The sequence below is a fragment of the Podarcis liolepis genome (assembly GCF_965112155.1).
Source record: "Podarcis liolepis genome assembly, chromosome: 11".
NCBI classification, from domain to species: Eukaryota; Metazoa; Chordata; class Lepidosauria; order Squamata; family Lacertidae; genus Podarcis; species Podarcis liolepis.
In genome coordinates, this window is record NC_139565.1 from 37,115,481 (window position 1) to 37,259,659 (window position 144,179).

Below are 144,179 nucleotides of genomic sequence, written 5' to 3' on the forward strand. Positions count from 1 at the left end.
GGGTTGCTAAAGCTACATATATTAACACTGTTACCTTCCACCTGATGAAACCATCTCTGCAGTTCACACTTCACAAAATTTATCTGATCATTAAATAGAGATCCAGGACGGATTCTAACCACCCTCGAGGAATCTGAAAGCCTCATAAAGAATTGTAAAATTCAACATAACTACATCTGCCCTCCTTCACATTGTAAAATAGTAGTAGTAGTAGTAGTAGTAGTAGTAATCAGCAACTAGGGCAACTAATTCTTAATGGAACTAAACATGATTAGAAGATGCTCTAGCTCAGTGCTACAGCACTTGCTCTGTATTCATTAATATATTAGAGGTCAATCCCCAACATCTCCAGATACTGCTTTATAACGCATTGGACCATTGGTTTATGTAGCTCAGTACTCTCTAGCTTGGCTATAGACAGAAGTCTTCTACGGCACCAAGGTCTCAAGCAGGTAGCAGTGCTGGAGGAGACAGGCTAGATAGCATTGAACTTCATAGACCAAGAGAGGCGTGGGGTTTGGCAAAGGAGGTGGGAGGCTCTGGCAGCCCTTCCATCTCTTTCCCAAAGCTTGGAAAGCGTTAACTAGGCTTTGAGAAGGAGGTGGGAGGATTTGAAGACCCTGTCAGAGCCTCCTGTGTCCTTCTCCAAACCCAGTGCCTTGTTTACCGGGCTTTGAGAAGGCGCCCCCACTTGGCTCAGCACCTAGAGCAGGGGTAGGCAACCTAAGGCCAATGGGCCGAATGTGGCCCAATCGCCTTCTAAATCCAGCCGTCGGACGGTCTGGGAATCAGCGTGTTTTTACATGAGTAAAATACGTCCTTTTATTTAAAATGCATCTCTGAGTTATTTGTGGGGCCTGCCTGGTGTTTTTACATGAGTAGAATGTATGCTTTTATTTAAAATGCATCTCTGGGTTATTGGTGGGGCATAGGAATTCATTCATTTTCCCCTAAAAAAAATAGTCTGGCCCACCACATGGTCTGAGGGACGGTGGACCGGCCCACAACTGAAAAAGGTTGCTGACCCCTGACCTAGAGCATAGGCACTGCTCACACAGCCCTAAACGCACCCTTGCCTTCACAGCCACACAATACTTTGAAAGCATGTGGCATTCCCCCAAAGTATCCTGGGAACTGTACGTTGCACTTTACTGAGCTACTATTCCCAGCAATCTTAACCAACCACACGTCCCAGGATTCTTTGGCGGGGGAGTCATGTGATTTAAATGTAGGTTGAATGTCCTTTTATGTTTGGTATGCTGTGGGTGCTTCTTTTGTGCTGCTTCTGCCTCTCTGAAAAGACAGGTGCTCCCAGGTTGCAGGATACTTGCTGAGTCTAGGCAAGCAAGCACTTGTTTGTCTTTGTTTTGTTAAAAGAGAGAGAGAGAGATGTTTTTGTCTTTAGCAGCTAGCCGTGCCTACACAACATATCATTTGATTTCCAAAATACTTGCGGGGGGATAGGCCTCCACATCTGTGCATTCATCAATTTCCCCCTTTGTTCCCAGCCTCGCTCATCACATTTTCATTAGGGAACAGCTGTTAAATGCTCCCAGGGTTTTGTCTTGTTTCGCTTATAATTCTTGCACAAACACAGAATGGCTAATTTATAGCTGGAAAGAATGACAGTGTGAAGCTGTTTTTAATTTAGCTTGCTTCGGTTTTGATGCTAAACTGCAGCTATATAAAATTATTTCTTGGGTTTTTTTAATGGCCACCTTCTCTATAAGTCATCCTTAGGCTTATTTCTTTGCCTATATCACAAACGAGGAATATCAGGCTTGGTGGGCAAATGCAGTCCTCTGTATCAAATGGCGTGCAATGCACTCTGTGTTGCCATTAAAGTTGGCCTAGAAGCTACAGCACCAGAAGAATTGCCACAGCCCATTGATCAGACAACAATGGCCATATACTACCCAGACACAGAGGCAGCCAATGAATTGGCACTGGCTTGACAGGTAGCAGGGGAGCAGGTGTGGTGTCTTCCAGCTCCATGGTAAGAGCACATTCACATGTTGGAAAGGTGGGGGCTAACCACAAAAAAATATTGTGGCCACCACAAAAAAAATAATTGAGGGCAGCAGCGTAGCTAACCGCTTAGGTGCCTGGGGCTTTGTGTGTGCCGTGCACGGGGGGGGGGGGAGGTGCCCGTGAGATGGGACAGAGCAGGGTGCACCAGAACCCCAGTGCCCGAGCCCCGTTCCACTACGGCACCCTGCAGGACCACGTTGCTTTTTCAGGCAGCGCGGAGCCTGCAGGCACAGGAAAGATGTGTGGCTTGGGTGCGGTAAGTGCCGCTCCCTGCGGTGTGGTGCCCAGTGTCCCGCACCCCCCCAGCTACGCCTCTGTTTGAGGGTGCTGGGCCCCCACAAAGTTGATGGGCATTCCCATCACTGCGTCATGTGATTGTTTATGTGTGGCGGGGCTTACCTGGGCCTCCGCAATATTTTATTCAAGATGGCACCTCTGCCTCCTAGCCTGCAAGGAGAGGGTGTGGGAACAATCCTGTTCTTTGGGAGACTGACCTGTTAGATTCAAGGGAAGATATATACAGTGGTACCTCTGGTTACGTACTTAATTCATTCCAGAGGTCCATTCTTAACCTGAAACTGTTCTTAACCTGAAGCACCACTTTAGCTAATGGGGCCTCCTGCTGCTGCGGTGCCGCCAGAGCACGATTTCTGTTCTCATCCTGAAGCAAAGTTCTTAACCCGAGGTATTATTTCTGGGTTAGCGGAGTCTGTAACCTGAAGCGTATGTAACCTGAGGTACCACTGTAGAGTGTGGGAGTCATATAGCCACGGTAAAGGCTTGTAATATTGCAGGGTGCCCCCTGACCTCGGCTGACCAGCACTCTGAGCTTTACAATGCATTGGAATGTATTGACCTAAACGGAGTTGTATTTCCTCTGGGCAGTGTAACCCTATATGGTTTGTGGGTGGGTTAAAGCCAGGACCGGATGTAGGTAACGTGAGACACTGGCAAACGGCCATGCTGGAGGAGAGAACAAAGGATATAATAAAAAGTGACCGGAGAGGAGAGAAGTCTGGAATGAGCTGCCCTCCGTCCATAGAAATATTGCTGGCTCTCTGTGTCTTTATTTTATGCTAAACTGCGCCATTTGTAACGGCTGGCTCCGACAGTAGAGCAATAGCCAGCAGGTAGGGCACACAGGCCCTAAACCTGGATGCTCAGCAGGTGTTTGTGAGGGAGTGCCACATACCACAGACTTCTCCTTTATGGGGGAGGAAGAGGCTAGAGAGAGTCTGCATGGTCCTTGCATCTTTGGGGTTTCAGTTTAACTCTGTGTATGTGGTGACAGCTTGTTCTGCACCAGAGGTGAGGGCCACATTCCCTTCTAGGGAACTTTCCAGGCACCACATGCCAGGGGCAAAAATGGAGAGAGCAATGAATGTGAATGTCGCCTTCGCACAGTAGGCAAGTGTCTGCACACCTCACATACCCCTTTTGTTTTTGAAGTGCCTTTCCTCCCTGTTTCCCAGTTGCCAACATTTCCCCTTATGCGCAGAAGAGATACAGCCCTGTGCCATGCCCTGCCATCTGAACTGTGGTCTACATATGTGGGCTTTATGTCCCGGTGATAGTGGTGTGCTGAGTTACACCGTATCCCATGCTCTGTCAGGATAATGTGGGTGCGAAGGTCATTAACAGAATGACCAGTCCTAATTCCTTCCCTCCCACTGAAGTTAATGGGGAGAAAATTTCTCCTGCCATGGCTTGGCTACAAATTCAGTACTGAAAACTGAATGCTTATTTGCAAAAACAACCTAAGGGCACTGGCATAGAACTATGCCCTTATTTAAAGTCTGATATCTCACCACTTTTTTCTCTCTTGCTTCCTCGCCCCAAGGAAGCATGCAACGTAGCCGGCATTGTGAATATTGACTGGTCCTCATAAAAGTACTGTGACTTTTGTTACATTCAGCTGACAAACTCTCTGGAGCAATACTGTGGTGTGGATGAGTTCATTGATGCATCTTCCCACTAGAGGGTGCCTGGACTGCAATGTTAGCAGAATCACATTAAGCAAGGACCAGTATATATATTGTTGAACGCCACCCCAATCTCTGAGTGGTGCAAGATTCCAGGGGTTCTGGGTATCTACCCAGGGTTTGTGTTTCCTTTTGGAATGAAGCACAACAGAGACTAGTGTCTTTGTGATATATGGTTTACAGTATTTAACACATACAGTGGTACCTCAGGTTACCTACGCTTAAGGTTACAGGCGCTTCAGGTTACAGACTCCACTAACCCAGAAATAGTACCTCGGGTTAAGAACTTTGCTTCAGGATGAGAACAGAAATTGTGAGGTGGTGGCAGCAGGAGGCCCCGTTAGCTAAAGTGGTACCTCAGGTTAGAACAGTTTCAGGTTAAGAACGGACCTCCAGAATGAATTAAGTTCTTAACCCGAGGTACCACTGTATATACAACCTGAGCCTACGATGGAGGCGTTCACAGCATTCACGCCTCAAAAGGGCCTTGTTTCTCCCATAGTTGCAGGCTTGGATTCAAGCAGAATCTGGCATGGCTCTCTCTCTCTCTCTGCTTGCTACTTTGCTTCTAGGTCACATCACTGCCCCCTCTCCAACTCCCAACTTTAAACTCTGGCTTTATTTGTTGAGGGAGAGGCTCCCACCCATTTGCCACCTTGCACTGAGCCCCTTAATCCCTCTTAATGGCTCATCACCATCACCTTAATGGTTATCACCTCACCAGGAGGCTGGCCTGGCTATTCAAAGAATTAGGAGCTTTGATCAAATTCTAACACTTGTTGGATCCAGGGGTTAGAGGAGCCTGGCACACAGTTAAACACCCCAAGCTCACAGCCCTATGCTCCTTAGGAGTCTGTCCTCATTCACTAGGTAACCTGTGCTCCTAAATTTCTCTCTCTTCTTTTTGGTCCCTCTGCTGCTTTGCGCACCTGCCATTCTGCTGCCAGATCCACAGCTTGGTAATGCATATGCCCTGTTTGATGGAACCTGATTGTCACAATGCCTCTAAGTAATACCTTCACACCTTCCCTCTCTTGCAGATCTCAAGTGATCTCTAAAGAACATGAACAACAATAGCAAAAGCTGCTGTAACAATGTTGTTGTTGCTGTTTAGTCATTTAGTCGTGTCCGACTCTTCGTGACCCCATGGACCAGAGCACGCCAGGCACTCCTGTCTTCCTTTTTTTAAAAAAAAAATTTAAATCTTTATTTATACAACAACAAAAACACACACAAAGAAACACAAATACAAAATTACACACAAATTACAAAAATAACCATAGACACATAATTTTCTTGGCAAACAATAAAACATCTATTGGTCTTAACACTAAAGACCCAACTTCCCGTCTATTCCATATTTCAAATTCATATTACTTATTGCCAATACACATTTTCATAATTAAACTTATTCTCAATAAATCTAATTTCTTCTATCTACCTAGCAACTATTACTGAAGTTCCTCGAATGCTGCAACAGAATTTAAACTACTATATTTATTTTTCAGATATTCTTTAAAAACCTCCCATTTAGAAACAAATTCCTGTTTTGATTTATTCTTTATCTTTTCTGATAAACCATCTAATTCGGCATATTTTGTCAGCTTTTGGATCCAATCTTGTATAGAGGGGATTTCATTACTCTTCCATTTTGCTGCGATCAAAACTCTTGCTGCCGCCGTCGCATATAAAAAGATACCCTTCCTCTTTTGTGGAATATCCAAATCTGTTATTCCCAGGAGGTAGGCCTCTGGTTTTTTATTGAAAGAGATCTTTAGCATTTTTTGCAGTTCTACATGGATACTCTCCCAGAATACCTGTATTTCCCTACATATCCACCACATATGGTAGAATGTTCCTGAGTCTCCACATCTCCAACAATTACTTGACACATTTTTATACATTTTTGAAAGTTTCCATGGTGTTAGATACCATCGATGTTGGATTTTTTGAAAGTTCTCTCTAATCGTGTAACAGTTTGTGAATTTCCAATTGATCTTCCATAAATTTTCCCATTGGGCCATGGTTATTGAATGGCCAAAATCCTGGGACCACCTCACCATTGCCACTGTTACCTCCTCCTCCTTGACTGTCCAGTCAAGGAGGAGGAGGTAAGTTTTGGAAAGAGTTTTTCTTTTAGAATTTACAAGATCAGATTCGAATCGAGAAATTTCTACTGAGAACCCCTTTTGTTTGTCAGATTTAAATTTTTCAAATAACTGATGTGTTCTCTTATTTCCTCAAATTTTTTAAATTTTATTTGGTTATCTTCATTTTTTAGAAGTATTTTATATGTTGGCCAGCTTTCCTGAGTATTTTTCCGTTTTACTGCTATGGCTTCTACTGGAGAAGTCCACCACGGGACTTTAGGCTCCATCGGGTCTTTATATTTTTCCCATACAGCAAAGAGTGACTTTCGTATTATATGGTTGGTAATTTTTTTATGAATTTTCGCTTTTCCATATATTAGGTAGGCGTGCCAACCCCAACGGTTGTCGAAACCTTCCAGGTCCAGGAGGTCCGGATCCTGCAACGTGCACCAATCTTTTAGCCAGGTGAAACAGGCTGCCTCGTAGTAAAGTTTTAGGTTGGGTAGGGAAAAGCCTCCTCTCTCTTTTATGTCTATTAAGATCAGGTGATTAATCCTAGGTTTCTTCTCTTCCCACAGGAATTTGGAAATTTCTCTTTGCCATATCTTGAGACAACCTGCTTCACCCAGTATCGGAATCATTTGAAATAAAAAGATTAATTTTGGAAGCACGTTCATCTTTATAATGGAAATCCTACCCAGAAATGTTAATTTTAGTTTACTCCAGGTTACCAAGTTTTTTCTAATCTCTAACCAAGTTTTGGTGTAATTATCCTGAAATAAGTTTATGTTCTTAGGGGTGATCCAAATACCCAAGTATTTCGCTTTTGAAGAGATTTTCAGGCCCAATATTTTTTCTAAGTCATCCTTTTCTTCTGTAGTTACATTTTTAACAAGCATTTTTGTTTTTGTTATATTCAGCTTAAAGCCTGCCACTTCTCCAAATTCTTTAATCAGTTCCAGCACTCTTTTCAGACTTTCTTTAGGGTTTTCAGTCATAACAAGTAAATCGTCCACGAAAGCTTTAATTTTATATGTTTTGTTTCCCAGAGTGATGCCTTTAACAAGCTGATCCCTTCTTATCTGATTGTTCAAGGCTTCCATCACCAAGAATAAATATCAGTGGAGACAGTGGGCAGCCCTGTCTGGTTCCCTTGTTTATTTTGCACTCCTCAGTAATTCTTCCGTTGATTATCAATTTTGCATATTGTTCCGAATAGATGGCATTTATTCTTTTACAAATATTTTCTCCCAGTCCGATTTCTTCCATTAATTTTTTCATAAACTTTGAGGACACGTTATCAAAAGCTTTTTCAGCGTCCACCAACATAATAGCTGCTGGTTTATCAATTTTAAGATCCAAATATTCCAATACATTAATCACACATCTAATATTGGATTGCATAAATCGTCCGGGAAGAAATCCGGTTTGATCTTTATGAATTATCTCTTTCAGCACCATTTTTAATCGATTTGCAAGAATGTCTGCGACCAGAGCACGCCAGGCACTCCTGTCTTCCACTGCCTCCCACAGTTTGGTCAAACTCATGCTGGTAGCCATCTCGTTCTCTGTCGTCCCCTTCTCCTTGTGCCCTCCATCTTTCCCAACATCAGGGTCTTTTCCAGGGAGTCTTCTCTTCTCATGAGGTGGCCAAAGTATTGGAGCCTCAGCTTCACGATCTGTCCTTCCAGTGAGCACTCAGGGCTGATTTCCTTCAAAATGGATAGGTTTGATCTTCTTGCAGTCCATGGGACTCTCAAGTCTCCTCCAGCACCATAATTCAAAAGCATCAATTCTTCGGCGATCAGCCTTCTTTATGGTCCAGCTCTCACTTCCATACATCACTACTGGGAAAACCATAGCTATACGGACCTTTGTTGGGAAGGACCTTTGTATTGCTGTAACAATACAGAGGGTTTAATTCCAGACAACTGAAGTCACCTGAGAAAATATGAAGATGAAGTAAATAGGCTGATTTGTACTGGCACGTACCCAATTGCTTTGCTTTTAATTAGGGAGCAGACTTCCATGCCACATCAAAAACTCCATTTGAGAATCTCCTCAGTTTCCAAAGCCATCTGTGATGTTAAAAAGGGGCTTGCTGCTATTTGTGAACTACAACCCCCACCCTCCACCCCAGGCACCCGGAAATAATCACCCTTTGTTTGTAACCAGACTTTGATTTTTACTAGAGGCGCCCATGGTTGTTGCTTGTTGACATTTACATCTGGAGGCAGTTAGACCCTTTTGTCACCAACTGGCACTTCTCAAATGACCTCATCTTTGTTTCAGAGCACAATGACTAACTACTTGCATTGCTTCATAGCCAAGTACGGTATTGTCTCTTACCAGCTTCCACTTGTTTTTCTGGCCTCTGAAGTCTTGTTTGCCTCATCTCTCACTCATCTCTCTTTTAAGAGCATTAAAGGTGATTGGATACAGGGCCACCTCCAGCAACATTTATTTTGGGTATGGGTATTGGTATGTTCAGTGCCATAGTTGGTAGTGAGAGATTCCCCCCCCCCCCTCAAGGTTAGATTGGCTGGTGACTTTGGGAGTAAGGCTGGTTGCCTTTCCATGTAATATGTGGCTTAGCTTGCTTGCTTGAGTCATGTTTGCCAACAAATAAGGGCAAATGGAGAAGAATGATTTCCACAACACCAGTATCTGTTTTGGAATGGGATGCTGGACAATCCCACCATTGGAAGCTGGGGAGCATATTAGCTGTTAGAAAGCCCAGTTCTGTCCTCCTTATTTGGGCTAGGTTGAATAACTCCTTTAATTTTTGTGGGTTTTGTGCTTTTTATTTTTTATTGTTGTAAGCCGCTTTGATATATTTTTCATGACATCACCATACAATTTTTTAAATAAAAATAAATGTTCTGCCACCGAGCTGCTTCCCTTCCTGTTACTTTACTGCAACAGTAGGTAATATGCATTCTACAGTGGTACCTCGGGTTACAGATGCTTCAGGTTACAGACTCCGCTAACCCAGAAATAGTACCTTGGATTAAGAACTTTGCTTCAGGATGAGGACAGAAATCGCTCGGCAGAGGGAGGCTCCATTAGCTAAAGTGGTACCTCAGGTTAAGAACAGTTTCAGGTTAAGAACGGACCTCCAGAACAAATTAAGTTCTTAACCCAAGGTACCACTATAGAATAGAATCATAGAATCATAGAGTTGGAATAGACCACAAGGGCCATCGAGTCCAACCCCCTGCCAAGCAGGAAACACCATCAGAGCACTCCTGACATATGGCTGTCAAGCCTCTGCTTAAAGACCTCCAAAGTAGGAGACTCCACCACACTCCTTGGCAGCAAATTCCACTGTCAAACAGCTCTTACTGTCAGGAAGTTCTTCCTAATGTTTAGGTGGAATCTTCTTTCTTGTAGTTTGGATCTATTGCTCTGTGTCCGCTTCTCTGGAGCAGCAGAAAACAACCTTTCTCCCTCCTCTATGTGACATCCTTTTATATATTTGAACATGGCTATCATATCACCCCTTAACCTCCTCTTCTCCAGGCTAAACATGCCCAGCTCCCTTAGCCGTTCCTCATAAGGCATCGTTTCCAGACCTTTGACCATTTTGGTTGCCCTCCTCTGGACACGTTCCAGTTTGTCAGTGTCCTTCTTGAACTGTGGTGCCCAGAACTGGACACAGTACTCCAGGTGAGGTCTGACCAGAGCAGAATACAGTGGCACTATTACTTCCCTTGATCTAGATGCTATACTCCTATTGATGCAGGAGCCCTATATTTTAAAGGGCTGCCTTTCTGTTGCTTCCTGTTTGTTTACATCCTCCGTACTAGTGGGTACGTCTCTCTTGGGACTCAGCTATTCAGCTGCAAATAAAATGTTTTAAGTGTAAAGTTCATTATACAAATGTGACACTAGATGGCAATGGTGAGCTTTGGCAAATTCAATATTTTTTTTCCAAAACTTTTTTTAAAAAGCATTTTCGTTTTTTTAATATGTGTCTAGATTCCACCTTGGATCTCCGTTGCACAAGCACCAAGAAGGTGTGTCCTGGATTGTGGGGCTTGTTCTGCAAAGGGGGCTGCTCTGTGGGTGTTCCTGCAACTTTGCACACTTCACTTGATTTGATGGACTTTTGCAAAACTCTTCCCAAACCACACACACACACACACACACACACACACACACACACGTGGAGATTTGTTTTGGTCTGTCAGCATTACAGGAATGGTCAGATTTTTAAAACGCCACCAATGAATGCAAACAACTTTGATTTATTGACTTTTCCAACATACAGAATTTCAGTTGCAGGTTTTGTGAACAACAATCCCTGGCAGTTGTGTTGTGCTCTCCCCACACTTCCGTGATCTCTGAGTTTTATTATTATTAATGACTTATTACACATACCGTTTCTATTGATTGCTCTGTGTTGACCCAGGTACATTTTTTTTTCATGCATGGTTACAGAATCAGGATACAAATGCTATTGTTTAACAAAAGCAGATTAATAGGTTACGCATGGCCTCCCATAGAAACTTTTTGCATGCCCACACGTAAGTACTACTTTGGGCACTGGGCAAGTTGGAAACTTAAGTTAAAAACAGAGAAAAACAACAACCCTAAGTCAGTTCCAAATGTGAAAAGCAAACCTCCCAAACGTTTGTATTGGAAAAGATCTCAAGTAGGTAAACAAAATCCATTACCTGAAACAACTGCTATAGGAATAACCCTGTTAGTCTGTTGCAGCAGACAGTCTCATAGTGGCGCCTTAGAAGGGGTTGCTGTCTGAGTGGATTAGGTTGCATTCTGCTTGAAGGATCAGGGAGTGTTCTTCACCCCAGGCTTGTTCCTGGAGGCCTTTGTGGTGGCTAAGAGTGCCTTTGTTCACTTTTGGTTTCTGTGTGCCTCTAAGCTAGTCTGCTGCCTGTACATGTGATGGAGGATGATGTCTCATCACCTATGTTGAAGTACAAGTCAGTCCAGTCAGCATGGAATGGGAGGGTAGGGGAACACAACCTTATTCTTCATCTCAAGCAGCAAAATTGTTTGGCACAGCCCTGCCAGATGCTGGGGATGAACTTCCCAGGAGCATCTGGCAAAATGGTGTGTGAATCAGGATTCTGGACTAGAAGGATGCTTGTCCTGCTGCAAAAGGACTCCTACGATGTTAATGCTGCAGTCAGTTGGACATAACTAACTTCATTATGCATCTGAAACAGACTCAGTAAAAACCAAGTCATCTTAACACTTGCAGCAGGCAGAATAAATCCTTTATTTTGCAGGAGCGTAAAGTTTTAATATATGTAATGTGGTGTTGTTTTTGGCCTTACACATATAGGTTGTGCTCAGATGTTATGCTAAACCATTTTTAGTGTGATGACAATGAACTGCACCCCAGCAGGGCACCAAGGAGGAGTTTGGAAGCATTCAATTTCAATTTCCATTAACCAAAGTTTAGCATGTTGTCCCAACCCTAAACTGTGATTAATGTTAGCTATCATTTGTTTAAGCATGCCAGCTCCATAACCCACGTCTGAAGCTGACTTGTTTCAAACAAATCATATTTGACCCACAGGTTGTTGAGTTTGGACAGCACAAGAAGCTATGGTTAATCTAACCCAGGAGTAAGAGTTTCCATACTTCTCATAGCTGAGAGAGACAGAGAGAAGAACATTCATGCCAGGGCCTTGTCCTGATCATGTTTAGCTGCATTACATCCAAAAGTGGGCAATAATTAACCACCAGGAGTTTGTGGATAAATCCTATGAAATCTGCTATTCCTATGTGGTATTGCTATTTCATGTTATCAGAACAACGTAGGATGCAGTTGTGGAAAAGCAGCCACCATGCCATAGTTGGAGCACCCTCAATCACAACACGTATTCTCACAAACTCCTTATATGGGGATCTTTGTGAAGCATGACCCAGAATGGACTGTTTTTCCTGCTGGGTTTTAAATTCATGAAGATAGTAATCTGGAACTGGCCTGTACTATTGTTGGATAAAATGTTGCTGTGTGCCGTTGTATCTCTAGGAAACAGTGACCATGTGAAAGGGCACTGGTTCCTCTTACTATAGCTCAAGCATAAATGGGAGATGCTTTGAGAACCGGTCATTCCATTGGAGGGGAGGACTGTTAGGGAGGGTGGAAGTAGGAGGGGCAGAGATAACTGACCATGACCGGAAGCATATAATATAAAGTTATCTTCAGTCACCTGAGATGAAAAGCTGTTACATCGGGTTGCTCAAGCCAACTCTAAATTAAATAGGCATTGAAAGAAAAGCTAGTGCCAAACCATTTCCATCAGTCTTCTGATTTTTCTTGGAGTGCTACATTGCCATAGGAATCCCTTCTAATATGAATGGAAGTAGACACCAGGAGACAGACTTGCCTCAGAGGAAGGTAACGAGAAAATGGCACAGAGCTGCTAGAGATTTGCTTAGGAGCAAGGAAAACTAAAGTGACAGACGATTGGGAATGTTGGCAAAGAGATCTAACATAGAACACCTTTAAATCCAGAGTTCTAATGGTAAATATATTAATACTAATGCTTTTTTTCTAAATAGCTGAGCAGAAGAGACAAATGAATAGTGTTATCAATGGCCTGCAGGTGCTGTATTCAGGGTTTGTTTTATCTATTGCTCAAATATAAGTTGGCATTATGTGTTTTACATACTTTGAAAGCTAACATGGGTAGCTATTATCCGCCTCCTTGGGCTATTAAAATCTGACAGTTGTCAACAAGAATATGCCTAGCAATAACATTGCCCAAGTGTTGGTGGATTTCCCCACCTCTCAATAAATGGCATTAAGTGTTGCATGTGAATCTGATATATTTATGTTACTTGTTATGATTGTGACATAGATTATGGTTCCTTTGTGCTCTATCCACGCCCTTCAAAAGCTGCTCCTGTGGCTTGGGGGACCCTGTGGGACAGTAGGGGACATGGCCTAGAAGACTGCCATAGATAGGGTAAATTGGATCCCCTATGTTGTATAAGTGAATTCACTTTTCTGCTAGCGCAAATCCACTATGGCATATAACCCATTGTTGTCCTTCTAATTATTATTTTGCTGCTGCCATTTAATCTATTGTGTGTGGTGCACTTACAGCTTCTGGCTGCAAAACTAACGTTCAACATAACCTCTTAAAAACAACAAAGACACTGTTTTAAAGCTTCTCTTGCTGAGAGCTTTGTTTACTGCACAGTATTGGGATTTTGCCCATGCAGACCCTTTAACTGATTGCTGTCTTTCTGTTTCTGTACAGACATGCTTTTAATCTCACCATTGTAAGGGAAATCCTCCCAGAAACTATTGTTAAATGCTTCTCACTCCCCCGAGTGATGGGAAAATCCAGGGGCAGTATTACCAGATTTTGTTTCCTAGGGAGCAAGAGAGCAAGGAAACTTATAGCATCTTAGCAAGATATGCTTTGTTGACAAATGGGCAAGCACAGCGTAAGTGGATGCATACAGACTCTCCCTAGAAGGTAGCAGATCTACTATTCTGCATCAGATCCCCAGATAGGGACCCCCTGCAGTCCTAGGTGCTTTGCCTTCAGCCCAATCACAGCAGTCTCAACTCGCATTTTGGGTAACTTAAACAGCAGGCAGCCATTGCGGACAGGAGCCATATAGACTCATAGACTCACAGAGCTGGAAAGGACCCTGAGGATCATCTAGTCCAACCCCCTGCAATGCAGAAATATGCAGCTGTCCCTTATGAGGATCAAACCTGCAACCTTGGCATTGTCAGCACCACACACTAACCAACTGAGCTATCCTGCATGTATGCCTGACCTGGCTGATGTTGGGGCCATGCCTGTTTTCTTTGAACTCTCTGTTGATAGTGTAGACAATTGCTCCCATCTTTTAAATATCTGAATCCATCCACAAATCTCACTTGTTCTTTCGCTATTCCACACCTTGAAATTTTTTTCAATACTTTCTCATAAATTATACATTCTATCTGCATTAGTATCTCAGTAGCTTCCTTCTGCATTAGTTCCATCTTGTCAATATACATCCTAAACAGATCACAAAACTCCAGTTGTGGTATAGCAGTGCTCTGCTATCGTCTTCCAAGTCTTGGGGAATAACTGTAGCAATCTTATGAACACAGACTAAGATGACACAACTCCATCTCCCATCTTAGTCTGTGTTCATAAGATTGCTACAGTTATTTCCCAAGACTTGGAAGACGATAGCAGAGCACTGCTATACCACAACAGGAGTTTTGAGACATTTCACTTTGTTTGTTTATTCAGTTTATATTCCCCTCTTCTTCTCAAAGGAATACAGCATGGCAAACACATCAACAATAAAAAAGCATTTTAAATACAGTTATAAAAACATCATGTCAGCCAGTGATTCTGGGTGTCACAAACAGTATATTTTAGCCATCAAACGCCTGGGTAAACAGAAACATTTTAAAAATTGTCCTGAAAGTTAGCAATATTGGAGACAGACACACCTCACCAGGGACAGCATTCCACAAATAGAGAACCACCACCGAAAAGACCCTGTCATCAGGCAGCCCCCAGCAGTAGCACTACTGACAAGGTCTCCCCTGCCAATCATAGGGTGTAATATGGTTGATACTTGTTTGTGTCATCTTCAATTTGTTACCCAATATAGCGCATTCAACATAAATTCTTGTGGCACCTGAAAGCCTAACACAGCATAAGCTTTTGTGGCTCGTGGTCTTCATCAGATGCATAAAACATAATCCTGAATTAGCAAGCATACAGACACAATTCAAGATTCCAGTTTATACATCTGATGAAGTGGACTGTGGTCTATGAAAACTTATACCTTGGCTTTTAAGCTTCTACAAGGTTCTTTGTTGCTTCTGCTACAACAGCCGAATATGACTACTTTTCTGGAAATTATGACACCTACCCCTTTCTCGGAATAGCTGTTGACATACCATCATTATTAGATTTGTATTGTATGTCTGGAATCGTCTTAAATCATTTTATTAGGAACACAATGTACTTTTGTAGCACTTTTATCTAAGTGCTTTTAAAATGTGTGTAAAAGTAAGAACTAAGATGTGCCTCTTATGCAGAGCTAAGTGAAAGGAACCATGAAAAAGGGCACCAGAAAGTGTTGTTGCCAGATTTGCATCCTTTTATGCCATCGCACTCACAAGAACCACTGGGTGTGCATGCACGCAGATGAACATCACACCCACTATGTGGTCTCCTGTAGATTATTTGTCCCAGCATTGCCTCTCTACATTGTGGTATGGAGCAAATACAGCACATTTGTTTACCTGAGATCTCGAATCCTGCTATGTAGAAGGATCAACTTTTCTTTCTACTGACCCAAACATGGATAGCTATGCAAAAGGTGGGGATGAGGCAGCTTTTCCCCACCCCACCATCAGCCTTCTTCAGATAGGCATTCCATCAGGAGGAATAATAATAATAATTTATTTAATTTGTATACTGCCCTATACCCGTAGACCTTAATTCCGGAATTAAGATTGCCGGAAGAAATATCAACAACCTCAGATATGCAGATGACACAACCTTGATGGCAGAAAGTGAGGAGGAATTAAAGAACCTTTTAATGAGGGTGAAAGAGGAGAGTGCAAAATATGGTCTGAAGCTCAACATCAAAAAAAACGAAGATCATGGTCACTGGTCCCATCATCTCCTGGCAAATAGAAGGGGAAGAAATGGAGGCAGTGAGAGATTTTACTTTCTTGGGCTCCATGATCACTGCAGATGGTGACAGCAGCCACGAAATTAAAAGACGCCTGCTTCTTGGGTGAAAAGCAATGACAAACCTAGACAGCATCTTAAAAAGCAGAGACATCACCTTGCCAACAAAGGTCCATGTAGTTAAAGCTATGGTTTTCCCAGTAGTGATGTATGAAAGTGAGAGCTGGACCATAAAGAAGGCTGATCGCCGAAGAATTGATGCTTTTGAATTATGGTGCTGGAGGAGACTCTTGAGAGTCCCGTGGACTGCAAGAAGATCAAACCTCTGCATTCTTAAGGAAATCAGCCCTGAGTGCTCACTGGAAGGACAGATCATGAAGCTGAGGCTCCAATACTTTGGCCACCTCATGAGAAGAGAAGACTCCCTGGAAAAGACCCTGATGTTGGGAAAGATGGAGGGCACAAGGAGAAGGGGACGACAGAGGACAAGATGGTTGGACAGTGTTCTTGAAGCTACTAACATGAGTCTGACCAAACTGTGGGAGGCAGTGGAAGACAGGAGTGCCTGGTGTCCATGGGGTCACGAAGAGTCGGACACAACTAAACGACTAAACAACAACAACAACACCCATAGATCAGAAGAACTATGCTCAGTCACTGTGTTCATGATCATTACTGTGTTCATGATTCACTGTCTTCATGATCAGGAACCCTGCACAGAGAGAGCCTCCCCTTTGCATGTACAGCTATAGGTGTGGGGGCACTCTTCGCATTATAATACTGTAAATGCACCCTGCCCAGACAGAACCACTATGCCACTCTACCCCATGGGCATTCATATTACCTACATGAATGTCTGCAGTGTTCCCCAACCTTGGGCCTCCAGCTGTTTTTGGACTACAACTCCCATCATGCCTCACTAGCAAGGCCAGTGGTCAAGGATGATGGGAATTGTAGTCCAAAAACAGCTGGAGGCCCAAGGTTGGGGAACACTGGTCTAAGGGGTCAATAGTATCCAGAGAAATTCCATTCCCTGGATTGCACCTTAGTGTTTTCGCCTACCATAAGGAAATGGTTCCCATTCATTCCTATGGAGAAAGTGAAGCAGCAGCGCTCCTCACACAGCCTTGTTTACCAGCTCGTCATTTCCTTTTGCCGACCCATTGCGCTGGGGCAAATTGTGGCCCTCCGGATGAAGATGGGACTCCAATTCCCATCAGCCCCAGCCAGCACGGCCAATGGTCAGGGATGATGGGAGCTGGAGTCCAAAGAACAACAACAGGTTGCCAGAGCCAAACAGCCCGGCGCTCTGCCTGTGGCCAGACTTCAGACGTAGGCGCGCAGGGCTGCGTGCGGGTACAGAGAGAGAGGGAGAGAGAGATGAGGGCGAGGAGAGATGAGGCTGCCACTAGAGACCGGAGCAGCCGGGATTGCGGCAGCCGCGAAAGGTGAGCGAGGCGGCAGCGACGGCGCAGCTGTAGGCAGGCTCTGCTCCGGGCAGCAGCGCGCAAAGTTCCCCCAGGAGGGCAGCCTTCCGGATTCCTCTCCCGCCTCCCGGAGCGGGGTATGAAAGGATGCCCTGATGGAGCGCAGCGGCGGGCTCCAGCTGCCCCTCTGCGGCCGGCGACTCCCGCCTCGCCAAGCAGGCAGCAGCGTCGCGGGGAGCCGATGGGGCGCCGTAGAGAGACCGCGAAGCAAACACCGCTTGGCGCCCTGAGGCGGGCGGCGCGCGCCGCTTGCGCCGAGTGAGAGGCGAGGCGATGTTCAGCAGCACCAGGCCGGCGGCGGCGGCGGCTCCCTAGGCTGGGCTGAGCAGCGCTGGGAGCTCTGAGGGGGCCTCTTTCGACAGCTCCTCCCGGGGAGCTTCGCGGGCCCCGCCGGCTTGCTTGGCGCCAGGGGCGGCGAGGCGGCAGCGGAGGGATGGGCTGCGCTCCCAGCATCCACGTCTCGCAGAGCGGCGTGATTTACTGCCGGGACTCGGACGAGTCCAACTCCCCGCACCAGACCACCACCATCTCGCAGGGCACCGCCGCCACCTTGCACGGCCTCTTCGTTAAGACCGACGCGGCCGACTCCATCCCGTCGGTCCTCGCCTACCAGAGCCGGCAACCACCGCCGCCGCCGCCGCCAAACTGCCCGGCCCACAGGCGCAGGAAGCCCGCCGGCCGAGAAGGCAGGAGCGGGGTGCACCACTGCTGTAGCGTCGAGGCGGAGACTCAGACCAGCCAGACCGACGTCAAGGTAAAGGAGGCGAGGGGCGGGTTGGTGCCAGCACCGCGCAGGACAGCCTTGGGGGGCGAGAAGGTGGGAGACTCAGCGGGGGGGGGGGCATAAGGTGAGGAAAAGGGTGTGTGTGTGTCCCGTTGCCTCACCAGGTGTCAAGGCGACCGCTTGAAGGAACTACCCTAAGCAGGTTTGGACGAATATAGTCATATTTAAAATCCACCCCAGTGGGGCCTATGCACTGGAAGGCAGAAACTTTTGACTGGCAAATCTTTCCCCCGTGGGACACCCTCAGTGGCTATTAATTTGAGGTGGCCACCCAAGGAGGGCCTTGGGCTATGGGAGGTGTCCCACTGGGGTGTGAGTGTGTGCTTTTGAAACTTTAGCCTGTGCCAAGTTTACCACCTTACTCCCTTTCTGACCGACTTCCTGACTCCTAAAGGGCAACTTGGGGTGGGTGACTGCCCCCCCAAAAGGGACTTTTAGATGGGTGTCTCTTTACTGGTTTCCCAGGAGATGAGCAGCAAGAGCCACAAAGAGAGGAGGGGTAAGGAAATGGCAGCAGCAAGTGCGCTCTATGTTTTTGTCTCCTACATGGTGCTGTTTTCACTGGCAGTGGCAAAAAGCCTCTCCTGCTCTGAAGGGAAGAGAAGGGAGCATGGTGCTGAAAAGCTGCAGCTTGTGCTGGGCAGAGATGTTGCTGCGGATGCACATGGGATGCAGCTGAAAGGAGCTGTTGCCATGGCAGCCCAGTGACTCACTCCTGCTACAGGTCCCTCCCATTCTGGCCAAGTTCTGGTACATGCACATAGGTGACCACACTCACGTACAGTATTGGCAAGCAGCTACAATGCTGAAGCTCAGGGTCAAAGTTACAGCACATCCCTAAGGCTTCTGTGCATTTAGCTTTTGTCAGGCCATTTGCCTTACTCATGAAAAGTGTGCCTGCATTTATTCAAATACAGTGGTGCCTCGCAAGACGAAAATAATTCGTTCCGCGAGTCTTTTTGCCTTGCGATGTTTTTCGTCTTGCGAAGCACGGTCCGTCGCAACTGCGCCTCTTCAAGCGGCTTTTAAAAAAAAGTGCAAGACGTTTTCGTCTTGCGAAGCAAGCCCATAGGGAAATTCGTCTAGCGAAGCAACGCAAAACCGAAAAACCCTTTCGTCTAGCGAGTTTTTCGTTTTGCGAGGCATTCGTCTTGCGGGGCACCACTGTATAGTATTCTAAGATGTGGCAGCAGAAAGATGGGTTAATGCAAAGATGTATCCCAAAAGGACAAAAAGCACGAATTAATTTAAATGTGACAGTTTCCAGAATGGTAGCCATGTTAATTTGTCTGATGCAGTAAAAACAAGCCGTGGGACCTTAAATGATCAACATATTTATTATGCCATATTCATGAACTACAACTGATGGAGTGGACTATAGGTTATAAATGCTTATGCCGTAATAAATGTTAGCCTTTAGGGTAAGATGCTGCAAGACTTTGTAATAGGAGTGGGAGATGAAGGGTGGGGGATACTGTGTGTCTATCTACCCCACCCCACAGCTTTTTAATATTCTGGATAAACAATATCTAAAACTTAGACTGTTTCTGGGAACCTGACTGATTTTTGTTTACAGTAATGGGCGACTAGGCTGTTAGCAGCCAGAAGTATTCTGAGTTCCTGGGACTGGGAGCCCATAGAATTTAGCAAGATCAAACATATACACAGCCAGGGTGGTGTAATGATTGGGACATTCAACTTATAAAAGGGAGACCAGAGTCATATCCGTGTTTGCAGTGAAGTCCAGTAGGCAAACTTGGAGCTAGTTATCATCTTTCACCCCAATGTACTACATAGAATTCTGCAGATAAAATGGGATAAATGCATGTTACCCTGAACTCTTTGCAGGAAAGATGGGATACAATGGTGAGGAATAAATAAGGCAGGAACCAGTCACAATGGGTAAGGGATATTGAGTTTCTAGCTACAGTATCTCAGATTCATGAAATCAAGGCTAACATCAACATTTAAAAACAGATGTCAGAATTAGAAGAGAAAAAAAAGGATAGGAAAGAGGTAGAGACTAATGGCCAAAATGAAAGATCAGCACCAACTAGACAGTGTCCTGGTTCACATGCAATGCTACATTAAACCATGAATATGCATGAGTGAGCAAACATGGGTTCCTGGACAAAAGATCATAGCTGCAGTCAAAACCTGGGGCTTAGTCAAACATAATACTAAGCCAAATCATGGCTTAGCTTTCAATAGGGCAGCAGCAGCAGCACGACCAGAGGAGGTGTGCAGTCTCCAGGCACCTGCATGTTTGGTCATCCACGCTAAGGGCACAAACTGGGCCAGTGTGTAGAAGATAGTACTGAGGTCTGGAGGAAGGACTAGAGAAACAGAATGAGGAAAGGACCAAGAACAGGGTTGTAGGATAGATAAAGCTACAGTCATTAGCTTAGGGTGGGGAATTACATACTGTTCAAACAGTGACGCTGTTCAGCTTTCTCAGTGGAACCACAATATAGTCTGAAATACCATTCTTGGTACCTGTGAATTAAGACCTCAGAATTAACAGCAGTATAACAGATGGTAAACCTATTGCACTGCAGGTGTTCCCATCACTCTGGACCATTTCCAATGCTGGCTGGAAGACCATTGCCAATAACATCTGGAAGACCACGGGTCCCCACCCTGGCTGCATACAGTCAGTGTAAGATTATGCTTGGCAAAGAGCGAGTTAAAGATCTGGCTATGACAGCTAGAAAAGGGATGGGGACTTCTACTAGCCCAGATGTTACTGGACTCCAGCTCACATCAGCCCCAGCAAGCATGGCCAATAGTCAGGGATGATGGTATATTCCAACAACATCTTGAAGTGCAGCATATTCCCCAACCCTGTTCTGGACTCATGAAAATAACACATTCAGAATGCCTTCAGATTAAATGGGAATATTCTGTTATCTGATATTGTGTCCTAACATACACACTTGGGTCTCTATATGTATTTGGAGACATGGCGTTTCCCCTACTGTGTAGGTAAATGAGTGCAAAGGGCTGTCCAGTACTCCGGTCGCACAGAGCATGCTGGCAGGAAACCTTTGTAGTTGGGGATGCAACTGGCCAGTGACTTAATCTGGATCACATTTTGTAAATATGAAAACAGATAGATATAAACATAAACACATGAAAAACTCATGCTGTCAACTTGCAACCAGTTTGGCCTTGGCTGGACATTGTAATCTGCATTTGTTGCTACCACTTTCTGCAAACTATTGAGGGAAGGAGTTTGTAAATTGCTTAAAGGTAAAGGGACCCCTGACAATTAAGTCCAGTCGCGAATGACTCTGGGGTTGCGGCGCTCATCTCGCTTTAAAGGCCGAAGGAGCCGACGTTTGTCCACAATTTTTCCGGGTCATGTGGCCAGCATGACTAAGCCGCTTCTGGCAAAACCAGAGCAGTGCATGGAAATGCCGTTTACCTTCCCGCCAGAGCGGTACCTGTTTATCTACTTGCACTTTGATGTGCTTTTGAACTGCTAGGTTGGCAGGAGCTGGGACCGAACAACGGGAGCTCACCCTGTCACGGGAATTTGAACCGGCGACCTTTCGATTGGCAAGCCAAAGCGGCACAGTGGTTTAACCCACAGCACCACCCTTGTCTTAGCACCACATTTAAAAGGAATGGTAAAGAACAGGAAGAGTCTTCAGTGACACCATTCTCCTCTTACCTCCAATTCATGTACAGAGAAAATGTGCCACTCTGCCAGGAATTTCACTGGGTGGTTTATCCTTCGGTGGGATAGGCAGGCTTACAGCTGCAATGCCATCTGGCTCTCATGCTGCAAGTAAATCATAACTACCTGGACAAATAGTCCCATTCGGGTACAATCTTATAAATCACAGTGGTGTGTCAGCAACCTTAGCAGCATATATACATTATGGTGATTTGTTTTTCCTGTTCAGCTAAAGTTTAATTACAGCCCCATCTTTTATAGTCAGGGCAGATTAAAGCAGGTATGTTGAATGGGTTTTGAACTCAGAAGTGAAAGTAAGTTCTTAATTATGCCAATTTGCTTTGCAGATAGCTTAGAAGGCTTTGTGTAGGATTTCTATAAATAGGGGTGCTAGTTAAATGATGAGGTGCTGGCAGCAGTTATCATCATTATGAACCAGTTATATAACTCTGTTATAACTTTTTTTAGTATTCTTGAGAAGTAGAAAGATGTGTTCACCTCTCTCTTCTTTTATAATAATGTCTGAAAATTCACCGTGCAGTATTATAACATAGGAAGAGCTAGAAGGAATCAATAACAACACCTATTTGCCATGCTGTGCTACAACAGGGGCAGCACAGAACTCAGAGATTTCTGAATTAAGAAGGCTACCTTAAATGCTTCATAATGCTGGTTTATATTCCAGATTTTGGAAATCTAAAAATATATCAAGTCTAGCTTTTCTTAATGATGATGAGGACCAGAAACCTATTTTCAAGAGACAGCTGAAAATAATTAATAAATTCTTTAACAACTTGAAGCTGTTGGCTCAGTACACTGCAGAATGCAAGGTCATGTAGTGTGTAAGGCAACATTTTAGGGCACAGAAACCCAGTGCAAGGGTGAGTGTTGAAAAATGTGAAGTTTGGTACATTATTAACAGGTTGTACTTCAAATAGTTATTTTAGTTCTGAGCATTGTTTAGCTAATGAGTGCATTTGTACTGCAGAAATAGTTATCAATATCTCATTCCTTAAATATCAGTCCATTTTGTAGTTTCCTGACACAATGCATACAATACAAAAAAAAATTATAGGAAATAGTAGCATATATAAATACTACCAGTTACTGCATCAGTCCAATGAAAGTACTACTGTATAGGATTTCCATATGCATGAAAACAAATTGCGTTGTAAGGGCACAAACTAGCCAATAAGCACTATGAAAGTTTTATTATTATTATTAGGAAATATTTCTTGGCTTCCTGAAAACTGGCTCTGTGTGGCACATCCAATTATAAAAGGTCTTTAAAAACAAATAGCACATGGTCTGTGCTGCAGTGAGCTTTGATAAAGCAATTAAAAATTAACAGGAATAGAAAAGACAAATATTCTTTCAGTAGGAATTCTACCCAGGCGGCTTTCTGCTTGACCCGCGCTTTCTAGGCATGGGTCCGAGTGGTTTTGCCTTTGCCCCAACACTTTCCTGCAGAAAACCCCTCTAGTGCCAAGTCGGAACAAATGTCAATCTGTGGGAAAGCTGATTGCCATTTGTTCTGATCCAGCACTAAAGACTGGGCTTCCCCGGGAGAAAGTAGCGGGGCAAATGGAGGTGTGGATAATCCCTAAGATTAATGTGTGACTTTTGTTAAATTAACCATATAAAATAGTATCTATAGGCTGATGGCTTTAGAAAGATACACTGATAATGCAAATTGATCAGGTGAACTTGGGCCAACTGTACTCTCTTAGTCTCATCTATTTTCAGAGTAGTTGTAAATTTAAAGTAAAGCAACCCACAGTGTGGCTAGGGTGTTGGACTTTGACTTGAGAAATCACAGATCAATTTCCAATTCAACTATGAAGCCTACTGGAAAACATTGGAGGCTGTCATGGACTCCTAACCTGTGTCACCCTACCAGCTCAGAGAGTTATTATGAAGATAAAGATGTATAATTTGCCCTATAATATAAACTGGTAGATGATACCATATGCCTTGGGGTTTGATTGATTTTTTAAAAAATACAAATATAGCTCAAAGCAATTATTGGAAAGAATGCAATGCAAAAAGAAAAAGGAACTTATGAACACATTTGGTGGGGTTGTTCCTAAATTAAATTTTAAGATTAAGATGATGAGCATGATAAGGACAAATGTGAAATTTGCTTTTTTTGTTTCCCCCCTTCATTTTATTTAGATTCATTCTCAGTTATGGACAGTGATCAGATTTGGGCTCTTATGCATTTAGATTTGATGAGTAATTATTAATGGATTAAATCTCTCTCTGTGGAGAAAGTAGTTTTTAAAAATATATATAATGGCCTCTTGTTTCAGCCAAGGTAGTAGTCAGATTCTGTCCAGAATTTTTGCCCGTTCCTAAGCTAGAAAAATAAATCTCAGTCACATGAGCACTTTTTCACTGTGAGATGTCGAGACACTATTATGATAATGCACTTCTAGTAAGTTTTACCTCCTGTTTAATAATTAGCCCTTAATGCAAGGCTCTGTGCTCTTTCTTCTGTCATTTCATGCCAGATGTAGAAAAGGAGCACATCAATTCCATTAAAGCTGTCTTACAGATATTAGCTTGCTATTTTAGGGTTTTGCCTTAAATTGCTAGCAATTTAGTGTCAATGTTCCTTGCCTGCTCTAAATTCCTTTTCATTTTAGACAGGGTTTTAAAATGTGGGTGGGTGGGTTGATGCATCCTTGAGCAGAGGGGAGGATGAGCACACCATGGAATAAAAAGAAAGAAAAATTGGAGAATAAAATATTCATAAAATAGTGGGGGATAGGTACAGGGGCTTGCTTCTCTCTTGCACTTTTTAAAGAAGCAGAACTGGCTTAGTAAAATCTCCACGGCCTGGTTTGATGTTAGTTATGTGTAGTAGCTTATTTTATTTCACAAAATTTATGTTCTACTTGATTGTAATAAAACCTATAAGTTGTTGGCATCTGTCTGTCTCATGACACAATGAAGGAGTGTGTCTTTGGGGAGAGTTACAGTTGCAGAGTTACAGTGCCTGCTGTGTCTGTAGAGATGGATACAGGAGAGACATGTTTTGTTGCAGCTGGGGCAGATGAGGGCGTCCGGTTGTGCTGCTGCAGATGCACCATTTATTTTCTCTGTGCTCCTCCCCTTGGTCATTCCTCCTCTGGTCACTGATGTGGATACATGATCTGGCTGTTTGTCTCCAGGCACTGAGGTCGTCTGCAGGGGGTCCCCAGATGGTGGGGTTGATGTTTCCAGCCTTCGTGTCTTGTCATATCTTTGTAATGTTGAGTTGGTCTGCCATTGGCCTGGTGCCTGAAGGCAGTTCCCCCTACAGCACATCCTTGGGGATCCTGCCATTCCTCCATTTTGTGGACATGACGAAGCCAGCACAGACATCCCTGAGACAGGGAGCGCAAACATGCTGGGAATGTGGGATTGGGAAAACACATCTTTGTTTGAGACTCCATCCTGCCATGTGATGCAAACCTCTAAATGTTTTACCAAAACAACAACAACAACCCACCATTACATTTATTAAGAAAAGGCAGCTGAAACAGGTATTTAAAAACATTCAAAAGATAATTGAAAGCAGCACTAAGCTAAAGAGTGATTAAAACATGTATATGGTATCTGAAGAAGTGTGCATGCACACAAAAGCTCATACCAATAATAAACTTAGTTGGTCTCTAAGGTGCTACTGGAAGGAATTTTTCTATTTTGTTTCGACTACGGCAGACCAACACGGCTACCTACCTACCTACCTACCTGTAACTAGAACATGTATAACGTTCTACATATCTGGATAGGCTTGCCTAAACAAAAGTGCCAAAAAGAGTACAGCAAAGGTGCCTGCCTGATGTCTATAGGCAAGGAGTTCCAAAGTGTGGATACTGCCGCACGAAAATATCAATTTCTTACAGGTGCAGTGAATATCATGTGGTACCTGTAACAGTGCCAGTTCTGCAGTTCAAAGTGGTTCACTGGGGACATATGAGGTCAGGCAATACTGCAAATAACAATTTGTCCATGTAGGCTAGTATTTCCTACTCTGACTGGCAGTGACTGTCAAGACTCTTGGTCATTTTAAGTGGAGATAAGGATTAGATTAGAAGTTGCCCTAATCATTTTGTTGCTTCCCACGCCAGTGTGAGCTGCCAGGCGGTAAGAGGTAACAGAGTCATCTGAGCCTCCTTCACACATTGCTGAAGCAACATGGGAGCCAGTCCATTGAGCTGTCCTGGGACTTGCCACACAGCTGTGGCTACAAATGAAATAGAGATGAGTCACAGCAAAAGGTGGTGTGGAGCATAAGGAACTGAAAGGTGCAGAGGAACGTCTGAAGGCTAGTGCCAGAAGGAAAGCCCGTTCCAGGCACACATAGACTGGGCTCTTCCAGCCAGTAAGTCAGCAGGGATGGTGCTCCACCACTGATTAGAGCTCATCTGGACATTTAAGTGCTGCCGAAGAAGAAGAAGAAGAGGAGGAGGAGGAGGAGGAGTTTGGATTTGATATCCTGCTTTATCACTACCCGAAGGAGTCTCAAAGCTGCAAATATTCTCCTTTCCCTTCCTCCCCCACAACAAACACCCAATGAGGTGAGTAGGGCTGAGAGACTTCAAAGAAGTGTGACTAGCCCAAGGTCTCCCAGCAGCTGCATGTGGAGGAGCGGAGACGTGAACCCGGTTCACCAGATTACGAGTCTATCGCTCTTAACCACTACACCACACTGGCTCTCAGAGGAAGGAACACTAATGCAAAGGGAAATGACATCAGATGGGGAAATGTAGGGAACCCAGCCCCTCCACTCCACAGAGCAAAACACTCTTAACCACACAGCCACAAGAGCAGGCAGCAGGAAGGCCCCTGGTGTAATCTTCCAGGGCCAAACCCAGATACGGCCTCCTTCCTTCCTCTTGCCCTATGCATAGGCAGATTCCCAGCCATATATTATGATGGAACTGTGTGTGTGATCACAGCAAGCCAAAGGCTTTAAGTGCTCAAACCACGTCTACAGATTTCAAAGAGAAAAGACTGGGAAGAACCAAACAGAGAAGTAAGGGAAGCTTTCAGAATGGGCAACACAATGACTGTAACTCAGTGATAGAGCACATACCGTACTTTGCATGTAAAAAGTCCCAGGCTGAACCTTTGACACCTCCAACTAGTGCTGGGGGAGACCCCTGATGAGCTGCTGCCAGTTAGTGTAGGCATTTCTGAGTTAGAAGGACCATTCATTTGACTTTGCATGAGGCAGCTTTCTGTGTTCCACTCAGGAAGCAGCAGGTAAGTAAAGTCTGCCATTGTGAGAAAAGCTTGGTGCAGTTTATCTCACAGTAATATTAATTTAAAAGGCTGGGCAAAAGTCAACAGAAATTTCGCAGTGTGATAATTTTGTATTATTGCTGTGTGTCGTACAGCCACAGCCCTTTGAAGTACTGTTCGAGAAAACTGTAGTGATTGTAAATACTTTGCTGGGTACTGTGGACCGTATCAGTGAAGTCCACCTAATTCCCATGTATTTTTATGAGTTTGGGGTGGTAAACTGGGTGCCAGAACTCCTCTAATCCCTGGATCCAGCAAGTGTTAGAATGTAATCAAGTCTTATAATTCTCAGAAAAGCCAGGCTAGCCTCCTGGTGAGGTGATAGCTTGGGTGATGAGCCATTAAAGGGGATTAAGGTGCTGGATGCAAGGCAGCACATGGGCAGGCCCCTCTCCCTCAGGAGATAAAGCCAGAGTTTGGAGCAGAGGTAGCAGTGATGGGACCTAGGAAGGAAAGCAGCAAGCTGGAGAAAGAGAGGGAGAGCAATGTTTGGTTTTTGTTCGATCCAAGGCTGTGGCTATGGGAGAAGCAAGGCCCTTTGGGGTGTTAATGCTGTGAACCCCTTCATAGTAGGTTCAGGTTGTGTAAATGAACCATATTTCATAAAGACACCACAGTCTCCACTGTGCCTCTTTCCCAAAAGGAAACACGAACCCTGGGTAATCGCCTGGAATCTCACAGCGCTCCATGACTGGGGTGGGGTGCAACAGTATTGTGGTTTTTCTGTAACTCACTTTGAGTTGAGCTAATTAAGGAGGGTATCGTTAATATTAGAACAAATAAAGAATGTAACTTGCATCTGGATTCCACTCAGAGAGCAGAGCTAAAGGCAGATTAGGGGTCAGATTATGAGTCAAATATTGAGTATTCATACTAGATTTGCTTGAGAGCTGTTACGGGAAGGATATATTATGCTAGGACTATGAAGCACTTTACTTCCCCCTTTGGAAACTGAAGTAGTGGGCATCTCTGACTCTGAGCAAAAGCTGGAGAAGATTGACTCTCACAGATACCCACATTCGTAACTTTCACAAAATTTTTAAATATTACCTTCCATTCACTGAAGGTGAATGTAACCATCATTTTCACAACCATCGTTCACTACGTAGGCCATCCTGAACCACATTGCAGTAGTGGCTCAGGTATGCATACTAAAAATAATAAACTACTGGTATATAGACACAGGTGCAGTCCACCGAAAGCTACAAGATTAAATTCATTTTTCAAGGGAGATCCTATGAAGGTAAGAAATTGCTGTTTGCTTATTTGCCCTATGTCCAGAGCAGAAATCAAAACAGAGAATACAATCAGTATTTGCTGCTGCTGTTTTCAGCCTACCAATGATATGTTGTTGATTACTTTCCCCCCTATTTGTATTGTGTTTTCTTTGCACTGAAATGAATTATCTTTGCATTGAAATGAATAGTGTGGATAATGTACTTAATTACATAATTACATAAAATTCCACCACAGTGGACAGTGAGAGAAATAGTGTGGTTTTTATTGGACACCAACCTGCATCAGAAGAGAAACAGTGGTGTATGGGAAGAACATGGGTTGGAACAGAAATACATCCCAGCTTGGAATTAATATACATTATACACAACTCAATCTTATGCATTTTTCTTTTCTTTTTTATAATAATTTTTATTACGTTTTTTTCCCAAATTACAGATAAAACATAAAAAAGAAAGAACATAGACAGTAGAAAGAAAGAAAAAAAAAAACAGAAAATCTCAGCCATTTCAACAACTTATTTCAAATTTCTATCGGACTTCCCCACATCTCCCACATAATGCATTCTTAACAATAAAGTTATCAGCAAATTATAACCTTGTTTCATGTGTTTCTTTTTACTTTCAATTGCAGTTTAAGTTTAAATCTCTTGTTTTCCATTTACTCTTAAAATATAACATATTGTCATTTTTACCCATTTAAACCTTGATTCTTTCATAAAAATTATCCAATTTCTTATATAATCCACTTTTGTTGCTGGGGCTAACATTCCAAGTCATACGGCATCTTAAGATTCACATAACGACTTATGCATTTTTCTTAGGAAATAAGTCTCACTGATGTCAATTGGACTTACTCCTTACGTACAAGACAATGCTAGTACAAGACAATTAATATTTAAATATTAATTCATTCTAAAAGGCATTTAGGGTCATAATGAAACTACTGTAGATTGGAAATTTAGGCTTTTCAAGAAGACACAGCTTGCTAGGGCATTAAAAGTTAGTCATTTGTTGGGATCTTATGCCTTTGTAGCCTTGTTCAGACTGACATTGGGGACTGGTTTACAGTCCTTTGCTGTGAACTTTGAGCTTGAATTCCTGCTCCACCACTGTAATAAGTATTGGTGTCTGCACATGGATGCTGTGGGATAAATGTGCAGAATCCCAAGGGTCATTCTGTTACCCTGCCACATACATAACCAGGCTATGTGTGAACTAAGCCCTTGTGTAAAACTTGTCAAGTTAATGTTTGTTTTGTATCAATTATATTCACTTTTTATTTTTGTGTAATATGTTCAGATAAATGCTGTTAACATGGTCTGACACAGGGGCAGAAATCTTAAACACTGTTTTCATTTAGCAGGCTTCAGCAACCGAGACAGAAATTGGGCCCATGAGGCTGACACAAGATCCTATTCAGGTAGGACATTTTTTCATTTTAGTAATAACTATTAAGTTCAGTATTAAGGTTCAACTAACTGCTACAATCCTTCAGCTCAGGAAAATACACAGGTTAAACCATACATTTTCTGTATATGTAAAAAAAGACCTTTTTAAACTTTATTCTTAGGATGACTGCGGAGCTAATAGATCATTTGAAACCAGTTACAAAGATTCAGTAAGTTGTGTGATATTCAAATTCTGAACCAGCTTGCCTTACTTGAGAATTATAAATAAAAAAGTAATATCTGATGGTATCATTTTCTGGGAATATTGAGTGGTATCCAATGAGGTTCTGCTGGTGCAATGATGCCTCTATGCCCTCTCCAAATCTGTTCTGCATGAATTGGATATTATCCCCAGAACAGACTTATGGAGCACGCAAGGAGAGGAGAAGGGAGTTCTGTGGCTCAGATTTTGTGGAACTACTTTAGTGGATACCACCTCCAGCATTAGCATTAAAACAACTGCAAATTTGTACTTTCCATCTTCAGTTCTTAGTCTCCAGCATCATCCCAGAGTCAGGCGCTCTCTGAAAATGTGGAAGTTGTACTTCTGGCTGTCAGGACAAGTAGCCAAAGACTGACCTATCCAGCATCTTTTTCATTATAGGCCATAATATTCTGCAGCAACAAATTTCACTGGGTAATTGCCTGTGGTATAGAAAAGTACTTAAAACCTCTGGCTTTCAATTTTAATGTTGAGTGCTGAAGTTTTGTATTCTGAGAGAAGGAGTTAATGTTTTTACTTGCTTGCCATCTCTCAAGCAGAGCTGCCAGATTTCTGTTTTAATTAATCTTCCTGAGAGCCAATCCACATAGTCAGGGCACGGAATGGGAGAGTCTGTCTGGGACAATTTAGTTTCAGAATGCAGGTGGCAAGTGGCATGTTTGGATATCTCCCTGACCGCTCATTCCCTGTGAGAAGGTAGCATGGAAGGGGTGGGGGATAAGAAGGCTAGAGCAGGTTTTGGCCCTGAAGCCTGAGCATTTGCTACCAAGACATTGAATCGCACATGGTTCTAATGCTTTCTAGAGGAATTCCTTCGTTCCAAAGATGCAAGAGCTATTTACTAGGTGTGACTGGTCTGTACAGAAAGAACCAGTTATAGCAAAGTTTTTAAAAGATAGAACTTTTCTGCCTACTTAAGTTTCACGTGCCATACTGGCTTGTCTTAGAACTTTTTGAAGTACATTAATAGTCTACAGCCACAAGCACTCAGCTTTCTTAACAGATTAGTCATACACTGACGTTTGTGGTGGTGCAACAGTCGTATTAATCATCATCTCACTTATTGTTAGGAAGTCAGCACTTCAGATAGCTTTAGATAACACAAAATCAAGGTCACCTTGCCAACCTGCAGATTAAATGCATTGACTTTCATATGGTGACGCCATGGCAAAGCACAGTCGTCAGAAACCAGCTAAAGAGAACAAAACTTTCTTTCCTTAACCTATACACAGGATGTCCCAAGGATACTAACAGGACAATCTATTCATATGAAATAAACTGAACTTTGAAACTCTGTACATTTTATGCTAAAAGAGTTCTAGATGGGTACTTTGAACAGTTCTTGTCAATATTTTTATAAACAATGAATCTTTTCTTTCTTGTATTATATTTATTCTAAAGCAAACATGCTGCATGACCCACTAGATCTGCCACTGTTGGAGCATCAGTGCCAGCATTGGCACTGGTTTCAGGCACAGATCTTGTGCCTGAAAGATCAAGTGAGATCTTAGGCAATTTTGGTGAGATGTTGTCTAAAATTAGTGCCAATGGTGGAGGGGGGTAGCCGCAGGAACACCACTACCTCCCACTACCTGAACTGACGGTCTAACCCCACCTAATGGCTGTCCTGGCCCTGGCGATTGCTGTGATTTAATAATTTGTGTATATTTCAAAACAGAGCAGTTCAATTTCCTATGTTTCAGGCTATATAAATTTGAAAACGACTAGTAAATGTCACAAAGATGACAACATATTTCCTTCTTAAAGCGCTCTCGTGAAAAATCATGAATTATTTACAGTGTTGCTTTCTCACTCAGCACATCAGAAAGCAGTTCTCATCTTGTCACTGCCTTGGGATTGGCAGATCTACCACAGAGACGCTACAGAAATGTACAGACATTTGAGCGCACATAATTCTTTAAAGATGCATGAGTGACAACCCTTGGAAGCAGAAAATCCACAAAAGTATCTATAATATGGCCATTTGGGCACTGTATGTACAGTTCTGAATGGGAGATGTGGTGACATGATATGGAGTATTACCTCCTAGAATGATGAGGACATTATTAAAAGTAGAATGGGAGAGGTTAGGGTGAAGCCCAGGTCTTCCCCGCCATAAACTTTATTAGCCCCTGACTCATTCCCTTTGTCTCTTGAGTAGTGTTTGTCAATTCTGAATTGAATGAAACTGTAGCTACCATGGATGAATATATTGCCCAACCAATTTCTGAGTTGAACATTGAAGGTGTTAAATACTTCTAGCAAAGAAAGCCATTCCATATGATCAAAGGCCTTGGCTGCATTCCAGAATAGTAACTCTGTGGGAAACTTCAAAATGTTTGCATGGTCTCTATAAGATGAGCAGCAGTCTTAGCATCACTAACCATGCTTCTCAGTTTGCTTAAAAATTATTTCCCCATTATATTAAGGCTTTTTGCTAATATTGAAGGCAGGATTTTATAATCAGAGTTCAGTATTAATACAAGACAACATGATATGTTTCCATACCTAGTTTTGAATTACTTAGACTTTCTTGCACTTTCATTACTAATAGACCAGTTGGTCAGGTATGTGAGTCTCTTTCCAAATTTAGGAAATAGCGCTTCTGATTTCAGTTACTATTCTCATCATTTAAGCGTGTTTTACATTGGCTTTTATGGCAAGCACATCCATAAATTTCATCATTCAAAAGTGTGTTTTTAAATGCTGCCAACTTTTGGAAAGTGAGCGGGAGCAGTGTTGCAGTAATTTTAAAAACAAATAGTGTAATTTTAACCGCAAACATTATTAGGTTTAAATCCACAGTATAGGAAGGTGTTTCAAGTGTGACGACAGTAGCTTGCCTTCTATATTTTATAGGTGTTGCTGATCTTTGCGAAAGAAGACAAACAGAGTGATGGATTTTGGTGGGCTTGTGACAGAGCTGGATATAGATGTAACATAGCTCGAACGCCCGAGTCAGCGCTTGAATGCTTTCTTGATAAACACCATGAAATAATTGTCATAGATCATAGAAACTCCAGATACTTTGACGCAGAAGCCATCTGTAGGTAATTAATTGCCCTTTTTTCATATGAAACTTGGAGTGTGAGTTAACTGTTCCACAATAGTACTATGGTCACTTTATTTAGTGTTGCCGTACATGCAGAATTTCCTGGACATAGCCGGGATTTGGCCGTCAGAAACAGTGTCCAGGTGGAAATCTCTGAAGTGTCAGCAAAAATCCAGATGTATGGCAAACCCATGTTGGCAGTGTCGTTTTTTGTGATTTTCCTTAAAAATAGTTTTTTGAGATTTTGCACACACACAAAAAAGCTCAAACTTTGGGCAATACTGAAAGAAACGCTCAACAACTTTTTTGTCTGGATTTTCACCTTTTGAAATATAGGAACTCTACTTTATTTCTAAGGCAAATCAGTGCCTAGACCGTGCCACTTCAGACTGCATAGTAGGAGAGATCACAGAGCATGGTTAAAACTATTTGCTACCACAAGATGTGGTGATAGCCACCAATTTGGACTGTTTCTGGAGGAGAAGACTGCCAATGGTTAGCTGAGACAGCAATGTGTTTCCTCCGGAATCAAAGGCAATATGTGTCTGAATAGCAGTTACTGAAGATCACACGTGTGCTATGGAGGACTTAGCCAGATTTTGGGCTTATATAAGGATTTGGTTAGACACGCGGGTGGCGCTGTGGGTTAAACCACAGAGCCTAGGACTTGCTGATCAGAAGGTTCAAATCCCCATGACGGGGTGAGCTCCCGTTGCTCGGTCCCTGCTCCTGCCAACCTAGCAGTTCAAAAGCACGTCAAAGTGCAAGTAGATAAATAGGTACTGCTCCAGTGGGAAGGTAAACGGCGTTTCCATGCGCTGCTCTGGTTCACCAGAAGTGGCTTAGTCGTGCTGGCCACATGACCCGGAAGCTGTACACCGGGTCTCTTGCCCAATAAAGCGAGATGAGTGCTGCAACCCCAGAGTCGGTCACGACTGGACCTAATGGTCAGGGGTCCCTTTACCTTTACCTAAGGATTTGGTTGACAACTATGCATGCCAGACTAGAAAGGCCTTGAAAATGCACTATAAAGGACTTGATAAGCACATATATGCTTTTGTTCTTATGATTATTCTATGATTCCATAGAAGAGCTGAACTCCTGCTTTATAGAAAGTTGAATATCAAAGAGAATAGGAACATAGGAAGCTGCCTTATATTGAACAGATTGTTGGTCCATCTAGCTCTGTGTTGTCTGCACTGACTGGCAGCATCTCACAAAGGTTTCAGTAGACAATATATACCATATATAGAGGATTTTTTTGTATGGAGGAGCATTCAGTTAGGTGAGCCCCTACCTGCAGTCTGATGTGACATACACTGAGGTTTACCACCTCAACATCAAACTAGACCCTCAACACCAGCAATAAAAGGCATAAATGTGAGGTTGAATACTGCAAGATAGTTCTCTGCAAATCAAGCCAAAAGTAGTATTTTGTTTTCACTTCTGAAAATAAAAAGGTTGTAGGCAACTAAACTCAGAGCTGACTTAGTAACCTTGTGCTTGAGCTAATTTAGGGTTGTGTGGGTGTTGCAGAGCCCTGGTTGCATGGTGGAACAATCAAATGACCTCCTCTAAAAGTCCATCAATAGAATCATAGAACTTTAGAGTTGGAAGAGACCCTGAGGATCATCTAGTCCAACCCCCTGCAATTCAGTAATATGTAGCTGTCCCATATGGGAATTGAACCTGCAACCTTGGTGTTAACGACACCATGCTCTAACCAACTAAGCTATTTTACCCAGGTCTGAGAAATATGTAAAGATCGGGTATGTGTTGAAAGATGAATGAAACTGATAGTTTCTTTCTTTATTTCAGCTTCTAAAAGTTGCAGATTACACACACACACACAAACCCGGAGAAACACACATGTAGCCACAGCTTTTTAAATTATTTCCTCTGAAGATGTTCTTGCTTATAAAATAGCTTATCTCTTCAGTAATATGAACTGCTTCAGAGGAAACTTTTTTGTGTGCAACTTGCCTGCATAAGTAAGAATCCATTCATAGGTTGAAATATGCTGTTTGGTATATTAATTTTTGTTGTTAAAGATGGTTTCAATGATTATGACATTGACTTTCCTAATTTCAGGTCAATCCGTGCTACAAAGCCCGCTGAACACACTGTAATATTAGCTGTTGTTCCACAAATGTAAGTATTTTTTGGCAAGAATGTTTTCCAAATGACACTCTTTTAATGGGTAAGGTTAACTAATGAACAAAATATCTTAGCAGTGGTTGGACTTCACATCCATAAATATGCTAGTGATAAGTGTTTTAATTGACTCTTTACTCAGAGAAGGATAATACAAGTCTCTCATTAAAATCTTAGATCAAACTATTTATTCAGACAAGAATGTCTATTCACTTCAGAATGTGGTTTGGCACATTATTGAAAATTCATACATTTCCCCAAACTCCTGCACTTAGGATATGGTGCTGTTGCCATTGAAAAAGGACTCCCCCCACTGCCACTGCCACCACAACCACCACCACAAAAATTATACACTGCTTGATTGTACAAAAACCTCAAAGGGGGTTACAAAAAAAATAATAAAATTATAAATAATACATACAGAAAGTCATCAGCTGCCTCCATGGGAATTCCTATCACAAATCTGCAAGAGCAGAATATGGTGTTTTGAGGTTCCTTCAGGATTTAATACTTGCAGGATTTTTGTTCTCAGGCCAAAATGCAATTAAAGCACAATGTGACCAATAGCACACCAAAGCTATTGTGGGGGTATGATGATGGGTTTAGCTACTTAGCCAACATACATTGTGCAGTCTAGATTTCTGACTCGTACCAAGCTCATGTTGGCATAACATAACAAATAAGGAAAGGCAATATCTGCAAAACTGATATTAAGAGGAAAACTGAATGTGCTAGAGTAAATATATATTTTGTGCTTTATGACTTCTATATGTATGAATAATATTATTGCACTAATTCCCAAAGGGGCAGCTATGGTAATCTGTGTTGCAGTAAAAACAACAGGCACTTTAAAGATTAACAAATTAATTGTGGCATGAGCTTACACATACATAAATACACATACTTGAGGGAATTATCAGAATTTTTCAGATCTCTTGGCTGACAACATTTTCTACAATTCTGTAGGTCTGGTAACCAAGAAGAAACGTCTGTCCTACCCCTTCTCCACGCAGGTTTTAACAGGGTATGTAGAAATTATTTTCACTTTCTTTAAGTGATAACTAATTTTTCAGTCTCCAGTTATTTTCTCTCAATGATTTGATGTCAGACACCTGTTCATCAGCCACCCTGAGTGATGGTGCATACGCATCAGAATGATGAGGTATAAATTCTCAAAAAAATTGAAAATACAGGGTCTCTAAGGGTTTCTTAGTAAGCACCTTAATAAGCCCCTGTAACTGCCTGGTCCTCTGTGGTCAGCCCTGAGCAGAAGAGGACTGGAAAGCTGGCTGCTGCTTTCTTTGCCTTTAAGATCCTTATGTAAACACAAAATGAGTCTGAGAGTAAGGTCAGACTCCACAAGCAACCACCTGAACTTCTTCCCAATAAAGACCTGGTTACACTGGAGAACTGCATTTTTAGATGGATTTATTTTTTTTAACAAAGAGGGACCAACTCTTTGGTGTGTGTTGTGTGTGTTTCTTTTTTTATCCCCCCCCCCTTTTCTTATTTATTTATTTATTTATTTATTTACATTACATATTCAAATTATATAGATAAGACACATAACTTTGAATATTCAAATACTGTAAATAAAACACATCATGTATTCTTTGCCTTTAACATTGCAGTTGTATATCCACATTTAATCAACTATTGTTACACCGTTCCCTTTCCCCATGTACCCTTGTGACTCTCCACCCCCACCCCTGGGCATGGCTTCTTTAATTCTATTTACTAATAGTACTGTTGTGTTTATACTTACTATCTAACTTATTCAAAATTCCATCTTCAACATCATAATTCTTGTCTTTGTGAGCGTAGTCGAAGCATAGAGTTGTGTGTGTTTCTTTGGTGCAGCCGCAACGAAAGATTGAAAAGTTCTACTTTTAAACTAATCAGACTTCTGTGTTATTTCTGAATTCAGGTTAGTTTAAGCTATTGTCATTTCAGAGAAGCCAGGATCAGAAATGACTTATGGTGCTGATTTGTTCAGAGCCAGCAGTGTGGGGGGCATCCCCTTTTCTGTCTGTTTGTTTGTTTGTTTGTTTGTTTGTTTGTTTGTTTGCCACCTCCTTTTTTCTTCCTCCCCAGTTTGACATCCACATGAAATTAAGCCCAAGGGTCACATAAAATTAGACTTGACTCCTGCTTTTAAGCTAACCAGGGTTATCCAAGTTCACACATAATGAGGACCCTGGTTAGTTTATTAAACAATAAACTGGTTAGTTTATTGAACTACAACTCCCATCATCCCTGACCACTGGTCATGCTGGTTAGGAATGATGGGAGTCGTAGTACAACAACATCTGGGGACCCAAGGTTGAGAAAGGCTGGTTAAAAGCAGATGTAGATACTTCCTATGTCCTCATGACCACGTCAAAGGAGGTGTGTGTGTGTGTGTGTGTGTGTGTGTGAAGACCTGAGTATGATGCAGGTTCTTGCACGTGATGCTAAACCCAAAGTTCAGCATTTGTTTCTGAATTATTTCAATGGATATGAGCTTAATGCTCTGATGATGCAATTTAGCACTGAGTCACAAAAATGGCATGCTCATTTGCAGGCTGACTTGATCTGCGTTATAGTTGGCCACCTCACGAATCTGGTGACATTAGCATGCATCCAGATGGGAAATGATCAGACATCACCAACCCACATTTGTAAGCTGTGTCATGGTGCTGTAAATGCAGCTTGGTTTTAAGCTGGGCTCATTCTGAACCCTCCACTGGTCCACCAGCTCCCTTATGGACAGATCAGTTTGGTCTTGTGAATCAGCACGAATGACCCAGTCTAATAATCTCTCGGTGCGAATTCTATTGTCTTTCTTATCTTTCTCTCTCTCTCATGTATTTGCTGCAATAATTACAACCAACTTGTTCAGACAGGATCCCATTGAATATCTCCATGCCATCTTTAGGTTGTGTATTATAGCTCATTCTGGTTGCCCTTGTTCTCAAGTGACAGAAAAAGGATTAACATATCAAAGATTAGGCTTTAAAATAATCCTGAGTGGGTGGACAGACACTTTCTATGCTTCACTGGTTGCCTTCTGGGCTGCCGTTTGTTCACAGGAAAAGCAGCCAGAGGCTGAGCCTCTGATTCAAAGCACGGTCACCTGGAAGCAACTTCATTAGTATTGATGAGGCCAAGGGAGCAATCCTAACTCCCAGTGGGGGAGCAGTGGGGTAGAAAGGAGCAGCAGAGCCACCACCACATCCAAAGCTACACAACTTACACCAGTGAACCATTTTTTGTTGAGCCAGCTTCAAGCTGGCACAGCAAAGAGGCCAGCTCTCCTCCCTCTCTGGCAGCTATAATGGTTTAGGATCCAGTAGATCCAGTTCCAGGCCTTACAGCAGGTACTACTAATGCAAACTTCACTGACAGTACCCTGTCCACAGTCCACACCAGGAGCAGTGAACTCTGCATCTTCACCAGCAGAGTTGGGTAGAAGGAAATCTTTGCTATATCCTAACTCCCTCCAGCAGCATGGATCAAGGGTTAGGATTGCTGTAGCCATTTCAGAGGTTTAGGGTTTGTGTGTACAATAATAATAAATGTATATTATTCATAGTAGCCTGCTTTTTTCATTAGGACTTCAAAGTAACTGGTCAAAGAATAAGGAAAATGTAATTAAACATTATAGGGAACTATAGCTGCCATTTGTTCTTCAAGTTCCCCCCTCCCATCTCTGCCATTCCTCATCTCAGTAGAAAACTGTTTGTCCGCATTATACTTTGGCTGCTCGTTGCATTTGCCAGACCTGCTTTTTCATATATGTAGCCTAAATTATGTGAGAGGGACTTACTCTATAACAGGAACAACCAATGTGAAGCCTTCCAGATATTCTGGGACTCCAGTTCCCATCAGCCCCAGCAGGGGCGGAGGAAGTGGGTACGGTGGGGCCAGCCGCCCCAGGTGTCAACACTGAGGGGAGTGACAAAATGCCGGGCGGCACTCACCGTGGGGCCTGTAGTGCACCTGAGCCACGCGTCTCCTGGGAGTGATGCAGTAGCTTGGGCGTCCGCAGGCTCTGCGCTGCCCCAAATGGTCTGCTCACCGGCTCCCCCTCAGCTGTAGGGCGGCTGAGTGGGAGGAAGCAGGCAGACTCCTTGGAGGCCCTGCGGAGCGTCCTGCCCGGGCTGACCCCACCCCGCAGCGACTGGCGCCACCCGAAGCGCCCAATCAGCTTGCTCCACCGCTGAGCCCCAGCCAACATCAACAATCATCAGGGATGGTGGAACTTGTAGTACAACATCTGGAAGGCAACACATTGACTGCCTCTGCTCTGTACCATTCTGTGCTATTAAAATGACATAATTTTTATCTGACAGCCAGCTTCTCAAAGGTCCATTTCTAGTCCTTCTACTCAGGGATTTACCTACCCTGCTGTACAGTGCAGTTGTAGTTGCAAAAGCCACATCCATTCTGTTCTCCTGTCTGTTGGTACCACTTTAATTTACAATCACATATGCATGACATTTTAGGGGTTCAGTATGCATAATATGTAGTGCTTGCAGTCTCTGCAGTTTGCAGAAGTTTTGCCCAGGCTGGTTCCCCCTCATCCACCAGCCCACATTGCTCACAAAAGCAAGATTAGGATTAAGGCAGGCTCTGCTTGCACAATTCATCCCCCCCCCTTTCTCCCCAAAAGCTCCCCCAAAGCATATGGGGCCACCTAAACAATGTGTCTGTCTTGTGGAGGCTATAGTAGGAGAGGGGAATTGCCCAAACTTGGTAAGTGGAACCCTGTTGGATTCAACCCAATAAAAACATAAATAAAATCTTAATTCAGAACATGAAAAACATTAAGATAAGCATCCAGAAGCAAAAACCAAACTGTTCTCTTACACACTGCAATTTACAATTTGCACAATTTGCAATGTACAAGGCACAAACCAATGCTCCCCTTCTTTTCCTTCCTAGGGAGAAAGTAAAAATCTAAACTACGGGCATTTGCACACATGAGACTTAAATTGCCTTTCAGAAATTATTTATGTTGACATCTGATTCATGTGAAAGAGAAGGCCAAAGAGATGCAATTGTAACATGGATCTTATTTGGCCAGGGCAGATTTTGTATTAATAAAAACAAACTGAAGCAAAGCCTGCTTTAAGACTCATTACTGAATCCCCTACTGGGCCAACACTTGCAATTCTAGAAAAGTGGGGACAGGATATTATGGGTCATGTTTTCCTTACGCAAGAAAATGTAGCATCACACCAATAACGAATACATTAAAATTTGTGAAAGTGATTTTGCGCCTACAATGGTGACGGTGACACTGCTACATTTTCAGTGGGGAGGGGAAGTGGAGACTTGTGTGGCATATTCTTACTGCTGTAATTCTTTCAGCAAGAGCCTTTGAAGTTTCTTCAAAGGTTTGTTTGCTGGCCATAGAAACGTTTGTTCATTTATAGGGCAAGTAACATCAGAAAGTACCATCTGCTGAGATAGCCATCAAAGTCTCCATGTCCTCTTAAAAAAGCCCCCGCCGATCTTCAGTTAACAACCAGTCTTCCCATGCAATACAGCTACCAGTTTCACTGGCAAAAATCTATAATCGTCAGTGGGAACAGAAATAAGACACCAAATATTGTGGCTCCTGTATGGCGCAAATTATTTTTCTCCTCCTGTTTTTACTCAGCATTGCTAGTGACCTTTCAAGCACCTTAACCTTGAGCAGTTGCTGTCACTCAATACCTGTGTTACTAGGGATAGGGTAAAATGTTAGAGCCTCCTCCACCTTTCCATCTTTTAAATCACACCTCTTATGACTTCATGATTCTTATGATTTCATGACTGAATGCTTCATCATGCTGAACAATTTTAGGGTGAATACACATTCTCTTTTGTGGGGTAGGATTCATGCTTTCAGCACTAAATGGCCATACCTCTTTTCTCTAGTTTTGTGATTGCCTCCTTCAGGCATGAAAAAAAATCCATTCTCCATATCACAATGCAATATGCTTGCAAAAAGCTCGTCGAAACTGTGTAAGGGGCTGGGAAAAGAGACTCACTGAGACATTATTTATGCCCACTGGTGTGGACAGAACATAGTAGGATGCAGACATTAAAAAGTGCAATACTACCAGTAAAAGAGAATAGCAATTTCACTTTTGGCTCATTCTGTATGGAACTGATGGGAGTCGCAGTTCAACAACACCTGGAAGGCACCATTTTGGGTACCCTGGAATAAACAATTAGCAGGCTAGATGGACCAGTGGGCTGACACCTTCATATGTTTTCTGTGTTGATATATGGTATCTTAATTGCATATAAGGCTTTTTTTTCTATCCCCTAGAGATTTTTGGAGAATAGTAGCATCACTGCTTGTTACAATGAACTGATTCAAATAGAACATAGCGAGGTGCGATCACAGTTCAAACTACGGTACGTAAAAATATGTGCAAAAACTGTTCATGGCCTTGACAGAAAGTGTTCCTCTCCAGTCTCATAATCCTGTTACGTGGTGGGATTATTGTGATGCTGAACATATGCTTTGATCTGTGGTAAGTGCATTGACTTTCAGGCCCAGTGCTTTTTTTCCTAAAAAATGTTTAGGAATACTCTCATTCCAACTGAGAATCAGGAAATGAGGCCACCATCAGGGGTAGCAACGGAACTGACGATTCACCGTGCTAGAGAAGAAACTAAATTTTTAAAACATTTTTAGTTTCTTCTCCCGTTAGATTCACAAAATGTTTAGGGTATGTGTACCCCTGCGTCCCGTCCCCCCCGACAAAGGCACTTTCAGGCCCACACACACACACAGTAGCTTTTCAGGTTCTCAAAGCTAGAACTGTAGAACTATCATTGTCCTCCCGCACATACTGTATTTTTCCATGTATAAGATGCCCCCATGTATAAGACTACCCTTATTTTTTTGAACCCAAAATTAGAAAACAAACCCCTAAAAGAGAAGTGAAAATCTGGATGATCTGCGGTGGCAAGTTTATCTTTTTTTGGGCAGTCGCCTTCAAAGTTTCCAGCATGAGGCACATGCATTGCAATGTGGTGCAGAAGCAAAGGCAGCAACTGGGGCACCATATGCTTCCCCTCGATGGCAGCTGTGGGGAAGCTGTGGGGAAGCGAGGGGAAGGAGGCTTCCAAGCAGGATACCAAGGAAGAGCCGCAGGAAGGCAGCGCCCACTCTGCACCGGGCTATGCCGTCAAGCAAACTGAGCTGAGGAAGGTAGTGAGCGGGCTGGTGGCAGGGTGGGAGTTTGAGGGGGGGAGAAGGAAAGAAGGGCAAGGAGAGGTAACGGTGGCAGCTGCTCTTGCTCCCGTGGTCGAGCCAGCGGGGGCTTCAGGTGGCGAGCCAGTTACCAGCATGCAGCCCGGAGGGGGAGAAGAAAGGGGCGGCAGCAGGAGGGACCGCCTCAGTCCGCCCAAGCCAAAATCCTGGACATATGCTTAAATATTTAAAAAATCCCCCGGATGCCCATGTTCCGTGTACAAGTCGACCCCCAATTTTTTACTTCTTCTTTTTTTAAGCAAATAACCTCATCTTATACACGAAAAAAATACAGTAGTTCCAGGATTTGGGAAGTGCAGACCAAATAATTAACCATTCATCAGGAGTAAGTGCTCTTTGGGGCTTGCACAGGGACTCAGCTTCTAGTCACTTGCCTCAATCAGACTCCTTATTTCTTAAATTCCAAGTATTCACCTTTCTTTCATTGGGCTTTAGTTTTTCCTAATCAGAATATGTTCACCTAAGTAGAGCATTTTGTATATAGTTGGTATCACTATAAGAAGCAAACATTTCTTTCATTTTTCTCCTTCCGGGTGTCCCCCCCCCCCACCTGCTGTTCTTCCACATGGCTTCAGGGAACTTATACCCACCCACTATCTGAGTTTAAGGTGTTGGCCAGATGGAACAATTCCCACTCTTCTCCCTCTTTATTCTGTCCTGGTGGAGTCTGCTGCTCCCCACCCCAGAGTCAATTCTGGAGGTGGGGCACACAGTGGGAAGAGAGGAGGAAAAATCCTGTTGCCTAAGCAGAAGAACTTGTGCAGGGCTTCCACTAACACGATTCATTATATCAATCCCACCCAAAGTGTATACAAATGTGTGCCCTCTTTTGCAAGTGGAGCTGAGGGTCCAATCTACATATAGGTAAAGGTAAAGGGACCCCTGACCATTAGGTCCAGTCGTGGCCGACTTTGGGGTTGCGGCGCTCATCTCGCTTTATTGGCCAAGGGAGCCGGCGTACAGCTTCCAGGTCACTTGGCCAGCATGACTAAGCCGCTTCTGGCGAACCAGAGCAGCGCACGGAAACGCCGTTTACCTTCCCGCTGGAGCGGTACCTATTTATCTACTTGCACATAGACGTGCTTTTGAACTGCTAGGTTGGCAGGAACAGGGACCAAGCAAGGGAGTTCACCCCGCCATGGGGATTCGAACTGCCAACCTTCTGATCAGCAAGTCCTAGGCTCTGTGGTTTAACCCACAGTGCCACCCGCATCCCCAATCTACATATAGGCAGTGACTATTTTAGGCACATCCAATATGTGTGTGATTGCATGTGCGCGTATTGTGCCGAACCTGGAAGTGACCCAAAAATGCCACAGAAACAGGCGGGCCGGAGTGTTTACTGGGTCCAGAAAATTCTGCTGGGCCCTCTGCCCCAAAATGTACCACCAGTATCTGCCATCCACAAGTCAAGGGCCTACTCAATAAATCAAAATAAATTTGACCCCCATGTGATACTAGACATTCTCTCAGCAAGAATACATTCCACATTGTAACAGGAATGAGGGAGTCATGGGGGTGACTTACAGAGGAGGATTGCTTATCCCCTCCTTCACTTGAAAATCTTCCCCTCTTCCCATTTGCCCTCACTTAAGCTTATTCACTGTTCTGGCTAAAGGGAGCATTTACAGAGAGAGAATAAAAGGCAGGAGAAATGCAGGCAACCAGTATTTTCTTTGCAACATCTACACTGTGAATACATTACATATTACCTAACAATCCTCTCCATAGATGTATTGTAGAAAAATACATTGAAAATCCTGGTAGAAATGTAAACATACAAATGCAATACATATTGCAATGTTTTTAAAATCATTTTTTGTGTTCAATTCATGCACTGATGTAATCCTGACCTGTTACATTTGCAGGTATTAATGGTGTATAATAACTTGTTAATTTCAGGGCTTGCAATTCAGTGTTCACAGCACTGGAACACTGTCATGAAGCCATAGAAATAACCAGTGAGGATCATGTAATTCAGGTATGGAAAAGGCACATTTTTCTTTCTCTTCAGAAACCTGTGTATCGATATATCAGTTGATTGAACACCATTGACTTCTGTGGTTGTATGTAGAAGTTTGTGCCATATCCCTCCTTTCCTTCTTAAATATCTGTTGGGGGAGGGGGGTTCTACAATGGAAATGTATCTAGCAGTATTCGTACTGGAGACTGAATATAGCATAGGCATGCTGAATGCATCTTTAAGCTCACACTTTCCTTGGTTGCTCTCATGGTTTCTTTGGTTTATAGTATGTCAATCCAGCCTTTGAACGGATGATGGGCTATCAAAAGGGAGAGCTAATAGGAAAGGAACTCACTGAGCTTCCAAAGAGTGACAAAAACCGTGTGGACCTACTGGACACGATCAACACTTGTATAAAAAAAGGAAAGGTAGGTGACTAGCTAAATTCTATCTCCTGCCTCCTTAAATCTCCCTAAACTGAAAAGACCTTCGAGATCATCTTCCTCTGGTAAATTACAGATCTAAGACACCTTAACTTTACTGGAGAACATGTGCAATTGGGTAACCCTGTAACAAAAATGTAAGAGGGAAATAACATTGTGTGCGCATGCATAAAATCTGCAGAGTTTATTGCCATGTGGAGATTCTGGGATGATGGATTCTCTGCTTGTAGCTTGCCGTCAGTGCATCTATGATTCTCTCACGTAAAAGGTGTCTGAGAGTGTGGTGTCACAAAATGCTACAGCTTAGAAATGTTCATTTTAAGAAAGGGGTTTGTGATCTGAGCTTCCTAGAATGTTGTTTTCACTCAACTTGTTTAGGAATGGCAAGGAGTTTATTATGCACGGAGGAAATCAGGAGACAGTATCCAACAGCATGTGAAGATAACGCCTGTAACTGGCCAAGGAGGGTAAGTTTATTAATTAAAAATGCACTCTGTTGTAATGGTTTTCTCTGTTATACATACGTATATAAATAGATGGAATCAGGTTTGGCTGTGAATATATACACCTATATGCATAATTATATTTCTATCAAATATAATAATTCCATATAATAGTGCCATGTTTCTTGGCACAGGTCTGGGCTTTAAAACTCTGTGTCTGAGTGTGTATTTCTTCTCTCTCAGTGCTTTCCCTAGGAAAACCCGCATTTTACCACCGAATCAGAGTAAATGGCAATTAGGTTTTCTGCAGATTGGACCCAGTTTTATGTGTTTGATTCCCCTGAATCTCTGTTCTATAAACTGGGTTTTCTGTTTGCTTGTTTTAGGATGTGTTTTTTAACAATATTAAAATAATAATAACTGTACACCACTTGTATAAATGCTTTAAGATAAAATAAATATTGTTCCTGTCTCCCTCCCACCAGCTGCTTATCCTCAACTGTACTTCACCTGTGACTCTCACCAAATGCTTGTGCATTTGTACAAGGCACAAGCCTTGTATTACCTGGATTACCTGAGAGTGATGTGGAAATTCCATGTGGATTACATGTGATGTGGAAATTCCACGACTGGAACACCCATCTTCTTTTTCTGTTACAAAAAGCAGCCTTGGGGTTAGGGGCAAATAGTTGAAATTCCCCCATGCATCTCTGATTCAAACTACTCTCCATACATTTTCATAGAAAAAGCTGTGAGGAGTTTCAGACTCCAGTCTTGTGCACCTTTACTAAAGAGTAAGTTCCCCTGAATTTAGGAGAGCTACTCACATAGGATTCCACTGCTAGACATGGAATTCCCATGTTGCACATAGTTAGACTCATAGTTGTCCTTAAATAAGGTCTCATCTCTCAGTCTCATTCTTTAAAATGTGAACATAATTGACCTATTCTGTAGGATGAGATGAATAAACAAGTGACAATAATAATTATAGGATTTTTTTAATTTGGAAAAAAATATTGAAAATGCAGTAATTTTATGCACTCTCTATAATTATAATAAGTCAACAGCATTGTATGACTGAATATTGTCCTGGTACTTATCATTCCAAAACATCACAGATAAAAAAAAATCACTCTAAAAAATGTTTCTGTTATTCATCATTTGCTCTTCTGCAGTATGTTAATTTAGACATTAGATTTTCTCAAACCTTTCTGACAGTGATGGAGTAGTTAATTAACAGGTTTCTTTTAATTAATCAGATCTGATTTTTTTATTTAAAGTAAATGGTAACAATTTAATCACCAGTTGTGCCAAAATTATTTTATTTAGTAACAGTGCTTTTGTTGTTTTTGTTAATATCGGTAGGAAAATCCGTCATTTTGTATCTATCAAGAAGCTAATTTAATCACCAGTTGTGCCAAAATTATTTTATTTAGTAACAGTGCTTTTGTTGTTTTTGTTAATATCGGTAGGAAAATCCGTCATTTTGTATCTATCAAGAAGTTATGTTGCACCAATGACAGCAACAAACAGGTACTGTGTTTTCTTTGTAGTATACAACCCCTTTGCTTGATATCATCCCATAGTAATAACTGTTTTTCTTCACACAGCCAGTATATTATGTAATATTTAAAATATGAGTGCCAAAACATACTATTTGGAAGACTTCACCAGGTAGCATGCAAGTTTATTTCACCAAGCAAAATGACTGGGCCAGATTTTGGGGAGAGAATTATGCAGTCTTTCAAGTTACACAGAATATATCATGTAACAGAATTTGGTCCTTGGGAAAGCTAAATTGTTTACAGGTGCAAATAGAGTTGTCAGAAGAAAAGGAAGCACACACCTGCATACCACAAGGTTGTCTGTGCAGCTAAGGTTTAGCTAAATCAGAAGTTTATGTGTCTATTTCCTTTTCTTTTTTTCACATGACACCAGACCTACAAGACCCATCGTGATGAAAAGTGTGCAGGAGACCAGTTTCAGTCAGGTTAGAGAATAATCTTTCTTCAAATAGCATTGTTTTATAACCATCTAAATTCTCTCAGCGGTGTATATGTATATATATTTAAGTACCATCAAGGATCTAGCAGAACTGGTACTTTTCCCCCTGAGGGCTTTCCTAGAATTATGCCTACAGATTATGCCTTCTGCCATGTTGGATGGTAGATGCAAAGAGATGCCTCTCTCTCAACAGATTTGCAGGTAGAGAATGTAATCCATTATGTATTGAAATGTGCTTTACATGATGGTTCAAGGGCAAAATTATTGAGAAACATTTTGGCTAGCTTGACAACCTGCTCTGATCAATAAAATATTTTTTCTTAAATATCTTTATCCAAAAATGAGAAATTAGTTAAAACAAATGTGTGTGTGAAAATAAATTCTGGCCACTTTTAAAATACCTTCCTGTAATATTTCTAGACTCTCACTCCTTCAGATGCAAGAACAGGAGAAAAGAATCTATTGATGTCAAATCAATAACTTCTCGAAGCAGCGATGGTAAGGACACCAATATGTGGAGAATATTTCTAGCAGTTCAGGATCCTGGATTAGATTGCTGCTGCTGCCACTGTTCATTTTTGAAGATTTGAGAGAGAGGCACTTGATATGTCTTTAAGGTTTTTGTTAAAAGCCCTATTGTCTGGGCTATTGAGCAACAATAATAGAAAGCAGTACAATTTAGAACAGTGGAAAATATTTGGGGGCAGAGGTGTCTCCATCTCTTACTGGCAAATAATTTATTACTCTCTAAGAACATATGATGGGGCCGTAGCTTCTTTATTTATTTAATTACATTTATATCCTGCCTTTCTTTCATCATGGAACTCAAGATAGACCCATACATCTAAAATAATGCAATGTATGAGGATGTAGATTTTTACTTTTGTTTGTTTTAAATGCCAAAATGTTTCTGTTTAATGGCAGCCCCAAGTTTACAGAATCGCCGGTATTCATCAATGGCAAGAATCCACTCCATGACGATAGAAGCCCCAATCACAAAGGTAAGAGTCAACAACTTTCTGATAAAATTTCACACACATCAATAATCGGGATGGATACAACAAGGCTTGTCAAGGCATTCAGATATCTTATGATGCGCTCAGCCAACACAGTACGTTTCACATCACCCCAATGACCTGGTTTGCATGTAACACTAAGCCAAACCATGGCTAAGTGTGAGCATGATAAATTATCATAGTACTTTCAAGATTCTCAAAAAGGCACCTATGTTGAATTTTTAGCAATACACAGCTGTACATTAATCTAAATGGTAAATTAATTAGTTAATCATTTAAATAAGATGATTAATCAACTGCTTTATTCATCTGATGTTCCTTTTACATACTAATTCCTTAATGGTTTCATGTAGACTAAAAATGAGCAATAGCTCTGTTATATGTTTTTCCTTTCTGTTTGTAACCCCATAGGTCATTAATATAATCAATTCCGCTCAAGAAAACAGCCCTGTAACTGTAGCAGAGGCCTTGGACCGGGTTTTGGAAATCTTACGGACAACAGAACTTTATTCTCCTCAGTTAGGTACCAAAGATGAGGATCCTCACACTAGTGATCTTGTTGGAGGTCTGATGACTGTGAGTAAGAAGACACATATCAAGCAACCAATTTCACTCACTGTTGTGGGGTGTTTCAGCTGAGCTGATGTTCTAAGTAAAATTCCTGTGGTTTCTCAATTGCCTCATTACATTGATAGTACTACAAACCATAACATTCTGTCAGCCTTCTGTTGCTGGTGCTTGTTGTGGGAAAAACTGTTAAGATTTATGTAAGCAGCGTATGGAACGCACAGTAGGAGGAATATATTGAACTTTGCCCTGGTTCACCAAAGCGGAGCTCTGTGGATACAGAAAATTGCCTCTGTAAACTGCTCCAGATAAGCAGCCATGAAGGAGGATAGCATGCAGCTTTAATGTCAGATTGAATTCTCAGCGGTGTTGCATGTTTTATAGTGTATTTATTTAAGCAAGCATTCACACACTCATTGTATGTGCTTTTCTAATTATTTTGAGCATAATTTATATTGCTTAGTGCATAAACTTAACGATACCCTAATCCTAATCTTCCCTAACCTTTTGCAGCTTGATCACAATGTCTTTTAAGAGTGCACCCTTCTCCTTTTATCCTTGGTGTGTGGAATCCAGCAGTGTGCAAATATTTTTTTTTTATTTCAGGATGGCTTGAGAAGGCTGTCAGGAAATGAGTATGTATTTTCCAAAAGTAAGTTCCCACGTCCAACTCTCTTTAATGCATGCCTGTTTTATTTGTTGCTATTGTTGCAAATAAATTAAGTCTTGCTGAAAATCACTGGTGCAGAGAAACCTTCAAACACACAATAAAAGGTCCAGGTCTTACACAGCAGTTACTTGATTCAGTCAGGAATATCTATGTATGGAAGATGTTGAGGCTTATCTTGGTGGGTATATCCAGCTGTGTCATATGTTCAACTTGACCCCGCTGAACTGGCTCATTGCATCTTCTTGATGGGCTTATACATCCCCTTTCAGGGTCACCATTGTTAAATGTAATTTGTTGCCTGCAACTAGAGGTGTATCAGGACCAGAGAAGACAGTGGTGGAAAAGACAATATGGACAACAGCAGTGTGTTTAAACACAAAATTGCCCCAGTCACATAGAAAGAGGGTGCCTGGGCACAAAAACTGCAGGGAGGTAAACTACACCCTAACCCTTACCACCATGCATGCCACCTTTGCATACGCACCTCCCCACTCCACATCAGAGCAGTTCCATTTACACACACACATGAGACTGTAGCCTCTGGATTGGATCCTGATATAGTTATGCTAAGATTAGATCCATTGAAATCAATGAATCACAACTAACAAGTCCCACTGATTTCAGTTACTAAGCCTGGATTCATCCCGTCGTGTCTACCTTGTCCAAATACTTAATTTCTACTAAGGATTCTTCAGTGTGGTGTAGTGGTTAGAGTGGTGGACTAGGACCTGGGTGACCAGGGTTCAAATCCTCACTTGGGCGTGAAACTCATTGGGTGGCCGTGGGCCAATCGCTGCCCCTCTGCCTAACTTATAGGGTTGTTATGTGGATTAACTGAGGAGGAATGTGCCCCACCTTGAGCTCCTTAGAGGAAAAGGGAGAATGTAATTGAAATAAATAAATAAATTTATCATTTGGACAGATACCACGAACCAGAGCCATGGTCACCTCTCTGTGCCAATTACTATCAATGACGTTCCACCCTGTATTGCACGCTTACTGGATAATGAAGAGAGCTGGGACTTCAACATTTTTGAACTGGAAGCTGTTACAAATAAAAGGCAAGCCTTCTTTCTGCATTGTGTTAGATAGAGGTATAGAAGTGGAAGGTGTTGCTGAACAAGCTGTGGCACAAATTAAGCTTGTGTCATCTATGACTTGCTGAGTTGTATCTGCCTGTCTCTGGCAGAGGCAGATGTTGATGCAGGAAGCCAGGAGTAACTTGCGCTTCCCCCTCCTGTGCTTCCTGGTGGATGTGTGGAGTGGGAATGATCCCCAAAGCTGCCAGAACAATACCCTTTTTATTTTATGTTACATTTGTTATGGTTAGTTTAGCAAGAGCAGGACAGATCTATATGCAGCTCCATCCTTTCTGTCTTGGGACTCCCTTCAAAAGCTCAGCTGCCCCTCAGCTGCCGTTTGGCACAGAAAAGAAACTGCCATTGACATCGATGACAGCTTCTCATCTGTGCCAAACGCAAGCTGAGAGAGGGAGCTCTTAATTAGAACTACAGCACTGGAAGATAGTGCTAACCCTTCATGCCTTTGCGCCATGGTCCTGATCCTAATTGCTGAGAGCCAGTGTGGTGTAGTGGTTAAGAGTGGTAGTCTCGTAATCTGGTAATCGCGTCTCCGCTCCTCCACATGCAGCTGCTGGGTGACCTTGGGCTAGTCACACGTCTTTGAAGTCTCTCAGCCCCACTCACCTCACAGAGTGTTTGTTGTGGGGGAGGAAGGGAAAGGAGAATGTTAGCCGCTTTGAGACTCCTTAAAGGGAGTGAAAGGCGGGATATCAAATCCAAACTCTTCTTTTGCCCCCATGTGGCTGCTGTTCTTAAAAAAGGACTGCACAATGCCAAGCTGTGCATTTCACATCACGTAATTTGGCTCTTCCTTCCTTTTATACAAGTCTCCCCACTGTCAAAATGCTGATTGTCAACTTCACATGGCAAGCAAGCACACACAGGGATAGTGGTGAAATGTATCCAGTAAATGGAAGCTGTTGCTAACCAAAGTCTGCAAGAGCAAGAAGGCTGATGAGTGCCTTTCCTGCCTTGTTTTACCATCTCCCTTTCCAATTATGTTCCAGGCCGCTGGTTTACCTGGGTCTGAAAACTTTTGCCCGCTTTGGTGTCTGCGAATTTTTAAACTGCCCCGAAGCCACACTGCGAGCCTGGTTCCAGGTGATTGAAGCCAACTACCACTCCTCCAATTCCTATCATAACTCCACTCATGCAGCTGATGTCTTGCATGCCACAGCTTTCTTTCTGGGGAAAGAAAGAGTTAAGGTACAATTTCTGCTGAGTTTTCCTCTTCTTATGTTCAACAAGTTATGACCGGGTGTTTCCATGGTATTTATTTGAAGTCCCTCACTGAGTTGCTTACTATCTGAGAGTAGAGTTATACAATCATTTTTATATGGAAAAATGTCACTATGTGGTGGCATCTCCCAATCATTTTTCTATGGTTATTAATATTTATAAATCAGCAGTGGGGAACCTCTGGCCATGAGTCTAACTAGACACACCGGGCTTCCACATTTTGGCCAAGCCATGCCCACATGCCCTACACTTGATGTCATATATGAGGTGTGGGGCATGTAATGAGGGGTCTGGAGCAAAAGGGAGTTTGCAGCTGATCATCAGGGAACTGTGCATGGGGCACACAAAGCACTGACAATCAACTAATGGTCAGTGCTTACATAGCTTTATACAAAAACAGATTACTTGACATTGTTGTGATGTCAGGTGATTTGACAGGTGGAAGGAATGAGGATCAGGTCTGCTGGCCAGATCCAAACCCCCAGCTCTGTTGTAAATGGATCTTCAGAACATGAAAATGAGCTGCATCTATGTAGCTATTAAAACTAATGCTGCATTCCCCATAGTTATGGGTAGATTACACTGGATGGGTAAATTTCCCATCGGGAAAATTACAAGAAACTCCTGCCTCTAGATTCTACAAACTCACCCAGATTTGCATATCAGTGACTCTACTGGTGATTACTGTTACATTTTTATTTTGATAAATACTGTATAGTTGAATGAGACTTAATTCTTTCTTGTAGGCAAGCCTTGATCATTTAGATGAAGTGGCTGCATTAATAGCTGCAACAGTTCATGATGTGGACCACCCAGGACGGACCAATTCTTTCCTGTGCAACGCAAGCAGTGAGCTCGCTGTACTCTACAATGACACGGCTGTGTTGGAAAGCCATCACACAGCTCTGGCGTTCCAGCTCACCGTAAAAGACAACAAGTGCAACATTTTCAAAAGTCTCAATAGGTTAGCTTCCTCACAGTTCTATTTGTTTTGAGTACATGAAGATACATTTTTTTGTGGTTGTGTGCGAGATCTGCCTCCCCCCCCCCAAAAAAAATTCTGTTTATAGATGGATGTCTGGAATTTTGTGTCAACAATCACATCAGTGCTCCAGAATGCAGAGGGTTGGCCTATATGAGATTGCTAGCATTCATCAGCATATGTCCAAAACTTGGGTTTTTCTTTTCTTTTTCACACATTAACATTTATCTGCTATGGTCAGCATTCTCATGGGAATGTTGCCTTTCTCCAAATTTTGGACACTTACTGTAACATACATATAGTTAAAAAAACACACACAACCCAAGCACCTCTATCCTCCATATCAGTGCAGTGTGTAGCAATTATATTCCAAGTTGAAGTGTTATGAAAATGTATTTCTTCTCCAGAAATATGGGGTATTTGCTATTTTTTAGGGGAAATAGTAGGGCCTGTACCTTGGGATTACATAGATGAATACTTACTCACTTTGTATGAATATGTGAAAGTGATTACAAGGGATGTATTCCTAATGTGATTCTTTGGCTGGAATGTTAAATGTGAATTTGGAGGCCTGATACCATACCTGGGAAAGAGTGAATGGCTGCAGATGGTGAGCCACACTGCTGCTTAGCCGAGATTCCTCTTTTTTAATAGTATTTGATAACTTTCTTTAGAGCAATTTCAGCCCACTCTTGCTCTGTCTCCTTTTATAATCCTTTCTCTTAAACCTTCCTGCTTCCCGTGGGGATCCAAATGTTCTGAGTTCTTAAACACTCCTCTTTTCCCAGAAATCATTACCGAACGCTTCGTCAGGCAATTATCGACATGGTTTTGGCAACAGAAATGACAAAGCATTTTGAGCATGTGAACAAGTTTGTGAACAGCATCACCAAGCCCATGTCCTCGGAAGAAGCACAGGTATTTTAAGTAGATGTATACTATGTGCATTTCTGTGGCACTTTCTTTTCATATTACCAGAATTCATACATCCACAACCAGGATCTGTGTTTTATGCTATTAGGTGCAAACAATGTCTAGGTGCTCAATCTCATAATAATATATTGGGCAATGTGCATTGTTTCTCTTCCGCTGATGGAAGGCATATATAGCAAAAAATACAGTAATTGGATTGCATGAACCAAATGTCACATAATGCATTGCATTGTCATACAATAAATCCACATCTGTACGATACAATAAAAGGGACATATAACACGGTAGGCTCTCTTGTACTGCTTCCTAAAACAACCTGGTTTGTGCAGGGTTGTTACTTATATTAAGGTGTAGTTTAAAAGTGTTAAGATCGTGTTTTCATAGCAGTTGTGAGCAGTTATGCTAACCCCCACATTTAACTATGTATCTGCATTTCAGAATGAGGGTAGTGACTGTGAATGTACAACCAATCTCAAGAACATTCCAGATAACCAGACGTTGATTAAGCGCATGATGATCAAATGTGCAGATGTTGCAAATCCATGTCGCCCTCTAGAACTGTGTATTGAATGGGCTGGGAGGATTTCAGAAGAATATTTTGCACAGGTAGGGCTTTATAATTTTTAAAACTGAATACTAACATAGCTTTTAGCATGAGAAAAATAATTTTACTTCTAAAATGCTCTTGTGCATTTAAGTATAATTGATCAAACAGTTTAAGCTAGCAGATGCTAAGCAAGTGCACACGCTCTTAAAAAATATACTGGAGTGATTCAGAAGCACTTTGAACATTGCAGCAAAAAACAACCAACCAACCTCAATTCGGCAAAGATTTGAAGAGTCTGCTGAAACTCAATCTTTGATTAGAATGTGTTATGTAACTGGAAAAAATGCATGAAAATAATGAAATCAGACTTGGATGATTGTGATGCAGTCAAAGAATCTCAAATTGTGAAATCTGTTATGTGAAGTGCTATTGGGGGGCGGGGTGGCCTGGGTAAATTATTTGAACAGCCAAGAAAGGCAATGCAGTGCACTGACAAGTAGAGAAAATAGAAGGAACCAATTTGTGAATTGACACTTTACTTATTTTTTATTGAAGGCATTTATAATCATTATCATTTCTAAGCAGTATACATGAGACTTTATAGCCTGGAGAAGGCTGCACTGATGCAATAGGATGGAATTATTTTTGAGTGAGAGTGAAGTTCTCCATGCCTCTACAACATCATAGCTGCTTCCTGGTGTACAGCTATTCCCTAGTCCAGTGGTTCAATCAGCCACCTTTGAAGCAAACCATTCTGGAACTGCATCTGCTCACCTTGCCCTGTCCAACTGGTTTTAGCATGAGGCTGAGTGTTCATTCTTTTCCTCTGGCTCCTATTCCTGTATGGGAACAGCAGCAGCAAAATCCTAAATTGGACTTAAGAGATATTATTATTTCAATTTGTACCCTCCTTTTCTACATACATGTGCGCATGATGTGCAAAATACCTGTTCATCTTCTGGGATAGTTTGAAGCAAAAACTAATCTTCAGGTCCCATCCCATGGATTTCTTTTCCTCTCATAAATTTGGGGATAGCAGCTCTTTGCTCCTGCTCCAGGTAGAATATTTTTAATTGCAACTGCAAGTAGGATTTGTTTTCTGAGCTATTGCTCTGTACTGTTAAGATCATATATAGTATACACACATACACCCCCCAAAAAATTGTGTAATCTTTGCTTTGGCTGCACAAGTTGACTACAGTTATTTTGTTTTCTACAGACGGATGAAGAAAAGAGACAGGGTCTGCCAGTTGTTATGCCAGTTTTCGATCGAAACACCTGTAGCATCCCCAAGTCTCAGATATCCTTCATTGATTACTTCATTATGGACATGTTTGATGCTTGGGATGGTGAGAAGTTGCATTTTCTTTTTTCTCTGTGGAAGAACAAATTTCTTACTGTTTCACCCCAAAGGTGGTAGGATATGAAAGTCTAAATCCATATGGCCAGGGACTGTGCATCACAGAATAAGCCCAAGTTCTCGGTTACCCAGCACCCGTGGGAAATCTGTGCTAGTTCAGATAGCACAAGCTCTCAGGCTGGGGTGCTTGGAAATTGCACACCGCTGGTGAATGTGTACTTTTAATGGTGAAAAAGAGCCTCCCCAAATGTACTGATTTTAGGGATTACTATGTTTTACGGCTGCTCAGTAAGGACTACAAAATTGCTTTGGATTATTTTTCAATAATTTTTAAATGGTTGCTGTTCTGAAATAAATAGAAACTATATTCTACAGCAACTGTTTGAGTGCAGAGCACAATTTTATTTTCCAGTTTCCTAACTAATGATCTAATTATGTAGCCAAAATGACACTGTCAACTCACAAGCCATCAGCAGGATTGGGAAAACAGCCCAATAAAAACTGAGCATGCTCAGCTGCTGCAGATGACAATGTAGGAATGGAAACTTGAGGGGGGGGGGTAATGCTGAGTAACCTGAAAAACAGCATGCCTGGTTGACTGGCACCCTGAACAGGAGCATATTCCATGCTGCAGCATTTTGTTGCAGGTCCCACTTGTGCTTTTGGAGAAAGTTAGCCACTAATAAAACTAGGTATAATTTTTTGTATATACTATTCTTTGTTTAGTACCAGCAGTTGACTAAATAATTCAGTACAAAGGCTGAAGACTATTCACTGTGAGAACACTTCCCTGAAGTTGACACTATGTTTTTTCAGTTGTTGGGCTTTGACAGTAAAGCATTTCTTTTCTCTTCCTCTCTCAGCATTTGCACATCTACCTGTTCTGATGCAACACTTGGCAAATAACTACAAACACTGGAAAACACTAGATGAGCTAAAGTGTAGGAGCCTCCGGCTTCCTTCCGAGAACAATAACGGAAGCTGAAGGGAGGATATGGAACATCATAGCCTACCACTCACACTGTGAACCACTTACTGGTATGACCCAAGAGGGGGCAATTTCCTTCACAATGAAGTAACCAACAGGGCAGCATGGAGAAGACTATTGTTTCTCAATTTTAAATTGTTCTAAATTCTACACAACTTTGGTTTTTTTATATAAAAATTATAATCGAGAAACCAATATATGCTTTATAAAGCTATTCTCTTTTTGTGGCACAATGGATCCTTTTAAATGTAATTTTATATAAAACAAATTGTTATAATTTGTCAAATTATATGATTGGTGTAAGCTGTTTGCAGGCCAGGATCAATTACACACATGAACTCCATGTAAGAGGACAGAATTCTACAAAAAGCTAGCTTCTGTGGAATAACTATCAATAACATTTGATAGACATAAGCATTTTGGGGAAGCCTTTATGTGAAACGTAACCCAAGAACTTTAAAACAAAAAGCAATTGGAGAAAGAAATTTGAGGGGGTAAACAGCAAATTCAACTGTCCTTTCTTAGAGAAAAATAATTATTTTAATAGCAAAGTTAGTTAATTAACTATCAACTTTGTTCTCTTTTGTATATGGTACAATTTCTGTGATCTAAACCTGTCTGTGCATACTGCTTCCCTCCTTAAGCTGGCTTTCCTGCAGACTTAAATGTTAGGAGGCCGTTTGCATGCACAATAGGAATGCAGCCACAGAAGTAGCTCCATTACTAAAGTTGCACAGTAATGTGGGGACTCGACACACTGTGGTTTCTAGATACACAAGGAGACCTGGGAGCTGCTTTACTTATTAAACCAATTTTGTATAAAATTTTAGTAGGCAGTAATGAAGCCCATAAATTTGAGCCAATCTGTTCTCTTCTCTGCCTTCTAAACAGGTGACAGTGAGCCATATTGTGAAAGTCCATACAAGCAACTAAAGTCAGGGACTGGCACTTGTTGCATCTGTTGCTTCAATAGCACAATCATGCTTTGTGATGTTGTACCGTTCCAGTTTTACATCTGCCTGCTAGAATGGGGAGCAGTGTGTAACAGATGCTTATTTACATGAGCCATAAGGAAAAGAAACCCTGCTTAGATAGATATGCACACCCTCAAGCCATATTCAAAAAGGTCTCCAGAATCTACACTTGTACAGAGGCACCCTATTATCTTTCTATGAGAAGGGAAATGGCTGCTCATACATTGTATTTCCCTCATAGAGGACAGGAAAGCCCCTGTGCCTTTATAGTGTCCTGGATTGCAGCCATAGTAATTACTCTTAAGACAGTGACCTTAATATCAAGGACCCAAGACAATGTATACGCTAAATATAGTCTATAACGTTAAGAACAGAACAAAAACACAAGGTTCAGGTTGTACTGCTATTTGATGCAAGCTGCTTCAAGAGCCCCAGTTAAGAACGATGTATTTTTTAAAAAATAAAAGGTAATATAGACCTAATAAGATTCATTTTTAAATTACGGATAGGGAGGTCCTCTTGGGCAAGCCCCATAAAAATGGATGGAAGTTGCATTCTTACCCACCTTCCATTCATTTCACTAGGGCTCCTGTAGGAGTGAATCCTAGTGTGTTGTGCTATTTTCCAGAGTACTATGGGAAATGATTTCAAGTTTCAGGATACCCCCCTGGTATGAATACTTTGAATAATTTTTAAATATACAATTGATAGACGGAGAATGGGAAACTCTTTTTATTTATTTCTCTTTATCATTTTCTCTCTTTTCATTTATTATTTTTATCTTTCTGTTACTTTTTATTTCCCTTTTCTGCTTTGCTCCTGCTTCTGGGTTTGTTTGTTTTTTATGTCCTCTAGTCTGGGTCAATGAGGGGATTATATGCAAATGAAGGTGGAGGATGGCAGGTGAAAGTCCCTATGTGCCAGGCAGGGAAGATCTCCCAGGGTGGGAGAAGATCAGGAAGCTTTCAGGTGAGAGCTGGGAGGAGCCACCTCTTTCTGTGTGAGACAAGGATTGAGATCTACCTTTGAGAGAGGAATTCACATTTCCCCTCCTCTTTTTCTGTTTTTGTACTGTAGTATGAAAAGCCTTAATAAAATCTTATCAAAAGAAAGAATATGATTTATAGTTTTTGACCAGTAGTCATGTACTGACTTAGAAAATAATCAAATTGGCTATCAGTGACACAAAGTCCTTCAAATTAGTAACTATTACTTAACGCTGCACATTACAAGGGACTCTTCTAATGCTGAAATGCATATGATCTGATATAAAGTATTACACTGCCCTCCCAAAAGGAAAAAAAAACTTTGGCCATCTCCATATTTTTGTGCTGAGTCCAAGGAGGAAAACCAGGTGAAGTAAACAATAGTGTTACTACTGATGAAAAATGATTGTAGCTTACATAATGTGCCAACATTTTTTCAATGTTTTGTATCAAGTTATGTAAAATACTGTAAAACATTCATATACTTTCCATGCAGAGAAATGTATAGAAGCTATATTTTTGTTAGAACTCTAACAGCACCTAACTTCCGTTGCTATGTATTATAATGCTACATTGTGTTGTTTAAAGAATGGTGTGTTCACTGCAGTATTCATAAGTTCCATTATGTACTAATAGCAAAGCCTATATCTGATTAAATTTTAATTCATTTTTATTCACATAGCCTTAGCTCCAGTTCTGTTACAGTTAAATGTGTGTGCCTTCTCTTCATGCTCTCATTCAATCCAATTTTTTCATCATCAACAGAATACACAGTAATTGAGACATATGCAACAAAAATCCTGGGGTTCAAGGTATATAACTTACAAATAGACAAAATGCACCTGTGTAAGACTACATTATCAAAGAAGCTCATCTCATTCAATGTCTTCCTCAGAGCAGTTTTAGTACCTTTTTGTTTGAGCATGCCCCTATTGATTGCATGTTTTCTGTTAATACATGAGTCAACTTACATTTGACAAACTATCCCAACTGTTCTAGACAACCCTTTCAGAATCCACTGGTAAGAGGGGCCTCTCCCAAAGTTATCAGTCCACTTTAGTTCAACCCTACAAGATGCTATGTAAGTTAGCTGTTGATATAAAGGAGTGGTTTCTATGAGGGTAAGGTAAGCTCTTTCTGCACCTCACAGTCCACCGTCTTTGGCAGTGTCATAGAGGAAAACTTGGCAGTCTTGTGGGTTAATAGTTCCTCAATGCTGATTAAAGTGTTTTTAAAAAAGGTTCCAGACAAAAAATACACAAAAGTTTTTTTAAAAAATACTTAAGACTTTAAATAGCTTATTTCTATTATTCATATTCCGTACCTTTATCCCATATATTTACGTCCTTTTAGATCCTAAGCTGCAAATCTTCACTTTGTTCTAACTTATGAAATAACAGTAAACTGCGCAATCTCGACTCTCGTTCTCCATCTTTCCACAAAATAACAAGGTGATCAGCAGAGCATGTTGCCAGGCCATGTTCACTGAAGTACAGGAACATCTGCAACAAAAACTGTATCATCAATACAATATACTCAACTATAAGACTTTTTTTATCAACATTCACAAAATAAAATCAATAAAGTAACACACTTGCCCAAAATGGTAACTCCTCAAGAACATAAAAGCAACCTGCTTAGGCTTACATTAAGTATCTGGGAGACATCAAAAGATATAATCATAAAATAAGCCAAACAGAACTGGAGCAGCAGGAAGTATGGAGCCAATTCTGTGCTTCTAAAACAAATTCAAGAAGTGAGAGTAAAAACCAGGACCCAACGAACTATTTTAGGAATGTTCAAGGGCACAGGCACACCTAGCATTTTTAAACTCTTTAAAAAACCAAAACAAAACAGAAGAACATTATGCCTGCTGCTGAAGGTTACCTCAATAAGAAACTGTTTTTATGAACAAGCCCAACTTTGGGGCATGTTGAGCAAGTTGCATGATCTATTTTACATGCCAAAATACTGGTGCAAACAGGACAAATACATGATTATAGTTGCAGTTCTATACACACTTACCTAGGGATAAATCTCATGGAATTTAGTGGGACCTACCTCTGGGTAAGAAGGTAGAGAATAGCACAGCAAGTATTTTCATATGTAGTAAGGACAATGTTGAACGAAGTAGTTTGCTATTTCTAGTTCCTCTAGTTTATTAGAACTGTAACTGACATACCACTCAAATGATGAGGCACCTGAGAGTCAAGGTAAGAGTTTTCTTCCCTGGTTTGTGTCATAATAGAACACAAAAAGAACACAATGAATGCCTTCTAGGCTGAGACTTCAATTTTCACAGACTACTGTACTTGCATGTCTCAAGATCCAATTAGGGAAGAAGCTCTGACTCCTTATACAGTCTCAAATAAATCTAGTCCCTATGTAGCTGTTTAAGAGAAATAACCCTTACAGGAACAATGGCAGCAATAATTCCAACAAACCTGAACAGCTAAAGAGTGCCCAATCAAATCCCCAATGAGATCCAAGGAGAAAACAGTGGTGCTCTCTGGTGGCTTTTTAGCTGTATGACTGGCTTGTTTACTTGTCCTTCCAAATCCCCACATACTGAAAAAACCTGGAAAATAGACAGTTGGTTGAAGTAAATGAGTTTCCTGCAGACTACATCAGGTTTCTACTTCTTCATTCGTTTGCTTCCTGCCAAAATCCAGGCATTCAAACCAAGCGGTCGACCAAACTCCATGAACTTATCAGAAGGGCCCTGGGATGTTTTGTTACCACAAGCTAGTGGCTGTCAAATGATGGCCCTTAAGCTAACCAAGGCATATAAAATGGGATGCTGTCTAACTAAATATATTTGGCAAACATAAATATACTTCTATCCAGCCAACTCAATGGTCATTATCTTACAAGCTTCTATATGAGAACAGCTGTGTAGAAATGGCTACATGTACATTCACATTAAAATGTCTCTCTTGCTTTCTGAGCAACTTTCACACAAACAAATTTAGCAGGGTGACTAAATAACATTTTAATTTTGTGCAGCCCTGGTCACTCTACTGGCATTCACCAGCATATTCCTTCTATCTCAGATACTGTGTAAACAATCCTCATTCTGGATACAGACCTGAAGGAACGGGTTCAGCTGTAAGCTGCTGTTTTTCTCGTAATTCCCATATGCGAACACTGCCATCTTCTGAACAGGAGATTATTTGCCTGTAAACCAAATGTGACTTACTTATTACTGGAGCGTCATGCAGAACCATCATATTACTGGAGCGTCATTAGCAGAATTTCAGAAAACAAAGACTCTAATTGTGACCTAATGTTTAGAATTAATGTTCCCAGTGGGCCTGCTTTCTGAAGGATACCTTGCTGAACATCAGCCCAGATTCAACTAACATTGACAACAGAGGTGATTCTGGCAGTCCCTGTCAAAGAAGTCAGGCAGGAGATATTGCCTGTCTTGAGTGTGGAGTAAATCCACTGCCACAAAGACCGCTCTTGTCCTGGTGCTATTTAATAACTACGTGCTGCTGCTGGGAGAGATCTTTGGTCAGTGGTGGAGTCTGGGCTCTCAAATCTCAGCAGTGCCCTGTGCAACCCTAAAATCCCTCCCACCTCTGCCTCCCGACCTCCATTCTACGGCATTGTTGTGGCACCGCCTGCAGCATGGCACCCAATGTTAGCAATAATGTGTTTAATGAGCATGAATGGGTTTCTTTTTGTTAATTGTACATCAGAATTTCAGTACTGCAATTTAAAAATAAATAAGTGAGCAATTCAGGCTAAAGACCAGGATTATCATGCAGCCAGGGAAGCAAAGTATAACAGGTCAATGGTTGCTCAAATATTTTATAATGAAAGGTTGGGGGGTTGGGTGAAATGAACAAACATCAAGTGTGGCCCTCTTCATCTTTCTGGTGCTTACATTTTCAGCGTATGAAAAATTTAGTGTAACTTGCACCTGTTTGGAACTTTTGTAATGTGCAGGACAGTGGAGTCATGAGCAGTCTTCTGGAAGGCAATCACACGCTTCATTTGAAGGTTATACACGTATATGCCCTTTCCAACAGCAGCGAACACACACTGGAAAGAAAATTCAATAGAACATCTTAACAAAGCAGACATATTACGTTGTGTAATGGATTTCCAGGAGGACTGTGACACTGTTACCTTTCAATCTAAACCAAATGGCTCAGAAGGCAAGAGGTGCGTAGCTCCTTAAACTGTAATTACCACTATAATTACTAAAATAGTTTTTGCATTATGCCTCAATTCATATAAATACTACAATCCTATTGCTGTCGGTGGCATCTAATAAACTATAAAGCACAGCCAGCTATTTCCATCCACAACCCTTTTCAAGGCCCGTAGGTTTGTAAAACCTTGTTCTGCCAGACCTTTGCTGGCCTATGTGTTCAGTTTCTTTCTAGCCCCCTGCTGCTGACTACAATTTAACAGATTTACTACTGACTGAGTGCATTTGGTCAAAGAAATCTCAGCTTAATAAGCTGAGATATGAAGAAGCCACACACGACCACTTTGTTTCTCCCTTTGTGCAAGCAGGAAAACAAACCAGGAAGTCTCATTTAGCCATAGCTTGCCATTGGAGAGCCAGTGTGGTGTAGTGGTTAAGAGCGGTAGTCTCGTAATCTAGGGAACCGGGTTCGTGTCTCCGCTCCTCCACATGCAGCTGCTGGGTGACCTTGGGCCAGTCACACTTCTGTGAAGTCTCTCAGCCCCACTCACCTCACAGAGTGTTTGTTGTGGGGGAGGAAGGGAAAGGAGAATGTTAGCCGCTTTGAGACTCCTGAAGGGGAGTGAAAGGCGGGATATCAAATCCAAACTCTTCTTCTTCTTCTTCTATTACAACTGAACCAGTAGCTATGATTTATGGCTTTCAAGTAAGAAAGGAAATTAAAAGCCAATGTTAAACTATAACTTTGTATTATGACTTGTTTGGAAGCCATTAACCAGAGTTTCACCATTTGGAAATTATCAGGAAACTGTGATTATTATTATTATTATTATTATTATTATTATTATTATTATTATGTATTTGTTAGTTGCTTTTCTTGTTGCGTTACTCAAAGTGACATATTAAAACCAATAAAAACTTTAAAACATAACCATTCAAATAAAAAGCTAAACGCAGTTAAACAAAAATGGTAGTTAAGTGAGGCTTCCTGGCTTGTTTCCCTGCTCAAACAAGGGAGCAGCAAAGTGGCTGCCATGGGTACATTATGCTTGTTCATATCTCAGCTTTTTAAGATGAGATTTAATCATTTGAACAGGGCCACTGTGTTCCTTTGCATTTTATGACAGTATAATGTGTATATTTTATGCTATTGTTTTTATGGCAGAACCACAACCTACAAGCATTAAAAATGCCTAACACAATGCGCTCTAAAGTAAGTTAGTAAACCTGCAACAAAACATTGCTGTATTGTCCCAGCTGCTAACATGGGTAGGGAATCCCACAATCCTAATTAGGTCTGCTGGGCCACTTTGGGCAAACCACACCCGCCTATCAGTCAGCTGATGTCATATGCTATCAGGTGCAGAGATCTGTTATTTCCAGACTAAACACTAAGGGTTAAGATTGGAGTTAAGGGTGAACACCACAGCACAAAGACCAGATATAGGTCTTTGACAGCATCTCTCACTTCTGATCTTGGCACTGTGGGGCTAAGAAGAACAACAAGCAAAAATTGACCATGCTCATGCAATTTGATAAAATTGCATCCAAAAAAAGAAATCTACTTGACTTCTACTAATCTAATAATTGCTAACTTAATGGAAATGCACATTATTTTTGTGAAGAATACAGCACGCATTGCAAATCTGGCAGCCATGCTGTGTTCCTTGTCCTATTCTATTCAGTGCCCAAACCCCAGAACACACTCCATTTCAAGTCTGAAATGACTGAAATTCTGCAATCATTTAATGGGATTCTCACAGGAGTAGTTTCATTGGATTGAGCCTGTAGGAGTTCACTGAAATTTACAAAGCTAAGACAAGTTCTAAAATTAACCTTTCGCTCAGGACTGCTCAATCTGCATTTCTTGTTGGGATGTGAAAATAAATAAAGCATAAATACATATTAAATCAGCATATTTTTTAACCAGAGACAGAGGAAACAATTGTAAGTCTCATTTTTAAAATACTGTTTAAAATGTTCACCTCCTCATCAGAAGCTAAATGTTGAATTGAAACTTCATTTTGACTGTGCGATAATTTTATTTCTTGTTGTGGGTCAACATGAAGAGAAGCATCCCATCTGCGTTCATATGCATGCATGGTCCAGTCCAATGCATCCCAGACTATCAGCTCACCAACATGAGAGCCGGTTGCAAAAGTCAGATCTAGGCACCAAAAATATTAGAGTTTGCATAAATAAACACCTATTTACACAGAGGTTCACAAGCTAATCAGATAACAAGCAAAGTCAATGCAAATCGGGCTCTGCCTGGCCCATTTCCAACTGACTCAGGAGGACGGGACTCTGACAGACTTTAGCAACAAAGCCAGCTAAGGTTACTAGACTACCAAAATGTTTACCAGCCTGCTTTCCCACCTACACAAACCTACAATAGACATTAGTGGCTGTAATGCCTGGTCACCTGGAGGTACTGGTAAATTTCACTGGCCACATGGGACAACTATTTGCAAGCCTGAGTAAAACTCTAGCCGGTAGCTGGAGGAGAAAGCCAAACGTGGAAGCACCCTTTGTACATAAAATAAGAAATGCAATAAAAATTAAAGAGAAAGGTACAATCTAAACAAAAATAGTAAAACTACTCTTATCATGTCTAACAAGCAATTGCACAAAATTCAAGCGCAGCAGAAGGCTGCACACTCACTTTTGCACTGCAGAGAGCTGATGGGGGGAGAGGGGGGAAAAGACAACTCTTGAGTCCAGAAGTGTTTTTTGTTGTGTTTTTTGTTTTGTTTTTAATCCACCAGCCCTGCACACCCAACCTGAGAATATCAGAATAATTACAGTTTTGCAGGGACACCTCATATATACCCTGGATAAATATGGTGAATGCTGTTGATCCCACAGCAATGTTTCACACTGGAGAGGTAGCTAAAACAAGACACTGCTTTCACATTTTAATTGACTCTTCTGGATTAAGATTATTAATTGTACTGTAAAGACTTTAACACTAAGAGAGCCAATATGGTGTAGGATTAGAACTGATGAGACCCAGGTTCTAATCCTTACTCAGCCATGCAGCTTACTGAGTGACCTTGAGCCAGTCACCATCTCTCAGCCAAACCCACCTCATGCTTATTTCGAGGATAAAAGGGGATGGGAAGAGCTTTGCACCCTGTCCAGAATAAGGATGTGGCCAAAATATAACCACACACTTATTTTAAGACCAATGAAAACATTATGCATTTCATTCCAAATAAAAAAGAAGTCACTGTACATGTAAGTTTAATTGAAATCAGTTAAGCTTAACTGTATTTTGATTCCTATCTCAATAAACAGACAAGCAAATTCATGTTTATTTAGGTACAGGCAAATCTATTGTGCAGAGATGTTTGAAAAAAGAAAAAGTTTTAACACAAATCAACTCAGCTGCATCTCAAATAATAAAAACTTCAGATAAACATTTAGTTACATTTGGGAAGCAACATAAGAAACTTTGTAATTTAAAAATGTGTCATGCGTTACTAGCAATTAAATTAGTAACAGTCTTACCACTGACACTGACCAACGATACAATATTGTCCTCATGGTCAAGAAGGCGCTTCACTTCGATGACATCCCATTCAGTTCCATCTCTGGAAGCTTTCAGTCTAAGAATGACTTCAAAGAGAAAGGCAGGCAACATCTTGACATTTATGAGAACACATATAATTAGGACCTGCAACAAAATGTTGCAGTGCAGCCTCACCTAACAGGAATGTTACTTTTCAGAGTTCCAGGCAGGCTGGCACATTCTACTCCAGAATACTCTATTGCCCACACACCTCATTTTCTATTTTTCTTTTCTAAGGACACTCAACATTCTGTGGCTATTGAGCATGCTGTGGCTATTTATCAAGCTCAGGTGAACCCTAAAGTTGACAGTAGGTTTCTTTAATTAAAAAATAAATAAAATTTAAACCCACAAGTCCTCCCAAAACAGCACAAAGAGCACACTCTTTGTGCTGTTTTGGGAGGACTTGTGGGTTTCAAAATTTAAAAAACATAAAACTACTGCCAACTTTAGGGTTCCCCTGAGCATGATAATGTTTCTGGGTTCTCTGTGGTCCTGCCAATTTGACTCCACTTCCGTCAGCACTCACAGCCTCAGTTTTCTTCAGAAAGAATTATTTCTCTACAAGCAGAGGCGACTACAATTCTGATACAGAGATCCTTGTGTGCTGAACAGATAAGCAGCCATGTCACTTCTGAAAGCACTGGTCACCTGACTAATGGGGCGGGTGGTACATTGCTTGCTCCTGCAAGATCTAAGTCCTTTCAAACATGAAGAGGGTATTACAGGATAGATATTTAAGAGACAAGTGTTTGGAAATCTAAGACCAAAGCTGTTGGCATGGTATGTATTTACAAAAACTATCTGTTGGAGACTTTAAGATCTCAATATTTTATTTGGTTTTGTATACTAAGAAAATGAAATAAAGAAATAAATGTTTTTTTTTTAAACCTACTCTGCCTTCTTGTTGCAGCTCCCTCAAGGACTGCTGCTTTCCATGTGCAATGTACTGCTGTACCAACATACCAAATAAATATTGATTGCCCTCCTTAATTTCAAACATTGCATGAAATCATTAAAATATACAACAGTGTTATATCAAGGGACAGTAATACAAACACAAAGGCTCCAGGATTAAGTGGAATTAGTGCACACATGCTTGGATCTTAACCCTGGTAGACACAATGCATGTTCCTCCACATTTTAAAACATACAGAACACACAGCTAATAACATTCAAATATTTATTATACAGTATATAGCAATACTCACTCAGTTCTTTGCCAACTGCTGCCGCCACACAATTTTTAGGCAATTCTATCATAGCACTGATATCTTTATTAAGAAGATGGGGGGGAGTTAGACAGCAAGATATTTTATTACAAGTAAAAAGTGAATGCACACTGAATCTATTATAATTATTTCACAAAATTATAAAACACTATCTGACTTTCTCACAGGAAGGTTACTCAAATCATGAATTTCCATAAAGTTCTTCCTAAGAAAAAATGGAGGGAGGGGATAAGCTATACAAATCTCCCTTATATTTTCATAAAAGCCTTTTCCCTCTGCTTTTAGGACATGCAATTCAGCAAGTCTTTCCTCACTGAAAACTACAGAGCAGATTATGGTGTGCAAATTTTTAAAACACCTTTGTACAAACCAAAAACATTTTGCAGCACATTCCTACATTATTATAAGCATCACATTTCTTTATTATATTCCAGTTACCGTATTTTTCGCCCCATTGGACGCACTTTTTCCCCTCCAAAAATGAAGGGGAAATGTGTGTGCGTCCTATGGGGTGAATGCAGGCTTTCGCTGAAGCCTGGAGAGCGAGAGGGGTTGGTGCACACCGACCCCTCTCCCTCTCCAGGCTTCAGGAAGCTATCCGCAAGCCTGGGGAGCCCGCGGGAGTTCCCGCCGGGCTCCCACGGCTTGCCGAGAGCTGGCTGCATCCCGAAGCCTGGGGCGCACGCCCCGGGCTTTGGGCAGATATCTGCAAGCCTGGGGAGACCGGTGCGACTTCCCGCCAGGCTCCCTAGGCTTGCGGATAGCAGCCTGTTCTGGGGGCTGGGGTTGGGAAGCTCGGGCTTGCCCTGCCCCAGCCCCGCACCTGGGGGGAAAATAATTTTTTTTTCTTTATTCCCCGCCCCCAAAACTAGGTGCGCCCTATGAGGCGAAAAATACGGTACATTTCTGTATTTTGCTTACAGGGTTGGGTGGAATCTTACAGCATTTATCTAATGCCTACAGTAGATGGCACTGGAAGAACCTAATTTAATTTCTAAAGGAATATATATTCATTTAGTGATTTATATATACCGACCCAGCTCAGTTAAGTTAAGTTAACATACAGTTACTGAAGTTTGACATATTCTACAATTCATAGGACACATGAGGCTCCAAGTGCTCTTAATTCAAAAATGATTACACTGACATTTTAAAAATAGAGGTCAGCTTCAATATATGTTATCTTTAGAATTAAAGGGACTTTGCCAATTTGATTTTGTGTCATTATATAGATCCATTTTACTTAACTTTAGCTGCTATAATGAGTCATTTACATTTTTACCTGCATCAATAAGATGACTTGTCTTACACAAGAGATCTAATTTTCGGTTCCAAACACACAGATCACTCCCTCCAGACAGCCATACATCCAGCCTTTGAAGAACTGTCAAACACTGTAGAACCAAGTCAAATAATCATATCATGTCTCATAACAAAGCTCTTTAGGGAAAAAAATTCAGTAAGATTGCCACCAGCTTTTTCAGTAAGGGTTTGACTATTACAGAATCAACCTGAAATTCTATTTCCCAGCAACATTTCTTGTGCTTATAAACTACAAAGAAAAGTTGATGGACCATGGTGCTTGATACTGCAATATCATACAAAGGAGGATATGAGGCAGACACAAAACCTGTCATCTTATTACTAAACTTTTGTTCAAGTCTTTTAAAATATTTTTTATGTCAAATACTGTATATACAACAAGCTTCTCCGTGAGATGTTTTGTTAAAAAGATAAGTTATATCAAGAGAAGGTCTCTAGTGGTGTGAATTCAAAGACCAATGAAATTCTCCAGCTTTTCAGAGGTATAAAATTAACTTTTCATGATTCGCAGAAGTAGCTAGTTATAAAGGCCATGATACTTGAACACAGCTCTGTGACATGAAGACAAGAAGAGGGCAGACGGAACAACAAAAAATTCCCTCCTTTTCCACTGATGAAAGCTTTACTGTCAGCTGAGCTACATCACAGGATACAACTCATTTTATGTTTTTTCTTGTAAGCTACTTGGAGTTTATTTTACGAAGTCAAGCAGGGTGTAGGCTGGGTGATGTATCAATACATCATCCAAAATCTGTTAAGTCCACATTGTGGTAATAGTTTCATAATATTTGACATGGGAAATTACAGTGGTACCTCTGGTTACAAACTTAATTCGTTCCGAAGGTCCGTTCTTAACCTGAAACCATTCTTAACCTGAGGTACTTTAGCTAATGGGGCCTCCCACTGCTGCTGCACCACCGGCGCACAATTTCTGTTCTCATCCTGGGGCAAAGTTTTAAACCCGAGGTACTACTTCTGGGTTAGCAGAGTCTGTAACCCGAAGTGTTTGTAACCCGAGGTGTTTGTAACCCAAGGTACCACTGTACAATGTGTGTACTATGTAAAATAATTGTAATGTGGGGAAAACTGTGAAGCCAGTCATCCCTTCTCTCATGATTCCTGCCACCCCTGTTGCTCTGTACTATAAAATAACAGTTGTAACACCATATGTTAAAGGTAAGTAAAGTGTATCAGTTTTAGAACCCTAAGTAGTAGCAATTGCCAGGGCATTACCTCTACATAGTTCCATCCTTATTTCAGACATCATGATACATTGATATATTGCAATGTTAAGCTGGTAATTTATCACAATGTTGAAAACCCGACATTGCTCAGCCCTAGCAGGGTGCATGCTTTTAAATAAATAAAAATACCTCAGATTTGCAAATCACATGAATTGCCCCTTAACTGCCACAATCAGTACACACAAATCAAAGCCAGTTCCACTTTTCTTACCTTTACTGTAGAATGAAAGCAGGATACTTTATGAACTTGCCTACCATTATCACAATCCCAAACCTGGTTTCATTCATTAAGGATCTCAAGACTACAAGTTTAAGGCATATATCCATATTCAAAGGCAGAACTATAGTAATGGAGATGCACAAGCACAAGTGTATTATTATTTATTATTGTTATTATTATTAATATACCGACCTATGCCCAGAAGTCTCAGGGTGGATCTACATAAAAACCACAATACAAATATTCAAAATAAAAACAACAACCCAATAACACCCCCTCAAAAGAGCCACATTTTAAAAAGGGCATAGGATGTCAATCAGATCAACCAAAGTGCTGGTTAAAAAAGAATGTTTTTGCCTAGAGCATTCCACAGACAGGGACCACTGCAGAGAAGGCTTGTTCTCCTGTTGCCACCCTCCGGACCGCTTGAGGAGGCGGCACATGAAGAAGGGCCTCAGAAGAGTCAGGGTCCGGGTAGGTTCATATGGAAAGAGGTGGTTCTTGAGGTATTGTGGTCCTGAGCCATTTAAGGCTTTATAGGTCAAAACCAGCACTTTGAATTGGGCATGGAAACTAATTGGTAGCCATTGTAGTAGGACTAGGATCAGTGTAATATGCTCAAACTGTCTTGCTCCAGTGAGCAACCTGGCCACTGAATTCTGCACTAGCTGAAGTTTCCGGACTATTTTCAGAGGCAGCCCTACATATAATGCATTGGAAGGAATCTAACCTTGAGGTTACCAGAGCATAGACAACAGTAGTTAGGCTATCCCTGTCCAGATAGGGATGTAGCATAGGGTGCCACTGAAATTTGAGGCCCTAGGGTCCATCACTGTCACCCGCCACACAAATGTTGGAGGGAAAGGAGTACCAACAGCACATCTCCCTCCCACAAAGAGCTGGGGTCTGGGTCAGATTAAAGGATACAATAACAGTTCTATCAGCACCTGCTGTCAAGATCAAGTGACATTTTTCTTCACAAGTATCTGACAGAGGAAAAGATGCAAGAGCAGTAATCTTTTGTGTATGTGCATGTAGCTCAAATAGCTTTTCTCCAGTCTGGAAAACAAAAAAGAGATCTTAATGATCTGAATGAAATAAAATGTTATAGACCAATGCACATAACAGCATAATCCATTGAGATGTGATTTAAGGGAGCAATGTGCAACTGGAAATACTGCTTTTACTGGTTTTATGTTGTATTTTCTTCATTTTCGTACCACTTACTGTTTTTATGTTGCAGGCTGCTTAGAGATTTTTTAAGTATTACGTGGCTTATAAACATTTTAAGTAAATAAATAAAATAACATCCAAGTACGATTTCAAGAAGGTAACAGTCCTAACTGACACTAAAACTTCTGCATTCAAACAAGGTCAAGAACATGGCATGGAATTATGGACCGAAGCATGTACTAGGGCTGGGCGATAACTGGTTTTCAATGTCACAATATATCACCAGCTAAACATTGTGATATAGCGATATATCACAATATCTGAAATAAGGAAGAAACTATGCAAAGGCGAACAGAACAATGTCCTGGCAACTGCTACTACTTATAGGTCTAAAACTGATAAATGATGATATTATCAATCACTTTATGGTCACTTTCAGCAGCAGGCAAGCCAAAATGCATCCAAATGAGACTTTGGTTCGGGGCTTGGCTACCAAATGGTGGTTTTCAGGACAATCCAAAGTACAGTGATGAGTCATAGTGAATACAAATAATTTGGGACTGTCAGACTGCCAGCAGGCCTGCTAGGCGGCAGAAGCAGCATCAGCCTGCAAAGCCTTGTTGTGGTGGTGGCAGTAGCAGTGGCAGCAGGAGACAGTAGCAGAAGAAGAGGTGGCCTGCAAGGCCTTGCTGAGGCAGACTGCCACTGCCTCCCACTACCACCAGGAGGACTTGCAGGCCACTGTCACTTCTTTCCACCACAGCAAGGTTTTGCAAGCCCCACTGCTTGTGTCGCCACACGGTCTCGCAGGCTGCCTCTACTATTGCCACCAACTTCTGTTGCCGCTGCAAGGCCTCAAAGGCCGCCACCGCTGCTGCCGCTGCCTCCCATCACTGCCATTGAGTCCTCGCGGGTCGCTGCTGCTACTGCCATTGCTATCACCACCACAAGGCCTCGGAGGCCGCCAGTGTTTGTGCCGCTGCTGTTGCACACATTGTGATTCACCATATATTGCCAGCTCAAATATTAAGAATCAATTACCATGATGTGAACTTCAAACCAGTTTTGGATGATATATCGATATATCGCCCAGCCCTAGCATGTACATAATTCAAAATCTCAATTTTTATAAAATTCAGCATCCTTCTAAACATTTTCTGTATTAGTGAACAGTCCAGTATTAAGGAAACATATCACTAGTACTAAAAGCTTTACAACATTTCTCTCTCTCTCTCTTACACACACATTTACTTTATCCTTTAACTTTCAGATAGTTATAGAGCAACCTAGATAACTGCTAAGTCAGGAAATAAACGCTTAGCACATAATATACACAATTCTCTGTCAGGATAATGTCACAAAACATGCAATTATACTATTATTGCAGGGACATTACCTTAGTTTCACAGGAAGATGTCAAAATATAAACTGAAAATTTGAAAGTCAATTTTGTCTCCAACTTTTCTAATGAAAATTAGATAAAAAACTCAGTAGGGTCATTCAAGATGATTTACAAAATGGCATTTTTAATTTTGGACAACTGCTTCCGTGATCATTTTTATTATCCAATTATCTTTAATAACTAACTTTATATTTAGATAGCTCATGTGTAATGGAATAGCTCCAATTTAAACTTCACCTAATTTTCATCTGTATGCAATGCATTTCTGAATATAAACAAACCTGAGCATTCCACAAACATACAATCCCATCATCACCAGCAGATGCAAACCTGGGAAACAACAAATCAAAAATTAGATACACATATATAAAGGAAATGCTACATTTATATAGAAACAAAAAGAATAGAAAATGTTACCACTAACCATTCTTTAAATTATCTCACAGATAAAGCACAGGGCAAAAACACATGAAAACATGATTTTAGTGGAAGCTGTTCCTAAAAATGTCTAAATCTTCAAAATTAAAAACAGTTTTTAATTATGCAGTGAAGGCGATGAAGGACCTATGTGAGTGTCTGGAGGCAGCTGGAGGATGGATGGCGGCTAATGGATTGTGGTTGAATCCTGACAAGACAGAAGTACTGTTTTGGGGGGACAGGAGGCAGGCAAGTGTGGAGGACTCCCTGGTCCTGAATGGGGTAACTGTGCCCCTGAAGGACCAGGTGCGCTGCCTGGGAGTCACTTTGGACTCACAGGCTGTCCATGGAGGTGCAGGTCAATTCTGTGTCCAGGGCAGCTGTTTACCAGCTCCATCTGGTACGCAGGCTGAAACCCTATCTGCCCGCAGACTGTCTCGCCAGTCTAGTTATCTCTCGCATAAATTACTGCAATGCGCTCTATGTGGGGCTACCTTTGAAGGTGACCTGGAAACTACAACTAATCCAGAATGCGGCAGCTAGACTGGTGACTAGGAGCAGCCGCTGAGACCACATAACACCGGTCTTGAAAGATCTACATTGGCTCCCAGTACGTTTCCGAGCACAATTCAAAGTGTTGGTGCTGACCTTTAAAGCCCTAAATGGCCTCGGTCCAGTGTACCTGAATGAGCGTCTCCACCCCCATCGTTCTGCCCGGATGCTGAGGTCCAGCTCCGAGAGCCTTCTGGCGGTTCCCTCACTGCGAGAAGCCAAGTTACAGGGAACCAGGCAGAAGGCGTTCTCGCTAGTGGCACCCACTCTGTGGGATGTCCTCCCACCAGATGTCAAAGAGAAGAAGAACTACCAGACTTTTAGAAGACATCTGAAGTCAGCCCTGTTTAGAGAAGCTTTTAATGTTTAATTTTTTGTTGGAATCGGCCCAGAGTGGCTGGGGAAACCCAGCCAGTTGGGTGGGGTATAAATAAGTTGTTGTTGTTGTTGTTGTTGTTATCTCAATTCAAAAATGAACCACGTAGTCTTTAAAATAGTCTGAAATATGAAGCCCAGGATTTCACATGGAGGGCTCATAGCTGAACTACCAATCCAACAAATGGATTCTTTTCACCAAGCTGGTGTTTCATGGGTCACCTGATTCTTTTCCAGTCATGATCACCATCCTCTATAACCTTGTCTGCTTCCTGGAGGAGCAAGAAATGGTCAAACGAGCAACAGAAAAAGCTATTCTTAAAGTGTGTTATGAATTCAGTCTAGTTTAATGTGTCAAATGCTAGAGTATTACTTGCAATTTTATCTCATTCCATTTTTTGGAAGACTCTTGCTGAGGCTTAGCCTTCTTTAGTGATCTTGCAATCAATATGACCCTCTCTTCATGTTCAAAAACACAAAAGAAAAGAAGTGAAAAGCAGCTGTCGGTTAGGTTGATACAGGATTTATTTAGTATCTTCAGAAACCAATCTGAGAAAATTTTCCACTCACTGGTTTTAGCTGAGCCACCGAGAAAACAAGAAAATCCTTCTGCAAAATTCTCAATAAGATGATATTATCTAAAGAGCTGAAGCGTGAAACCTGGCTTACAACAGTCGACAAAAATGCAATGAAAAAACTATGAAAACTAAATAAAACCATTTCAGAAACCAAGTAACAATGCTAATGCTATTGGAAAGAATCAAACAAGGTGGTGGTGCCTGGTTAAAACAATGCTCTTAATGACTATATGCACTCAAAAGATTAAAAAAGTTGGAATACCTACTAAATTAAACTAGTCAAAGAATAAGCATTATTTTACTGCTTATATTAGATAAATGCATTATTTTTTCTCGGTACATATATAGCATTTTGGTACCCTGACTATAAAACACCCAGTATTTTGAACCAGCTTTGCATTTCCCCCATATTTTTAGATATATTTCAAGCTGCTTGGTGACAACAGGAAGTCAGCTTAGAAGCCATGAAGCACAAGGAGAAGGAAGTGGGAAAGAGAGAGAAAAGGAAGTACACAAGCCTAAGGCTCAGCTCTTCTCATGTTTGCTTGTGCGTGTAGCTTTACATCTGAATGCGAAGATGTAACTACCGTATTTTTCGCCCTATAGGGCGCACCGGCCCATAGGACGCACCTCGTTTTTTTTTGGGGGGGGGGGAATGAATAAAAAAAAAATATTTCCCCCCCCCAGCCGCGGGGCTGGGGAAGCCGGAGCCCAGCGGCAACTCCCCCTGGGCGCGCAAGGCTTGTGGACACCTGCGCGAAGCACGGGGGGCCCTCTGGAGGGCGCCCCATGCTCTGGGCTGCAGGCTGCTGCCCACAAGCCTTGCGAGCCCGCGGGAACTCCCGCCGGGCTTGCAAGGCTTGCGGATAGCTTCCTGAAGCCTGGAGAGCGAGAGGGGTCGGTGCGCACCGACACCTCTCACTCTCCAGGCTTCAGCAAAAGCCTGCATTCACCCCATAGGATGCACACACATTTCCCCTTCATTTTTGGAGGGGGGAAAAGTGCGTCCTATAGGGGGGAAAATACGGTACTTAGTAGCCATTTTGGCATACAAGCGGTATATTAATAAAAAAATATAATAATGAAGATAGTTTTCTCAGTGTCAAACTTTATATTAAAGGGAATGCACTAAAAGGCACCAAACTCCAACAATATTTATGGCGGTTATGGGATAATTTTTTCTGACATTACTGTGTCATATGAAGTATAAAGAAGTTGTAGCCAAAGGCAGGAAAATCACTGATGATTGAGCGCCTAAAAACTGGCTCAGTACTGCACTGAGAGAAAATATGTAATGTAATTTCTGTAATAAATGGCTCACTCATGCATTAAGATTTTGTATGTAAACTCCCAATACTTTGGCAAAGAATACTATTTAAGTCAAAATCAGTGGGGGGCGTATTTTAATTAGATTTCACCTAAAAGTTTTGCAAATATTTCCCTTCCCAATATATACTTTAGATCTAAGCTACCTGTCATATATTCTTCAGTTCTGAGGAATAAAACAGAAGATTCGATTTTTAAAACTTTCAGCAAAACATCCCTATGGCGCAAAAGGAGGTTATGAAAGTAATGTATTACCTGTAATCATCTATTGGCACTAGAAACCGCACAATATCATGATGACCTTTCAGCACAAGCAGCTCAGTGTAGGGATTTTGTGTTTGTTCTTCGCCAATGGTCTGTACAGATTTCTAGAAATCCACAAAGTCAGAAAAATAAAACTGTAAATCAACAAATTTGTTATCTTAATCTCTCTCTCTAATCAACAGATGTTTCTAGTTACTTGTTTACTTTTTTCCAATATGATTTATTCCTCAATAATCCTCCACAGTGTGATAGCTTTAAAATTCTAACTATAGTGCTAACTATAAAGCAGCTATCCCTCCAGCATTTTATCCTGGAGGAAGGAACCAATATCATAGAATCATAGAATCATAGAGTTGGAAGAGACCACAAGGGCCATCAAGTCCAACCCCCTGCCAAGCAGGAAACACCATCAGAGCACTCCTGACATATGGTTGTCAAGCCTCTGCTTAAAGACCTCCAAAGCAGGAGACTCCACCACACTCCTTGGCAGCAAATTCCACTGTCAAACAGCTCTTACTGTCAGGAAGTTCTTCCTAATGTTTAGGTGGAATCTTCTTTCTTGTAGTTTGGATCCATTGCTCCGTGTCCGCTTCTCTGGAGCAGCAGAGAACAACCTTTCTCCCTCCTCTATATGACATCCTTTTATATATTTGAACATGGCTATCATATCACCCCTTAACCTCCTCTTCTCCAGGCTAAACATGCCCAGCTCCCTTAGCCGTTCCTCATAAGGCATCGTTTCCAGGCCTTTGACCATTTTGGTTGCCCTCCTCTGGACACGTTCCAGTTTGTCAGTGTCCTTCTTGAACTGTGGTGCCCAGAACTGGACACAGTACTCCAGGTAAGGTCTGACCAGAGCAGAATACAGCGGCACTATTACTTCCCTTGATCTAGATGCTATACTCCTATTGATGCAGCCCAGAATTGCATTGGCTTTTTTAGCTGCCGCGTCACACTGTTGGCTCATGTCAAGTTTGTGGTCAACCAAGACTCCTAGATCCTTTTCACATGTACTGCTCTCAAGCCAGGTGTCACCCATCTTGTATTTGTGCCTCTCATTTTTTTTGCTCAAGTGCAATACTTTACATTTCTCCCTGTTAAAGTTCATCTTGTTTGTTTTGGCCCAGTTCTCTAATCTGTCAAGGTCGTTTTGAAGTGTGATCCTGTCCTCTGGGGTGTTAGCCACCCCTCCCAGTTTGGTGTCATCTGCAAATTTGATCAGGATGCCCTTGAGTCCATCATCCAAGTCGTTGATAAAGATGTTGAATAAGACCGGGCCCAAGACAGAACCCTGTGGCACCCCACTAGTCACTCTTCTCCAGGATGAAGAGGAACCATTGATGAGACCCTTTGGGTTCGGTCAGTCAGCCAGTTACAAATCCACTGAGTGGTAGCATAGTCAAGACCGCATTTTACCAGCTTCTTTACAATAATATCATGGGGCATCTTGTCAAATGCCTTGCTGAAATCAAGGTAGGCTACATCCACTGCGTTCCCTTCATCTACCAGGCTTGTAATTCTGTCAAAAAACGAGATCAGGTTAGTCTGACATGACTTATTTTTCAGAAATCCATGCTATTGGTGATCACAGCATTCCTTTCTAGGTGCTCACAGACTGTTTGCTTAATGATCTGCTCCAGAATCTTCCCTGATATTGATGTCAGACTGACTGGGCGGTAATTATTTGGGTCCCCTCTTTTCCCCTTTTTGAAAATAGGGACAACATTTGCCCTCCTCCAGTCTGCCGGGAATTCGCCTGTTCTCCAGGAATTCTCAAAGATGACTGCCAGTGGTTCTGAGATCACATCTGCCAGTTCTTTTAATACTCTTGGATGCAGTTCATCTGGCCCTGGAGACTTGAATACATCTAAACTAGCCAAGTATTCTTGTACTATCTCCTTAGTTATTCTGGGCTGTGTTTCCTCTGCTGAATCATTTGCTCCAAATTCTTCAGGTCGGGCATTGTTTTCTTTATCGGAGAAGACTGAGGCAAAGAAGGCATTGAGGAGTTCAGCCCTTTCTGTGTCCCCTGTTTGCATTTCACCATCTTCTCCTCTGAGTGACCCCACTGTTTCTTTGTTCTTCCTTTTGCTACGAACATACCCATAAAAGCCTTTTTTGTTGCTTTTAACCTCTCTAGCAAGCCTGAGTTCATTCTGTGCTTTAGCTTTTCTGACTTTGTGTCTACATGTGCTGGCTATTTGTTTGAATTCCTCTTTGGTGGTTTCCCTTTTCCATTTTTTGTACACATCCTTTTTTAATCTTAACTCAGTTAAAAGTTCTTTAGATAGCCACCCTGGCTTCTTTAGGCACCTTCCATGTTTCCGTCTCATTGGTATTGCCTGAAGTTGTGCTTTTACTATCTCCCTCTTAACAAACTCCCAGCCATCATGAACTCCCTTTCCTTTTAGTATTACTGTCCAAGGGATCTCACCCAGCACTTCCCTAAGTTTTATGAAGTCGGATCTCTTCACAGGTATACACATCCCTGACATATAACGCCACTCCTCCTCCTTTCTTGTCTGGTCTGTTTCTCTGAAATAGATTGTATCCCTCCATTATTACATTCCAATTGTGGGACTTATCCCACCAGGTTTCAGTGATGCCTATTATGTCATATTTAGTTTGCTGTACCAAGAGCTCAAGCTCATCTTGTTTATTTCCCATACTTTGCGCATTAGTGTACAGACACTGAAGTCCATTAATCATTCCCCCGTCTCTCTTATTTAAGGATTTTTTCCTCCCACCACTAGGTCTGCGTGCTGTTTGCTCCATTTGATCTATGACATTTGGATGATCATCTTCATCAATTGATAGACTCCTACCTTCAGGAGCACTGTTTCCCTCCCCGACATTAGTCAGTTTAAAGCCCTCCTGATGAGGTTTCTGAGATTTTTGGCAAAAACATTCCTCCCAACCATTGTGAGCTGCAGCCCATCGCTTGCCAGAAGTCCATCTTCAAGAAACTGCAGTCCGTGATCTAAGAATCCAAACCGTTCCTGTTTTCATATCATATTATCTGATCACCCAAGCACAGCCACTGAACTAGTTTTCACGTAATGCTAGTCAAGCCATAGCTTAGCATGAGTGCATGAGCATGATGGTTCTCAGAGATATCACAACTGTTGTGATAAACCATAAGCCTGGATTCGGACAACACACTAAACCAAACCATGTATTTGCTCACAGCAGTGTTGCAGCAGCAGCAGGCCTGGAGGAGCAAAACAGTGAGTCTCCTCTCCATGAACACATCTGTTCACACTAAGTTTGGCTTAGCTTTACATGCAAACCAGCTCAATATCTTAATACCAATCCAAATGCAGCCAATATCTTGATACAGTGGTTTGATCACAAGCAGCATCAGACTTCCACTGACCCTTTACCCTTGCTCTGTAGCAAATCAGTTGACATTTTGGCCAAACCCAGAAAGCTGCCAGGTTTAGACATAACTGCAAACTACGGTTTGCGGCAAACTGAAATCAAGAGTTTCTGATCTTCCCCTCACACGTTATGCTCATGATGCCAAGTCATGGTTTGCCATTACATATGCATGCAATAATTATATATAAATATAATGATTCCATGGAAGTTTTAAGCAGAGGTTGGATGGCCATCTGTCATGGACGCTTTAAGTGAGATTCATACATTGCAGGGGGTTGGACTAGATGACCCTTGGGGTCCCATCCAACTCTACAATTCTGTGATTCTATGATATATTGTCATTATATATATATACCCACATTTGGAATGCAGTTCTGGTTGCTCAATCTCAGAAAAGTTATCACAATTACATAAATTACAGAATATGGTAACTAAAATGATCAAGGGATGAGAAGCATATTGTTTAGGAAGAAAAGTTTAACAAATCAGTGTTTTTTAGTTGGGGAAGGACAAAGAAAGTACATAACATAATTTCTTCAGAAATACATTAAGATTTATTAGAAATGGTATCAATATATAAATCTGTCTTTATTTTCTGTATCTTTTCCAATAGAGCTCAGGCCATCAATTCATTTGATTAGTGATAGGTTATATACAAAATCAAGTGCCCCCACCGGAACACATACTTAACTCAGTCTTGTATTTAAGCACCAGCCTGGTAGTCATAAGCAATAAGGCACTGTATGCAGACGAGTACCTAGAATTCTGTGCAGTAAGGAATGAAGTGCTCCATCTCTCCTCTGTGATCAGTATAGAAACCAAATGGGCTTCCAGCAAAATCCCTCCTCTGCTAGTCCTCAGCAGACTAATAAATTGGGGTGGGGCAGAGGCAGCTAGCAAATGCTTTGATTTTATTTTACAAGGCAGACTTGAGTAAAGGAACATTACCTTAGAATGTTGTTTTGTAAATTAGCACATATGGATTCGTTAAGGATCAGGCTTCGCTTCATGGAGAATTACAGTACTCTACAAATGACTTATCTATCTATCATAGCTAAAAGGAAAATTCCACGTCTAGAGACAGTATGCCTAATTACCAGAGAGCAAACACTAAATGACTATATTTACTACTTGTGCTACTTGTGAACATCACAGGCATCTTTGACTGGCCACTGTGGGAGGCAATACTGGAAGCAATTCTTTTATAATAGCTTAAATTCTGATATACTGCTGGTAATCTGCGAACCCACCAAGACTGGTCTTGATCTATGCACACCCATAATATAGCCATCACCAAATTAATTATCATCATCATCACTGCAAAAAGACTATCGGAGGAAAACAACAAGAGTCCACGCAGTATATCAAGCATTCGTGTTTTGAAGGCGTCATTTGAGGAAGCGGCCCTTTCTCCAGCCAACAATACACTGAGCAAGAGCTGGTTGCTGCCTTCGCGGCGCACAGGGCTCCGAAATGAGACTCGAGCGTCCCTCACAAGCGCCCACACCAACCGCTCCTTTTACCTCGGCCAATCCCTGCGGCTCGCGTCCCCCTCCTATGAGCCACCGCAGCATCGCGAGAGGTGGGCTCCGGGCGGCCCTCGCGGACGCGCCCTCGCCTCGGGTTGAAGCCGCAGCCCTCGCCCCGCGCGCGGCTCCAGTCAGTCAGCTGACGCTCTTGTTGTGAGGGCTCGTCCCTCGCTTCCGTCCGCCCTGCGCCGCACGACGTAGCCGCCGTTGGACTGCGCGCGCCGCCGGCCGAATAGGACGCGGGGCTGTTTTCCTTCGAAAAGGGAGTCGCTAGCGCGAGCTTAATCTGAGGCAAAGCGTCGGCGACTTAATCGATCCCCGAATCTTCACTGAACAACACAAAACGAAGCAGGGACGCGTCTTCCGCCGCTTTCAGCCTTTAGGATTGACCGCCGCGCGCTCGCGAGCTAGGCGAAGGGGTGCGAGTACCGAATCATCGATCCTCCCCTGCGACGCGCATGCTTTTAAACACACCCACGAAGATCCCCTATTCTGTATGTGTAAATGTACGAGAGGCATAAGGCGCCGGTGTTCCAGTTTAGGGTTGCCACTTTTTATACGGACAGAGTAATAACAAGTATAATAACAAGATCATCATCATCACCAGGAGCAGTTTTCCTCCCCAATGTATCTCCGTGCCAGGAGAAGCTCGTGTCGGTTTTCTGCCTGACATACAGCTGTTAAAGGCTGTAAAAAACCCGTTTAAAAGGTTGGAGTCCCGGGTTCAGTGCCATACAGCTGTAATAAATTTCGATTTATTTGTGTATACTGTGTATTTATAGCAGAATGGTTTATGCCCTCACGTGGAGCAGTCCTCGCCAAAGTGGTGGGTTCTTTTGCGGGAGTCTTCTGCAAGATGTCATTGATGGAATATTAATGCATGAGCAGGGGGCTTATATATTGGACTGTCCACACCTCATTCTGCTTTATTACCTCTGCGATGCTCCCCCAGAGTTTGCTGTCTGGAGGGGCACACCTGAGCTATAGCGCAACAAAAGTGGGACAGAAAACCCAACCAACCAGTGCAGAACATGGGTGGTATGAAGATTTACCAGATTTATGGACTGTGCATCTACTGAAAACTGAAAGAAAGTCCAAACAGACTTCTCCATAACAACCTTTGTATGAGATTCAAGTAGGTAGCCGTGTTGGTCTGCTGAAGTCAAAATAAATTAAAACAATTCTTTAAAAGGATATGTAGTTAAAAAGACTCTTCTTAAAAACCTAAAAACTTCCTTAAAAGAGTTTAGGTATAAGCTTTCATGTGCATGCACACTTCTTCAGATACCTTTGTATGGAGAGCCATAAACAATGGAGATACTACATGGTATTATCATCTCAGGAGGATAAAAAATAATCAGGAAGGGTGTCACAGTTTGCTCTTTGAGACTACTTTTGTACAGACCTGACTGTTACAGATTTTGGTCTGAAACTGGGACTAAACCCCTGCTTGATCATTTTTGCTCAATTCCACCATGGATAATTTTAATGGTCTTAAAAACCCCCCATGAAAAACAGATTTGAGGAAAACCCTGTATCCCAAAACCTGGAGTGCTATATGGGACAAAAGCCCCCTCTACTCTGTGTCAGCCAATGAAGGGGTAAATTCTCTTGAAACCATTCACTGCTGGTATCTCAGGTCAGTGCACGTGGGGTGTGGGGGATGGCCAGGCTCAGTATAAGGCAGTTTCCTATTTTCCTATGTGATCTAGGGTGGGCAGACTTGCAAGATCTACTTGGTTGTGTTATTATAATTTCAAGATCCACCAACCAGAGCCTGGTGTAAAAGAAATACTGGTGTTTTGGGCATCTGCCTATCTTGGGAGACAATGGAAGAGTGTGCCTTTGGGGGTGGTGCCAAACTCTTGGAGAGTAATTGGTCCTGCTGTAACTGTAGAGACTGATACGGGAGAGACATGTTTTGATGCAGGTAGGGCGGATGAAGGCATCCAGATGTGCTGATGCAGGTGTACCACAACGTTTCTTCTTTTTGTGCTCCTCCCAGCAGTCATTTCTCCTCTGGGCACTGCTGTGCATAAATGACCTGATTGTCTCCATCCACTGCAGTTGTCTGCAAGGGATTCTCACACAGCAGGGTTAATATTGTCAGCCTTCATGTCACATTTGCAGACATCTTTGAAATGTAGAGATGGTCTGCCAATGGGCCTGGTGCCTGAAGCCAGCACCCTGTACAGCATGTCCCTGGGGATCCTGCCATCTTCCACTCTGTGAACATGATCAAGCCAATGTAGACGTTGCTGAGACAGAAGTGCAAGCATGCTGGGAATGTGGGCTTCAGAGAGCACATCTTTCTTTGAGACTTAGAATTAAATAATTCTGAGTTCAGGAGTTTGTTTAGAAGCTCATGGTCATTTCACACATAAAATCCCATTCCTGGCTCCCCCAAGATTTATTCATTTCAGGAATATAATTTAGCTTGTGGGGCAAATGATTTTGCTAATCATTGGGGGACCTACCAGTAGATCATCCAGATCCACCTTCTGCCCACAGACCCCCTTCAGATGTTTGTATTGGAATTTAGTATATGCTCAGAGTCACTCTGCCCTGATTTTTTTAAATATTAAAATTGACAAGCCCAGTTCTCAACCTACATCCCAAAGGACCAAGGCCCACTTTAGTGCAAAATAAAAAGCAGAATAAGGAACTGAAAGGTAGGCTGGCAGGCAAAGCCTCAGTTCCATCCCCTGTGTTTAAAGAAAATTGCTATTGATGGGAGAGCTCTTAATGCAAATGAGCTAAAAGGAGCTTTTGCTGGCATATGACTTGGTGACTTAATTGAGCCCTTCTTTTTGTCATTTTTGTATTCAAGGAAGAACTTGTAGATTGCTTAATGGGAGCCGAGAGACGTGGTGTAGAATAAAATTCAACTGATCTCTCCCACAGCATCCCTAATAGCTTTTCATTCATAATTACAGTATTTCTAATGAGTGTTTTGGTGATGACAGAAATATACCATATATTATCCATTGCTTCATTCTGATGCAGGCTTTTTAGCTAATGGCTTGTAGGCATCAACCGCACACAGTCAACAATGAACCATAAAAAGGTTCACTGTTTATTCCTGAGTGTTGCATTTTATTTTCCCACCATGTTATTTGGAAAACAATGATTAATAATATGACGCTGTTCACATATTCATCTGCAATTTGATTAATGGAGTTCAGAGCAGGTTAGTTTGGCTGTCAGACAGGCTGTCGGATCAGGGTTCTAAGCGAGAAATTTCCAAAGCGGAGTAGCTGTGATATTTCCATGAACCCCCAGATGGCATTATAGCCTTGTTTTTCTAATGTGTTTGTTTTCATATTTGAGGAGTCGCAATCTTCAATTTACCCCCAATTTTCCCTCATCCTTATGGTGGATTTGAACAAAGGAATCACAGCCACACTCTCTTCTGTTTATTTTTAAAGAATCCAGTTTGTACACATCCAGGTACTGGAGTGCAATGGCTGTGAGCTCATCCATGAGAGATGAAATCATGTCCGTTAACTGTGTTCAGCATATTAAAGTCCACGGGATAACGAGGTCCTGCAGCAACTCTTCAGTAAAAAGCACCATTCAGATTTTAAAGATCATAACTATAGCCAAATTAGTTACATTCCAACAGCTTTATGAGAAAAGTGTGAATTCAATTATGACTAAGGTTTTATTACACATGGCTATTAAACGGATGCCACATTATAACAGAATCCATATAGGATTATTGTAGGCAGTGGGCAGTTGGACACTGAAGGGGGTGGGGGGGAAGGGCATGTTGTCATGGAACACATGTCAATTGTTTTAAAAGCAAAACCGCTTTCCCTTTTTGCTGCTATTTGTAGTCTGCTTTCTGAATTATGGCAGTGGGTGGTTTTCACTTAGAAGATCCTTGGGTTCAATGTATGCTGCCTACACTCAGAGAAGGTGGGCTCTTGGGGAGAAGAGATAGCTCAGGGAAGATCTCCACCAGAGACTTCTTCTGCCGTTAGTCCAAGTAGCCAAAGCTAGTCTACAAGGATCAGTTTCCTTATAGATGCTTGAATTCTGTGGTGTGAATAGGAGAAAGAAAACGTTACCGGGACTAGCTGAGGCTGATGGGAGTTGTAGGCCAAAACATTTCGATAATGGCACCAGCTTTTCAAAGGCTGCTGCGGCTTACAGTACTGTTTAACAAACATAACCTAAAAGGAGAGAGGTGGAGAGGTAGCAGGCAGACTTAAGCACTGAATCCTTAAAGTTATGTACAGTAATTGTTCTTATGACGATCAGCTTGAATGGAGATGGTACAGCAGGAGCTAAATGTCAGCAAGTTCTGCCTAGCCGATGGGGTAGGCCTCTGTGTCCCATCTCTTTGCTGTAGCCAACAGTTCGGGGGGAGAGAAGGAGCCCAAAGGCACTGTTATGTTATTGTTTAGCACGCCCCAAGCTGTTTAATGAAGTCACAGATGAATATCTCTTGTATATCTCTTCTGCTATTCATTTTAGAAGGTTGTTTGTTCTCTATGCAGTTTGGAGGCCTCTTACGATATAACAAAATTTTGCATTGTGGTTCGTGAGATCAAGGAGAGGTTTTCACTTATGTATGGATCCAAATCCAAGATGGCAGACTGAAACTGCACTGATTTTAACCACTGATTTCAAAATCACACCAACCTTTTTTGTTTGTTTCTTGAGATTCTCAAACAACCCTGGGTATGTGGCTGTTAGTACTTCGGAAGCAGGCAAGCCTGAAGAGCTTTCATCCTCCATGATTTGATTAAGGCAAACAGAGATGGCATGACAGCAACCCAGTCAGAAAAGCTGGCTATCTGAAGTCTGCATCACCGCTACAGCTTAGGACTGGCAGCTTTTTAAATTTTTAAGCAGAGGTGGGGAATCTCAGGGAGCCTCTATCTTTCTGGCCCTCAGGGATCTCTCTCCCAGGTCAAAAAAACCTATCGCCAGGTCATGCTGCTTAACAACTCTGCTCCATTTCGTCCTTGAGTGTTTTTGCCTAACTTGAATGTGTCTTTGAACTATGATAATGCCTGGATTTTTGGGGGGGCGTGTATAGAAATCTCTGACTTGTATGTGGTTGAAACGAAGTCTACTATACACATGTAAGAGTCACATTGGAAGCTCTGCCCACCTTTTGCCTCTGTCCCTGCAAAACATTAATCTGTTGCTCCCAGAAGGTTACCCATGAAGGAATACAGCCCTCCAGCTGAAAGAAATGTTATCTACCCCTATTTCAAAACCTCTTGACCCCTTAAGCATTCAGTGAATCAGGAGTGGATCCAATATCTTGTGAGCTGAGGATATAAGCAGATGGAACATGGTTTTTATGGATGAAGCCTGCCAGAATCTTTTCATGACATAGATCCTGTATATGGTCATGCAACCATAGCAGGGACCAGGGGAGGAATGAGCACTTAGAGGAGCAAAGAGAGAAGAAACACCATGGTGAATCTGCAGCAGCACAACTGGATGCCTTCATCTGCCCCAGCTGCAACAAAGCATGTCTCTCCCGTATCTCTACAGCCACAGCAGGCGCTGTAACTCTCCAACAGTTTGACTTCACCCTCAAAGGTTTACTCCTACATTGTCTCCTGAGACAGATGGGTGCCAGCCAGTTATAGGAGCCTCATGCCAGTATCTGAACTCCTAATCCTCATCCTATGAACTGTCTGTGTAGCAACTGGTGGCAAGTATCCACACTATCATCACCATCCAAGCAATTAGAGAACTCCAGGCCTATTGGAGATTATGCACAATGACTGGAGAATGTACAAAATGTAGTCAATATATGCACATTTCCCAAGACCTGTTGCAGATTATGTATATTGACCAGGAAATTTGCATAATTCCCTCTTCATGGATTGCTTAGGTGCATATTCTCCATAAGGCCAGGTGAATGTGCACAATGGTTGGTTGTTACGCATTAACTGCTCAGCTGCTCATGGTATCCCGCAACCACTGAGAAATACAATCTGTGCCACAGCTGGAAGGCAAATTAAGGTAGTGGGTGGTTGGAGTTTCACTGACTGTGCTTTGCAGTGTGCCAAGCCATCATTTAAGAAAAAAAGAAGTAAGTTTTTAAAAGGCAGGGGGAAGGGGCATGAGATCTAGGATTGTCCAACACAAAAGACCTAGGACTTGTGCATCACTGTATTTCTGTCTTTCCCACAACTGTATTTCTGTCTTTCCCACATGCCCACCAACAGCAACAGAGTAGTTCAGAAGTGTTTTTAAGTGGCACAAGCAATATAGTTCTAACTCTTCACCCTAATGCTTTGAGCTCAAATGCATGTCTAGTTTCTCCGGCTCTCTACCAGCAAATCCTTTGAGGTATAGATGTAAAGCCTGCCTCATTACTCATCTAGTCCCTTTATTCTGCCTAAAACCACAGAACTAAATGTAGCAAGTTCACACACACTTTGAAAATGTGAGCTATATTGTGCTTGGCCTATTAACAGAATTTGAAACAATTGTGCTTTTTCCTATGTGGTGTGTGGTGTCTCTCACGTATGCGAAAGGATAGTAACTATTGGGGGGGACGGGGACAATCACACGTGCACATATATTTCTTTGTAGAACTGGAGTTTACAAACCTTGCAACATCAGAAAAGGAAATGAGTGTGCTTACACTGCTAGTAAAATTACCAATAAGTTATTGCCGAGACATATATAATCTGCATTCCTTGGACCTTAGCAAATGTTCTCACAAAGCATCTTAGATCAGGGATAGGGCACCTTTGGCTGCCCAGCTATCGATGGACTCCATCTCCCATCATCCCTTATAATTGGCCATGCTAACTAGGGCTGATGGAAGTCGCAGTCAAACAACATCTGGAAGTTCACAGATCATCTCCGCTCTAGACGGATCTCCATTCTTTCCCTTTTGTCTTGTAGCCAATACTGTAATGTCTCTAGAAGTAACACATAGCAAGGGGTGAGGCACCGATGCCTGGAATAGTGAACCTGACCTTATCAACCCTAGAAGTAGTTTTGGATAGAACGTGGGACCTACAACAAAATGTTGCAGCATGGAGTGCTGCTGCTTAGGATACGCCATTTATATTTCCCTTCCCACCTGTTTTGACACAAACACACACACCAGCAAGTCAGCTTTCCATGGTTCCTGAGCCTACTCAGTTCTCATTGGGTTAGTTTGGCATTTCCTCTCCCCCCACACCACCCGGTTTAAAGCTTTTCATATTTTGCAATCCTACTGGAGATAGCTCAATTATGGCTACGTAAGCATTGAAACTCACCTCTAAACATTGGAGGCAGGAGGAATTATATATAACCAGAAAGAGGCCCAGCTCCAATTTCATTGCCCTCTACTTCTTTCCAATGGAAACCACTCTCATCTCCAAATCCTACCCTCTGGGAGGCCTTTCCATTCACCTCCACTCTGATGTTTAGGTAGGAAGGGGAATGCTATTCCAAATCATCTTTGAAGCACCACTTTCTGGCATGAACACTTTCGCAAGAATTCTCTGATCCTCCATACCAATATGGGTGAATGATCATCCATAGAGGAGGAGTCTATAAGACCCGTCCATTGGGGAATGAGCTGAACCACTCTCTCTCTCTCTTTCTCTCTCTCTCTCTCTCTCTCTCTCTCTCTATATATATATATATCTCACTTAAACACATAACCCAAATTGCTGTCACAGTGACTCATAATCTCCCCATGTATATTCTGATGTTAGAATGAGCACCAAAATGTTCTCTTTAAATAAAATTTAAAAAAACTAGAAAGCTGGAATAAGATTAATTTAAATATAAAAGACATGCCAATGGAAATTAAGCTCTTACACTGTTAGCACTAGCCCATCAGATGTTAACAACATCTGATATGCAACAGTTTTACATATCCCCTTGTGGGAGAAAGATCAACTTGCGAACCGCTTTGTAAATCCGCCACAGTGTTAGAGTTAGGCTACTGTAGCTAAATGGCTTTTAGATATGCTTCTTCTTTTGAGCTACCATATTTACAAATGAAAGCTTTTCCAAACCACGTCTTTTAATATAATTTGCATATTTAGTAATACATTGATTAACATTAAACACGGATTATTGCAATTTATTTCAGAAACAGATGGGATGCATTAAGTGAAGAAAAAAAAAAGCCAGCACATTTAAATAGAACAGACTCACTGGCTGACGACTGATGACTGATGAATACAAAAAGTTTGTTAATTGACAGGGGGAGTAGGAGGGGAAAGGCCTTTGGAGCACTGCTTTCTTTTTCAAGTGCTTTCCTTGCTAATGGTTCCATGAAGCTGGTAATAAAGTTAATTTAAAATGAATAATGTAGCTCAAAGGTGTGCTTCACTTTAATGAAAGCTGTAGCACAGATAAACGACAAAATCCTGACAGCAGAAGCAGATCGCAGTCTAGGAACCGAGTGGTGTAGGTGGGTGGGAGGGAGAGAGAGAGAAAGGGAGGGATAAATCTGACAAACTTCTTACCTCCTCTTTCCAATGCGATTTCCCTGGTCTTTTGCCTTGTCGTGGTATACAGGCCTACCACTAGATGGCACTGTACTATAAGATACACTATCTTCACCCACTTCCTTCTCAAATCTGTGGAGCTGGTTCTTCATCACCAACCAAGATTGTCACCTTGCCAACTTTTGGGGGACCTTTCACAAGCCAATCAAAACAGGGGTGCACTGGTTTTAAACGGATGCAACCAGCAATTAAAAGCTTTTGTTATAAGAACAAAAGAGGAGTCCTGCTGGATCAGAACAAAAGACTCATCTAGTTCAGCCTCTCCTTCTCATGGTGACCAACCAACCAGATTCTTCACATATATGTGCAGCACCCATTTGTTTTCTGCAGGCATTCAAGGACATCAGAACTCATAAACTGACCTGGACGACTTCTTTCAGGCAGCAGATTTTACACGAGGCATAAGCAATTTTATTAGCAGCCAAGTTACCTCAAACCCACGCTAACAGTCCTACCTAGCTTGCTACTGTCAGACCTGATTGACAGCGACATGTTTCTCATCTAGATTTCCAGGAGATGGAGCTGAGGAAACTCCAGGTTCCTGGAACCAGAGGCCCTTTAACACAGCCTTCCCCAGTCTGGTGCCCTCTAGATATTTTGGACCACAAATCCAAGCCACCATTCAGCATGTTGGAGAAGGCTAATTTAACTAATATTGTTGCTGGCCTCCTTCTGTCTCAAGAGAAAATGGAGTGCATCTCCAGTGGTAAAGTCAAACCGCTGTGTTAGTAGCACCAAAATGACCTCCTCGAGTGTCTATGGTGGTCCTGGGCTGCCCAGCTGATAAGACCCCCCCCCCTCTCAGCCTTGCTGATGTGGTCCAAAGGAAAGCAGAGCAATACGCTTGGCAGCAGCTTGGCTTCAGGAGTTGTCAAAAGGATCCGTAGAAGCTGCCATCCAGGTGTCTTAGGGACTCCACTCTGGATTTGTGGCCTTTTCTTCTCCCAAAGATATCCCGCAGGGCACCAGAGGTTTAGGATCAGAGTTTTCCTTCTTTTTGATGGGTTGATGAGCCCCATCTGCCCCTCATTTCCCTCTATAGCACATGCAGAAGGTGTTCTTGAGCATTGGACCCACTATTGGTCTCATCTGCTCAATCTGTCAGGATGTGGCTGCTGTCACAAGCTGACAGTTTTTAGGAGCCACAGGTGAGATCTGAGTGCGGGGTGGGGACCCACGGTGGACAAACTACCATAAGAAGCATAACATGTCTCCCAGCAGAGGTACTACCCATCCCCTGACACCCCATACACCTCAATCGATGGTATGGACCAGGCATAGGCAACCTTCAGCCCTCCAGATGTTTTGGCCTACAACTCCCATGATCCCTAGCTAACAGGACCAGTGCCCAGGGATGATGGGAATTGTAGTCCAAAACATCTGGAGAGCCAAAGGTTGCCTATGCATAGTATGGACAAACAGAATCCGAATCCTCATGTGCTCTCCTACTGGCTATGTTGTGAAGCCTTAGGGCAGAGGTGGGGATTCTGAGACCCTCCCCTCCCTTCTTTTTCTAGAAAAACAGCATTGCATTGCACCTTCCATTTACAGTATTTATGTAGTAAAATGATGAACTTTTGTAAAGCCAATTTGGGGGGTTGCCTTTGTGGGGGGTTACCTGCTTTCCCCCTTTTCTTGTCTGTGTTTTATTTGTTTGTGGGCATGTAGGTGTTTGGATTGTTCTGAATTCCTAGCATTATCACGTTTTCCTTCTGTGAAATGGGTGTTTGGCAGTGACCACAACTATCTTAGATTTCCCATTGTGTGCCTGATCCCAAAAGGGTTGAGGATCCCTGACAGAGTAGGTGAAATGGAGTAACTAAGCAAGTACAGATTTTTTCCAACAACAGGCCTAGCAGACATTTAGCCAAATTGATTTAAAAGTTGAATTTCTTGGCAGATTTACTGCTGGCTGCTAAAAAGAACAAGACATGTTTTGTTTTTGCTTGTTGGTCTTGGTCTTCTTTGCTCAGAGAGCTCAAGAAGACAGCAGGGCCATCCTCTGCATGGACACCAGTAGGAGTCCTCTGCTCCAATTATTTGCAATGCAAAGGGGGATCTTCCTAAACAACAAGACTCTGTTCTCTCCCACCAAATTTAGGCCTACCCTTTCAGAATATTAACTATACAATAGCAGAGTAATATATACAGTCTTCCTCAACATATCTACCAAAAGCCAACAACCATGCATCTCTATGAAATTAAAGGCTGCTATTTTTATCTCTCACCCATCTCATTTTAAACTTCGGCTAAAAAATTGCTCTCCTGAACACCTTTATCACATCATCCCTCTGCCATTTTTCCATTTTAATGCTGTAGCTCTTTATTGCACTTCTATATACCGATAGGAGAGACAGCCATTCATCACAACGAAGCTGTGTGTAAAACACACAAGAGTACAAACCAACAGGCTTATGCTTTTGCAGAACAGCTGAACTACACCAAGACCCACAAACTAATTAATCTGGTGTGCTTGGATTTAATTAGATTTATCCTCTAAGTAATTCCTTGAGAAAATTACTGGTCAGAATGGGGCATGAGCCAGTCACCATGCCATTACAGCATCGTAATTTGTGGTTTGTTGCCGTTGCAACCATTCATATCATTATGGAAATTCTGTGGGTCGTTGATATTACCACACACCTAACAGCCAACTCTGAGCAAACCCATGCCATGGCACCAGATGTGGGTGGGCAGGGCTGGAGTTAATCTGTTTATGCACTATCCAGGCACTATGGAAGGATGGGGAAATTGTTCAACTTTCATCAGCTGCAGCAGCATGGCTAATGATCAGGGATGATGGGGGATGGAGTCCAACAACAACTGGAAGGCCGCAGGCATAGCTTATTCCATCTCAAAATCTCAGGACTAGGAATGACGCGGTAATGTTAATGGTCAGGTCTCCGGTATGCCCCACGGAAAGCCTCAAGGTCCATAAATAGCAACACCCTAGTGGTCCCGGGCCCTAAGGAAGTTAGATTGGCTTCAACCAGAGCCAGGGCCTTTTCAACTCTGGCTCCGGCCTGGTGGAACGCTCTGCCTCATGAGACCAGGGCCCTGCAGGATCTGATTTCTTTCCGCAGGGCCTGTAAGACAGAGTTGTTCTGCCTGGCCTTTGGCTTGGAGCCAATTTGATTCCCTCCCCCTCTTTCTCTTTCTTTTTTCTTTTCCTTTCTCTTCCTGCGATGAGGCTACATTTTAATATTTTAATGTTTCAATATTTTAATGTTGTATTTTTATTTGTTTTTAAGTTGTATTCATTCAACTTGTTTTTATCATTGCTTGTTAGCCGCCCTGAGCCCGGCCTTGGCTGGGGAGGGTGGGGTATAAATAAATTATTATTATTATTATTATTATTATTATTATTATTATTATTATTATTAAGACAGGTAAAACTGCTTTGAGCTACATCACCCTGGTGCTGGTGTAGCAATCAGGCCTGATGCTGGTGAGCGATGGCAGCGGGTCTAACTTGGGATCTGGACGATCTCAGTCTGGCTTAGTTCCTCCCCACTGCCACTGGTGGGAATCCTGCACTTTTGGCCCAAATAGCAATGTTTCTAAAGGAGCAGCAAGAGACTGCAACGAGCTTTAAAGCATCCCTGCACTGCACACCTATCCCATCAGCCCCTGCAGTCAGGGATGGTGGAAGAAACCACTGTTTGAAACCCCAAAGAGTTGCTGCCTGTAGACAGTACTGAGCTAGATTGGCCAATGGCCTGATTCACTATAAGGCAGCTCCCAATGTCCCTAAGCATCTAATAGCATATGGAGAGGGGGCAGCAGAATGGGGGCTTGATTACTAACATTACCGACCAAGGGCTCTCATTAGAAAAGTGAGGAATGCACAAAGCATACAGTGCAAGACTTTCTAAGCAACTGGGGCTTAGAAGGGCAGCATCACCTGGTGTCGCTATGATGTTCCATGACTAACAGGTGGATGACCCCCTACCCACCTGTTAAGTTTGGCCCACCGGGGTGAGGAGATTGTTACCTGGCCCACCGACCAGAAAAGGTCCCCAGTCCTATTCTAAATGTTACTGAACCTTCATTAGCCCCATCAAGCTTGGTCAGGAAATTTTAGTCTGGCAACAGCTAGAGATCCTCAGGTTCCTCAGTCCTCCTCTAGAATGTCAGAACTATTTCAGAGAAGCCCCAATAGTCAGCTGCCAATTGAGATTAACTATCTCAATTAGAACAACACCAGAAGCACGTGAAGGATCCCATTTGTTCAGAAATCCTGTGCATATATCCCTGGGTGGTACTATTTATACCTACAACAGCAGCCTAAACAGATATGTTTAACTACATTTCTAAAACTTTCTCAGACTGGAGCTTTGATAGGTTTCCAAAAGATGAGTATCACCATTATGGTGATGCAATCATGTCTTTGTGTACCTCCTGGTTAGCCAGACATGTGGCACTGCAGCTCTAGTTAGAAGAGCCCTCTTGGTCAGAGATTATGATGAGGCAGGGCAGAGAAGACTATCACTTTGAGTATGCTGGATGCAAAGTGCTCTCCTTTCCCCTAGCTGTCCACAGCCTATGGGTCTATGCTGGTATTTCAAGTACCAGCCCAACATCTTACTGCCTGTAGCGGAGTCCCAATATGTCACTCCTGCTAGCAGGTAACACTTAGGAATGGACGAATATGTCAGTTTTGGGTTCTCTCATTTTTTCAATCTTATGTCCAGTTCTCCACATTTCCATCTCAGAAATGTTTTTAAATTCTACACATTGTGTCTGCACAATGCTGCCCCAGCTGCCCATCACGCCCATTTTCTTTCACAATTCTCAGAATACAGATATTTAGGTATGCAGTTTTCCCTAACATACACATTTTTGCAAGCAATTTTCCCTGGAACTGCAAACTTTGGAGAGAAGTGTGAATTGCAAAGCAGAGCTTCATTTCAGCATGCATGTTGTTTCAGTTGGTGCAAATTAAATAGGTTCTCATTAAAATGCAAACTGAACGAAAATTCTCCCCATCCCTACCGACACTTGTGGAGGCTGGGTGACTTTTCCGCACCTTCATCTCTTCCTCCCACCCCATGACTGAAGCCAGTTGCTTCACTGTGCACTGCTTGGCAGTGCGGGCTCTGTTTGTTTCATGGGGGAAGTGTATACCCGTTTTTACAAAGGAGCTGCAGAGCAATCCCTAGGACAGATCTAAGGTTTCCAGGCTTACACATTTGGAGACATGTGTGTAAAATCATACAACTGAAAGAAAGCCAGTGGGGTCATGTAGTTCAATCCCCTGCCTTCAAGCAAAATATCCTGTACACAAACAATGTGTACCTACCTCCAGAATGCACATATACCTCCACCACAGCCACACAACAGTAAATAAATTTATGCCTAAATAACCTCGCCTAAATGGATTATGGATTAGGCTGCATATCTAAACACAATCAAGACATACCCCCTTTAAAAATCATTATAATGCTTAGCTTTGTAACTTAATAAAGAACAGAATATATGTGTGTTGTTGTTGTTGTTGTTGTTGTTGTTGTTTTTGTTGTTGTTGTTGTTATACCCTGCTATATTTGTGGTTTTAGTTGGAGCTCTATATATCAACAATAACATTAGATCTCAATTATTATAAAAATGGAAATCCTTTGTTCAAAGTGTGGCTTGGAGCAGCTGAAAGTCGGAGCTTCAGCTGCCGTATAAAAATTACCCCAAAATTACAAACTATCCTTCTTCAAAGTTTGATTAAATACTCCAAAGTGTTTTAAAAAGGGGTCAGTTTACCCCTTTTGCCGCTATCAGGGATTATTCTAACATGACATGTTTGCCTCCTATTGTGAGTTGCGAAAATCCCCCTGTATCCAATGTGTTTTGTTTGGATTGAGATGGCATGCAGTTGATGGCTGTGACCTTCATGGTGGCTTAGATCCCTGGCTGGCACTGATTTTTGATTTAGTGCCGATCTGCTGCGCTTGTCACAGGCTGCAAGGTGCTTTCCATGCACTAATGGAACAGCTCAAGGGCAGAGGGGCCCTGTAAATGTCTATCTCACACCAGCAATGTGTTAAATAGAGAGCTGAGTTTTCTACATGTGAATGACAGACACTGAAATTGCATATGGAAAGGAACACAGAGCTCTTGCACCCAGATCGCTGCTGGAAAATAAATAACTGCAATTGTAAAAGTGCAAACCTGCTCTTGTTCCAGGTGCTAATGAATATATATGCAGAGTGTTAAAACCGAATGCTTAAGACAAATACTGATAATATATCTTCATTTAATACAAGAGGGATAACAGTGTACATTCAAGACGCTGTATTAAACACCATTCAAGTGAAGGGAATCTCACTGGGGATGGGTTTGTGCTTATGTGTCCAGCGATGCATCTAAAGTTGCTAATAAATTTTGTTACTTAATGATATATTCAGCTGGGGGGTGGCAATGAATTCAGCCAGAAATTTCGCCTTGTAAGAAATGATCAGAATATTTTGCATGCTGCCCTAAGCCAAAATTAGGAAGGGTAGTATATTTATTGCCTTACCTTAGTTGTGAAATTTCATGTGCAATATGATCAACCCATTGCTATTTACAGAGATTATACTCCCATGGCAGTCAATGGATACTTTCCCATAAATACAGCATTTTTAACCCAATTGCAGAGAGAAAGAGAATAATATGCAACCCCCCCCCCAATTTGCAGCATTTAAAAGAATCTGAATATGTTCTATAGGCCTTTGGCTAATTAAACCATCTATGGCCTTTTAAACGGTCTGTTTATTGTTTTCGTTTGTTACTATATTATGTATTTTTGTGGTTTTATGTTGCAAAGCGCCCTGTGCTCTTCGGATGAAGGGAAGTATAGAAACTTTAAAAATAAAATAAAAATAAATAAACTAATGTTTGATATTGGCTCAGGGTATTGATATTGAACTCAATGGGAGCTACTTCTAACTCAACGTTTATAGGATTTCACTGTTGGATAATTCAATCCAGTTTGACTTATGTGAAGTCAAGAAAGGGAACCTGGAAGTGTAGCTTGTGCTTGACCACTAGCATCAACAGAAGTTGGCTTGGACTGCTTCCCGGCTTCAAAGGGAATAAATTAAGAGCTACAGGTTCCATTTCAGAATTTAGAGAGAGACTTCAGTCAGGAAAGAATCACAGTAAGGAGTAAATATCTGCTTTTTAGCCCTCACAACAGTATTTATACACCACAGTAGCTTTAGCAATAAGTGAAAAAGCAACCGCTTTTCAAGCAAAGAGATTTGTGCTATGCTTGGCTAGTACAGGTAAAGGTAAAGGGACCCCTGAACATTATGTCCAGTCGTGGACGACTCTGGGGTTGCAGCGCTCATCTCGCTTTATTGGCCAAGGGAACCAGCGTACAGCTTCCTGGTCATGTGACCAGCATGACTAAGCTGCTTCTGGTGAACCAGAGCAGCCAGCGCACGGAAACACTGTTTACCTTCCTGCCAGAGTGGTACCTATTTATCTACTTGCACTTTGTGCTTTCAAACTGTTAAGTTGATAGGAGCAGGGACTGAACAATGGGAGCTCACCCTGTCGCGGGGATTCGAACCGCCAACCTTCTGATCAGCAAGCCCTAGGCTCTGTGGTTTAACCCACAGCGCCACCCGCGTACAGACATCCATTTAATTTGGGGATGGGGAACATGTGGCCCTCTAAATCAACTCCCATCAGCCCCCGCAGTCAGAGATGATGGAAGAGACCACTGTTTGAAACCCCGAAGAGTTGTTGCCTGTAGACAGTACTGAGCTAGGTTGGCCAATGGCCTGATTCAGTATAAGGCAGCTCCCAATGTCCCTAAGCATCTAATAGCATATTAGGTGGCAGCAGAATGGGGGCTTGATTACTAACATTACCTACCAAGGGCTCTCATTAGAAAAGTGAGGAATGCACAAAGCTTACAGCGCAAGACTTTTCTTGCCTCTCACACGTGGGTGAAATTGTTCAGGAGCATTTCATTTATTCCCCATTAACTTCTCCTCCATAATGCCACCAAGGTCAGGCAGACCTTGGTTCATCTGCTACATAAGTGCCGGTTGCTTAAGTTAAAGCTGCTGTGGGACAAAGTATCTGAAAACATTTCCACCTTTCAAATTTGTGAATTGGTGTAGAACCTCAGGGCAAATTTGTGTCAGCTCCTCTTCTGCCTGTCTGTCACTGCACTCCTCTTTCGAATTTTCCACAGTTGTGGCTTCCCTCCGCAGTCCTACATGCAATAATGCAACCTGATAGCTTAAATACCCATTTAATATCAGTAAAGGGGAAATGTTTCAATCGGCCTTTTAGAGGTGGTGGTAGTTGGTTACACCTACACCCCGCTAATAATAATAATAATAATAAACCATGAAACATGGAAAGTACTTATAATGAATGGATAAATCCCATTGGAACAGTGTGGGACAGTGTGTAATTTCTGCAGTGGTGCAAACTTCCGCTCTTCAGATTCAGTGATATCTCAAAAGCCAACTCATTTTTGCATAACCTTCTCCTTCTCTGGGTTCAAATGTATATATATATATACACATATATAAAAGTCCCACAGAGGAACTTGTCGCATCTTGCTGGCACTGTTCAGAGGCATCCACTATTTGCATGAGCAGCCAGGCCTTTATGCAAGGCGTAAGCCTAGGTATACTTACTTGGGAGTAAGTCCCATTGAACTCAGTAAGACCTACTTCTCAATAAAAATACAGAGGTTGGGGCTGCATGTTGTAACTAGCATAGCTGACAAGCTCTAGTTCATGCGTAGGGAACCTCTAGTCCAGGGGTAGGCAACCTATGGCCCATGGGGGTCATTTAACTCACCCATGAGCCACCCCCGAACTGAGCCGCCCGCTTGGTGAGTCCCCGCGCACTGCGCTAAACTGACACAGCACGGTGCGGGGACTCGCTTCCACGGTGCTGGAAATCGCGTCTGCGCATGCTCAAACGCCGAAAATCGCATCTGTGCAGATGCTGACGCCAGAAATCGCAGCCGCACATGCTCACACACACACAATCTGGCCCATGGAGGGATCTCCACTGGAGTGAACCGGCCCAGGCAAGGTAACACCTTGCCAACCCCTGCTCTAGCCCATGCGGTTGGATGGGAGCGGGGAGTAAGGCCTCCCAGGCTTCTATCAGGACCTTGGGGTTCTCCCTACATTCTCCATAGGCCACACTCCTCACAAGCTCTGCTTTGTGCCCTTCTCCAGTGCTTTTGCTCAAACTGTAGTAACAGTGATAATCCCTCATGCTTGCCTGTATGGAAGAGGAAAAAAGTGGTGGTTGTGTAGGAACCTCTTGCTCTTGTGTGGCTGGAATGTAGCCTATTCATCAAAGGGTCACATCCTTTGCCCTGCCCACTTTTGCTTCTGGCTCTGCCCATCACTGACATGTGATCCACTCATCCCCACCCCCAAGTCCCCCAAGTCCACTCATGAGTAAATGTACCACACTTTGGCCAATAAAGGGTCCTTACCCTTGCTCTTAGTCAGGCTTGGGGAATCTTTGGCCCTCAAGATGTTGCAGTCCCCCTTTTCCCCAGAAGGGGTTTGGTAAGCTGTAGTTCAACAATGTCTAGAGGGCCACAGGTAAAGGGACCCCTGACCATTAGGTCCAGTTGTGGCCGACTCTGGGGTTGTGGTGCTCATCTTGCTTTATTGGCCGAGGGAGCCGGCGTACAGCTTCTGGGTCATGTGGCCAGCATGACTAAGCCGCTTCTGGCGAACCAGAGCAGCGCATGGAAACGCCATTTACCTTCCCACCTGAGTCGTACCTATTTATCTACTTGCACTTTGACGTGCTTTTGAACTGCTAAGTTGGCAGGAGCAGGGACTGAGCAATGGGACCTCACCCCATTGCAGGGATTCGAACCACCAACCTTCTGATCGGCAAGTCCTAGGCTCTGTGATTTAACCCACAGCGCCACCCACGTCCCAGAGGGCCACAGGATCCTACTCTAAATGAAGGTTTTTTTATTGAATTGTTTACAGTTTTTGCTTATGGAAAGGGTTGCCAAAATGTAATATTTATCAGAACCAGCACGCGTCCCGATACTTCTGTGTACAGTGCCTAATGTTGTAGGTGCTTCACAAAGGTATTTGTTTATCTGCTTACTTATGTTATTAAGAAATGCACCTGATTATGAGGGCTCTAGCTTGTGAAAGCTTATGCCACAGTAAAATTTGCTAGCCTTTCGTTTACCCCAATCCAATGGAAGTTCATACTCATAAACAAGGGGGCTTATTCCCTAGGAAGTAAATCACGTTGAAATCCATTGGACGTCCTTCTGAGTAAGCATGTTTAGATGTTTAGCATTGTGCTGCATTGCTGTAATCCTGCCCACACTTACTTGAGAGTCAGCCTCCTTGAATTTAGCATGGCAGAAAGGCACAAGATTGGACTGTTAGTCTATAATATGCCATAGGCAGAACCCTTTGCTCTTTCTGTAACAGACTAAGGCACCTATCCCCCTATAAATTTTATTATTGTTAATAATAATAATAATAATAATAATAATAATAATAATAATGCAACTACTATTTTGATGACTACTATATTAAGGGCACCGGCAATTTGTGGATCATTCTTTCAGGTTTCTTAATCAATTCTGCACAAACGATCATGTTAACTATTAATGAAATAATATTTAAAAAGAAAAATGTTCCTGGAATCCTGCAACATTTTAATGGCTCATTAAAATCATTAGTAATACTAATATTAGAAAGAACTTCCTTCATCTTTCAGGGAACCCCAAAATAAATCATAATCAAACATTTGCTAATGCATAGGCAGAGAAATAATTTATACGTTGCTGGCATATAGGCATCGCATCCTCTTCAAAAGATGATCTAGTAAGGTCACACCATGCAAACATTTGCAACTAGTTCTGCCTTTGGAAACTCACTGTAGACAATATTCTCTTCTAATTTTCATTAAGTACACTGAATATTGTTTATGTTGGTTTTTTTATCTATGAGAAAAATATATAGTGTGCCTATCATCCAGCCGGGGCCTTCGTGGAACTCTAGATGCAAACAATGACATGCTTCACTGACCTGAATGACTTACAAAAGCCATTTATATTCAGTACTCTCATTTAGGCTATCTTTAAAAATGAGTAAGAGACATATATTAATAGCAAGAAACGGGGAGGATGATTGCATCACTACCCATCTCCAGACTTATTGCAACACTTCATTCTCCATCAGTTCAACTGACATGGGAATGTAAATGTCGTATATAATAGTCAGATAAAATTTTTACTACAGAGAGGAAAGGAGCCAAGATGCGCCATTTCCATCACTTTAGGGCCCAGTTTAATCTCAGCCCAAAGGCTCCCTCATATCTTGCACACACTTATACGGGAATAAGGGCCACTTCACACATTTCAAAATGCCTGCATATATAACATTTACACATGAAAACAGGGTGTATATGGCTTTTCTTCCCATGCATGGTGATTTTCTGTGGCTCTTCCCAGCACATGAAGACCGTATGTACACGGTGCAAAGGTGGAGCTAATATATGGTGTGTGATTATTAAATAGAGCTATCTACTTTCTGCAATGGAATTTTGTGATGTGTGACGTGTCTCATGATTACTCAGAAGTAAGCTCTATTGCATTCTATGGAACTTACTTCCAAGTAAGTGACAGGGATTGCCACCGGGGTGTCCATGGATATCCCTGTATGGAATACACAGAAAATATACTATGAAAACAAGGAGTTAATTGGCATCCAATAATTATCTCTCTGTGGGCTTATTTAGAGTCTGTGTAGGGGGTTGAATCTGCTTAACTACCCTTAGTTGGCATTGTAATACCTGCCTGACCACACCACCATTTGTACCAGCAGAGGCCAGTTGTATCAGCAGAGTTCTGAGGTGTGCCACCACCTCCCCTTATTTCCTCTAGCTCTGGCCAGGTAAGAATTCCAGAGCTATGAGCCACTAACTGCGTCTAGTTAGCCCCTTGTTGTCTCCATCAAACTTGCTTTCATCCTAGGCACACTTAGTTATTATGAAACCAGTTAGTCTAGGAACAAAGCCCCAAAGCCAGAGTCAAGAAGGATGTTTTCAAGAAGATGAGACACAAAGAGAAAACAAAATGGCAATGTACAGTATATGAAAATAATGTTAAAAAGCTATCCAACCTATGGAAAACTTTTAGTTATTATCTAGCAACTCTCATAGTGAGAGAAGAGATGGTATAATAGGTGAAATTGGCCGAGGAAGAACTGGGGGAAGGGGTAGCTGGTACTTGCAGTGAAGAACAGTACTATGGTTTAACTTGATTAAGATGGGAAGGGGGAAGAGATTTCCCTAGTATATTTGACTAGTGTCCTCAAATACTTTTGTATCGCTATACCATAGCCTACCAGCAGGTTATGAAGTCTATGTTAGTCCTCCATTTTGTACATCCCCTTTGAGCTTATGATGAGAAATACAGTGGTGCCCTGCAAGACGAATGCCTCGCAAGACGGAAAACTCGCTAGACGAAAGAGTTTTGTACGTTGAAAGTTAGGGTACCATGTTGTTCTATAAATTCCTGTTCCTGTTTGCATTATAGTCTGTGGCTTTTCCCTCGCTTTTATTGCAATCTGCTCTATTAGCTATACTATAATGAACTACATGTTATAGGTATGAACATGTCAAACATGGGTTTTCATGAAAGACTCAGTTCTTATGCATACTGCTTAGTTTCTTTATGGTATGGAACACTGGACTGTGGGCCCTTTCTCAGGTCAAATTTTCTGTGAAAAAAATTGACCTGGTGAATGATGCATTAGAATATTTGGCCCACAGCCCGGCTAAATTAAATGCTGAACTAATATTCATCCACAGTCTCCTATTTTAATAACCCATTTTGCATAGCTTTTAAAATTGTTCTTCCATTTTACTTGAGACCACTCTTCTGTGCACCTAGTTCTTCCTGTGCATTTTCATGAGACTGATTGCTACACCCATGCTTCTTTTCAAGAAAATGGAATTTTGGAGTCCTGGAGAAATCCATCTTCCCATATGATTTTGGAAGTGTTTCTCCCCATCCTGCTAGATGGGGAGCATCCTCCCCATCAGTGATGCTAGAAATGGGCACAAGCCACAGCATGCTTAGTGAACTGATGTTAAAGTGTGAAAAAGGGCCTACAGATTACACAGAACTCTTCTGCAGGAGAAGATATCTATGCAGCACATAAACTTGCTTTGCTCTCATTGTTCAAAAAAAGAGAAAATCGTGAGCCTCTTTGGATCCTACCCATATTTATACCCGTTACTTTAAAATATAGCATTATCCTGACCAAGTTATCCCAGTAACACAGGTTTATACCTGGAAAGTCTGTTTTTAGGCTTTCCAAACCAGATTCCTGATTCTTCATGCTTTCTACTCAATTGATATTTTCTTTAAGCTAAAGAATAATTTTGTTGGCTCTTAAAATATTTAATACCATTCAGTAACAAACACGGTCTAAGAATGAGAAAGTCATTTGTTTTGAAAAAAATCGGCTACATCATTCTCATCCAATAATGTTCCCATCACAGCTAAAATTAATTGTTCCAATCTAGTAAGCTACGAAAGAAATACAGTCGACAAAGGGTGAAATATGAACATCAATGGTAAGTTTTGAATTTACCCTATTTATCTTGAACGCAAGATCTCATGACCCACTAAAATTCAGTTCACAGTGTTTTATGAAAAATAATGGCTGAAATTGAATGTCTTAATTTACATTTAATGCAATTAAGAATGGTTTAAATTATGACTGATGAACAGCACACACAGATGTCAGTCAGTTTCATCAGAATAAATTGAAGTCAGTGTCAATGAATGCTCCACTGATAAATCCCACTTTACATAAAATTAATAAAAATAAAGAAATATAATCCTTAACTAATTGCAAAATGTGTTGGAATTCCCCTGAATTTTGAATGAAAAGAGAGAGGAAAGTATAGCTAGAGACAGCTATGAAGTAGTTTATAAAATTGATCTTTATTCACAAGCTGCACTGCATAAAATTGTTAGGATTTTTTGTCAAGTGATCAGAAGGCTTGCAATTGGAATAGCTCCTCTATAGCAATGTTGGCTGTACTCGTTGAAAATCAGGCAAGGGGTAAAATCTGGAATAGAATTAGGCATCAGTCAGAGAGTAGGACTGCACTCAGAAATCATAGGACGTAAGCCAGAATGTACCCCAGATTTCTCCACCCTGAAAATCCTAGCCGTTTGACAGGACAAGCCTATTAACCTACTTCAGCTGCAGAGGTGCAAACAATGGCATGTGCAGTTGTAGTGAAAACAGGGTCTGGCTCCCAACTCAGTCCCTTCCAGGAGTATTTTTTTTCTGGTACGTTGCTATCAGGCAAGTACTGGAGTGATATTTCCTCTTTCCAGCACCAGTTTACCTTAAAGCAAAGTGTTGTAGCTCAGTAGTGGAGCGTCCAATTTATATGAAGAAGGTCCTCAGTTCAATCCATGTCATCTCCAGGTTGGATTGGGAGAAAATCCATTTGAAATCCTGGAGAGACACTGCCAGTCAGTGCCCAGCAATAATGAGCTTGATGAACCAAAAGTCTGCCTCAGTAGAAGGTCTGCTCCTGTCGTACGTCCCATTACTCCATTTCTGTGTTACATAATGCAAGTCTGCACAGCACAGCAGTGTGCCTGACACACATAGCTTTTGGTTTACAGTGTTAATGCAATTACACAATTTTCGTACTGGGCCAGACCAGCAATCATATTATACATTCTGGTGCAAGAACATGGCTGAGTACACATTACCATTCACTCCGACTCTAGTGTGCTCCCACCACATAATGTTAGCCACAATCCATATGTATCTGCTGCTAGATGCATTTTCTCTCAAACCAGCTTTCATCCAATTTGAAAACATAAGCCACAGTTAAGCTGAGGTGTGTACATTTGAGACAGCCATTGCACATGTGCAGATGACAGTGCATGCACAGTTGGCAGCTTCGTTGAATAGGAGTTTGGCACAGGGAAACAAATCAGGTAATGGGCCTTGGCTGAAGACATCCCCACTCTGGTGTGTACAGTAACATAACAAGAGACTTGAAGCTCAATGGGGCAAATGGTACAGAGATTAGTATTTCCCCTTCCTAATGTTTGCAGATGAATCTTCTGTAAAAGGCAAGTGAGTAGGAATCAGTTAAAAGTTGGCAACCCTAGACACCCTAAAGATAATGTTAAAAGCTAATTGTTGAGTAACTTTGAAAAGAGCATTGCGGCGTACCTGATTTAGATATTGTGTCTCACTAGATAATCATACCATGCTTCTTTTAGAAGATGCATATTTGCAATTACCTGAAATATCAAATTAATCAGGATGCCTTAATTGTGTATTCATTTTGCTTGCGGATATTCATTGTTGGTATGCTAAACAGCCGGTTGTCCTACCTGTCCTTATAGAGTATGGCCACCAGGCCAATCTCTTTGACAGATCAATTGAAAAACAGGTTATCCTAGAGGAGATTTGAATTATTTATGTAGGTCCCTCCCTTGACCCCAAAAAATCACACTTCTGAAGTTCTGTCTTTCATAGCATAACATTGTACTGTACTATATTCCCTGTCCTTGTACACTTGACATAGTACATCACATTATGAATGGCAGGTGTATCCTTTTTTGCTTTCTCCTGAGAGAACTATACCAGGGTAAAAATGTTCACAGGTGGAAATTGAAGTCTCAGGTGATGGAGCTTCACAAAAGTACTTCTGCAAATATGGGATCATATAGCTGCATAAGCATACACATGTTTGTTTGTTTGTTTGTTTGTTTGTTTGCTTGCTTGCTTGCTTGCTTGCTTGTCAGTGCATGTCCAATATATATCACAGGATTCCCAATTTTTAAAAAAATGTTTTAATTTATTTTTAGAATTGGACTCTTTGACTGTGAAATCTGAGTTTTTACTGCATTATACATCAAAGAGTTTGTGTCACTAGAATTATTGGCTTTCTCAGTGTTCATACGTTCTCTTCACATATTAAAATAAATCCTTAAATAATTATTACTTTGCATAATTTCCAAGCTGAACCCTAGCACTGAAAGCCAGTTAGTTCGAGGGCTAAGCCCTGTCTCAAATGAAGCCTGGCATTATTATGCGCCATTTTTGTGCCTCCATTACCTTATGCTGCGGTTCTTTATTTTGCTTACTTGTCCAGACTGTTTACTTGTCCAGAAATCATAGCTGAAGCAGAATCTCAAAAAAACTAAGGCAAACATATTAAACCGCACAAAGCCATCTAGTTTCCCCTAATGCCTGCACTGTATTTTCCCCTTCTTTCTTCTTTTTTCCTCAGCTGCTTTGTCCAGTCTCATTTTAAACGTCTTATGTGATGAGGCTTCACACCTTCCCTTGAGAGATGGCTCCACAGTTGTATAGATTTGACTGTCAGGAAGCTTTTCATGATGTTTAACCTAAATTTTCCTTTTCTTAATTTTATGCCATTACTCCTACTTAGACCTTTTTTTCCCAGGAGTACACTTTGATCCACAACTATGCTATGTTCAAATACCTCAGTCCTTCACACCACCCTCTTTTAAACTGGTTCATGCTGAAGTCCTAAACATTTTTACTGGAACCTGGATCCCATAGACACCAATAGAACTTACCTTCCAAGTAATGTGTTAGAAATTAAATAAATGCCATTCATATCATTCATATTAAATCCAAATATTTTAACCTAACTCGGCTTCAGATCATAGTCCATCCTATATTGTTATTTCCAGCTCTACAATTCTATGGTTCTACGGTATATCTCAACCCTAGTCATGTTGGGCCCAATCCACAGAATGGCAAGAGCCAGTGCATGGCAAGCTGCGCACAGGGTTCAGGAAACTTCTGTGGCACGAGGTATGAAGCTACAAGAAGAATAGAGGTGGCAAAATCCAGATCTTGTGCATGGTTGCATTACATCCTCACTCCTAGACTAAGGGTAGCCAACATGGTGCTTTCATGATACAGTGGTACCTCCGGTTACATACGCTTCAGGCTGCATACGCTTCAGGTTACATACTCCGCTAACCCAGAAATAGTGCTTCAGGTTAAGAACTTTGCTTCAGGATGAGAACAGAAATCATGCTCCAGCGGTGCGGCGGCAGCGGGAGGCCCCATTAGCTAAAGTGGTGCTTCAAGTTAAGAACAGTTTCAGGTTAAGTACGGACCTCCAGAACAAATTAAGTACTTAACTCGAGGTACCACTGTACTGCTCCTCTGGCACAAAACTGCTTCCTTTGTTATCATACCGCGCAACTGTCCTGTTCCAAGCGAGACATCCCAGAATGACAGAAGCCCCAGCTTCTGCATAGGACCAAAAGATGGGTGTGTTTTCATCCCATCCTGTGACCCAAGTCAACTGGTTCACACCAGGGCACCAGGGGTGGAATGGGAAGCCAGAACCTTCTGCCTCCTTCCCAAAGCTACCTCCGTTGCCCAGCTTTGAGAAAGTGGGAGGGGTGTGTGTCAATTTTTAACCTGCCATCTTAACTTGCCAATGGTAGCTATACATAGTCATTAACATATGTAAATTTATACACATATGTGCCATGGTACTATGCTCTGAGTTATTTAACTGCCCTAGCCTGCCTCCTCCACCCCACCACCATATGAGACCTAGGTTTAGTTTCTTATTCCCTCTCTCCCGATTCGCTGTCTATAAAAGACAAACCACCAAAAAATGAAGCAACAACAACAATAATAATGTTGCACTTTTGATATACCAGGTTTCCTATAATGTCCATAAAATTCATGTGTGCATATGAAACGTACAGACAGAAGGGCCATCTGACATATGCTCACATTTGCTATGTGGGCAGTGCTATTTTTTTATTAAAAAAACACTTTTAAGTTTTCAACAATGCATTTTCTCTTATTTGTCTTTAAGAGACCATTACTCAGTGCTATGTCTTGGACCAAAAGAAACCAGAAGCAAATGCTTTGACTTGATATTAAAAGGCACTGATTCCCTCCCCCCCCCCCCGCTGGTATAAATAGTATGGACACAGTAAAAGTACTTGAGGAAGCCTAATGAACCATTTCTTACACCCCATTACCTTTAGTCTGATATGACTGAGAATATGGGTGCTAATTATGCTCTCTCTCATAGACACCAGCAAAGATCTACAGTCACTCTTAAAGCACAATAATCTGTACAACTCTTGGCAGTTTCTCATATGATACATTTCTGGCATTTGTTTCTAATTGAAATATAAATTAGTGGTGTGCCAATTTCCATACAACCTATTCTCCGCTCCTTTCTGGGAGCAGAGGGTGCATGTATTTCATAGACAGTTCTTCATGGCAATTTCATATTGTCATTCACCCTCAACATCACTGATATGCTGAAAGAACGAAGACCCTGAAATATGTGAAGTAGCAGGAAACTAGCAAAGGCAAGTTCTGAACTACTGATGGATATTTCCTTTCAGCCAAGGGTTGGGACCATGCTGTCTTTTGACAGAAACCAGGGGTAGTCTGAAAGCTGCATCCCCTCATAGCTAATCATGTGGAGCCCATATACCTAGTAGTAGGTGGGGTCAGTGTAAAAGTGGACAGGGTCACCCCAGACACATTCTCTTTCTTCTCTTTCACCTCCCTCCCCCCATGCATAAGATCCACACACATTTATGCACATGCACACAGAGGCATACACATGTGTTTGATATAATTTAATATATTTTTGGGCAACAAGGCCTATCTCAGCATTATGTGTCTTTTCTCCTTAGATTCAGAATGAGACTTCTCAAAACTATTCTCATGCTAATTTTCCCCCCTCCTTAATTCAGAAAGCCATGCACATGAAAGTCTACCAGTCAGCAGCTCACAGGTAAATAAAGGGTAAGTAGCACTATAAAACGTGTGAGCTATATGACACTTTGCGATAATTTACAGTGTCCATTTCCACATGGTGTCAATCGAAGTCACACCAAAATAATGGAGAGTAATATTTAAACCTGTGGCAGGCAGGAGATGGAGTTGGAGTTTTCCGCTGGCTAACGAGGAAACACTTGGAAACATATGACCCGCATATTAGGATGCAGATGGTTCTATAAGGCAGTACATACATTTATAAAGGAGACGTGTAAGGTCACAGGGAACCATCTGTTTAAATATTTAAATGTCCTTACACTAAACGTATGATTAGTTTTGCCCTGGACTTGTAATCTTATCAGTCTACCAATTTTTTATAATAATGCTGAAACAAAAGAAAAATGGAAGTGTGGATGGGAAGCTATGGTAGCCAATTTACAGCATATGGGCCTTGCATAGTCAGTTTACAAGCAACATTAAATGTCCTGGCGCTCTTGACGTCTTTGAAATAGATCTCACTAGGACAAATCTATAGTACATGTTGTTCTATGCCAGTGGGTAAATTCACACAGGTATGTTTTTTCCACATGATGATCACAGGCATCACTTGACAAGCTGGACATCAAATGGCTCCATCACTCACCAGCTTTCATCAACGGTATTTTTTATTTTATTTTAATCTCCTTGTCCTTTTGGTGAAAGAAGAGTTGGATGGTGTGTGTGTTGTGGCAGTTGAGCATCTTCCAATCTAATGGATGGCTGTCAATTGGTCCTAGACATTTAAAGTCTCCCTGAGCAGGGCTGTCAAGAAGCAACGATTACAGAATTCCTGAGGACCAATAGCCATGTAGCTCATATAGAAATTGTACCCTCGCTTCCATGTTCATTGCAAGGAAACACAACCATTTAAATGCAAATACGCCATTCGCAATTGACAGACTCTTTGGTGTACTTTTTTACCATTCAAAATGCAACTTATTAATTGGCCCAGAGTCCTCTGTGGGGGCTTGTCTCTCAGCTTTTCAAGGCCAGAGCAAGACCATGGGCAGCTGTAAGCAGAGTCAAGCTTGGTGGCTTTCCAGCTCAAGGTTCTGACTTGAATTAGGAGCAGCTGGGGCCTAAAGGACAGGAAGCAGGGTGTACTGCTCTGCTGATCAGCAGGCAAGTACAAAAAAAAAGGCTTTAGTGTGTACGAAAGACCAACAATTGCATATCCTCCAACATTTATCTGATGAAAATAGGGACGTTCCATTCCATAATGACAATTTTACTATTTATACCCCACACATTTTACTGGGTTGCCCCAGCCACTCTGGGCAGCTTCCCACATATATAAAAACATAATAAATCATGAAATGTTTAAAAAAACTTCCCTACACAGGATTGTCTTCAGACAGCTCTGAGTTCAGATAGCTCTATACCCTCCAACATTTCTCCAGTGAAAACAGGGACACCCTAAGGAAAAGTGGGACATTCCAGGATCAAATAAGAAACGAGGACAGCTTCTCTAAACCAGGGATGTCCCTGGAAAATAGGGACACTTGGAGGGTCTGTAACTGTGTTGAAACAGAAACTTTGTGAAGTGCCTCTCCCAGAGGAGATAGCCCTTCCTTTCTTGAACTCCACCTCTCCTTCCTATTCTCTCTTTAACTCATGAAGTATCATGCCACAAAAGCCAGTAGACGTCTAGGGTTGCAGCCAACCAAGTTCTACTCAGAGTAGACCCACTGAAATTAATGAACCCAAGTTAGTCCTGTAATATATTCATATTGGTCCTGGCAAATCCAGCAACTTCATACTATCGGCCAACCACAGAAGATGATGTTGCATACGCGTTCCTTTTCTCCTTGCTGAAGTGGACACTAAAGTCTGAGCATGCACAGTTCATGGTAGCTTACGATGCCTATCAAGATCCATGAGCTGACGCTCCTCAGTCTAGGTAAGCTACCAGACCTGAAGTACTGAGAATCTCCCTGGACATTGTGGACAATCCTCTTTATGGAGCTCCCTGTCTTAGGAGGTTTGTCTATTACTTGGGATATACCTCTTCACCCAGGCATTTAAATCCTACTGATGTTGTTCTAAGGAGATCTTTGACATCCTGATATGCTGAACAGATTATAGCATGTATTATCTTGCTGCTGTCGGCATCAACGAGAGTTTATTGGGTTTTTAAGAATACTGTTTTATTACGGGTTGTGCTTATGTTTTTTGTATTATAGTCATACCTTGGAAGTTGAACAGAATCAGAAGCCATGGAAGCCCTGTCAGACGTTCGGGTTTCAAAAGAACATTCACAAACCAAAACAATCACTTCCAGGTTTGCGGCATTCAGGAGCCAAAACGTCCAAGTTCCAGGGCGTTCAGGATCCAAGGTATGACTGTGTTACTTGTAATCCACCATATATAATAAATCAATAAACTATTCTCATTTCTGGATTGGTCCTATCCAACCAAGACTGAAAGGGCTTCCTGCTCTGCCTGGTCTTCCTTACTCTAACATGTTGTGGTTTGTTCTTCAGCTCTGACTCCAGACTTAGCTCAGTGTGAGAACATCTGCTTTGCATGCAGAAGATCCCAGGTTCAATAATCCCCGGCATCTCCAGGTAGAGCTGGAAAAGTCACCTGCCTGAAACACTGGGGACCTGCTGCCAGTCACTGAACACGTGACAAAGTTAGATGGACCAATGGTCTGACTCAGTATAAGGCTTCCCTATATGCCTATGCTTCAAATCTCAGTTCCAGATTCCTGGTACAATCCCTGGCTCCCCTCTGACAACTACCTTCAGCCCAGATCTGACAGAGTCACAGTTCCTGAGGTTCCAAATGCAAGCCCTGGAGTCCTATAATTAGCAGAGGTTCTTGTGAGGTAAAGTAATGTGATTCTGCACAATTTGAAGAAGAACCAGCCTAAATAATAATAATAAATGAATGAGTGTAGCATAAGCAACTGAAGGTGACGCTCCTTTCTTCATCATATTCATAGCCTATGAGATTAAGAAAGGACAGCAAATGTATGTCTGGTTATTGTTCTTTTTTAAACATAGTAAAAGATAAAGAGAAGATTCTGTAAAAAAACAAAACAAAAAAAACCCAACCACACACACATCCCTAAAAACTAAAAACAAACAAACCCAAAACCACCTTGGTATCTAAGATCTAACCAGACAGCAGAGATCAATGAGTTAAATTAATTTTCTGTGTGTTCGAATGAATTTTAAATCTATACAGTTACAGGCCAATTAAAAGCCCTCTAACAACGATGCATTTGTGAAAAATATGACATTCTTCTGCAGCATTAAATGGTCTCTGTGACACGGACAACCTCTCATCCTTTGGCTCCACAGGTCCTTCCAACAGTGATTTCAACCTGTCAAAACCACAATGCAGCTGCTCCATCTCTGGAAACCAAACAGCTCAGCTCTCCCCTCCTTTCCCCTTTCTATAGCAACAAGCTCTGAGCCCTTCACAATCTGACCTGCTGAGGAAAACCTGTTTTTAATTAAATGTTAATTGCTTTAATGCAGCTTGCATTATGTGGAAAGCTCAAATTATTTTAATCTGAATTAAAAAGAAAACATCTGAGGCCTCAGGCCACAACTGGAAGCAGTTTATAACGGATGGATACCTAGGGGTTCCTTTAAGCACATCCAAGGATGGAGCGTTCTCAGTGGGATTTTAGACCACCACCACCCCAACTTGGATTTACTTTGTCCAGGGCTATAACCAAAGAGCTAGGATGCTCCAGGCCACTTCCCTGAATTTTCAACACTTAAAAAAATAAGTCTGTAGTCTCTTTTGTTTGTGGAGCTATGAGGAATAGCATTCAGACAGGATTCTCCACAGACCTCCTCACAGGTTTCTCATAGATTAAACAGGATGCTGCACTAAATGGGCCTTTGGCCTGATCCAGTAGAGCTCTTCTTGGCTACCCTTGACTACTAGCCATGGTGGTTATGTTCTCTTTCCACGGTGGGAAGCAGTATTCCTCTGAATACCAGTTCTATATCCTATATATCATACAATTATTTTATTGTAATAAAGAATTCTGTATTTTTGACACAAAAACTGTTTTTGGCTGGATTCACACCATCATCCATATTACCACAAAGAGGAAACTTGAGAGTTTTGTAGGAATGACTTTTGGCAGGGGCATGTGAGCAACTCATCTGTGGAGAAAAACATTTGATGGGCAATTATCAGTGGTTACTAGCTATGTTAGTGGTGCTCAACTTCTGCTGGAGGCAGAATGCCTCTGAAAACTAAGTGGGGAGAGTGCTGTTGTGATTCATATCCTGCTTTGTGTTGACATCTGGTTTGTCACTGGACGCTGGACTAGATGGACCTTTGGTCTGATCCAGAAAAGCTTTTCTAAGGATTACTAAGAAATAAGTTTCATAACAATATATTTCAGTGTCTAAGGCCCTCTTTTTGTCCCTGGCTTGTAACACATAAAAGAAACATGGCAAAAATTCTACCATGAACCACTCCCTTTGTCAATATTAGTTCATTATCTCATCAATAGCATAAATCTCTTCAACTAGGATGAAGTTTGAAGGAGTGTTGTTTGTTTGCATCTATAGAATGGACAATACAGCTTAGATGGTGGAGGTCTTCTTTTTGGTTTTATACATGGCACATTTCAAAAGACAAAACAGCCTCTTCTCAGAATTTATGGAAGATCAAACTAGCAAGCATTTGTTTTCGGACCCGATTTAAAATTATGGGACATGGTAAGTGAAACCTTATGGAGATAAAAAATCATTGGTTTAGTATAACTCTTTTAAGAAATAGATTCATTGAAAAAATAATTCTACATTGGTCCCAGTGGACATAAATCCCTTTCACTGCACCTGCATATGGAATGTCTGAATAAGATCCAATAAGCTTATAAATTTTGGGACTGTCTCATTGTTTTCATAATTTTATGTGCATTATTTTTCACATCCTAAAGCTGTCCAAGTATAGAAAAACACAGGACTTCAATAACAGTTACCAGCATGATTTGCTTTTATTACCTTTCCGTTCAAGACCCTTGTTTCCCCTTGTAGCATGTCAAATTGCCCCCAAAACCATATTATACAGCAGAGAAATGTCGTTCACACTTCACTGGCTATTGATTTACTTTATTTATTGGCACAAAATCAGCCTGAGATAAACATTTTGTCCCCCATTTCCACTATTGTAAGCGCTACAGTTCACTGTGAGATAGGTAGGCCCAAATGTGCTGGGATCACAATTCGACATGGCTTTCTAATCAATGTGTGAAAAATTACCTAATGAATAATGGGTTGCACATTTCCACAAACAAATTAACCAGGGTGAGACTGAAACTAATGATTATATTTATCTAATGTAATTTCACATCTGTTACTAGTGGTAGTAATTCCCCCCCCCCTTCTACTGTTCTCAGAATTAGGAGTAAATTTTTGTGATATGGCTTCAATATGAGGTTTTAACTAGGACATGTGCCACTTTTGTTTCATACTTTATTTATTTTTAACACAATTTTAACCTGAGGAAATGGTATAATGCTGTGTTAGATCCTGGTATATTACAAAAGCTCCTGTGATGTAAAGTAGCTTCCTTTGCAGAATTTTTAACATACATCTTGATTTCTTCTCAACAATAGTGTCACTTTAATTATTTGAATTCTGCTTGATAGAGAGGTATAATTCAAAAGTCTATACACACCCACAGCAAGCATAATTCATAGAATCAGACAATGTTGCCTTATACTACTGGTCTATCTTGCCCAGTATTTTCCACTCTGACTGGCAACATCTGTCCATGTATCAAGCACAGCTCCTTCCCAGCACCTTCTGAGCTGTGCTTACATCGAAGTGTTATCATGTAAATTGCAAAACTGATTTTTAAAATCTCCTACCGTTCCAGTTGGTGCCATTGTCAGACTGCCACTGCCAGACTGCCAAATATTTTTATTAATGCTAAGCATGAGGAAGAACTTTCTGATGGTAAGAGCTATTTGACAGTGAAATGGACTATCTCAGAAGGTGGTGGATCGCCATTGGAGGTTTCTAAACAGTGGCTGGATGGTCAACTGTCAGGGACTCTTTAGCTGTGATTCCTGAATTTCAGGGGGTTAGACTAGATGACCCTTGGAATCCCTACCACCTCTACCGTTCTATTATTCTAAAACATATTTTAGACTGCATTTTTTAAAAAATGTGGATGCAATTGTGCAGTAACAGCAAAATTTAAAAGCGCTTTAGCACAAATGGAACAATGGATTAAAAATGATTTGCATGATCAGTTTTAAAATGACAACAGTAGCAGACCTTGGGGTCTCAGATTTCAGTGGCACCCTGTGCAATGCCAAAATTCACCTGCCGCCACCTCTCACTTTCCATTCTACATCACAGCTGCTGTGTCCTCAAGACTCTGCACCCAGTGTGCCCAAACCAGTCAAGTTCCCTGAAAATGTTCTGTACCCCAGCCAGGAAACAATAATGATTTTTAAAAGCCATTCTGCCCACAAGTTTACTGCGAAGCAGCATGGGAAGAAATGAAAGGGAAGCAGTTTTCACACACTAAGTAATGTATGACTTAGCTCTAACTTTCAAGTAAATGTGTTCAGAATTATTGTATATTAGATACCATGGGTGGTATTCAGCTGTTTTACTCAGAGTAGGACCAGTGCAATTAACATGTCTAAGTTTGTTGTTGTTGCTTAGTCATGTCCGACTCTTCGTGACCCCATGGACTAGAGCACGCCAGGCACTCCTGTCTTCCACTGCCTCCCTCAGCTTGGTCAGACTCATGTTTGTAGCTTCGAGCACGCTGTCCAACCATCTCGTCCTCTGTCATCCCCTTTTCCTTGTGCCCTCCATCTTTCCCAACACCAGGGTCTTTTCCAGGGAGTCTTCTCTTCTCATGAGGTGGCCAAAGTACTGGAGTCTCAGCTTCAGGATCTGTCCTTCCAGTGAGCACTCAGGGCTGATTTCCTTAAGAATGGATAGGTTTGATCTTCTTGCAGTCCATGGGACTCTCAAGAGTCTCCTCCAGCACCATAATTCAAAAGCATCAATTCTTTGGCGATCAGCCTTCTTTATGGTCCAGCTCTCACTTCCATGCATCACTACTGGGAAAACCATAGCTTTAACTATACGGACCTTTGTTGGCAAGGTGATGTCTCTGACCAGACCACACCTGGAATATTGCATCCAGTTCTGGGCACCACAGTTTAAGGAGGATATTGACAGCTTTAACTATACGGACCTTTGTTGGCAAGGTGATGTCTCTGCTTTTTAAGATGCTGTCTAGGTTTGTCATTGCTTTTCTCCCAAGAAGCAGGCGTCTTTTAATTTCGTGGCTGCTGTCACCATCTGCAGTGTTCATGACTAAGTTTAAGTCCATTAATTTCAGTAGGTCTAGTCTGAGTTTTTCGTCATCACTGCCTCTATGGTTTAACCATGCATTGTGTGAAGAAGTACTTTATCTGTATGAATCTTCCAACATTTAGCTTCATTGGTTGTCCACAAGTTCTAGTCTTAGGAGAGAGAGATAAAAACTTTTCTCTATCCACTTTCTCCATGCCATGCAAAACTTTATAAACTTCTATCATGTCACCTCTTAATCAGCTTTTTCATAAAGCCCCAAAAGTTTCAACCTTTCCTCATAGGTGAGTTTCTTCAACCCCCGGATCACTTGGGTTGCCCTTTTCTGAACCTTTTATAACTCTCCAATATCCTTTTTGAGGTGAGCCAACTTACATTCCCATATTCTTAAACTCAGATCCCTGATTACAGGTAGGTAGCCGTGTTGGTCTGCCGTAGTCAAAAAAAAAAAAAAAAATTCCTTCCAGTACCACCTTAAAGGTAAAGGGACCCCTGACCATTAGGTCCAGTTGTGGCCGACTCTGGGGTGGCGGCGCTCATCTCGCTTTATTGGCCGAGGGAGCCGGCATACAGCTTCCAGATCATGTGGCCAGTATGACTAAGCTGCTTCTGGCAAACCAGAGCAGGACACGGAAATGCTGTTTACCTTCCTGCCGGAGCGGTACCTATTTATCTACTTGCACTTTGACGTGCTTTCGAACTGCTAGGCAGGAGCAGGAATCGAGCTTGGCAGGAGCAGGAACCGGGAACCGGGAGCTCACCCCATCGCGGGGATTCGAACCGCTGACCTTCTGATTGGCAAGTCCTAGGCTCTGTGGTTTAACCCACAGCGCCACCCGTGTAAGGTAAGTACCACCTTAGAGACCAACTAAGTTTGTTATTGGTATGAGCTTTCCGTATTTCATTCAGATCTCTGAGGCATCGATGGTGCTAGTGTGTTCGGGCATGTAGACATGAAGCATAAAGATGGATACTTACAAAGCTACTATAGTTTGGGTGGTTTTTTTATCCTAGAGATGAAGAAGATGCAGCTAGTTTGCTCCCTAATGTTAGTTTCACATGGATAAAGATCCCTTCCTGATCCCCACATCGTACCTCTTTGCTCTCATGGTTTACTTCTACTGTCCTACCTACCAACATATTTTAAGCATCGCGTGATAATAAATAAATAGGAACTCCAAAGTGATGTCACCACCTGAGCCAACATTATTAAACAATTTCACAACCCATCTTAGCTGTGGTGGCAGCTTTCATAAGGATTTATTATCCAGAGAGCAGAGGCGAAGGGAGGGTATGTGGGTGCAAAGGTACATGGAGGCTTGAAAATCATTGTACCGAGAGTTTAATTATTGTATTTTCACTGAACTTGAAAGTATGGAGAGAGAGGGAAAAACTAGCCAATTTCATATTACCTCATTTTATTAAAGAAGTTGTATGATTGTTCAGAATGTGCAATTACCATACCAAACACTGGGTAAGAGAACAGCTTCTGAACTTTGTAACTTTAATATCCATCTGTAGTTTAATGTCTCCACCAAACAAGCTGCATTTGTAACCTTAGTCTTATTCCAAATACATTAAAGGACTAATTCAGGTGAAGATGCTAATTTGTTAATAATTCTTAACATGGAAAAAAATTAAATGTTTAAGCTTCATCATAAGCAAAGGAAAAATATCATCCCAACAAAACATACAGGTTGCACCCAACCATAGCCCAAAATCCAAAGAACTGTGTTGTTGTTTCATACAAAACACACAGGTTCCTTTAGCAGGTGGAGCACTAGGCAGTCCTTATAGAAACAGAGGCATAGATTAATTTTAGGAGGTGTTACACAATACCTAAAGCATAAATCAGTTTTTGCCCGAGGATGGAAGCAGAACTAAGTAATGGTTGCTTTTTGTGTTTGAAGAGATCTGGGATCAACCATTAAGTGTTTTCTCTTTCACAGGGGGCCTGGGTGGACCCTGAAACCTGCAAAGTGCCTGAAAGGGTCTCATTTGAATCACTGCTATCTCCTCCTATATTTGATAGATGCTTCCATTCTTTCTTGCCCTCTCCTCGATAGATTAGTTGTCATTTGTGATCCTTGTGGGGAGAGGACACGGCTGTGGAGCAAATAGCTTGGAAGCTTTTGGTTTTGTGAATATGAGGATAATATTCAGCAGTACTGTATGGTGTGGAAAAATATTGAGCTGAAATTTCTCAGAAAACGTTATGAAATTTCATTGAACATTTTCTATTTTGACCTGTTGGGGAATTTTGTTACTACTCTGGAGAATATTCAGAAAATGGCATCCCCACTTTCTTTAACTATGAATTTTAGGTAAAATTGCTAATCCAGCATCATTATTCTTTCAATATTATATTAATATTCTGGAGAGAAATAATGGGTCTAGCTCTACTCCTTCAATTAACTTCCTCTTAGGCCATTGCTTCCTTTATCTACCAATATGGTCTAACAGTGAAGTTTACTTGAATATTAAGTCAGCAGAAATTTATCAGAAGTGTTTTCTGATAACAAATGTTGAAGAATTTTACCTCGCCCCCAATAATATTTGGTGAAATAATATTCGGTGAACCCACCACCAAATCACAAACAACATGAAAAATCTTGGGAGTCCATTTTTCACTTGGTCCTAAAAAATACTAAAGGAGGCAGTATAGCCTTATGTTATTTTTTCATTCAAGAGACTGGTGGCAGCTTTGGCACACTCTGAAGTCCATGATACCAGAATGAATTCCTGCAACATGATTTGTGGCAAGGCCTTATATCACTCATATCCCCAGAACATTCTAGGGCCACATTTACAATACAAATTTGAATCAGTATGAGCCTGTTTGACTGTCATGGCATACATTCTCAGCACCTCTACAAAACTGTCATTTGTACAGTCCTTCAGGAAAATCCGTAACAATAACTTTGACTTCCAACCTGATCTAAAACTTCTGTCCAAATGGGTCTTCTCTGTGTCCAGACCCATGGTCCAGACAAAATATGTGTTAGGTCCTTTCCTTACATCACAGCTCTCTGTAACAACTTTAACAACTTGAAATGTGCGGAAATGACAGCAGCAAATTTGAAACAAGTTGACAGGGAATGGAGTAAGGGAAGTTAAGGAAGGGTGTGTTTATATTATTTCCTACCTTATTTATTTATTTAATAAAATTTATACACTGCTTGATTGTACCAGGCTAGCTATTTAAATGAAAAGAAACAGAGAATATATTAAACATTATGTGAGTAATGCAGAATTGGAACTTAATATTATTCTCAGCATGTGTCAGCTGCCCAATGTATGAATTATAGGCCCTAAATCCAATACTGTGAGAGAATGTTGACTGTGAATAAGTATAGATGGGTGTGCTGTAATTATTTGCTATATAATGACATATGTGTTTTACATTTTTCACTCTCTGTTAGAAAAAAACAAAATCCTCCTTGTGGGCACAATCCACAGAGGGCTGTTGTTTTTAATTAGTTAGATTCACTCATTGGATATTGCAGAGAATTTCCTGCTTCTCTGTTTGTCACTGTTAGCTAGGTTCGGGCTGAACTGAGTCAGAATAAAAGTTTATTAGCAATTTGGTAATATAGTCTGTCCTAATAATTATTCAGCACAAATATATCATATGAAAAAGCACCAGCTATTTGCTCTTACATCCTGATACAGATTGGAACCATTTTCAGAGAGCATTGGTGTTCTCCTGTTAAGTCCCATTTAAAGTCCCCTTGCATGGGCCATTTGAATGGGTTGGCTCAATGGCTCAATGACTTATGCCTTTTGTCCTCTATGGTGTTTTTTTTCATGAAATGCTAAAAAGGCATAATTTCCTGCAGTGATCCACATGGGCATGATCTGTGTTAATACCAGACTGAAGGCGACTATTTTATGACAACCCATTAATATTCTTTCTTAGATACAAAGATGGCCTAGTTATTAATCCTCATATAATATACAAAACGCATTCCTAGTCAGTTGTGTTCTTTCATTTCTCTCTGAACATGAGTGCAACCTGTATTAGCATGTAGGGGCAAATGGCTGCTACTCTCCACCCCCTAGGAAGATATATTTATGCTGAATTATTAGGGTAGTCTGTATTACCAAATTACTAGTAAACATTGCTTCTGCCTCAGCTCAGCCTGAACTCAGTGAACCTAGCCAATAGTGACAAATGGAGGAAAAACCTGCTCTGAAATCTCCAATGAATGAATCTAACTAATCAAAGAACTGCGAAGGAAGTAGATGCCAGGATTAATGATCCAGGGGTCTCCCCATGCCATGGTTCTATTTCTTCACATAAATGTCCTCAGATAAGATTATCTTTGTCATGAAAAGGAGAAAAGGAAGGTTACGCACTTTCATCTGACAGGTTAACTGCCATCACTCCATTACTGCAAGAGACATTTTCATGTTCTGAGGTTTTTATTCTGAACATGAAAATTTAAAGTGCACAACACAAATTAATACACATTTTTGTTGCCAGTGGCAAGGATGATTGCTGGTGATACTAAAATAGCATAATCTATTCTGTAGTATCCCTTTCCCAAAGTTTCTGCAACTGTTAATTATTGCTCACCAGAGGCAGTTAGAGAACCATAAAGCAGGAAGTGGCATGAGAGTTCATCTTCTAGTGTAATCCTTCCCTGCCTTTCCAAGTTAGTTCAGATTCTCTGGATTGCCATTCACCAAGCAGAGAGCAAAAGATTCATCCACAAGGCATTACACTGGTGCTATACATGAATCATGCCCAATGCTACGATCTACAAAGTGATGGAATTTTGCATTCCCATGAGGAAGAAAACGAGAGGGAAGTGATAAACCATTTTAATAGAAGTAAATAAAAGCTTCTTCCTAATTACACAGCCATCTGTAGGTATAAGGGGCAGAAATATTTAAAGGGGAATAAACATGTTCGCAAGCCTGTTGGCATGGAAATAAATCAATATCTACTTGCTAATAACTGAATCTTATTAAAGCTCTATAAATATTAAAACTAAGGAAGGCAAATATGTCCAGCATATGCAAGTCCTGACAAACAGTAAAATATTATATTAATGCTGAAAGCTTTGAGAAAGCTAAATGTAGGCTAAATATAAATTCTCTCTCTCTCTCTCTCTCTCTCTCTCTCTCTCTCTCTGTGTGTGTGTGCGTGCGTGCGTGCGTGTGTGTGTGTGAGAGAGAGAGAGAGAGAGAAATGTTTCCTCTTTCCTGTTTCAATTCAGTATTTGTTGCAGTTGTTGAAAGGATATTCGGTTTATTCCATTTTCCTGCCTTTCAGAAAAATATTAGATGAACAAGGTTGGCTATATCCCAGGCACCTTAGTTGTGCACGTAGCCAGAAATGTGACCCTGGCCTACTGTCACCTGAAATATTTATAAATAAAGTATTGTACAGGCCTGGAATCTAATAACTGATCCTTGCTTAAAAAATACTTTTGCTGATGTTTAGAAACTGATAGCATTTTTCCAGTTTTATAGAAGGAATTCATCTTTGGCAAGCCCTTCCCAGGGAGTTATGAATAGTCTCCTTTCTCGTTATTAGGAGAACCTTTAAAAATTTTTTTATTCCAGTCTTTAATGGAGCTCTGTTTTATCAAATATTCATTAGCTGATGCTAATGAGTGATATTCAGTGTTAGTCATACTTAGAATAGTCATACTTAAAATAGACTTGTTGAAATAAAGGGATGTCACCCAATATTTTTTAATGTTAATGCCTTATTGTTGTCTTGTGAGGTTAGATACCCCATCCTAAAAAGCGGGATAGAAATCAGTAATAATAACAATAAGTAAACATCATCATCTATTGCATTATAATCTTTCAGCCCAGTCCAACAGGGGGGAGCCATGTGTGATGCTGATGCAAATACATTTGCATCTAGATGCATATTTTCTGGGTTACCTTTAAAAAAATCATATTCTGCTTTACCTCTCAATGGTTGCTCAGTGTGGCATACACATAAGTAGTAAACATGAAAACAATAATAACCATTAAAACAACAGCCCCACCCCCAAAAGGCCCACCAGGAGTAGTACCATCAATACACTAATTAGCAACAGAATCAAAATCTTTCTTAAAAAGGAAAGTTTTATACTGTCAACAGAATAAAAATAAAAACCCAGTGAGAGCTAACCTCTTGGGCAGGGGTCAGCAAACTTTTTCAGCAGGGGGCAGGTCCACTGTCCCTCAGACCTTGTGGGGGACTGGACTATATTTTGAAGAAGAAAAAATGAACGAATTCCTATGCCCCACAAATAACCCAGAGATGCATTTTAAATAAAAGAGCACATTCTACTCATGTAAAAACATGCTGATTCCCGAACCGTCCACAGGCCGGATTTAGAAGGCAATTGTGCTTGATCCAGCCCCCAGGCCTTAGTTTGCCTACCCATGCTCTTGGGGTATGGAGGTCGAGCTTCTGCGGAAGGATGCCACCACAGGAAATGCCTTCTCGTGTGTTGTTACCAACCTTGTCTCAAAAGGCCAATGGACCAGGTCAAGAGAAGCACAACATGAGCAAGCGGATTCACGTAAGAGATTCCCTTTAAATAGCTTGGTCCCAAACTGTTTTTGGCTTTATGGATAATAACCAGCACCTTGAAACTGGATTGTACTGGAAGCCAGTGATGCTCTTCTGTTGGACAACAGGGCTTCATGTTCCTTTATCCTTGCTGCCCTCAGGCATGATAGAGGACGCTATTCCCCATCACCAATGTTGAAGGAAGATACACCAGGCATGAGGAGATTTCACCCCTCCCATACCCAAGAATCTCCTGATGATCTCCTGATGGTCTCTGCTGACTCTCCAGAGAGGAGGAGGCGTGTCCTGCCTATCTACTTATTCTGCCCAGCAACATATCAGTGTGTGTGTGTGAGTGAGAGACAGTCAGTCAGTCAGTGTATCGGAGAAAGTGAGAGTGTTAGAGATTCTAGAGATAAGATTGCTGCTAAGTGCAGCTGCAGACTCTCAGTGTAGCATTGATTTATGCTTAGAATATTCAGCTCTGTATATAGTTTTGTATCATAGTTGTAGTTACAGAATAAAAGGAAGATAATCTACAGAGCTGCTCTCCGAGTGGTTTATACTCTGCAGGACTCTGCAAAACTCTGCTGCGCAACGACTGTATTATTGAGACAGTGAATCCGGTGCTCTCAGCTCTAAACTGTGAGTCCACAGCACTGTGACCTGTTCCTGTGAGAAAGGAGGTCTCTGGCGGTGCTACCCAGCTCGCCTAGCCCAGTCGGGGTTGAGGTGCATGAGTCCAGTTGGTGCACTGGCTCTAGGGCGATGCTGACAAGGCAGTATGGTTAGTTTCTAGCAGGGGACATCAAAATGTGTTCTGCCAGCTCTGAAAGCAGCCTGCCCATTTCCACTCAGTAAGCCCATGGGGTTCTTCCCAAGATTCCACTTAGTATGTGAGCTCTTATTGATATGTTTATTTTGGTGATTTGTTATGTTTATTTTGGTAATTTGATAATTGTTAGAATGTTTTTTTATGGTTAGCCATTTGAAAAAGACACTCATTTGTGAGCAAATCACCCTATGGAAATATGCTTGAGGCCTTTAACTTCAGGACTGCTGAGATTAATCATAAGCAAAACAAAAGCAAAGCAAAACAAACCCACAGGTGAGGTAATCACACAGAATGATCTACTACACATATGTTTTGCAGATATTCCAACATGAAAATGCCTTTACCTGTGTTTTTAAAATATCTACATCCTTCGTTTCAGAGTGGCTAATTAACACGTGATACAACCATAAAACCAACAAGATGAATAAAAAAGAAAAATGATCACAATAAACAGCACAAGTAGTTAAATGAATTCAAATCAAGTGTGAAGTAACCTTCCACATAGTCCAATGTTTGTACAGTGGTACCTCGGGTTAAGTACTTAATTCGTTCCAGGGGTCTGTTCTTAACCTGAAACTGTACTTAACCTGAAGCACCACTTTAGCTAATGAGGCCTCCCACTACCGCCGCGCCACTGCTGCATGATTTCTGTTCTCATCCTGAAGCAAAGTTCTTAACCTGAGGTACTATTTTTGGGTTAGCGGAGTCTGTAGCCTGAACCGTATGTAACCTGAAGCGTATGTTACCCGAGGTACCACTGTACTGCTGAAGTTTGATCTGGATTCAGATTCTGTGATATGCAGTTCTAGTCCATTTCTGTTTACTCAGAAGCAAGCCTTGTTATGATGAATAGGGCATATACCTTAGTACGCGCAGATGGGGCTCATTAACATGGGAAAGTAGCCCCTCTAGAAGAAGGAAAACTCTGATCCTAAACCTCCTCTGCCTTGTGGCAATACTTATTCTTGAGAAAGGCTTTGGAAGTAAACTCCGAGGAAAAATCCGTATCCATTACCTTGCGGGATATATTCAGGAGAAGAAAAGACTAAGGAGTAAACCCTAGACAAATCCAAGGTGGAGTCGCTAAGACGGTTGGATGGCATCTTGTACACCTCCTTCTGGCAGTTCCAGCAGCCAGGCTGGTGCCATTTGTATTGCTCTGCTTGCCTTTGGACCTCATCCGCGAGACTGAGAAGGGGTCTTATTGTTTTGACTGCCCAGGCTTGCGCCCCAGAGAAGTCACTTCCGGACTACTAATGCATCTCCGGAGGTTTGACTTCACCCCCGCAGGCTCACCCAGTTGTCCCTTGAGACAGACAGATGCCAACAACACCCTAGTAAGCATGTTTAGAATTGCAGCCTCCATTTTCCTCTGCAAAGTGAAGTTAATGACCAGTCAGACAAGAGACTTACAAGGCTGTTGTGAATATATACGATGTAGTTTGTAAACACTTTGTAAAGGAAAATTGTTCTGGGAATTATTACTCATAAGTTGCACTCGCCTTATTTTCTTTCCCCACATTCCAGTTCTAAGTGCATCGCTTCCCCTATGCTAGGCAAATGTAGAGCTTTTTCAGGTCACCCCGATCCACCGGGTTCCACAAATTTCCAGGCCTTCATATAAGGCAAACATCTATTGCCATGGAAACAAATGTTACATTGAGGATAAGTGAAGCCAAGCAGCTTTGTTCAGAACCAGGACATTTTTCATTAAACCCTCGAGAACATGATGCATATTTTGGGAAGAATAATTAAGTGGAAGTCTTTGCAATGCTTTACCACATTTCCATTAGTGAATGGAGTTGGACCTTTTGGATTGGTACCCCCCTTCCCAGCCTAAGAGCCCATTTCCACCTAACACTTTAAAACACATGGTTGATGTTGGAGTTGTTGTTTTTTAAAAAAAAAAAAAACCTCTTGTAGACTATATTTTATTACATGCCTACATCATAAACCTGTCTCACTTAAGGCTATATAAAAGGGCTGTAAAATTAGCATGCTTGTAAACAACCTTTGCTGCACTTTGGTAAGGAGCAGTGGGAGATTTGCAGAGATCACCTAAATGTGAAGTGAGTCATGCCTCTTATGCACAAATGGAAGGACAAAAGCGGGTTACATAAGAACCCTCTATGCTGGTGTGGCTCAGTTCTCTATAATTCTCTACACTATCACTGCTTGGAGACCATTGGCTCAACCTTTGAAAGGTTTAGGCTATGGAGGAGTCAGATTTATTTCAGAAGAATGAAAAGACCAGCACTTAAGTTTTAAGCTTACTTAACATTGTATCTGTTTATGATAATAGGACACACTCTTGAACCAGCAGGTTAAGGCATTGGCGTAGCGTGGTTTGCTGGTGCCTGGGGTGCACACAGGCACACCTGGTGGGGTCCAGAGGGTGAACTGAGCCCACCACACCACACCAGCCCTCAATGCCAGTGCTGCCAGAGTGACACCTCCCTACCAGAGCCTGCCCACCTGTGGCGGGGGGAGCCCAGCCAATCAACATGACCCTTGGTGGGCAAATGCCCCTGACACCCATGTAGAGGAGCACCAGGCTAGGCCATACTGGGGTTTCCCCTTGCTTGTCTCCCTCCATCTGTACCCACTCACTGTCCGAGGAGCATACTGAGCCAGGTGGCCATTCAACAAGGGGGTTGGGGATGCAGTGGTGAGGCCAGACTGGGCTCTGGGCAGTGGCGTAGCGTGGGTTGTCAGCACCCGGGGCAAGGCAAGGCCCCCTAACCCGTGGATTTGCGCCCCCTAACCCTAACCCCCAGATGTTGCGCCCAGTGTGGCCGGCCCCCCCTGCACCCCCATGCTACGCCACTGGCTCTGAGACCCTGAAACCCCCCAGTGACAGGCAGGGAAGGATGGGAAGCCAGGGACAGGGCCTGCCAGGATATGCTTGGGTGGGACAGGGATCCCTGCAAAAGGCTGTGCCTCCTTGGGGACACCTAGTTCGCACCCCTCGAAATTGTGCACTGGGGGCCATGGCCCTCCTACGCCCCATGCTACACCCCTGAGTTAAGGATGGCTGTCCATGTACTCTTTTACAACTAGAGCAAGCCACCTGTGAGTTCAATAAGTCCATCAAAAACCTAGATGCATTGGAGCATTAGAATTTAAACCAATATTGGATGAGTTTACTTCAGTGGTGGAAATACATGCATCTCACTACTATTTGCTTATGAAGACAATTTGCTTTGCCTCAAGCGCAACCCAACACATGTGACTTAACTGGTTTTCAAGTTGGGCTGCCCAAACATTAGATATGTTGATAGAGGTTTTAGGATCCAAACACTTCATCTATGTTATCTTAGTAAAGCAAGTTAATGTCATTATTATCCCCATATATATTGCAGATTTGGGTCACTTTTTGGGTATATTCTAATATTTTAATTGCCCACTTAAAAATACAATAAAGTGGTACCTCGAGTTAAGCATTTCATTCGTTCTGGAGGTCTGTTCTTAACCTGAAACTGTTCTTAACCTGAAGTACCACTTTAGCTAATGGGGCCTCCAGCTGCCGCTGCACCGCCGCTCCACGATTTCTGTTCTCATCCTGAAGCAAAGTTCTTAACCTGAGGTATTATTTCTGGGTTAGCGGAGTCTATAACCTGAAGCAGCTGTAACCTGAAGCATATGTAACCCGAGGTACCACTGTACACAGCTGCATTTGGGAACTCTTACAAATATGCTAGTCAGAAAGCTGAGCTGGCTGCAGATCCCAGTTGAATTGATCCATTCTGCCTCCACCTAATGTGTGAAAGGGCCCAAATAGAACAGTATTGTGCCTAAGGTCAGCCCTGGTGCAGTTCTGACAGAGGTTAGAGTTGGCATATCCTACCTTGCTCTTAGCCACTATGTGAGGCCAGCTCTGCAGCAACTAACCCATCAGAGCATTTCTCCACACACACACCCTGTGTCCTCTTTATAAAAAATTAGTATTAATCAAAATCTGTAAGAGAAGAAAAATTCTCAGAAGTAGGGTCTTCCTTGCTCTCAGAAACATCAAACAAACAAGAAATGGAGAGGGAGGGAATTGTATTTTATTTGAAAAATACATTATAAAGCAGATAAAAGACCTACTGTATTTCAATTAAAGGCATGAAGCACATCATAAGGAAACTATGATATAGATTGAAAGACAAAAGGCAGAATGGAAGGATGACATCTATGTGGAGTGATACTGAATTGGGGGGTATTAAAATAAGGGCTCTCTGTTATGTTCTCTGAAGCCCCTGGTGTTAAGGATGTTAAGATTAAGGATCAAATAGATCCATCTGAGATCTCTAATATCAACTGAGATTATAGAAGACACACAAAAGAGGTCATGTGCATAGTGGATGGGGACTGGCTCTACAGACCTTAGAAGTCAATGAGAGAATCAAAATTTGTCTCTAAATGTATCCCCAAGACCAAAATAGGTGTGATGCAGCATGTTTAATTAAAGTCACTGAATATACATTCAGTTCACTGTCTGGGGGAAAATTAGATTCTAGTCTAGTTTAACAAAAACGCAAACAAAAGGGCATAATAAAAATTTCAAGAGTATTCATTTCCTGGGCCAGTGGAGCTCTAGTGTCATCTGGAGAAAGGATTAATATTTTTGCTTGAAGAAGAGGGAGCTTTCAAAAATTATTTTCAAAATGGCTCCATATGATTGCACATTATCATCCGTTAATCTGTATGTGATATTTGATTATGTTTACCTCCTGTGTGAATGCTGAATCTCAAAACTGATATTAAAGAATGATACCTTTCTCTTGCCATTGTGGTGTAACCCTGGAGAGTGACCACTTTTAAATTAGAGCTTCATTTAAATGGCATTTGGGGTGCCTACGTTATCCAAAGGGCTCCTTCTTCAGGACACCAAAGTGATTTCCTTCTCATCCTGGACCTTTAATCATTGACTTCTTTTTTATTTTATTTTTAAATTAAAGAAGCATCTGCGGAATTCACTGGGGAGCAACCAAGGGCCCTTCTGTGAAAGGCTCCAGACTTGGGCACCCTCTTGTGTGTAATTAAGAGATCTATAATTGATGTGCAGACAAAAACGATCTGAGTGAAGCATTAAAAAAAGGAAGCATCCTTTTCTACCTGGTGCTTGACAACCTTCTGCCCTTTAGCAGAGCCCAAGTTTGCAAACAGCGAAGGGAAGGGAAGCGAATGTCTTCTCTGCCGTAAGATCATGTCTAGTGAGTCACAGCAACAATAACAGCGGCTCATTTGAAAGCCGGCGAAAAGATAGATTGCAAAATGCACCTTCTGCTTTCTCCAAATACATGTCAATTTCATTTCGCCCTGCCTACAACCTTTAGTCAACTGAGATGAAAGAAAACACCCGGACGCTGCTTTAATCTTAACCAGCCCTTTCAGATTTTTATTAGCAATTTTTTTTGGCTTCATATAGTTCGACACTGGGGCTTCTGTGTTTTTATTTCTTTTCTTTTTGGAGCTCACAGGCTTCGTATTCGGCAAAAAAATAAAAATAAAAATGCTAAGATTTTTACCGTCAGAAATCTGTGGACTTTCCTTGCAGTCAGCCGTGCATGCCTCTTCTCTCTGTGAAACTGAAAGGGCTTCTTTGAAATTAGCCGGATAAATTTTTGCTTTTGGCTTAACAACTAAATGATGTCACTTCTTACAAAACGTTGCCAACACAAAGGGCCCTAGACTTTTGCTGCCTTCTCTGTAACTCTCTCCCGTCCTTCGATGTGCGGGCACGAGCACAGGCGCGTGCACACACACATCGTGTGTTACTTGGTTTAACTTCAGTTGCTTCCGGCTGCTGCTGCTATTGTCATCATAACCTTGCTCGTGAGAGTTAAAAGGTCATTTACGCAGAGAAATTAAAAAGTTTATTCACATAAAGTATCCAAATTGTAATAAATGAAGTGCTTCATCGCAAAGTTCAAGCAAGCAAACTATTTCCAAATGTATGACAACCCTCCCCCCCACCTCGCTGGATCCTAAATTTTAAAATAAGGTAGCAAGTATCTTATTTCTTCTCTCGTTTAAAACACCTCTTATCTCAAGCCACACCATCGTTCTCATTATCACATATTGAAAATGATTTTATTTATCCATTTACATTAACTTGATATATAAACTTGTTGGCAAAAGTCAAATCATATGCTTTATAGTAGCCTCAAACATTTATTAAGAAACCCAAAATTCCATAATAAATAAGCACAGACAGTAAGTTTTCTTTTCTTTTCTTTTTTCTTTTAACATATCACAAATCGACCAGTATGTAACAAGAATGCTTTATCTACACAAAACATCCTATTTCACATTGTTTGTTCATTCTTCGAAATAGCTTCTGTTCTCTGGGATTGGACCAGCACATGCAGAAAGGGAGAAAAAAATAGCTGATTGTTTTATCTGTACAAAGTCTTTGCCAGGTTGGAGATGTCTCAAGTCCACGTGCGCCAGGCATCTATCTATCAGCCTGCTGCTCGGAGAGGGAGGGCAACAAGAGAAACTGGAGGGACAGCAATAACCGAAACAAAGAAATCAAAACGCCCAATAAAAGAAAAAAGAGTAATAGGAAGTGTTTGGAGTGGGTTCTTTTTTAAAAATCGTTTGAATCCCTCCCCCGCCCCCCAAAAAATTCGCTTAAAAATGCTTTTATCAAAATCGGTTCAATTTCCCCTTCACGCTTCACATCCTGACCACTATTCTTGCCTCGCAGCCACCCGAAGGCCAAACTTGCCCGTTAAGAAAACCTTTCTATCAAAACCCCTGCAACCAACTTTCATCTTTATTTGTACACGCACATGCACACATTGTATACTGTCTTTCTACATGAGGTGGGTTTTTGTTTTGGTGTTTTGTATAAAAAAATAAAAGCCCAACAGATGCCTGGATCTGAATTTGGCTGTGCGGGGCTTGGAACTCGGTGGGGGTAAATTAAAGGAGATCCAACGAGTCCTTTTGTCAGGTTGAGTATCTCTCAAATCCTTATGAAGACACACGTCGATTGTGTTTCCGCCCTTGGAGCACAGTAGGCGGCGGTTGGGGTGAGCGTGTTCCTTGTCTGTATGTTTTTATGTGTGCGTGCGCTTGCCTGGGTCGTGTTATTTGGACGACCACGCTTAAACTCTGCCCGCAAACCAGTCCACTCACTTCTGATCCTGAGTCGACTCCCTGGTAAGTGTTTTGTTGTGTTTTCCCCCTCCCTCTTTTAAGTACAAAAAAAAATGGCGGGAGTGGGGAGTGAGGGCAGGGCTGAGGTGAAGAAGAAGAGGAGGAGGAATTAGAAGAAGCAAAAAGGGCGGGAAAGCGGGAGGCGCGGCTGGGGGCAGGCTGCTGGCTGGCTGGGAAGGCGGGAAGGAGACGCCATTAGGTGAAGCTCATGGAGACTGTGTGCTCTAGCGCCTTTCGGCGGAGGGAGGCGATGCTGGTTCCCCGCCACACGTCGCTGCTGTCCGGGGAGCTGCAGAGCTGCGGCGAGCCCGTCACGTTGCTGGGGCCGGGCAGGGAGGCGGGGACCATCCCGGGGAAGGCGGGCTGGTAGAGGTGCGACTGCAGGCCGGCGCCGTTGGAGCCCGCCAGGCTGTTGGACAAGCCCATGGAGTTGGGCGGGGGCCCCGCCGCCAGGCTGCACTGCGACAGCGACTGCGCCATGGCCTGCTGCCGGCCCAGCGCCGGCGGCAGGGGCAGCTGCGACACGCCCGGCATGCCTGCCGCGGCCCAGCGCGTGTCGTTGGCGTGGAAAGAGCAGAGGCTGTCGCCCATGGCGGCGGCGGCGGCAGCGGCGGCGGAGGGGAACTGGGGCAGGCCCGGCGTGGGGAGCAGCGTGCCGGGGGCGCGGAACACGTTGGTCGTCTTCTTGCGCTTCTTCCACTTGGCCCGCCGGTTCTGGAACCACACCTGGCCGCCCGTCGTCGCCGGCGGGGAAGGAAAGGACAAGTGGGGGGAAGGACAGAGAAAAGAGAGGCCGGTTAGAGTGGCTCTCCGGGCAAAGCGCTTGAACAGGCCCCGCGTCCCTCCGCCACCCGCCTCTCTGAGGGCCCACGCCTCTGGCTGGAGGCCCTAAAGGCGAAGATGGAGTTGTCAGGAGGGGGGAAGAAGGCGTCTGTGTGTGGATACAGACGTATCGTGCCTGTCCTGCTGTCCGGCTAAAATATGGGTTTTTACGCACTGGTATTTTATCATTGCTCCTAACGCAAAGGACTTTCGCTGCCTTGTTTCCTTCAGCCTCGCCACGGTTCCTCCGAAACCGACCCCTAATGTTCCATTGACAAATAAGGGAGCATAAGTGAAGGGAGAAAATAAGGGCAACTATTCCATTTCCATTGGGAACAAAAGGGAGAATACTCTTTTAAAGGTGGTGGTGGTGGAGGAGGAGGCGGAACATTGCCCCACTCTGGACACAGATGGCTTGAGGGATAAAATAAAAGAGCTGGCATACTGTATTTACAATCCTTAGATTTTAGCCCTTTGAAATAGTATTATTATATATTTATTTATACCCTGCCGTTTCCCCTGATAGAACCCAGGAAAAACAGTAGAAAATAAAGTTGTTACTCTGGTACCAATAATCTGTTATTTTACTATTGTGAGTTTGCTACTGCTGTTACTATTTTTGTAGTAATGTTTAGATTTTATAATAATTTTTCTTAAGCATCTATACTCATATCTAGTTTGGGAGGCCTACTATGTGACCATAGGCACAAAAGAAAAAAATTAAGCTACAATCGTACCTCTTATTTCTGGAGCTAGCAGTCTAATTAATACCCTGATGCATAAACAAGTTGTGCAAAACTTGTGTTTAAGACAATGTGAATGACATGACTTTCGTGGTTCTTCTAGTACCTCATCCTAAGCACTCTTGAGATTTGCACCAAAATCATTGGTGAAATATTTCAAAGAAAACATATTTAGAGAACGGTGTCATTGTGTTTTTTCTCAAATATGCACATTTACCTTCAGACTTACACACAAGTTCCATTCCTCACATTTGAACTAGGTGTTCAGTAGTAGCTGAATTCACAAGCCATGTGGGCTCTTTAGTTTCAGTGATTTAACTTAAGTTCAGGTTAAATTGGTTTCTGACTGAGATTGTAGAAAAGTTCTTCACTAACCACTTGAGTTCACTAAATCTACAACACTTTTAAATAATCTAATGGGATATCTTATGAAGGATATCCAAGAAATATAATCAAGATAAGTACGTTAATATAAGCTATAAAATATTTATGAGCAAGAGATGCATCTGTAGGCATGTTCATTTAATGCACCAGAAGATTGTGTTTCTTGTAATAGTTTTAAAAGTATCCACCCCTTATTTGCATTAGTTCCATATGCTTAGAACAAATATATAAATTGGAATATGGACTGCATTCTTTCCCCGTCTTTACAAGGACTTTTGCATATAGAAGTACATTTTAGCTACCCATATGCATGTATGTGTGTGTGTTTATGTGAGGCTAGATATGTGTATATTTTGTATCCTGATTTGAATACATCAACAGACAATATGGAAGATGCATACTCATCTGCAATTGGCATCCATATTTTATCTATGCTGGTTACTGAGAACCCTGCATTTGGTACCAATGGTTGGGAATCACCACATGCAACCACTGTTGCTGCCCTAAAGCATCCAGCCACAGGATCCATACACATAGCATCTGTTGCATATGTGAGCCTAGATCAGCAAGGGGATATGGATGAACAGGAGAAAGCTGTGTATTGATCTCTCTACTGGGGTCAAACAAATAAGTGTGTTTTGTTACAGATATGTGGAACACTCTGAATATACATTGCAGATAGATGTGTAGAGGTCCCATACACATTTATATTTTTATTTTAGTGCTTAGCAGTGGTTTCCAATAGGAGTTATTCCTACTACCTGAGTACCAGAAGTTGAAAGCACTGAATATGCCATACTTCCCAGTGAAATAATTGGTGTTTTCATATGTTTTTCTTCCTACTTCAAGGCATGAGGAATATTCATATTGTAAATGTAAATAAGACATAAGGGAAACTTTTCCCCAAAAGAAATAATTTATATAATGTAATTGGAAACAAAGCCAGATTAGTGACTACTTGGAAAAGATTGCTGCTTACTGAGAAGCTGAGCTTTAAATATATATTTTAAAGTTTTTGTGTTGCAGTTGACTTGTGGTGAAGCTCAAGTACCTCATTAAGGAGATGCAACAAAGATGCATTAAATCATTACTTCAAGTGAGCTGCCATTGCAATAATTGTGGAGCATTTTGCTTTAGATATTCATTCTGATGCCTTAGTTAATCAACCGAGCTTCTGTCAGCTCCACCAAACGTTGAACTCGTTTGTGTCAGCAGCTTTTCATTTTCTACTGAGCCATTCAACTCGGCTTTTTAAAAAAATTAGGCCTTTCCCAAGTGTCCAAATACTAAGCATACATAAACAAGACTCGAACGCTAAGCATACTTGACCTGGTATCAGACTTTCATAAATTAGTGGGACTCAACGTCTGAAAAACATCCTTAGTATTGCACTATAAGTAGGCTTTTGAATATGAGCAAGCGGGACTTGGCTGGATAGAAAAGCAAACTGAGGCGGGTACCGTGATCCTATGCAGGTTTCCTCTGATGTACCCCCCCCCCTGAACTGAATGGCGCACACTCCTAGCCTTAGAATACCTCCATTGAACTCAGTGAGGCTTACTTTCGAGTAAACATGCTTAGGATCGCGCGGCGCAGCTATCGTGAGACAACGTTGGTATTTTTGGTTTTACTGCAGTCGAGTTAATTACATGAACGTATATGTCACGCGAATATACACAATTTTGCATGTACTGTATATGTAAATATTACTGGTTCTTAATAAGTGACTTGGCCTGGTATTCATTTATTTCTCTGTGGGAATATTCTTTAGCTTGGTGGTTCTCTCCAGCTCTCTCCCAGCCTATATCTTCTTCTGCCTCGACCCCTTTCTCTCTTTGCACTGTCTTACCCTGCTCTGTTTTACCCCGGCCACAGCGCTGCCGCCGCCACAAGTTGATGCGTAAAAAAGATTCGTGAAAGGGCAGGAACTTTTGCAGCGCAAAAGGGGGGCAGAATGGAGATGCGTATTTGGGCTGGGCCCTACCCAGAGTCAAATCTGGGTACATGGTGTACACCCCACTTGGTTGCTTTGCTTTTTTAATAAGGGACGCAAGCTCCAGTCTTTGAACCAGGAATTTCCGTAACAATTCCAAATCGGTTTTAGTATTTATTGTCCCACTCCAACCTTTTGTTTTAAGAACCGTCTGTGTGCGCTTTAGTAACAAAGATCCTTGTCTTATTTGCGGGCGGTGGGCGTACTGGGTTGCCACGCCACTCTGGAATGGGGCCGCTCCGAGCTCTTGTGCCTACTCCGCTTTAGGGACAGTCTACAAGCCTTCTACGGATTTGAGAGGCTCCGGAGCACCGCCGCATTCTTTCAAACCCTTCAATTTATACAGGGAAATGCGATTGGCCATTAGCAAGAAGGAACAGCTGTTAAGGACTTAAATGTTATAGGAATAATAATAGGAAGGAAGGCAGGAAGAAAAAGATGAGAGGGAGAGAGACGGAGAAAAGTCGTGTTCAATTATGTTTTAGGGTTAATAGTTAAATGGTGGCCACAAAATCTTTTTATGTGTCATGGTTTACTGGGGTTGTAAAAGAATCTCCATCAGGTCGTCATCGCCTCACTTCAGAGCGACGGCGCATATGCTTTTGAAAATGTGAACGTATCCACTTGGAAACCGGTGCATGACAGATTAAAAGGGAGAGAGAACCTGAGGGAGGTTTTGAAAAGGCGCACATGACAACTCGGAGCTGGAAATATATTAGCCACAGGCATTTGGGCAACTTCGGCTGCGATCAGAAAACGCAGCGACTCCCCCTCTGCTTCCCCACCGCCCAACATTATTAATACAACACTGAGGGTCTAATGGAGTTTGCAATTTCAAACTCTACTTTCATGATACCTGCTGCTACAGTAATATAGACATACTGTAAATGTATTTGGAAATATATAGCCCGTTTAATTCCCCAGCTATAAATGGGGAAGAAAAAAGGGGAGAGGATATTACTTTCCTTTCTCTCCCCACCCCAACCCCCTCCTCTCACAAAGCTTTATGAAGATCTCATTGGAATCCAGCGGATGATTAATGCGAAGATTTGGTAGGAAATCTGGGGAGCTGCATTAAAGCTCAGATTTCAGGTTCATTTCGATCAGCCAGCCGTGAACTCTAGGCCGAATTCATTACGCTTTAATAGTTACTGGGAGAGGAAGAAAATGCAATTTCTCATTCCATTAGAAAACTAGAAAATACTCTCAGCTTGTCCCCTATTAAGATGTGGCAGGTGACACGGCCAGCGCGGGGGGACACGGTCAATGGAGTCTCAGCACATTATTTTTAGGTTGGTGTAAAATATTGAAAGGCAAGCCTGGCTGTGCAGAAGTTATTTCACTGATTTGCTTTTTATGTAAATAAAATATTGAAAGTTAATTAATCAGCGCGAGAGACTAATGATTATGCTTATTATATTGCATTGGATCGCTGTCATTTGCATGATTCTCGCATTGCTGCTTAATAAGCCATTCCAGGTTATAAATAATTCTGAAATTGGTTTCTAATAATGGCATGCTATAAAAAGAATGGTTTTATTACACCCGGTCTGGAAAGAGGCGGGGGGGGGAGAGAGCGAGCGAGCGCAAAGTGGTAGCTTAGGCGTGGGATAGGCCTTTTCGACAAAGCAGGGGTAGGTTTTTAAAATGTAGAAGACAGGAAAGTGAGAAAAAATATAATTTATTCTTGCATATAATGGTGCATAGAGAGCAGCTCGAAAGGCGGGCGTGTGGAGCATTCCCGGATCAATGTGGAGCCCCCTACGCGCCGCAAAGGCTGTGTAAACGAGACCATAAACCCATCCATTACTCTTTCATTTCCATTTGGTCAAGTAGCAAGAATACAATGAACTGGGAAGTAAATACATTTCCCATAATTTATTTTTGCACAAGCTTACACAATGTTAATCATTCTGAAGTGTTAATTAAGAAGGTTATGTTGATTTGATTACTTTTTAAACTGCAGAACATTATTGTAAAGAATATTTAAATTGCCACTCGATTAAATTGTTTCTATTCAGCCGCCCGTAGCTATTAGCAGCGTGTAGGATTATGCTGAGGTCATTAAAATGCTCCCCCCCCCATTTCACTTGGAGGTGAGTCCTACTGAGGTGAACGCGACTTACTTACAAGTAAGGCTGTAAAACCACGGGGGTAAAAATATGGATAGTTTCAGGCTGTAAGCGACCTCGGGTCGCCATCTGACGCACGCTTACCTTCGAAGGAAAGGCAAGAAACAATATGATTTAAAATGGAATAACAATCCTTATCACTGTTTTAATCGCGACTGGGGTCTTTGAAAAGCACTTGTTTATGTTGAAGTGGAGAGTTTTATTTTGCGTTAGCAATTGTAAATGAAGCGAGGTAATTATTCTGTATTAATTAATTAACCCAAAATAAGATCGTATGCATCTGTTCATTCTCCGTAATTTCGTTTACTATCTGTAAATCGTTGTAGGGCCAGGATCCCATTATCATTTAGTTCTACGGATTTCCACCACTGGGGAGAGGAAGCGGGTGAATAATCGCTATTTCCATTCTATATTATGCATTTTGTTTCGTTCATCACATTCCTGATAATGAAATTGCTTATTAACCTTTGGAGAAACCCAGTGGAGTTTAATAGGCTTCCTGCTCTTTTCCTTTATTCCTTCCAAGTTAGTTGTTCAATTATATTTTATTTGTAACCAGATTTCATTTTAAATTTAAACTAATTAACGTTCTACACGGGTTGAATAAATCTGTATAACTTATCTAATATATATAAATTCAGAGAAGAATTGCGGTAGCTTTCGGGTTTTAGCATTGGTTTGGTTTTTAAATTGGTTTGGTTTGGGCATGCGTAACAATTTTTCTGGAAGACTCCCCATTATAGTGTTTTCTAATCTAATAGATAATATTAATGCACTTTTTATAGGTGACAGAAACTCTGTTGAACGCAAACACAGAAGTCCTCCTTGGGATTTAAAAGTGTTGTTTCTAGATTTCCTCTGCATTTATCTGCTTGGCGTTCTTTAGTTCTGGCTAAATTAATTAGAGAGGATTTCAACTCACGAAGTACATACACATCTATTCTCTCTATACAGAGAGAAATCTCATTGATTTCCCTGTAATTAAGTTCCTCATAAACCTGTTAATGATATCAAACTAAAATGATGGTATTGGAGTCAGCAGCATTTAATTAGTGCCTTAAAAAAAATATCTAAAATGCAAATGCCTCCAGATAAATTTGATTCCACTTTAAGATTTTTTTAAAGAATACATTTTTCCTTTTCGATATCAGCGATTTCAATCAGAATAATCAAAATAGAAAGAACCAAGGAAAGGGAAAGTTCAGGACTGAGGACAGCGCAGAGTCATTTTAACTAATCGGACTGAAATAAATTCAAACCTCCCAGTATGCGAAGCAGGAAGATAACACAAAAATGATTTGTTTTCTTAAAGAGTGGGACAAATGTGTGCTGAAATTGAATATTACCTCACCACAAAAAAGAGATTTGTTATACTTCTCTTAAATTATTTCATCTTTTCTATAATGCGTCCAATGCGTTTGTTCATAAACAGAGAGTTGTTTTTGCTAATACTCCTTAACATAAAACGCTAATAAAATTAAAATTAAAACTTCTAGCAAAGGCTTTCTCTGCCTTGGGTTTTTAAGGCTCTTTGAAAATATTTCTTACACTGCTGCCTCAAACGCCTTCCTTGCTTAGTGAAATCGAGCAATGTGTTTGGGATCGGAGTGCCAGTCTGTTGCCTTAGAAATCGATCTCGAAGCGTTGTAGCGTTCACTGAATGTACAGCAGCGAAATTCCCAGGCCGCTTCAAATAAACTAAGTTTTGTAACGCAGCGTCTGTGCTGTTCAGTGCTGTGATGGAGCGGAGGGCAGGATATTTATTTTATTTTATTCTTTTAATGGGAAGGCTTCGCTTTGGGCCATCGAAAGCATTGCTTTTAGCTGGTGCCGTTTTATGAAATTGCTGCATTCGCGTCTCTAGACTGGAGAAACAACAGCAGCCCTTTCTCACTTTTGAGACAACTTTAAAACAAAACGAAAACCACAAGTTCGAACTCCCGCCTCCCTTGCATGATTGAAAATCCTTTCCGTGAGGAATTTGATTAGCTAGCCCTCGGTCCCTAATCAGGGGAGCTCAATGACCCTAATTAAGCAGCGCGGAGTAGTAACGTTTAAGTCCCGCCACCCTCCTTTTGGGTCTGGTGACGGGGCGCCCCCTGGCCTGGAAGGCCCCCCCTGTCCCTGGACGGGGTGGGCGATGGAGGGTCGGAGAGTGGAGGAAGGTGGGTGGCTTGGCCGCTCGGTGGATGGACAAACGGCGAGCGCCTACCTGGACCCGGGACTCGGTGAGGCCGATGCGCAGGGCCAGCTCCTCGCGCATGAAGATGTCCGGGTAGTGCGTCTTGGCGAAGCTCCTCTCCAGCTCGTTGAGCTGCGCGGGCGTGAAGCGCGTCCGGTGCCGCTTCTGCTTCTGCTGGCCCTGCTGCTGGCCGGCCTGGCCGGGGTTCTGGCCGCCGCCGCCGCCGCCGCCTCCACCGGGCTGACCCTGCTGCTTGTCCGGGTCCTTGGCGCCGACCGAGAGCGCGCCGGGCGTGGAGCCCACGGCGGAGATGTCGTCGCCGGGCAGCAGCGTGGAGCCTTCCACCGAGTCCCCGCTGGCAGCCAGGTCGCCCGGGTGGCCTCCGGGTTCCGAGCCTCCGACGCCCAAGCGGCACTTCACCGCCTCCCGGTGGCCCAGCAGCTCGGCGGCGTCTTTCATCCCTGCGGAGGCAAAGCAGCGGCCCGCCGCGATTCAGCTAGGCGCACACCACGGTCCACCCCCGGCCGGCGGGCCGGACGGTGTCCACCAGCGCCCTAGGCCAACCCGGCCCCCGACGGGGAGGAACCGGGCCGGCCCACCCAGCCTCCTTCCCACCCTCCAAGAACTTGGGAGCCATCCCGCTTGGATAGTCGCCCCCGGACACCCTCTCCTCGCCCGAGGGGGCCGCCTTGCGCCTTCGCCGGGAGAGGCTCCCGAACATCCACCTGTCCAAAGCCAAGGGCGCCTCAATTTATTTCTTAAGGGTAGGCAAACTAGATCCACACATGCAGGGTTATTTCAAAAGACCAAAAAAGAGAGACTTAAAGAAAATAAAAAACAAAACAGGAAGAAGACAAAGGAGAGGGAGAGGGGCCCCAACCTAAAACGAAATGGCCCCCCAGTTCCGCTACTGCTGCTTTTGGATCTACATATTCCATAGGCGGTTTGTTGTTGTTTTTAAGATGGCGTTAAATCAAATCAAACTTTAATACAGTACAATTACTTTTAAAGAAATTAGTCGCATTAAGGTAAAATCAGGCACAAATTGTCCATTTCCTGCCCGGGGCTTCTTCCTTGGCTGCAGGTGCTGCTGGGGGCGAGGGAGAGGGAGGAAAGAGGGGGGGAAGAGAGGCTTTGGGGGGCAACTCACCGAGCCGGGCGTCCAGGAGGTCGGCGTGAGAGAGCATCGCGCACCGCTCCAGGGCGAAAGCTGTACCCCCCCAAATTTTAGCGGTTGGTGGTGGGTTTTTTTATGGGAAAAAAAAGTTGCACCGGATCTCTCTCTCTCTCTCAAGCTTATAGATATATATTTATATATAGATCGCCTAAATGAAAGAAAATTCGGTGTGTGGTTAAAAAGGGGGTCTCTTGCATTATAATGTCCTTTAGAGAGACGGGGAGGTGCTTAACACTTCAGTGAACCCGTGAGCAGCTCAGCGAAGGGACCAATCAGGAGGGCAGCCTGCAAATGTCAGCACCCAAAGAGTCCCCGCTCCACCCGCCCGCAGCCTCAGCACCACCAGCCGCCGCAGCAGCAGCAGCAGCGCCGAGCCGCGCGGGCTGGGCTTTTAAAGCCCCCGTCGCCATTCGCCTTCTCTCCCGCCCCGCGCTGATGAATTGCCGGAGAGGCAGCCTCCTCCGCCCCCCTCTTATTTTTTCTTTCTTTCTTTTTTTAACAAAAGTGACCTCCTGATCAAATTAGTTGAAAATGACTGACAAAGCCAACCCAATAAAAAGAGGAATATAGGTGGCTGGGGGGGGGGGGGACACACAGAAGTGAATGGCTGGTATGTTGTGCTGTTCCTTTCCCCCATCGCCACCACCGTCTTACACACACAGGCACTTTTTAATGTCTTCGTTGTGGTGTGTTGTTGCTGTTCTTTTGCCGTCGCTTTGGGGTTTGCGGGAGGGAAAGAGCGAGGGAAAAGGACACAGAGATTCTGCACAGCTGTGGAGTGACGGGGGTGTATCTGTTCTGGGGATAAATTGTGTTGGGTGGCTTTATTTAAGGATTTCTAATGTGAGGTATAAACTTAAGTGCATCCACTAATGTGGGATGGTTGGAAAACGCAGCAGAGAGGAAAGCTGAGTGTGACCCTAATGAAACGTCTGTAGTAACCTGGATCTTTGCAGCAGTCTTTCCTCCTCATCCCTCCTCCTCCCCGCCCGCCCCCCAAATCCCCACAAGGATCTCAATCCGCTGAATTACATATTTGTATAAAACAGGAATAATTCCAGCAGTTGTCTTGGTTTAAGGAGAAGGCAGCGCCTCCAGGCGCCTCCTTCATTCACCTGGGCGTGTGAGAAAGTTTCTAAGTTCAGCTTGTCTCCAAACTCAGTTTAAGACAGTAAATAAAGCTGAATGGTTTTTTTTTACAAAAAGAAACAAAACAAAACATTATTTTCCTCTTGAATATGTTAAACTATCCCAACAATTTCAAGTGCTTTGCACAAGGGAAGCGAACCATTTCTAATGTTCTGATTTTTCAAAGCCAGCCAACAACAAAGTTTAGATTAGTAATATATTTCTAACCAGAGTAATTTTCAAGATCATTAGGCATTTATGTAATTAGTGCCAAATCTATAAGCTTTTATTACGATTATTAGAGTAAAATCAGTATAAATTTGTACTAATTTACTACTGTTTAGACTTGGCTGTCAAGGCAAGAGGTTCTTATTGTAAATGATAACGGAGGAAATTAAGTGCAAAATTCTGTACCGTTTCTGATCCGCTCCTAAACAATCCGTTTCAATTGTATTTGTAGCAGAACAGAATGGCCTTTTAAAGTTATTTGATTCTTTTTCTCTCTCTCTCTCTCTCCCCGCCCCATTCTCCAAAGGGGGGGGGGGCTGGAATTGCCATCTAGGCCAGGCACAATGAAAACTGATATTTCCTTCTTCCAGCTTGATTAACATTGATTTTTAATTCGAGAGTGATGCAATTAAGATTATTCATGTAGTGCAAATAAAGCTCACACACACACACACACACACACGAGCAAGCGAAGATGGGTGGGGGTGGGGAATTCACCTGGGAGATTCTCTCTGCTCAGTAATAACCGGGCGAATGGCTTTTTTGATTATTGTTGGTGGTGCTGCTGCTGCTGCTTCGCCGCGCGACGGACACCCACAAAACATTGCTCGGCCTTTGTGTTTGGGGTTTCTTAACCCCCTCCCCGCTTTTCCTTTCCTGCTGGCAACGCAGGGGTGGTGGGTTTCGGGCTGGCACTGAAAAGGGGAGACAAAGGAGGCGGCCGAGCGAGCTGTGGGGCAGTTGAGCGCCTGGCGAGCCCGTCGATGATCCCATTCAAGGGGTCGCTGTCAGGCTGGAGAGCGTGAAGGGCTGCCCGCCTCTCGGCCCTGTTTGGAAGACTTGGAAGCAGCAAGCCCAGCCCGAGAGCAAGGGGGTGGGCGCGGGGGGGGGGGAGAGAAGGCCCTGCTGCTCCAATCTCCCCAAAGTAGCTAACCATCACCAGCCGGAAAAGACAAAAGAAGCAGACCAAGCTCCCCGCGATGCCCACTTTACAAGGGGAGCGGGAGTAAGCCTGCAGGAGGGTTGTGGAAGGGGCAGCCGATGGTCTTGGCTCGCTCCCCCCTACCCCCACCGAGTGGCCTGCCTGTCTGCCTGCCTGCCTAGTGGAAAGGGCAGGTGGCCACTTTGGGCAGCTAATCCCCGGGAGTCTCAGTCTTGCTGGGCGGCACACACTCCACCTTTTGGACAGCGCATCTCACGAGCCGGAATAGTTTTGCCCAATTCTCTCCCTCTCTTTCTCGCTCTCTCTCTCCCCAAGACTATTCCCAGCTGATCCCAGACACACCCACACCCCCCGCAGTGCCCTCCTGCCTCGCTTCGTCCTGTTTCTAGTGGCCTAGCACATTTCCAAGGGTGGCTTCCCTTCCTTGCCTTTTTGGGAAGTGGGGGTGCTCCATATCTCTCTGCCCCTCAGTCCCCCCCCAAAAAATCTGCCAACTTCCACGAGATCCTGAGCTCGGCTGGCTCGGCGTGCGCCTTTCAAGTCGATAAATAAAGGGCGTAATAGTTAATGGGCAGCCCCATCATCGCGCTTAACAAGGGGCTGGGACCCGCGGCTTATCCATCTCGCTTAGGAGCCGCGGGAAAACAAGGCTGCGGCGTGATGGATGGCGCGCTCCCTTTTATGACTTTTCTATTGCTCTTGATTTTTATAGCAGGATAAACAAACTAAATCATTCCTTCCGAGGCTTCAAAGCGCGATGGGCTTGCGGGGGGCTTCATGGGAGGGGAGGAGGGGAGAGAGGAGGAGGCTGTGAGAGGGAGAAAAGGGAAGAAAAGAATGGAAATCGGGAGGGAGGAGGAGGAGGGGAGGGGGAAACCGGGACTAGACGCTTGTCAGAGTGAAAATATTCTTGATTTTTCTCTATGTAAAACGCGCGCGCCCACACACACACGTTTCATCTTCTCCGCCTCTTGGATCCAAGAGTATTGGAGGAGAATTGGATTCCACCTGGGCTGAGCCGGAGATGTATTTACAAAGATCTCCCAGCCCCTCGTCATCTTTCCCCCCTCCCCCACCGCCCACCTCCCTCCCTCTTCTCTACTTCCTCACCCCCCCCCCCCAGCAAGCCAGAAAAGTGCCAGTCAGGCCCATTCCTTGGATAATGGAAGGTATTTCCCACCTGATCAGGCAAAGTGAAGTCCCTAACAAGGCACGGCTTAGCACAATGGCCCCCAAAATCTCCACCATGACAAGAGTGTTCTTCAGAAAATCACTTCAGAGCCAAGTAAAAGGATTTTCTATGACGGATCCGGCGATTTTCCCTCCATAAATAGGTTTTAGATTGTTACACACACGTAGGACTGGAACAAAGGGAACGACCAGGGAACATATTGCTTGCCCCTAATAAAATTTATTTAGGCGGTTTACTCCTCATAAAAAAGAGAGATTGAATTTTGTACAAGAGTGCCCCTGCCAAAAGGGCTGGGCGCCGGGAAATCATCCCCGCTTTGGGGTGTCCTCCTCCTCCTCCTCCTCCTCTCCCCCTGCGCGCCGCCTGCTGCCGCCGCTGCTTCCAGTCGGCCAAGCCGTGGAGAGGGAGGGGGGCATGTCCAGACACAGCTGGAGGCGGAGAGGGGAGGCCGAGGGCCGCTTTGGGGGTCGGCAGGGGTGGGGAAACAGAAATAGACATCGCAGATAGAGAGGCGCCGCCGTCAACTGCGGCCTGGAGGAAGAGGAGGGTTGGGGAGGGGACTCTGGAAGTGCCACCTTCAGGGGCTCCTCAGACGCGGCCGCAACAGAAAGAGGATGGGTTTCACACACACGCACCATTTTGACCCAGATCTGGGGTTATTGTCCTTGCCCCCTTAAGGCCTCGATCCCACCACTGATTTCCAAAGGACTCAAATAAGGGGGGGAGCACGGGCTGGGATGCGGAGGGGGGGTCCACTTGTTTA

General features: G+C 42.3%; 3 protein-coding genes and 2 long non-coding RNA genes across 11 annotated transcripts in view; 2 read left to right on the forward strand and 3 right to left on the reverse strand.

Moving 5' to 3' along the window:
- The first annotated feature begins 16,918 nt into the window (after positions 1-16,918).
- On the forward strand, positions 16,919-59,248 carry PDE8B (phosphodiesterase 8B). Of its 3 annotated transcripts, none has more exons than XM_083465235.1 (22): positions 16,919-17,994; positions 29,600-29,659; positions 32,770-32,960; positions 35,054-35,113; positions 36,083-36,140; positions 41,421-41,509; positions 44,277-44,355; positions 44,625-44,765; positions 45,159-45,247; positions 46,696-46,756; positions 47,162-47,213; positions 47,648-47,725; positions 48,152-48,228; positions 48,655-48,819; positions 49,417-49,462; positions 50,403-50,541; positions 51,570-51,768; positions 52,548-52,765; positions 53,572-53,701; positions 54,155-54,322; positions 55,483-55,612; positions 56,487-59,248. In XM_083465235.1, the coding sequence occupies exons 1-22, from the start codon at positions 17,674-17,676 to the stop codon at positions 56,606-56,608; spliced, it is 2,673 nt and encodes an 890-aa protein (XP_083321361.1). In that variant the 5' UTR covers positions 16,919-17,673; the 3' UTR covers positions 56,609-59,248. The 3 variants fall into 3 exon arrangements, with proteins under 3 accessions (XP_083321361.1, XP_083321362.1, XP_083321363.1); XM_083465236.1 differs by having other exon boundaries at positions 29,603-29,659; XM_083465237.1 differs by having other exon boundaries at positions 16,932-17,201.
- LOC310688786 lies at positions 49,482-51,673 on the reverse strand. The gene is made up of 2 exons (XR_014517181.1): positions 51,583-51,673; positions 49,482-49,784 (listed from the first exon to the last, which is right to left on the reverse strand). It is a non-coding gene; the product is annotated as an uncharacterized lncRNA (long non-coding RNA).
- Positions 54,783-81,765, reverse strand: WDR41 (WD repeat domain 41). Of its 4 annotated transcripts, none has more exons than XM_083465422.1 (14): positions 81,318-81,765; positions 76,405-76,517; positions 73,183-73,231; positions 71,254-71,385; positions 70,318-70,380; positions 68,822-68,933; positions 67,519-67,581; positions 66,247-66,354; positions 64,719-64,900; positions 62,500-62,621; positions 61,660-61,748; positions 61,016-61,149; positions 59,896-60,073; positions 54,783-55,129 (listed from the first exon to the last, which is right to left on the reverse strand). In XM_083465422.1, the coding sequence occupies exons 1-13, from the start codon at positions 81,366-81,368 to the stop codon at positions 59,921-59,923; spliced, it is 1,371 nt and encodes a 456-aa protein (XP_083321548.1). In that variant the 5' UTR covers positions 81,369-81,765; the 3' UTR covers positions 54,783-55,129; positions 59,896-59,920. The 4 variants fall into 4 exon arrangements, with proteins under 4 accessions (XP_083321548.1, XP_083321547.1, XP_083321546.1 ...); XM_083465421.1 differs by having other exon boundaries at positions 54,783-55,139; XM_083465420.1 differs by having other exon boundaries at positions 54,783-55,102; positions 81,318-81,757.
- A 45,659-nt stretch (positions 81,766-127,424) lies between these two features.
- The window catches only part of LOC310688739, a 34,154-nt gene continuing 17,399 nt past the window's right edge, over positions 127,425-144,179 (forward strand). For both annotated transcript variants that reach the window (XR_014517117.1, XR_014517118.1), the window contains exon 1: positions 127,425-130,495. This is a non-coding gene — a long non-coding RNA (uncharacterized lncRNA). The remainder of the gene's footprint in view (positions 130,496-144,179) is intronic.
- OTP (orthopedia homeobox) lies at positions 130,519-140,233 on the reverse strand. Its single transcript, XM_083465515.1, has 3 exons — positions 139,899-140,233; positions 138,779-139,209; positions 130,519-131,218 (listed from the first exon to the last, which is right to left on the reverse strand). The coding sequence occupies exons 1-3, from the start codon at positions 139,933-139,935 to the stop codon at positions 130,688-130,690; spliced, it is 999 nt and encodes a 332-aa protein (XP_083321641.1). The 5' UTR covers positions 139,936-140,233; the 3' UTR covers positions 130,519-130,687.

Excerpts from the sequence above, each read along its gene's own strand:
- OTP (XM_083465515.1), bottom strand. The coding sequence starts at position 139,935 with ATGCTCTCTCACGCCGACCTCCTGGACGCCCGGCTCG. Across the intron at positions 139,210-139,898 it reads CCTCCTGGACGCCCGGCTCG|GGATGAAAGACGCCGCCGAG; the intron begins GTGAGTTGCCCC and ends TTGCCTCCGCAG. Across the intron at positions 131,219-138,778 it reads TCACCGAGTCCCGGGTCCAG|GTGTGGTTCCAGAACCGGCG; the intron begins GTAGGCGCTCGC and ends ACGGGCGGCCAG.
- WDR41 (XM_083465422.1), bottom strand. The coding sequence starts at position 81,368 with ATGCTGCGGTGGCTCATAGGAGGGGGACGCGAGCCGCAGGGATTGGCC. Across the intron at positions 71,386-73,182 it reads TATGTTTGTGGAATGCTCAG|ACTGGAGAAAAGCTATTTGA; the intron begins GTTTGTTTATAT and ends TTTGTTTTCCAG. Across the intron at positions 68,934-70,317 it reads GCTTTCATTCTACAGTAAAG|TGTTTGACAGTTCTTCAAAG; the intron begins GTAAGAAAAGTG and ends TTGGTTCTACAG.
- PDE8B (XM_083465235.1), top strand. The coding sequence starts at position 17,674 with ATGGGCTGCGCTCCCAGCATCCACGTCTCGCAGAGCGGCGTGATTTAC. Across the intron at positions 48,229-48,654 it reads TAGAAGCCCCAATCACAAAG|GTCATTAATATAATCAATTC; the intron begins GTAAGAGTCAAC and ends GTAACCCCATAG. Across the intron at positions 54,323-55,482 it reads CAGAAGAATATTTTGCACAG|ACGGATGAAGAAAAGAGACA; the intron begins GTAGGGCTTTAT and ends TGTTTTCTACAG.